Below are 105,676 nucleotides of genomic sequence, written 5' to 3' on the forward strand. Positions count from 1 at the left end.
CATTTCAGCTCTCCCACTGTGGGTGCCTAGGATGGGAGCAAGGGAGGCTTGAGGGAGGTGTCCAGCTGAAGTTCTGGGCAGGGCACCTGCCAAACCCAAACCTTTGACACCTCTACAGGCCAGAGCGCAGCCCCGGGCTGTACCTGCAGAGAGTAACAGGAAAAGCAGCATCTGACAGGCAAAGCTGGGTGATGCCCAAAGTAAACCATCACAAACCATTCCTTTGGGGTGCCTGCTGCAGAGCTGGGGCCCTGCAGTGCTGCTGGAGCAGTGGAGCAGCCCTGTGCACAGCCACACATCTCCATGAACTGCTGAGGAACCCCAGCCTGGCTCTGCCCCGGGGGATGCTGCAGATTTGTGGCAGATTTGTGCTCAGTGCTTGTGCTCCTGCTCTGAGTTTTCAACAATTGCCTTGGGCCGTGATCCAGCGCCGGCGCCTTCCCGGGAAAGCTTGCCAGCTCATAAACCCCTTTTAATCTCTCAAGAAGGTCCTTTGTGCAGCCTTTTGTCAACACGGCCTGTCCGATTGCTATAGCTACGGCCTCTTTGCTGCTGGACACACCTGTTTGTTTTTCCAGCTCCTTTCTGTTGCACTCATATTTCTCTGCCACCCAAATAAAAATCCTGAGAAAAGCCCTGCCCTGCTCCTGTGCTGGACTCACCGTTGCCAATGAAGGAAACTCCTTGCTCCCCTGGGATCAGTTTTATGCAGGCAGTGGGTTCAAAGCAGTCTGCTCAGCCACCCCTTAGTATGGATTTGTTTTCTGGTTATTGCCCTTAAAATTACTGTATGGAGCAGGGCTGGGGATGGTGTTTGCAGCCAGGTGAAGCCGACTTCTTGGAAGGGATCAGGAATGATGATGACCCCATGGCCCCTCAGCAGAGATTTTGCAGATACACCATGGGGGTTTTCTCATTGAATGCTTCTCATGCATAAAACTCCCCCAAATCAGTGCTTTTGGGAGATCAACCTCGTGTGTCCACTTGGGCAGCTGGAAATGCCCCAGCTCCTGGGCTCAGCACAGTGTGGAGAAAGGCTTTTCCTCCGAAGGAATCTGCTTTCCCTGGCACCAGGAGCCTTCCCAAGGGTTTGCACTGCCTTCTAGAGACATTTGAAAAAGGAAAACATCCCACATTCATGATCTGTGGTTGTCGTGCTCCCAGAAAAAAAACACCCAGAGACGGAAACCACCCAGGGGAAGTTGTCCTTCATTTGCAAGGTGTTTTTCCTGCACCAGGTTTGGATGGTGGTGGGTTTCAAGAGCAATTCTGTGAGCAAAGAGTGCTCATGGTGACCTTTGTGGGGTGAGTCAATCACAGGAACCCTGTTTTTATCTTGCCATGTTTCATTTCTACCCCTTCAGATGCAGCTGAGGTTTGATCCCATCTCTAACACAGCAGGATCCTCTCTCTGCCTCCCTCCCTGCTCCTTGGCAAGGCTGAGTCCCACTCACTGCAGCTGAGTCACCGGGAACACTGGGATCACTGGGATCCTGGGACACCTCAGGGATCACCAGGACACCTCTGGTGTTGGGGAAGATGAAACAGGGAAGCCTTTTAAATATGATTGTCTGGCAAAAGATTTTGAGAATATGGAATCTGTAAGCGAGATTGAAATGAAAGCAAGCTTTGAGATACCTCAGTTACTGAACAACTGGAAAACAATGGTGTGGCCAGCTGAAGGTGATCCCCTTTTGATGGAACAACACCCTCTGCTTGCAGACAGCTCCAAGGGTCAGAGCAGACCCTACAGCTTGGCAGAAGGGGCCCAAAGAGGAGTTTTTAGTGTTTAAAATGTAACACAGTATGGTAATGTAATGATTCTTATAGGCTGGATGTAAATGCTATAGGATTTGTATATTGTACTAGATTGGATAGTGAGAATTAGAGTATTCAGCACAGAAGGAGATTTATGGTATTGTAATGGGAACCTCACTCTCTCATCCTCTTTACCACACTCTTGCCTTCTCTGTCTTTACTTCTCTCAGTCCTGCTCTGAGCTGTGTTTGGCAGCTCCCAGCAGGGCCCTGCCCCCAGGCCCTGTGCAATAAACCCCAAATTCCAAGCCCTGGTTTCAGAGATCTCTTTCTCTCTGTCCATCCCCACTGTCCTGCCCCCTGAAGCTCCCACACTCTGGGATCCCAGGACACCTCCAGGACACTCCAGAGCCAGGCAGAGCCAGCCTGCCCAGGCTGCAGCCTTAACCTTGGCCCCAACTCTTCCTCCTGGCACCCCAAGTGCTGCTGACAAGAGCAGGGGGATGCCCAAATCCACCCAAGCACACACACCTGGTGTTGGTGGGAAGGAGGGGCTGGGGCAAGGGGCAGTTCCGGGATCTGGCCTCACTTTTGTGTAGCAGAATAATTAAATGAGACCTTTGTACTTCACCCAAATGTTATTGCTCTTTATTGTCGCCCTCCCTTGGCACAGCTTCTAAATATTTAATGTGTTGGAAATTGAATTTCTGATTAATGGGAGGTATGTGGTGCGTGGGTTATGGTTTTAAAAGGGAAAAATGGCCTTTAATGCTCTTTAATAAAACGAGACTGGGTTTGGCAACATCACTGAGCCTTTGCACCTCGTCTGCCCCTGTGCTGGGCAGTCCCCAAGCAGGCTCTGACCCTGGCACTGTGTTCCAGCTGGAATTCAGGATATCCCATGAGTCACATCCCCCATCCCAGCTCTGCTGCAGTTTGCAGTGATGCTGCACATCTGGAGCACAGACACAGCTGGGCAGCTGCTCCAGGAGGGACAGAGCAGGAAGGGGAACAGCTGGAGGATTTCAGGGATGTCCTGGCTCTCCCCCTGCTCACTGTCCCACCAGCAGACAAAGCCAAGCTGGAGTTGGGTGGAAAATGAGCATTTTCAGGAGAAATGGGTCACACACAGCTGGATGTTCTGTAACCCTGAGGGCTGCAGGGAGCTGTGTGTGGTGTCAGCTGCCCTGAGCACGCTCCCATTTGTCTTGGAGGAAGGAAAACATCCAGTTTTGATATTTAAGATTTCCAGCAGTGGAAAATTCACAGCAGCCCCGGGCTGGGGAGCCAGGCGCTAATTGGCGGAACTTGTAGGAAGAGTGTCCCTCCAGCTCTTTTCCACTGGAAAATCCAAAACCTCTCTCCAACTGTTGATTCCTTGTAAAAACTAAAGCAAAACATGCTGGGTGGGGAAGTAGGGGTTAGGGAAGATGTTGAAAGTGTTGGAGCAGCTCTTTTCACTCCGTCAGTACAAATATTTACATTTTTTTTATTGTAAAGTTACTCTTGTTTGGAAATAATTTGTTTTATTTTGCACTCTGCTACCAGCTTTGACAAATCACAAAGAAAACAAAGTGACTTTGCAGAAATATGATGTTTTGGCTAAAGAAGAACAACTGGTTTTATTCCCTAATTTTTCCTGGGAACATTGACATTTTGGGGCCTTTTCCAGCTTGGAAATTTCAGAGCAGGCTCTTGTCCCTGTTTCTCCAGCTGTATCATGGAATAATAATTCTTGAAGGGTTAATAAATCTTATAATAATTTTTTAATCCATCCTGTACTGCCTGGTTCTGGGGACTGGAGCCATCTGCCACTTCCTGTTGCTGTGCTCAAACCCACCCAGAGCATCTGCTGCTCCCACCAGAGGCACTGCTGGGATTGAGTAAATCAATTAGAGATAATTAACACAGAGTGCTGCAGGTCACACCTCCAGATCATGCAAATAGCATTTGAAAAGAAAATCTTCTCCCTTTGCAAACCCATCTCTGGCTGGGTGAGCACAGGTGTGTTTTCTCCCTCCAGGTGTGGGAATGGCTCCAGGTGATTTCCATGTCCTGGGGGGGATGGAGAGGTTCAGGTAATTAGTGCTGGGAATAAAACCACAGCTAATGAGGCTGGGGAGGGCAGGGGAATTACATCCCTGCCCATGGTGGGAGAAGCAGGTAAGAGGGAAGGGCTGGGAGAGGTCCTGGGAAGGCTCCAGGCTCAGAAGTTTCTCTTCATTGACCTTGTGGCATCAGATCATGGCCACATCCAGCCTTGTCTTGGGGTTTTCCTTTGGGATTTAGGACTCTTGGAAGCACTGCTGTCCCCAGCGCTCTTCTGTGGGGTGGAACAAGGTGAGCACAAACACTTTGCTCCCCACAGTTGGTGCCACCACAAGTGTCCCCACCACAAGGCTCCAGAGTCACAGTGCTTGTCATCCCTTTCCTTCTTAAAATCTTTTTTAATCCTGCACAGTCAAACCCCTCCAACCCCATCCCCAATCCCAACCTCTCTGCTGCTGCTCTTGGAGCCTCCTGTGATGCCTGCTGGCACCTGAGGGTGTGGAGAGGCTCCATCCCTTCCATCCTGCAGGAGCTCCATCCCATTCCCACCAGGAGCTTTGCTGCAGGGCTTGGGGGGGGGGGGTGCCAGCCCCTCCCCAGCAGTGGGAGCCTCCCCTGGGGCTGTGCTGGGAGCAGCTGATGTTGAGGTGCTGGGCCCATGGCACGGTGAGCAATAAACACAGCTGGGAGTGCTGGCCAGGGCTGTCCTCTGTCCCATCCATGCTCCTGATGACATCCCAGGCTCCCAGCTCATTGCTCACCCAGGGCTGGGGGTGTGCTGTGGTGGACTGTGGGACAAACACCTCGAGTTTTCTGCTGGAAACTTCCCCTTTTTGTGCCACCATGCCCTGTGCAGCAGTGGGGGGAATCGGGCCAGGCTTGCAGGAGCAGGGGGCTGGTTCAGGTGTGGCAGCAGGACTGAGCCAGGGTGGAAAGGAGGCAGTCCCTCCTCTAAAGCCTTTGCAGGGTGCTGGCAGCCCTGGTGCTGTGTGACATCCTGCCCAGCTGGGTGTGCAGCATTTCCTGTGTGAGACCTTCCTCTGCTCCCAGCAGGGCCAGAATCACCTCCCACCCTGCAGCTCCTGCTCTCAGCTCTCCGGGTGAGCAGCTCTGCAGGTCCCTGCTCCAGCCTCTCTGCTGTGCCCCCCTTGTCACTATAGGACATAAAAGAACACAAATACACACTGCTGTTCTCAAGGTGAAGGAAAAAGAGAAGTTTATTTTCTGACTCCAATATTTATAGTTTTCCAAGAGTGACAGTGGATTGGAGGGTGACAGTGCCACCTCTCCAATGACACTAGACAGACCAACAGTCCATCAAATTTCTCTTCCTCCATAAAGGAATGCAAAACAATGAGTTATTTACAGAAAGTGTGTGAGAAAGTTCATTACAAGAATGTCAACATCAGAAGGCTTAGAAAATCTTTAAAAACCAGGGTGACACCCCCTGAGTGCTGTGAGACACCCTGGCATGAGCTGGGTACCAGTGCAGGACAATGGGCCCCCTCTCCAGCCCTGTTTTTGGGGTTCTCCAGGGATTTGGCTCAGCAAAGCCTGGGGGAGGCTGGTGGGGGTCCCTGCTGAGCCTTGGCAGTGCTGGGGGGTCGTGGCTCCCCCAGGGCCCCGTGGTGCTGCCTGTTCCCTGCTCTCCTCTGGCACATCCTCTCGCTCGATTGCTTCCTTCCTCCCATCCCCTTTTTCCAGTGCTGCTGCTGCTGTCTCCTGTCCCAGCAGCTGTTTTATAGCACTGGCTATTTTGACTACTCAGTTAACTATTTATCCAGATGGAGCAGCTCTGCTGTCATGGGCCTGGCATGTTTTTTCCATACACAAATTCTGTGTCAGAGCGGAGGCGACAAATCCCAAGGATCCCTGAGAGGTGTCCTGGGTGTTTGCTTTGGCCACCTTCATCACCCCCAGCTCCCAGCCCTTCTTCAGCCCCTCTCACACGAAATTTTGGGGGTTTTGTCCTCCCTATCCCTGCTCTTTCCCTCACACAGGTCCCACCATTGGACCTTGCCCTGGCCCAGCTGCAGTAAGGAACTGGCTGCCTTTATTTTCCTAGCACTTCATTTTAATCAAATGCAAATCCCCAAGGCTTTGCAAAGCTGGTGCCCTGTGCAGATATCAATTGCTGTGCCTGGGGAAGCTCTTTGCTGCCCTGGAAGGACTCCCTGACCCTGCTGGGAGGGGTGGCCCCATGGCCATTGCTGGCTCTGCCCAGCACTGGGGGTCCCCAGCCCCCAGTGAGGGAGCTCAGGGAGGATTTTGTGACCTGTGCATCCCCACAAAGGCTTCCCTGGGGTTTGAATCTGGGTCTCTGCAGCCCCAGTTAGGGCACAAACACTGCAGAGCTCAGCAGATATGCTGCTTTTTCTCCTTTTCCTGTTGTTTTATGGGGACTCCTGGCTTGCAGCTGCTTTTTGTGGTGCTGTGATCACCTCTGCAGCCCTCCCAGCTCCCCATCTCCACCAGGAATGGGACACAGCTTCATCTAAACACCTCCTTGAGCAAATTCCTCAGAGGATTTTCACCTCCATCCCACCCTCCAGCTGGGCTGAGGATTCCCCAGGAGCCCAACCTGTGGCAGATCCCAGCAGAGCTGAGGGTGCTCTCACCCCTGTGATCCCCTGGAACATCACAGAGGCCCTGCTTGGCTGCTCAGAAGCATTTGCATTGAAAATCCCAACTTTGAAATGCAAAAAGTGATGTGATGGAAGCAATTGCAGCAGGCAGTTTGCAGAAAAGCCTAAATATTTATTTAGAAACATTGTGTTTTTCCTCTGCTCTTGAAATTCATATTTATTTCCTTTGCTCCATCCTGGGCTGGGCACAAGCAAAGGCTGTAACAGCTTAGCCATGCTAGAGGGGACCTTTCTCACCATCTTACAGCAAAACTAGCTAAAATTCAGAAAACCATTCCAAAACTCTCTCCTGCAACATTTCTTTTTGTCCCAGCCCTTTTCTGAGCAGAGAGGCTGAAGTTTCCAAGCACGGTTGTCACTCGGTGCGTGAAAGGAAAGTTGGCACCTCCCCAGCCCATTGTCACAGCCCCTTATGAAACTCAAGGATTTCAGCTACATTTCCTCCCTGCTGACCTTATCGAGGTTCTGCATGTTTGTTTCTGGCATTTCTTCATGCACTTGCAGGGTGCAAAACACCCAAGGCACCGGGTACCTCACCCCGAGGTGCCCCCAGCCCATTGGAGGGAGGCATTGCCTGGGTGAGGGGATTTTAATGAAGATAAATTACTCCCAGCACAGTTTATTTAGTAAATTCCCTGTTGTTCTGTCTGTGGGTTGTCAGCCAAGGTTTCTGAGGGGCTGGAGCTGATTTGTAGCTGATGGTTGGTGCCTGAAGGCGCCTTGGGGTGCATCAAAGGGATTTTGAGTCTCCCATCCCCTTCACAGGGCTGGGATTTCTGGCAAGAATGTGTCCATGAGGGGCTGAGTGATGTAAGAGTCAAATCAGGTCAAAAATGTTTATTTTCAGCCTGTGCTGGTTGCAGGACATGCTGCCACCCTCGGCTGCTGCCAGCTGTGCCCAGAGCAGGAGGGAGCAGCCCTGCAGTGTTTGTGTGACACACAAGGGCAGCCCTGGCCTGCAGCCACCCAGCAGCAGCACCAGGGTGTGTGTTGGGCTTCCTCCATCCAGCTGCCTGGCCAGGGAGATAAGAGTGGGGCAGGAAGTGTCTGACTCCATGCTGGGATGGAGGAGCCTTGGCTGGGGCTGGAGGGCAGCTCCTGAGTCCCTCAGCAGTGTGGGGATAACCCTGGGGTTGGTTTAATGCTTCTTCTGTGAGGTCCCACACTGGGAACAGTCCCAGTGTGGCTATGGGGGGTTGGAGGATTCAGGAGGTGGGGCAGCACTGCCAACATCTGTGACAGTGTTCACAGGGGTCTTATGTTAAAGGAAGAAGGCTTGATGTATTATTTTCTCATATATATTACATTAAAACTATACTAAAAGAATAGAAGAAGAGGTTTCATCTCAGAAGGCTAGCTAAGCTAAGAATAGAAAGAGCAAGAATGATAACAAAGGCAGCTGTCCCAGACTCTCTGTCCGAGCCAGCTGACTGTGATTGGCCATTGATTAGAAACAACCACATGAGACCAATCACAGATGCACCTGTTGCATTCCACAGCAGCAGATAATCAATGTTTACATTTTGTTCCTGAGGCCTCCCAGCTTCTCAGGAGGAAAAAATCCTAAGGAAAGGATTTTCATAAAAAGATGTCTGTGACAAACATCCCCATCCTGCAGCCACACAACCATCCTGGCTGGGAGCCTGCAGTGACACAAGGGTGGGCACAAGCACCCCAGGGTCAGCTCCACACTCACCCCAGAGAGGCAAGCTGGAGGAGGTAAGGGTGAATGAGTTCAGACTGGAAAAGGGGAGATTTAGATTGGGTATTTGGAATAAATTGTTCCCTGTGAGGGTGGTGAGGCCCCAGCACAGGGTGTCCAGAGAAGCTGTGGTTGCCCTGGAAGTGTCCAAGGCCAGGCTGGATGGGACTTGGAGCAGCCTGGGATAGTGGAAGGTGCTCCACACTTGGAAGGGAGAGCTGGAATGAGTTGATATTTAAGGTGCATTCCAACCCAGCTCATTCCAGGACTGAGTGAAGCCTCCCCATGTCCCAGGGGAATGCAGCAGGCACAGGAACAGGGACACCTCCATCTGCTCAGCATCCACTCATCACTGTCAGAGCCAATCTGCCTGAGCAAAAGGAGCTCCTTGCATGCTGTGCATGAGTATCCAGAGATCTGCTGGATGTGGGGCACAGAAAACCCCTCTGCCCCAGTGACTGTGCCAGAGCAGGGTCCTGCACCCTCCCCTGAGCTGGGAGCTGCACCCAGCATTGAGGGTTGTGCTGGGCTCTGCTTTGCCAACAGCAATCAGCAAACAGCCCTGCCAAGGGTGCATGAGGAGCGTTCCATCCTGGCTCCAAAAAAGCAAATCCACCCAAAGCTATCTTCACAAACCGAGCCTGAAATGCAGGAAGAATTCCCCTCTGCCATCTGTGCGTGCCCTGTCCCGTGCTGGGGATAATTGCTCCATCCTCCAGCAGGCTGCTCCTGGTGAGACTCGGTGTTCAGGGACTGTGAGTGCTGCCACAGCCACCAGGTGCTCCTGCTGCTGTTCCTGGGCTTTGGGAGGGCAGGCAGGGACTGGGATCACTCACTGGGGCTGCAAAACAGCTCTTGCAAAGAGACCCTGGTGTTCTATAGAATCCCAGGCTGGAAGGAACCTTAGGGATCATCTGGTCCAACCTTTCTTGGCAGAAGCACAGTCTAGACGAGATGGCCCAGCACCACATCCAGCCAATTCTAAAGAGTCCAATGCTGGGGAAACCACCACATCCCTGGGGAAATTATTCCAATGGCTGATTGTTCTCATTGTGAAAAATGTTCCTCTTGTCTCCAACTGGAATCTCCCCAGGAATAACTTGTACCCAGTGCAGGGTGTGATTTTTTCCTAAAGGGTTCTTGCACACAAGCTTTTCCTGGAGGGAGGAAAAAAAAATAATCACAGTAAAAAGAAAATAATTGGAGTAACAAAATGGGGGTGCACATAGGGCTGAGCATCAGCAAGCCCAGCAGCAGCTCTGTATCCTCTGCTGTTTTTAATGCAGTGAAAATGGGAGAGAGCGAAGGTTTGGCTGAGCACAGCCAGAATGATCCCAGCTGTGCCTGGGATTGGGTCTGTGCTGAGCTCCAGGAGAGGGACCCGACTCAACCAGTCCCTAGCAGACCATTTAGGAGTTTTATTTCTTTATGGGTGATTAATGGCAGTGTTTCATTTCTAATGGAAGGAAATGGGGAGGAAATGGTTTCTTGCCTTCATTTGTCAGGGGTTTGTTTAAAAGGGCGCTCGCCTTCCCTGGAAATAGGTCAGGGTTGTGTATTTTCAGGGATGAGGAGCTGCTCAGGCTGAGGCTGGGTGTCAGATGTGTGCATGATGGAGGACTCAAGGCTTTCCTGTGTGAGGCTGTTCCCTCTCCTTCCTCAGCCCTGTGCCAGGGACATCCTGAGTCCTGGTGGTGGAACCAGAGGGGTGCAGGGTCCCAGCTGAAGCAGCCCCTGGTGCACAGAGGATCAGCAGCTCATGGAGTGGAAGATCAGCAGTTCATGGAATGGGAAATGGATTTTCCTGGGCTCTGCTGCAGGCAGCCTGAGCTGAGTAAGGAGGGTGCATCAGCCCTGGGAGCTGCGTGCCTCCCTGAGAGGTTCTGGAGCAGGTGGTCATAGAATCACAGATTTCTGGATTTCTGTAGGCTGGAAAAGCCCTCTGAGATCACAGGGTCCAACTGTTCCCCCACCACTGACCATCTCTCCAAGTGTCACATCTACAAGGCTTCTAAACCCCTCCAGGGCTGGTGACTCCACCACTGCCCTGGGCAGCTGTGCCAGGGCTGGACAACCCTTTGGGTGAGGATATTTTACTAATATCCAACTCAAACCTCCCCAGGCACAACCAGAGGCTGTTTTCTCTTGTCTGTCCCTGTTCTCTGGAAGCAGAGCCTGACCACCTGTCAAGGAACTGTGGGGTCCCCCCTGAGCCTCCTTTTGTCCTTCAGCTGTTCCTCATCAAACCTATGCTCCAGACTCTTCCCCAGCTCCACTGCCCCTCTTGGGCACAGAAATTCATTGGGCACAGAGCTTTCAAAGGAAAAATCTTGGTTTGGAGTGGAGTGAATGGACTGCCCACAACTCCCCATGAAAAACAGGGATGAAGAGGCACCACTGTGCCAGCCCCATGGGCAGAGGATGGCAAAGCCACTGTCCCATGTCCTTGCTGCTGCCAGAAAAGCTGAGATGGAGTCACTGCTCTGGACCCTCTGCCTTGTGCCATGACCTGGCCACAGGGTGGGATGCAGTGGGGAGGTGCAGAAGGGTTTAACATCCCTCATTGCTGCCCTGGCACTGTGCTCAGTGTGGCACTGGGGAGAATTTCAGAGGTAAATAAGAATGTCTGGTGTTTTATAAATGCCAGTTTCTGTCAGTTTGTGCACTGAGGTTGAGATGTTTCCATGGGTTCAGAGCCCAGGGCTGAGCAAACCCAAGGCACTGGGTCCCTTGGGGTGACTCTTGCCACCATCCCAAGCCCCTCAGGGGACACACTTCGATGTGCTGGAGACTTACAGGAGCTAAAAGTGTTAATTGTGACAGTGTTCACAGGGATCTTAGGATGAGGGTAGAGATGAGGATCTGACTCCATGTTTCAGAAGGATGATTTATTTTTTTATGATATATATTACATTAAAACTATACAAAAAGAATAGAAGAAAGGATTTCATCAGAAGGCTAGCTAAGAATAGAAAAAGAAGGAATTATAACAAAGGCTCTGTCTGAGCCAGCTGACTGTGATTGGCCATTAATTAGAAACAACCACATGAGACCAATCACAGATGCACCTGTTGCATTCTACAGCAGCAGATAATCAATGTTTACAGTTTGTTCCTGAGGCCTCTCAGCTTCTCAGGAGGAAAAATCCTAAGGAAAGGATTTTTCATAAAAGATGTCTCTGACATTAATAATAATCTGAGCCATTAAAAAAAATAATTTGTGCACTGAAAGGACTCAGCCTTTGGAAGAGTCACCCATGTTCCTCTCCAGCTCCACCATTGCTGGTGGCCATCCTTCCCCAGCCCTGCTGTGGGCTCTCAGCCTGGCTAGGCAGCCTGAGCCCAGAAATCCCAGCAGCAATGACATGGTTGGGTGCATTTTCATCGCTGCAGGCTGAGCAGAGCCGGTGACACACGGTGGGGCTGGCACTGGAGCTGCTGTGGTGCCATCTGCAGAGAGCCGCTCCCACGCTCCCGCAGATCCCATTCCCTGAGCTCTGTGCTTGCCCAGGGTTCAGGGTGCTCCTGCTGGGCTCCACAGGGCCTGGCCAGGAGCCCAGGGTGGTCCCAGACCACCTCATCCCCATGGGGATGCTCTTTGCACCCCTCTGAGATGGATGCAGAGCTGTCACACCCCATCCCTTTCCTTGGCACACATTCTGAGCACAGGCTCCTTCCAGGCATCCCTCCCTCCCCAGCAGCACTTCCAGCAGCAAATGTTCTTGTGATTTTTCTTATTTGATTTGATTTTTTTTAAGAAATCTTTTTATCCCAGGCTGTTTCTGATGTAGGAGACAAGGGCTGAGCTCTGCTCCATCTTCAGAGGAATGCAGCTGGGTGCCTTGTAAACCCTCCCAGTCTTTATACACCTGGGGATTCTTGTGTTTTAAATGTCAGTTTGGCTCTTTGTATTTCACTTAAAGTGCATTTGGGGACTCAGGAGCTTGTGGGATCAGGTTGACTGAGGGGAGAGAGCTTCAGATTTCACAGGGAAGCTGGAAAACAGGCACGTGTCATTTCACAGGGGGAGAGGAAGGAAGCCAACCACACTGCATCCCACCAGTGCCAGGAGATGCCCTGCGTGCTCCCTCCTCCAGAGCTGGCAATTCAGACCTCAAACAAAAACTCACCCAAACCTTGTTTTGAAAGAAATGCTGGGTTCTAAATATATGCATCCTGGGGTTTACATTTGGAGAGCACTTGCTGCATGTCTACAGCTTGAAGCTTGGAGTGTAAAAATAGCACGAGAGCCAAGATTGGTGTGAGAGACTCCAGGAGGAGAGGCAGGCACAGCACATGCCAGCTCACATGGAACCACTTGTCCCCACACAGGGGGCACAGCCCACCCCTGAAATGCTGTGGGGCTGCTGATCCTGCACTGGGGGCTGAGGAAAAGGGGACACAAGGGGTAGAGAAGAAGATAGAGGGTATTATTATATTTTTTTAATTTTTGTATTTGGTCTTATTGTAGTAGGTTATATTTTTTTTTGTTTAAGTTATTGGGGTTTTTAAAATGTAGTTTTTATGTTATGGGAAAAATTGGTTTAATTTATGGTTATGTAAGAAAAGTCTAGTTAAAGGGTTTTTTTAATGTAGGATTTTTTAATGTATATTTAGCACATGCTATTAAATTTTAAGGTGGTATAAGTATATAGTTTTTTTTTTTTCTTTTTCTCTCTCTCCTGGGAGAGAGAACCAGCTGAGAGGGGTGAATGCAGCAGAGAGAGATGTGGTGGTGTTCGCAGGGGTCCCAGGATGAGGGAAGAGATGAGAATCTTGACTCCATGTTTCAGAAGGCTGATTTATTATTTTATGATACATATTATATTAAAAGAAAATGTAATATTGAAAGAAAATTATATATTAGAACTATACTAAAAGAATAGAAGAAAGGATTTCATCAGAAGCCTGGCAAGGAATAGAAAAACAATGATAATAAAATCTTGTGACTGACCAGAGAGTCCAAGACAGCTGGGCTGTGATTGGCCATTAATTAAAAACAACCACATGAGACCAATCACAGATGCACCTGTTGCATTCCACAGCAGCAGATAATTATTGTTTACATTTCATTTCTGAGGCCTCTCAGCTTCTCAGGAGAAAAATCCTGGCAAAAGGATTTTTCATAAAACATGTCAGTGACAAGAGGAGGTTGGGGTGAGGAGAGCTGTGTTTGATCACTGCGGTCACACTCGGTCACTGCAGCACCACTGGCACAAGGTGAGCCTGGAATTGCTGCCTGCTGCCAGGAAGGGAAGCTGGGCCAGCCAAGGGAGGATTTCCCTGCCTCTGGTAGGGCTGCTTGTGCTTAGTGCACAGTGAGGACTTGCAGACACTATAAATAATCATCTAGACCAAAACCACGCCAGGCTGATGGCCCTCGAGCAGGCAGCCCTATAAAAAGTCAGCCCTGAAGGAGCCTGTTCTCCTTTGAAAGTGACTTTTCTCATTCCCCAGTGCAGGAGCAATGCTGGTCATAGCCACTGCACTGCTTTTCTGCTTTTCCTGCCGTTCCTCTTCACAGCTTTGCCCAGGAATATCTCATCTTTGGGAGATGAGCTATACCAAGGGGCTCACCTTTTTCCCTCGAGGTTTATGTTCCTCCACGTTCCTGGACCCAGCACAGCCATGAATTTATGGGCAGCATTTCCTACAGCCAGCACTGGAATCAGAGGCCATCCCCTGGCACTAATGACACCCCAAACCCCATTGTGTTTGGCTTTTTTCAGAGGCCATCCCCTGGCATTAATGACACCCCAAACCCCATTGTGTTTGGCTTTTTCCAGAGGCCATTCCCTGGCATTAATGCCATCCCCAACACTGTTGTGTTTGCCTTTCCCACCCCAGCATGGCCTGTGCCAGCAGCAGAGCCACTCAGCAGCCTCAGGCCTGTGGGGATTGGGGTTGAGTAGGAGCAGGGCCATGCCAGGGTGATGGAGAAGGTGTTGCTGGCACTGGGTGTTTCTGAGCGTGGGAGAAAGCCCTGGCTGGCTCTGTTTGCCCTGGCAGTGCCCGCTCAGCCCCGGCCTTTCCAAGAGGGGACATTTTCCACAGGAGCCGGGAGAAGCCTCCGTGTCCATGCCAGGGCTGAGTCAGCCTCGTCATGAGGGAAGGAGTGTATGTATGTGTGTGTGGGGGGAATTAAACAGTCAATCATGCTTTCAGCAAGCCTGAAATCATCTGTGATAGTTTTATTTCCAGATTCCCGGCTCCAGTTTTTGTGGGAAGGTTGTTCCCGGTGTGCCGGCCGCGGTGACGCCATGCTGAGGGCAGCCCTGGCACACTGGGCCTGGGGGTGGTGAGCAAAGCCTGGCACCATCCCATCCATCCATCCCAGAGCTCCCCTCATCCCTGCCCCACAAGCTGAGGACTGGGGGCAAATTTCAGCAGTGAATTTGCTTTTCAGCTCCTCGATGGCCCAGGGGAAGGTGGGCACATCCTCTTCTTGGCTGGCAGCTCTTCCCTCTCCCCCATGGACACCTCAAGGGCTGTGGCACCTCAGAGGCCCCCTTGGAGCCACCTGCCAGGGCAGAGAATGGTGTGCAAGTGAGAACACTGCTTTGGGAGAAGCTGGGAACACAAGGAGCCTGCTGGGATGGAGCCTCTGCGCTCAGGTGAGGAGAGCGAGGTGAGCAATAACTTATAAAAGAGCACACAAAATAAATAAAAGCAAGTAAGTGGTCCTTGGTTTCAGAAGGATGAGATGGGGCATTTCCTCCTAGAGAAGCTGCCCTATCCCTGGAAGTGTCCATGACCAGGTTTGATGGGGTTTGGAGCAACCTGGTCTAGTGGAAAGTGTCCATGCCCATGGCAGGGAATTGGAATTAAATGGCCTTTAAGGTCCCTTCTAACCCAAATCATTCCATGATTCTCTGATCTTGGGAATGTATTTTCCCCCAAAGCCTCAGTCCCTTCAGCAATGTAAAGAGGAGAATTTCAAAAGGTTGGGTTTTTTGGGTTGGTTTCTTTATTTTTTTGCCTACTTGGTCCCTGGTTTCTGGCCAGAGGCACAGCCTGAACCCGCCAGGCCCAAGCCCAGCAAGAACAACTAAAGCAATTTGATTTGGAGGGATGTTCATGAACGATGCTTGGAGCTGGGAAATCACCACCAATTCCTCAATCTGGAAGGAAAAAATGGTGGGAAAAAAAGCTTTACATCTCCCATAAAATCCTTGGTGTGAACAGCAGTCCACAGCGATTCCAGGCTCACAATCCAAACTGAAGCTGAGCAATCACACACATATTTTTTTCCTTGTGGAGCCAAAAGCAGTTCCTGTCAGGCTATATATTTGCTCTATGATTAATATAGGAGATTTTTTTTTTCAAGGAAGAGAGATGGAGAAGCTGACAGCAGCATGTGAAGTATTTGGCAAAGAGTGTTTCTTATGTTGGGTGTAGGTAGCACTGGATGTATTTGCAAGCTATAAATAGATCCATACTTACAGACCTCCCTCACATATTGTTTCCACTTCTTTTGCAGGCTACCTGCAAAACACAGCCACCCTCTGAAGCTGTAAATTCAGCCATTACACTGACTGACAGCCCATCCTCCAAAGTTTTCATGCAAAACACCTTTGTGTTTGCTGGGGAATGCTGCAGGGATATGGCCCATGTGTTTTGGGTATCAGTGCACCCAGAGGAATAAGGTGTTCTGGAGCTGCAGCAGTGTGTTGGGTAATTCATGGCAAATTTTCAGATGGTTGAGAAATTTTCTTGGTGTGGGTGTCAAATTGGGGTGGTGGTGACTTGGCTTCTCCTTTCAAGATGAAAATACAGTAAAAATTTTGATGAAGGGAGCTACAATAAAAAAAAAAAACACTTTTGTTTTCTTCCCTCCATTCCAAACAATCCTATACTTTTCATCATTTGGGATTCCTCTCCTCCTTATATACAGCAAAATCTTTAAAGGAAAGAATTCCCCTTTTTTTTTCCCTTAAGAAGTGCTGGAACAAGATCCTGGGACTTTTGAGGGGGAAAAAAATGCTGCTGCCTTTTATTTCTCCCTGCTTTTTCCAGCTTGATTGCTCAGCCAAACCAGTCCCTTTTCCTCCCAGTTGCATTTTTTTTGGCTACAAACGCATCCTCACAATCACTGCTGTGTTTTCCCAACCCTCCTCCTGAGCCATCCATCCTAACACTGCACAGAAATGTGCTGGGTTGCCTTGTTTTTTGTCTCTTGAGGGCTTCCCTGCCTCGGAGCCGAGGGCTGGTGCAGGTTTATCTGGTTTCCCTTTGTTCAGCACTAAGGAAAGAGGAAGGAAAGGCGCTGCTGCCCGCCTGCTGCTCGGGTAAAAATAGCAGGGCTGGGGCTCCAGCCTCGCTGCAGGGCCCTTCCCTGAGGCCCTGCTGCACACAGGGCACAAGTGACACCTTTGGGCACATTGCTGGTGGCTCAGAGGCAGCCAGGAGCCTGGAGGATGACAGGATCCCCATTGCTGTGCATGGAGTTTGTTTTCCATCCTAGTGACACATGCAGGGGTCCCTCCTCAGTGTCAGGGTGTGACAGCCTTGGTGGGATCTCTGCAGCTGGAGCATCCTGACTCCTTCTCTCCTATGCACAGGGCCTGGCTCTCCAGTGGCTCTTTATTTTTAATATTTTTTTTCAATTTGAAATTACTTTTTTAAACTTTTCTTTTAAAAAAATCTTGTTATTTTAATTTTTCTTTTAAAATATTTTGAAGTTTGGTTTTTAAATTAGGTATTTTTAAATTTTACTTCATTATTATTATTATTATTATGCTGTGCAGGGCAGCCCCAGGTGTCAGCAGTGTGACCCTGGTGCTTAAAATTATATAATAATAATAATAATAATAATAATAATAATAATAATAATAATAATAATAATAATAATAATAATAATAATAATAATAATAATATGCTGTGCAGAGCAGCTCAGGTGTCAGCAGTGTGACCCTGGTGACTTGCAGAGGAGCAGGAGATGGGTGCAGGGCATGGGACAAGCTCCTCTCCTGTGCTCAGTGTGGGCAGCCAATCTCCTGGGAAATGCAGGAAGGACTCACAGTCAGAAAACCCCTGTTTCCCCTTTTCCCTTTCTTCAGTCTTAAAAAGAAGCTGTGTGGTAAAATCCCAGCCCATTATCCCTTGCAGTGTGTTGGGTGCTGATGCTGCCTCCTGCCAGCCCCAGGGTGAGGAGGGATGAGGTTGGTTTGCTCCCCTGGTTACATCCCCATATCCTGTGGGCATTTTTGGCCTCAAAGCCACTGTGGTGTTTGTCCCCTGGCAAGGGACAGGAGCAGCTGGAGGGGTCAGTGATATCCTGGCTGTGACATCCTGCAGTTCCTGCAGGGCACAGTGCTGAGGATGTGGAAGAGAGAGGCAAACGCTGGTGGTGCTGGTCCAGGGCCAAGCAAGTCGCCGGCCCTCACCCTCCCCTTGGTGAACATCACATCTCCATGGAGAGCAAGAATCATTCCTTCTGCCGGCTGGAAACCAGACCTTTTTCCATTTTTGGCTTCTGCTTTTGCTGGAAGGAAACATGGAGTGAAATTTTGCCCACAGGGAGAGGGCTGAATCAACCACCTCAAGCATGAACCCAGCCCCAGGTGGGTGAGGGACCCTTGGAGCTTCCTGGGACCCTCCTGTTGTGTTGTTTTCTCTGTTTCCTAAACTCCAGCAAAATCTCAGGAATGACACACCACAAAGGCACTTTTTTTCTTTTTCCAGGAGGCATTTTGCATCAGGGAAAAACCCACTTGAGTGTCAGAGGGAGTGTTGTGGTGTTCTCCCTTTAATGGATATTAATGTATTTTCCTGCCTTTGAAAGGAATTGGAATACAGTTAAAAAAAAATAATATAATAATGGGCCAATACTGGTCTGGATTGATACACAGAGGCTCCTAAGTGTGCCGCTGGAGGAAAATGCCAGGGAATTTGGAAACACCACAGGATCCAAGCTCAAATCTAGTTTGGGCAGCCATTCCTGACATGCCCCAGATGGAGCATTGCACTTGGGCAAGCCCCACTTCCAGCTAAATTGTGAACAGGACATGGAAGAAAAGCTTAACATGTGCTTAAGAGCTGCTGCTGTAAAAGTCTGACACTTTGGTGAATCCTCATTTTCAGAGCCATCTGCAGCAGGATCAGAGTGTGACGGTGTTCACAGGGGTTCTTGGATTGGGGAAGAGATGAGGATCTGACTCCATGTTTCAGAAGGCTTGATTTATTATTTTATGATATATATTAAAACTATACTAAAAGGACAGAAGAAAAAGATCTCAGCAGAAGGCTAGCTAAGCTAACAATAAAAAGGAATGATAAAGGTTTGTGGCTTGGACAGAGAGTCTGAGCCAGCTGACTGTGATTGGCCATTAATTAGAAACAACCATATGAGACCAATCACAGATGCACCTGTTGCATTCCACAGCAGCAGATAATCATTGTTTACATTTTGTTCCTGAGGCCTCCAGCTTCTCAGGAGAAAAGATCCTAAGGAAAGGATTTTTCATGAAAAGATATCTGCGACAATCACAGCTGGAAAAGAGGGAGACTGCCCTGTGCAGCCACGGCCTCCCACAGAAAAACATTATCCAGACAGACTGTTCCTCCTCATTGTCCCTAGATGTACCACCTGTGCTGGCCAGGTGCTCCCAGGATGTCCCTGTGTGTCATCCATGGCCTGAGGTGGGCTCTGCAGAGCTGGCACTGGTGCCCCTGTGCTGCACATCCACACCATCCCTGCATCCTGTGCTGCAGATCTGCACCATCCCCTGCACCCTGGTGGGATGCACGACAGGCCTGCTGCTTCCCTGCCACCTGCAGTGGCTGCATTGGTGCTCCAAAAAGCCAAATCCTGGTAAACCACACTCCCACACTACCCTAAGTTGCACAGGGCAGCACAGTATGCACAGCCAAGGGAATACACTTCCAGGAAGGGTGGGAACACCAAAACTCCAGCCTTGAGCATCCTGGTGGTGAGGATTGATGTTTGAGCCCTCAGGGAGCAGGATTGACCCACAGCTGCTGCCAGTCCTGGTCAGGGGATTAGAAATAAACCCCTAAGCCTGGCTCTGAAAGGTCAGCTGGCGTGTAACATTTAGAAAAGCCTCTAACTGTTATTTCAAGGAGTATTATTTTTTTTTTCTCCATAGGAAAAGCAAATATCTAAGCTGCTGCAGGGGGAAAAAAAGGGAAAAAAAACAGTTGTTCCTGACTCGCCCTTGTGGATGGGGATTTGCTGTCTGTGAACTGGGGTATGCAGTGAGTGAGAGCCTGGAGCAGAATGACAAATGGCAGTGGCACTGTCACCTCTAATTAATTAATTAATTAATACCTCTGTGTGTGACGGCCCTGGGGCCAGGGGAGGGTGTGGGAACACGACAAGGGGCAGCTGCTCATCACCCGGGCTGATTTAGGAAGGTGAGAGGTGTTAATGAAAGAGATTTACACCTCCTGGTGTCACATCCCCTGCTTGGTTTGGGTTGGTGAACCCTGGATTTGCTCTCCTTGGGCTCTCAGCTGCTCTCCTGGGAGCCACCACCATGGGTGTGCATTTGTGGTGACCTCGGGGGTGGCAGTGACATCCCTGGAAAGGTGGGAAGGGCACATCCAAGGCTGGCTCCTGCTGCTTCTGACGCCCTCTGCACTGAGATGAACTTCACAGAATTCAGAGAATCACAGAATGACCAGGTTGGAAGAGACCTTCAAGGTCATCGAGTCCAACCCATGCCCTAAACACCCCAACTAAACCCTGGCACCCAGTGCCTCATCCAGGCTTTGTTACACACACCCAAGTATGGGGACTCCACCACCTCCCTGGGCAGAACATTCCAATATTTTATGACCTCCTTCTGTGAAAAACTTCTTCCTGATATCCAACCTGTATTTCCCCTGGCACAGCTTGAGACTGTGTCCTTGACCTGAGCAAGGTGGGGAGCTGTGGATGCTGAACCAGGTTGGTGTAGGAACAGAGAGGATGGAATAAAAGCTCTGTGCTTTCTGTGACTGCTGCTGGCAGTGCCAACAGCTGCAGAGTGTCAGAACCCAGGACATTGCTCTGACTGCCCTGGAGGACTCGAGACCCTGGCAGGGGGCTCAGACACCTTGGCACGGAGTCAAAAACACCTGTGCCTTTGATTTTAGCCCATGGAAACAATTACCAGCTTTGTGTGAGGAGTTACAAGCCACAAGAGTTTGAGTAGAATGATAGTGAATTAATCACAGGATGGAAATGTAGAATTTTGGGGTTCTTAGAATGGGGATTCAAGAGGCAAGATGGAGGAATCTGGGCATGTCCTGTCCTTCTTCTCCTTCTTGTCTTCCATCTTCTGCTGTGATGGTGGCACTTTTGGATTGGTTTAGAGTAGGGACAGACTGTCTAACATAGGTGATAGGTATTGGAAAATTATTGTAAGTAAAGTACAGGTAGTTTTTAGTATAAAAAGATAACACTGCCCTGAGGGTGTCAGTGTGCCACAGACTGACCTGCTGGACAGGATTTGGTGGGTTGGAGAAAGAATGTTATAGATAAGAAAAAATAAACAACCTTGAGAACCAGAGCTGAGGAATCCTGTCTTCTTCTTTGGTCTCAGGGCTGGGAAAACTTTCTAACTTCCAACAGCTTGGGGTCATCCCAACACAGAGCCCACGTCACGGGAGCGCCGGGATCCATCACAGCTGAGCCCCACCAGAGCCTGGAGCTTCTCACCAGCACACAGCCTGCTCCCTCAGCCTTTCCAGCACACTGAATATTTTCCCCATCTCAGAGGAACAAAGTGGAGACAAAAGATTAATCTTCCACGGATTGTAAAACCCTGGGAGCGAGGGTGGTGGCGTCGGTTCAGCGCCGCTGGCTGCCCCGGCAGGCTCCAGCCATCCCTGCCCTCAGCCCAGCCAGGCAGCAAACCCACGGCTCTGGGGAGAATTACTCCTCATTTTCTTATGGAAAACCAAGATTAAAACCAAAACTGCCTGTAGACTTCCATGTCTTGTACAGAGCTCAGTCAGCCCTGGCTGGGTCCTGCTCTTCCTCCCACACCGCAGCCACAGCAAAAAAAAAAAAAAAAAAAAACAAAAAAAAAAACACAAACACAAAAAAACTCCTCAGTAGCCTGGGAGGTGTTAAATCCATTCTTTTCATCTTTTTATAGCTCTCTTAAGCGTGTTTACCTCCCAAAGCTTTTACCGTGGTGGAAGCCAAGGTAAATAAGGAGGTTTGCCCTTTGTGTCAGGGCTGACCCAGTACAGAGGGAATCCCCCACACCTGGGGGGTGCCAGGGATGGAGCCCAGGTCCCCCCACAGCCCAGTGTGTCTGTGGACCCTTCCCTTGCAGTATTGAGTGTTTTCAGTCCATTTTCCCTCACTGACTAATTTACAGCTCCAATTGCTAATGGTTTTCATTGATTGCTTAATTATAGGTGGGGTGGATGGTGCTGGTGTTAGCAGGGCTGCCAGATGTTCCCTTTGTAACTCTCATCTCAGCCTCTCCCAGCCTTGCCAAACTTTCACCTTGGCAGCTGGGACATCATCCTTGTGCTCTCTTCCAGTTCTAGGACTGGCATCATCCCATGAAACTGGGAGAAGCAGGAGCAACAGCTTGATGGGACACTGCTGGGCTGGGAGAATGTGACAAAAGGGTCAGGAGACACTGGGAAGAGCAGTGAAGGTCTCCATGCACAGTCACACAGCCTGAGCTGTGTCTTTGTTCTTGGTCTGCACAATGAGCACTAAACCAGACCTTCACCCTCTGGTGTGCAGGTGAGGCAGTTTGTGGTGTAGGGCCTCGTCTAAATCATGTCCAGGAGGACACCAAGAACCCTCTTTCCCAAGGCCTTGCCCCAAGGGCAGCATGTTTGCCCTGAAATAGGCTAAGCTGTCTGTTAGGAGCTCCCAGACAGGCTGCAGGCTGGGGATGGGGAGTCCCTGCTCTGGGAGCAGCCCCCAGGTTTTGGGGGTGATCTATTGCATCAGGACCTCTGTGCCCCTGGTCAAGAGCACATCATGTGTTAATGTTTTCACATCACATCAATTCTTCCCAGGCACCTGGTGGAAATCACTCTAATGAGGACAGGCTGAGGGAACTGAGCCTGTTCAGCCTCAAGAAGAGGCGGCAGAGAGGGGACCTCACCCATGTCTGTCAGTGTCTGAAGGGGGGATGTCAACAAGATGGACCAGGCTCTTCCCAGCAGTGCCAAGAAATAGGACAAGAGGTAATGGACAGAAACTGATGCCCAGGAAGTTCTACCTCAACATGAGGAAGAACTTCTTTCATTTACATTGACCCAGCACTGAACTATATGCCCAGAGAGGGTGTGGAGTCTCCCTCAGTGGAGATATTCCAGAGCCCTCTGGACACACTCTGTGCCATTGCTCTGGGATGACCCTGCTGGAGCAGGAAGGTTGGACCAGATGAGTTGCTGTGGTCTTTTCCATCCTGGGATTCTGTGAACCACCCAGCCCCATGAGCCAGGCAGCTCTGGGGCAGACTCTGGCCAAGGGCAGCACTATTGCCTGGGAGGCTCAGCAGCAGGAACAGCACTTTTCCTCCTAAAACACTCCTGAGAGGCAGAGGAAGATGACGGGTGAGCTGTGCTCCTTGCAGGAGGAGCTGTGACATGCTGGGTTGAGCTCTGGAGCACCCTCTGCCTCCCACGCCTCAGCTGTGGTGAACCAAAAAAATAAGTTTATCAAACTTGAAAAGGGAACCTGCGTTGCTTCAGGACTCCACTCCAGTGGAAGCTGCAAGACATTTTTCTAGAAATGAATTTACATAGAAATAAATTAGCCAGAGCTCCTCCCTGAGATATCTGCTGTCCCTTCCTCATGCTGGCTGCTGTCTCTGCCTGGGGCATGTTTGTGTAGAATTGGGTTTGTCACCCTCTCAGCTGGAGAGCAGTGCCAGTCACCATCAACTGCAGGCTACTTCCAGCAACAGTGGGGAAACTGGAAGTACCTGAAAAGTCAGGAGTTGGTGTTCACATGGGGAGAGTCACTGAGAGCAGGTTTGAGCCGGGTCATGGACAAACTGCTGGAGTGGGGGAGCTGGATCAGGTGCACTACATCAAAATGTCCTGCAGGTGTGGTGGTGGTGGTGGTGACCCTTAGCTGGGTTGTAGAGTGGATTTTTGGAGCAACCCTTCTTTTCCATGTCAGGGTAACTTGTCATGGTGGTCTCTGCTGCATGGGGGAGCTGCTAAAAAGAGTCATTTTGTTGCTGGAAGAGGTCATTTAAGTAGACCGTGACAAAGAGGGATGCAAAGCCCTTGTGGGCTGCAACTGGAGCTCTGGCCCACCATGGCAGGAAGGGGACAGGGAACCTGGCTGAACAGGGAGTGAGACAGGTTGAAAAATTCTTGCAAAACCATAAGAGGATAAACCCATTCCTCAAACAGGGATGCTGTGCCTTGTGTGTGGGGACAAGCAGCACTGAGGAGTGTGGAGTGTGGGACGTCCCAGCCTGTCTGGGACATGCACAGTGCTCCGGTGGTACCACACAGGAGGTCCCTGGATCCTTCCTCTGTCTCCCTGCAGTGACAATTTCCATCTCACATTTCCAAGGACAAAGGCAGCCCAGCATAGCTGCCTCTCTCTGGACACAGTGGCAGCAGTGTCAGTGGTTTCCACCGGTGTCAGGCAGGGATTTGTAATTCCAGGGCTCCCGCTGCTATCACACAGTGATAACCCAGATCCCACCAAAGGCAGTGGGCATGGAACTGCTGAGCTTCCAGCAGAGGGGATGGGGCATGCTCAGCTTCCAGCTGGAAGTAGGGTGCTGGAGGGGACCCAGGGACCATCACTCTTAGGCAGCTCCCTTAGACCCCACAGCTGAGCTTCACCCATGCAGCATTCCCACCTCCTTCTATTGCTCCTGATATTTTTAATATTATTTTTGTGATGGAAACTTTACTTCTCCTCTTAACTACTTAAGACACAGCTATTTCCTCTGGACTGCTTCCACTGCCCACAAACCTGCCCACTTCTCAGCCTGGAAATCTGACAGAACACCAACAGGCTGAGAGAGCTGGGCTGCACAGCCTGGAGAAGGGAAGGCTCAGGGGAGACCCTGGAGCCCTGTCCAGTGCCTAAAGGGGCTCCAAGAGAGCTGGAGAGGGACTGGGAACAAGGGCCTGGACTGGCAGGACATGGAGGAATTGCTTTAAGCGGAAGGAGGGGAGATTTAGATTAGATATCAGGAGAAAATTGTTCCTTGTGAGGGTGGGGAGCCCTGGCACAGGTGCTCAGAGCAGGTGTGGCTGCCCCGGGATCCCTGACAGCGTAAGTTAGATGGGGCTTGGAGCAGCCTGGGACAGCGGAAGGTGTCCCTGCCATGGCAGGGGTGGCACTGGATGTCCTTTAACGTCCCTTCCAGCCCCTGCCCCGGGCAGCAGCGGGCACGGAGCCGCAGCGCGGGGGTCCGGCGGTGCCGGGGCTGCCGAGGGGGCGGCGCTGGCCCCGGGGGAGGCGGGGACGGAGCGGGACGGAGCCGTTCGGAGCCGTTGGGAGCGGGGCGGTGCCGGGGCGGGCCCGGCGCCGGGCGGGCGGGCGGAGAGGTGCCGAGGGAGGCATCGCCGTGCGAGCGGCGCCCCGTGTGCCTCCTGCGGCCCCGGCCAGCAGCCCCGGGCCGGGGCATGGAGGCGGCGCACAGCATCCCCGTGCTCGACGTGCTCCGCCGCTTCGGGGTCAGCGAGAGCTGCGGCCTCAGCCCCGAGCAGGTCCGCCGCAACCGGGAGAAGTACGGCCCCAATGGTCAGTGCGGAGCGACGGGATCAGTGCGGGGGATGCGGGGCGGGCGTGGGACGGGGCAGGGATAACGGGACACCGGCAACGGGATACCGACATCCCGGCTGGGACCCGACCGGGATGGGATGGGGACTGGGACTGAGACCGAGACCGGGATCCTCTCCGCCGGGATCAGGATGGGTACCGGGATCCTCCCCGCCGGGATGGGGTTGTGGATCGGGATTCTCTCTACCGGGATGGGGATGGGTACCGGGATCCTCCCCGCCGGGATGGGGTTGCGGATCTGGACCGAGATCCTCCCCGCCGGTCCCGGCAGGGTCCGGGGTGCTGCCCCGGAGCATCCTCCCGGCCCCGGCTGTGCGGGGATCGCTGGGGATGTGCCGCGGGACACCTGTTGATCAGGGCAATGTTTACCGGCTATAATTGAAGGCTAATTGCCGCGGGTTCGAGCGGCCAGGAACGTCGGCAATTAGCGGGGTGTTAATTTCGCTGGCGGAGTGACAGAGAGCGGGGAGGGACAGCGATATCTCGTTACCAGGAAGGAAAGAGGGGAAGGTCTCGTTGCCTGCGGGTGACCGAGGGAAGCCCCAGAAGAGCCGTCAGAGGTGTCCTGGGGGGATCTCTCTCGCCCCCGCCGCAGCCCTGCCTGTGGGTGCTGTGGGACAGGGAGCGGTGGTGGGGACAATGTCCGTGTGTGTCCCGCCCTGCCGGTGTCACACTCACCCGGGGAACCCTCTGCGGGCACCTGGGCGTCTTCACGGCACTGAGAAGGGGAATCTGTAAACGTTTTGAAAGTGCTCAGTGTGCCCAGGAAGGGCTGGCTGGGGTGTCCGCACCTACCCAGGTAATTTGAGGGTGGCTTTGTTCAGGCTGTGCCCGAGCTGGGTCCTTAACTCTGCATAGGAAACAGGAGGGTTGGGGTGGTGTGCTCCGGTGCTTTGGGGCAGTGAGTCCCTTCTCAAACTTCTGCAGGAGATCAGAGTGTAAACTCTCCCCTGCGTTAGAGCTTGTTGCATCTGCTTTTTGCTTGATCCTCACGGATGAGGCTTAGGGAAGCCCGAGTAGATGCTGGCAGCATTGCTGTGTGCATTTCTGTCTGTTAGGTGGGATCAGAGGGCTGTGGCTCCTCCAGCCCTGTGAGCAGCTGAGCTGTGCTGAGCTGTGCTGAGCTGTGCTCAGGGCCCCCCATCCATCCCAGCAGTGCTCCCTGTCCCAGGCAGCTCCAGCTCTGTTCCCTGGGCCAGCATGGTCAGGGCTGCCCTTGGGAGCTCTTGCCATGGAGCGCCTGCACGAGCTGCAAGCAATGGAGCATCACACCTGCTCCTGCTGGGCTTCATTTTGGAGAAGGGCAGCTGGGGCCCTGTCTGGTTAACTGGGAGGAGCCCCTCTGCTTTGGGGGCTGAAGGCAAAATACATCCTTAATGCAAAGTACATCCTAAATGCAAAATACATCCTAATCAAACAGGTGGCTGCTCTGATCTCAGGGTATAATTGCAGCCAGTCTCTGGCCCACAGGAGCAGGCTGAGGGGTGGCCTGTGCTGTGCAGCAGGGTGCCACCATGGGCATCACCATGGTGGGGCTCCTGGTGGCTTTGTCCCTGTGCTGTTTGCCCAAGTGAATCACCATCCCTGAGTCAGGCACGTTGGCTGCTCGGTGGTGGCACCGGGCTCTGCCTTGACAAAGGGAGCTCAGAGCTGTGACGTAGGTGCAGAGCAGAGGGTTAGTGGTGGTAATTAGTTTGCCTTTAATTTTTTTTTTCTTTTTGCTTCCTCCTCTTGCAAGCTGTGGCTCTGTGCTCTCCTCATGTAGCAGTTTTGTTTCCCATGCACCCCAGCTTTGGTTTCTCACGGGCTGTTGGCTCACAGGAGCTGCTGACTTTGGGGTGTCCTGTGCCTCTCACCCCCCAAGCCCAGCTCTGCTGCTCCTGTGCTGCACAGCCTGCAGTGATGTGCCTGAATCTTGAGGGCAGTGCAACCCTCAGTGAAATGTGGTTGAAAGTTTTCAAGAATTCTGAACTTCTGCAATTTCTGAGCAATATTTATGTGTTTCTCATGGTGCAAATGAGACGTAGATGGTTTACAATACCTTAAAACCATGCAGATAGGGACCTATGTGGTTTGCTTGGTTTAAAACCTTAGTGTTAAGCAGAAAGTGGGGTTTTTTCCAGCACGGTGAGAACTTGCAGGTTGTGTTGTGGCAGCAGGCACCTTGAGTGTCCTGTTTGGGAGAGCTGCTTGGGGTGAGGGTGCCGCAAGGGAGCAGCTTGGGACAACGAGCTGGGCTGTATTAAATTGCACTTCAATTTAGCTTTAAATTAAACTCTAGCAGCAGGAGTGTGGGGCAGTTTGGTGACTCGTTTGAGCTTGCACAGAAGGGGAAGAAAAATCTTGTGTGGCTCGAAGTGCAGAGCAGGCCCTGAGCTCCAGCTACTTTCATTTTCGCACCCTCCTGTCTCACATTCATTCATTTCCTTCTAATCTTGAACTTCAAACTGCCAGTGTGGTCGTGAATCACCATCTAAAATACATCATCTTTCTGAAAAACTGCCTCCTGACATGCTTCACAGAGCTGCTGGCTGCTGCTTTTTTATTGCATTTAAAAAAATACGAGCTGCAACGAGCTCTGACGTTAAGTGAGAAGCAGCCATCATTGGTGTGACTGATATAAAATGATTTCATTTTTTGGGGGCGGTATTCTTTTGGAGCTTAAAATTGTTGTTTTTTCAGATCCAGGGCTCACAAACACATTTGCAGGAGGAAGCAGAGAGCAATAGTGATTATTTGGTATCTCCAGCTCGTGGCTGGGGAGCCAAGCAGTGTGGTACAGATTAGTGGAGTGGAAGGAGATATTTCTGCATTAGGAAGAGTTTGTGTTCTCGTTTCAGCTCTGTCATCAGTACTGTCAGCATGGCCTTTCATTTGCCAAGGAAACTGGAGAAGCCACAGAACATTTAGGTCTCACCATGGCAATTCTGAATCTCCCAAGTCAATTTTAATTAATAAATGCTTTGGATGTCTCACATGTGCCTGGCAGGTGCTTCCCTGTACCTCATCCCATCCACCAGCTCAAGATCCACAGGTTGTTTTTTTTTTTTGTTTTTACCACAAAACTTAAAAAAAAAAAACCACCAAACAAACAAAAATAACCAAATGCACATCTGTTATTTTATAACAGACTGAGCAGGAAGGTATGGGCATGTACCCTTCCTAAATGTAAGGGGCACAATTTCCCTTGAAATTATTTGATTTTTGCCAAGGAACAACAGATGTAAGCAGGAGTTGCTTTGTGGACAGACAAGTGATTTTTCTGTTTTAAATATAGCTCTGATTTATCTCTTCTAAATGGATTTCTGAGTGTAAATGAGCATACATTTCAGGCAGGATATTGCAGGCATTAATGTGTATGCATAATTTTATTTGCTCCATCGGTAACCTAAATGGGCTGTGAATGTCAGCAGAGTCAAACTCGAGGCTCCAGCATAGGGGTGTTTATCTCATCTTTCATCTCCTCTGACTCTGAAGCTCTGCTGTGGTTGGAAACTCGGCTGGGCAGGGCCATCCTGCCTGTGGGGCTCCTTGGGGCTCACCCATCCTCTTCTCTCCCTGCTCTGCTCTGGGGGTGTCCCCGCTGTGGTACCCCGTGCGCTGCAGATCCCATGCCTTGCTGCAGGTGCAATGGAGCTGCAAAACGGCTTCAGCTCAAAGCCCACCAGCAAATTTGGTTGTTTTTTCCACCACACCTCCCTGTGTCTCTGCCAGCCTCACTCAGGATCCCCAGATCCCTGTATTTTCCCACTGCGTGCCCATCCTGCCTGGGCAGGAGGAGGAGACATCCCCCAGCCCAAATCCAACCTGGGTTGTGCTGCTCCTCTCCTCAAACCCACCAAGGCTCTTTCTCAAGGCAGGAGCACACATCTGAGCCCCTGTTTTGCTAGAAACACCGCTGATAGCTGATTTATTTGCACCCTTTTTGGGGTGTGTGTGTCGGCACACGCGTGTGTCTGCGCCTGCGGCGGGGGCTTGACGTTGGATTTGCTGCTGGCGGTTGCTAACGAGCCAAGGTTATGCTCCAGCTCTCTCCTGACAATAATAAAAAGCAAAAAAAAAAGAGAAAAAAATTTCTATTTCATGCTGAAGTATTTGAGGTGGCAGCAAGGAGAGGAAAAGCAGCATTTTCTGACTCATCAAACTCTGCGCTCTGTTCCTCTGTGCATCGCCCACCTCTCCCACCCCCGAAACACACGCTGAACACTCTGATTCATAAACATGCTACGGGTTGGGGCTTTTTTTTTTCTTCTCCTCCTCCAAATCCTTTCCCTGAGGAGACATGCTGAGGCATTCAAACCTTGTGAGTGCCTTCAAATTTGGGGAGAGACTACACAAAGTTTTTGTAATTGACAGGGAAACTTGGGGTTTTCATCCCCATGCCGTCCTCTGAGGTTACCTGCATTCACACCTACCTTTAAAAAACACTGTGAATCAAGAGCAAGGTTCAGAAAAACTGACATCTGCTGTCTAAATGCTGCAGGAACCAGGGAAGGAAGGTTTGCAGGGCCATAAGGCATAGAAACTGCTGTGGGAGAAGGGATTGTGCCTGCAGGCCCTGTGTTTACCCCTGGGGTTGGTCTGCCTTGTGGCACAAGTGTTATTTCATGAGTGTTTTTATTTCATTGCTGGGTTTAAAGCTGGGGGTGGTAGAGCTGGTGCTACAAAACACTGATTTAAGAGGAGCTGGATGCACTGTGCATGCCCAGATGCTGGCTTGGGATGTGCTGCTTCCAGTAAGGGGCTGGAATGTGTCCTCCAAAAACACCATTAGGAGCAAAATACCCCTCTTCTCCCAGGGTAATCCTTTCCCCAGTAATTCAGGTGTCTCTTTTGAAGTCCCTACTCCAGCCAAGGGTGTATGGCCATCCCGGAGCCATACTTGCCATCACCACAAAGTCACACCTCTGCTCTTTGCCATTTCAGCACCATTGGTCTTTCTGCATGTTTTAAACCTTTTCTTACCTCCAGATGTGATTTGCAGTGTTCCATTTCTGTGGTCATCTCCCCCCCCAGGGTAAATCCCGGAAAAATCCTATTAATAATTATGTTGCAAGTAAGTTTCCCTTTCTAAAGCTTCCCTCAAACCCATTTTTCTTGAGCAAAAAGCCTCACTCCATGCCTGCTGCTGCTGCTTTTTTCCTCCTGAGGAGAATTTTAATTTTTGAGAAGCATCCAAGCTGCTGCCTTTTCACTTTGCGTTTGATCTGCTCCTGCAGAAGGGATGGTGTGACGACAGGAGGCTCCTGGCTGTGGCTTGGCTCTGTCCTGGCACAGCCACAGCCCTGGTGATGCCCCTGAAGAGGGGCCAGGGGTACAAATGCTGGCTGAAAACAGGGCTGAGCAAGGCACACTTCAAGTGCCTTCAAGCAGGTGGTTGTTGTTTCTGGTGGTCTCTCAGGACCAAGGCTGATGCTCTCTGCACAAAACCTCCCTGGAGAGCAGCATTGCCAGGGCTGCCCTGGGATTTGCATCAGGGATCTGAACTGCCCATCAAAGGGCTGCTGGCAGCCCCAAGGTGCTTCTATTTTCACAGCCCTGAAAAATGAGGTGGTTTGATGCTTTTTTGTATGCTCAAACCTCTGGAGGAGCCAGCTTTGATTTTTCTCCTACACACAGCGCTCGCAGAGTCAGTTGGGATGCTGATACCCCTCCAAAATGTTGTTGGGGGATTTTTTTAGGGTTATTTTTTGTGAGCTATGAGCCAGATCCTGAGTGTTTGCATCCTGTGCCTTTTTCCCAGCTGGTGCTGCCCCACTTCTGGGGAAGGGGCTCCTCCCTGGACCAGCCCCAAAACTCCTCTCTTGGTCCATCCAGATCACCTGGGGGGCAGTGGGTGCTCCATCCTGTTAATGCTGTCAGGGCTGTTGAAAGAAGGACTGAGAAGTTAGGAGCAACACCTGGGTTGCATTCCATGGGGGATTAGGGCATTTAAGGCAGAATAAAAAACCTCTGTGGGCAGGTAATGCTGGACATGTGGGTGCTGACATTACACGAGGGTGCTCTAGAGTTCCTACTCACTATTTTTGATGTGAAAAGCTCATCAGAGCAGTGCTCTCTGCCCAGCCCCTTGCTTCTCTCTGCTGGTCAGGAGCAGTGGAGCTGCAGGCATGAGGCTGTTTTCTCCTGGGCTGGCTGCTGGGGTGTGGGTTAGGGCAGCAATGGGCTGGAAAAGTGTTCCAGAGGGGAGGCACCTGGAGTGGACCAGGAGCTGGAGCAGGATGATGTTTTCTGGCACTGCTGGCACTCATGGTCTCAGTTACAAGGTAAAAATACATGATTATCAGAAGAATGTTGGGTTTTTCTGCTAGCTTTTTAAATATTTCTTTCCTTTTTTCACTTTTCACCCTCCTTTTGTCCCTTCCCCTGGTTCTCAAGGATGAGCTCCCATTGCATCTCAGCTGGGGTGAAGGCAGTGCAGGCAGCCCCTCCTGCTCAGCTGGAACACCTTGGGCAGGAGAAGGAGCTGATGCTGAGGGCACTGGGATGGGTGGAGGAGAAGGGGCCTGGGCTGCTCTGGGTGGCAGCAGGACAGAGCTGTCTGGGCGTTCAGTCCAACCCAGTGCAATGTTAACACGCAGAAAACTCAGAAAGGACCAACCCCACACTGGTGTTGAATGGGGTTGAAGCCCATTCATTATTCTGCATATGATAATTCTTTTTTTGGGTGATATTGTTACTCATGATCTTTTTTTTTTTTTCCCTGTATGTTGGTGTTGGTAGCACTGGCAGTAGAAAGTACATCAATAACCTATATTTTTTTAAAAAATCCCCAGTGCTCAGTGGAGCTGCTGTTAGTACCAGTTACCTCACTGCAAAACAGGTAGCAGAATTTGGTCTGGATCTTTTTTTTGTATTTCAGTGTTTGTAGCACTAGAAGTAGAAAGTGTATCAATAACCTATATTTTTAAAAAAATCCCCAGTGCTCAGTGGAGCTGCTGTTGGTAGCAGCTACCTCGCTGCAAAACAGGTAGCAGAGATCTGGGCTGGAAGTGTAGAAATGTTGAAAGAACTGAGCCAAACAGCAGCAGAGAAAATTGTGGTTACTCCAGTATTTCCATGACGTGAGCGAGCACCGGAGGCTGCTCCGGGGGCGGTTAACCCTTGGCGGGCCGGGCTGCAGCGCTGCCTGCAGCACACACTGGAGGCTCCTAATTCCCTTCAGCATTCATGGGATTCATGCTGATGATCCTCTCCATGACTGGCCGTAGTCAAGCCAGTCATCCCCTGAAAGAAGGGAGGACTCATCTGAGTCCACTGAGATGCCGAATTAATCCTCACCAGCGATTAACCTGGTGTCTGTCACAAGCATTTGCTGCTTTGCCGTGGGAACCTCCCGGTTTCTGAGGTTTGGCTACTCGTTATCACTCTATAAAATCCTTTTCTCTTTCTCACCCGCAGAGGTGGCGAGTGTGAGGTCAGGCTGTGGCTTGATGGTGATCCCATCTGCCCGGTCCAGCACATCCCTGGGGATTCAGGACAGAGGGTAGCATCAGTTTGTGACCTGGGATGGCTGAAAGCTGAAATGTTGTAGCTCTTGTTAAAGTCCAGATCTGTAATAGTCCTAAACCTGTGTCACTGCTCTGATCATCAAAATCCTCCTAAAATTTCAGTGCTCAGAAATCTGCTGGATGTGCTGATGCAGGTCCTGGCTTTGTACCCTCTGGTCATACCTGAACCCACTTGAGATGATATATACACTTACGTATCCCATTTGAGATTTTATATACATGGTCTTCATTTGAGATTGTATATGTGTGTCCCATTTGAGACTACACATATGTGCTCCATTTGAGAGCAACATATGTCCCATCTGAGATTTTTATATCTATGCATATATATATATATATCTCCCATTTGAGATTTTATATATTTATGTAATTTCCCATTTGGGATTATAGATGTATGTCTTATTTGATAACCGAAAATATAACTTATTAACCCACTGACAACATATATATATTATATATATGTATTACATATAGTATCTTTTTAAAATATATATGTATGTATACATATATATAATACATATACAGTATATATACAGTGTATATATATGAGTATAATTTCCCATTTGAGATTATAGATGCATGTCTTATTTGATAACCTACTAGCATAGCTTATTAGCACACTGATAACATATATGTATATATAAAAAATATATGTATGTATACATATATATAATACATATACAGTATATATATGTGTGTATAATTTCCCATTTGAGATTATAGATGTATGTCTTATTTGATAACAACTAATATAACTTATTAACACACTGATAACATATATATAATATATATAATATATATTTTATATAGGTATATATACATATATATATATATACAGTATATATGTGTGTGTGTATAATTTCCCATTTGAGATTATAGATGTGTCTTATTTGATGACCAACTAATATAACTTATTTACCCACTGATAACATATAAAATTTATATATATTTTTATATATATGTGTATATATACACTATATATATATGCAGTACAGATATATATAAATATAAATATAAATAAATATATATATATATATATATATATATATATATATATAATATATAAAAATTTCCCCCCCATACAAACATTTGCAAGTAACTATGGGACACCTTTGAACAAAACCCCTTTTCTGGAGGAAAACCAAGCCGGGGCAGTGAAAAGCTGTGTGTGTGTGTGTGTGTCCCTCTGGGAGCCGGGCGGTCCTTGCGGGCGGGGGGAAGCTCTCGGTGCCGGTCTCGGTCCCGGTGCGGTGTTTGGGAGGAAATCCGCTCCTCGCTCCGCGTGTCCCCCTGGGTTCCTGCCCGCGGTATTTTTGCTTCGGGTGTTTTTCCTGCTGTTGGAGCGCTCCGTGTGTGACAGCGGGGGGAGGGATGGCCGGGAACCCGGGCTGGCTTGTCCCTGTCCCTGAGTGCGCTCCGGTCACCCGGGGTCCCCAAATGAACCGTGCCCGGGCTGCCTGAGAGAGCTGTTCCAGCCCCCGCAGCCGCTCCGTGTCCTCCTGGGGTCATGAATGGCCAAAACGCATTTTTTCCTTTATTTTGTTTTGGCTTTTTCCCTTGCGTTTCTGGAGAAACCCCCTGGAGCGCTTGCAGAGCTGTCCTCAGAGCACATGCAGGGCTCCGGGTGTTTTGCGTTAGATGCGTCCTTTATTATACAGAGTGGGCTTTAAAATAATAACAACAATAATAATAATATAGGGCTAAATAGAAGGGATTATGATGATGATGATGGAGGTTGTTTGTTTTGTTTTGTATCTTTCTTTCTCTGGTTTGGAAACAGTTTTCCTTGCATGGGTTGGTGATAAAAAGCAGTTGTTTTTTGGGAAGGCTGTGTGGGTGGGGGAGCGTCTCTCCTCTTCTGCTTCCTTCCAAAGGGGAGTGAAAGCTCAGAGATGCTCGAGGAGGAGCTGAGCTGGGCAGTGCTTAGCTGAGCTGGCTGGGCTCAGCTGGGCTGAGTTTAGCTGAGCTGGGCAGTGCTTAGCTGGGCTGGCTGGGCTCAGTTGAGCCGAGTTTAGCTGAGCTGGGCAGTGCTTAGCTGGGCTGGCTGGGCTCAGTTGAGCCGAGTTTAGCTGAGCTGGGTTTATCTGAGCGGTGTCCCTGTCTCCGGCCGTGCCCCAATCCCCGGGGCCCGGCCGAGCTGGACCCAGCCCAGCAGGAGCCGCCGGGCAGCCGAGGTCGGGATAACCCTCCCCTTCCCCTTCCCCTCACCTGCCTGTCTGCGCTTTCCTTTTTCCATTCCGCAGCCTCCCGAGTCAACAGCAGGGCTAAATTAAGGAACCTGTGGGGAGCGAGTGGAAAAGTGAAAATGGAAAAGGCTGGCTCAGCAGGGAGAGGGGAAGTGATGGAGCACGGAGGGTTCCCCTCGGGTCATCCTTGGGGTGTTCTTTGGGGGTTTGCAGCTTTTCTGGGCTTTTCCACGCTTTTGAGAGCCAGGGATCTTCTGTGCTCCCCTCCAGAGGGGATTCCTGCAGTGGCCCAGGAGAAGGGGCTACTCTGCAGTGCTGCTTCAAACCCATTCTGGGGTTCCTCCTCTGTTTATAAAGCCTATTCTAATTATTCTTCCCTTTTCCACACAAATATACTTAGATTTCCCTGTATTTACATATATGTATATATATATATATAATTTTATACTTATGCACAAATATATGCTGGTATCATGTTGGTATACATATATGTACAACATTTCATCTTTACAGGCCTTTATAAAGCCTAATTCAAATTATTGTACCCTTTTCCACTCAAATATATTTTGATTTCCCTGTATTTTTATATCTCTCTCTAATATATATAAGATTTTATCCTTATGCACAAATATATACTGGTATCATGTTGGTATACATATATGTGTAACATTTCATCTTTACAGGCCTTTATAAAGCCTAATTCAAATTCTTCTTCCCTTTTCCACTCAAATATATTTATATTTCCCTGTATTTATATGTAAGATTTTTTTCGTATGCACAGATATATGCTGGTATAATGTTTGTATACATATATGTGTAATATTTCATCTTTATAGGCCTGTATAAAGCCTAATTCAAATTATTCTTCCCTTTTCCACTCAAATATATTTATATTTCCCTGTATTTATTTTTTATATATATATAAGATTTTATCCTTATATATTCCCTATATATATATATATATATATGATTTTATCCTTAAGTACAAATATATGTTGGTATTATGCTTGTATACATATATGTATAATATTTTAATATTTCATACATATATGTATAATATTTCATCTTCATAATCACGCACACAGATATTATGTATATTTGGGAGGTGATTATGAAAAAACCCTAGAAGGGACTCATATTTCCAGGGATCTCCAAGTATCTCATTCCAGGAAAGGAACTCCTTCAACTACACAGAAATGTGTGATCCCCAGAGAGTTCATCCATGAAAAGCATTAATTGTCCAACTCACCCCTTTTTTCGCATCCGGAAAAACAGATCCTTTCTATCCTACAGAAATTTTTTTCTTGTGATATAATCCAAACTAAGGGCCGGGTAGACTTCATTTTCCATGAAAACCCATCCAAGAGCATTGCTGAAAATAGACTGTTCTCTGAGAACAGATACCAGAAAAAGCAAAAGGAGGGGTGGAGGCAGGTCATCTGGGGCAAGGAGTTCTGCAAAATAAATTCATGATTGATAATCTCAGTTTGAGTTAAAAGCAACCCATGTGGATTAAGGGATACATTACCCTGGATGTATTTTATCATCCTGATTTTATTGATCATGGCCGATGGCTTGGGATGGGATGCCATATTCAAACTTTGATATTCCCCACAGGTTTGCCATGACGGAAACATTTCCTCCAGAAAACAAACAAATGGAAAAAAGACTCCAACCCAACTCCCTCCAGACCTGAGCACATCGAGGATGGAGTTGGATCCATTCAGCCTCGAGCTTGGGGCAGGGAATTTTTCCACCCCAATGTTCACAGTCTGGGTGTTCATGATCCATAAATGCAGAGTTTGGGCCCTGGGGCTTGGCTGCAGGCAGGATTGATTAAAAGATAGCAATTAAAACAAACATCAGCTTTTGGAGGGGTCAGGGTGAGCAGGTTCCTCACCTTGGCAGGGAAGGGGAAAAGATGCAGTTTGGATTTAAAAGCAATATCCTGTAGTTGTTGGGTTTTGGTATTTTTTTCCTTTTTTTTGTGTGTGTGTGTTTGGGTTTTTTGTTTGTGTTTTGTTATTGTTGGTTTGGGTTTTTTTTTTCTTTTTTAAAATGGACACTGCAGGTTTGGGGCTCTGTTTCAGTAACTTTAGCTACATTTGTAATGTAATTTATTATTTCTGTTTCTTACTTATTTTTATTATTTATTGGTATATTTTCCAAGACATACAAATGTGATATCTTTAATGGTTTATTACAACCTCGTGGAAGTTGCTTGTCTCAGTGTAAAGGAATATTGGAGCTGGTCCTTGGGGAGGGAGTTCTGCTGTTCCCCCACTGGGCACAGCAGAATTTCTGTGTTCTGAGCAGCATCTCTCCTCCAGAATCAAACACATCCCTTTGGAAAAATGCATCCCAGTCTCATTTTCTTACTTGGAGTATTTTCAAATATTTTTTGGAAAAATAGGATTTTTCTTAAATCCTTTGGGATTTTTAGAAAAAAAAAAAAAAATCCCAAACGTGGTCCCACCTTGTTGTTTCCCAATTCTTGCAGAATTCAGCTGAAAGGCTCAGCCCAATTTTGGTTCCTCCCCTGGGGTGTTTGAAGGTGCTGGGCACCCTGTGAGCTGACCTGGCACTGGGGGCATCACTGGGGCTCCTGGCACTGCCACCTCTGCAGCTCCTGTGCTCGGTTTCCTAAAGTGCTGCCCAGGAAAATCACATTATTGAGAATTTCTCACTGGTGTTGGAGCTGCTTCAAGTGGCCAAATTTGCCCAGTGTGCCTGGAGGGGGCACAGATCCCCCCCTGCACTGCCCCTGGCCTGGCTGGGGCTTTCTGGTCACTCTGCTGGCTCTGGGGGCAGCTGAGCACCTCAGGGATGTGGGGAGCAGCCAAGGGTGCAGCAGAGCCCAAAACAATGAGACAAAAACTCCCTATTTACTTAACACTTAGCTGAAGAATTAGGTTTAGGGTGATAAATGAGGAAATAAAATGATATTTCTCGGGTGGAAGAAGAGATTATATTGAGGTTGCAGCATGTGCCTTGGTTGGGGTTGTGGTAATTGTGACAGAAGGTTCCCAGATGAGGCAGAGTCCCTCCCTTGCCTTTCCCTGCACTTATGGAAAGGGTCTGCTTGAAGTAGAGGTGGGGAGAAGCAAAAAATACCCAACATGACCCCAAAACTAAAAAAAAAAAAAAAAGTCATGGAACCTTTAGCTTTATTTTCTTCAAGCTCCTGTAGTGGTTGTGGGGTTTTGGGTTTGTTTTCTCCTTTTTTCCAAAACTGTTACTATTTCAATGCAGATTTTTAGCTTTTCCACCCGGGAGCCGGAGCTGGAAATTCTTTCCGCTGCGTTGGTGCAGGAGGGAACAAACTGCTGCTTTTAGTTTGCTCAAATAATCCATCCCTGGCTGGAGCCATGGGTTTCCTCCTTCCCACTCCCTCCCACTCCCAGAGCAATCCCAGGATCTGCTGGGGGTGCTCATGGGGACAGGGGTGAGGGGATGTGGCTTCAAGCCCCATTTCCCTCAGGTTTTTCCTTTAAACGTCTCCAGGTGCTGATGGGGGACAGGGGTGAGGGGATGTGGCTTCAAGCCCCATTTCCTTAAGATTTTTCCTTTAAACGTCTCCAGGTGCTGATGGGGGACAGGGGTGAGGGGATGTGGCTTCAAGCCCCATTTCCTTAAGATTTTTCCTTTAAATGTCTCCAAGATTTTATTCTTGCAAACACCAAGCGGGCACTGGAGGGGCAAGCCCAAGTGGCAGCTTCGTTTTATCAGAGCAAAATGGGCAAAACCTTCTGTGCTTGTTTTCCTGGCATTAAGGGAGGTGGGATAATGGCAAGGAAGCAATTTGTTTTTCACTGTGGCATGGGAGGAGGATGCTCAGGGCTGGGCAGGGTTTATGGACCCCCCTGAAGTGCAGTGAGGGGAAGCTTGTGCTGCCCAACATTTTGGGGATGAGCCATTTCCAAGAATAAAGGAAGGGAAGTTTAAAGTGGGATGGGTGAGGCTTTCCTTATTTATTTCACACTGCTTCTTGGACCATTGGTCAGATGCCACAGTCCCTCCTCCATCCCTGTTTCCCTGGACAGTGGGACATGGGGGCGGTGGCTTCTCCTTCGGCACAGGGATGTCACTTCTGAATTTCTGGGGAGAAGGAGGCAGCACAGGGCTGGGTTTGCTGATTCTTTGGTGATTTTGGGGGGCACATCCAGCATAACTGCATTTCCTGGTCCCTGACCTGCTGAGATCAGCTCAGCTGGCCGAAAAAGGAGCAAATGAGCTTTCAGCTTTCCCTTCTGACTGAGCAGTGCCCCCAGTTCTCCACTGGGACCCCATCATTGTCCTGGGGGAATCGATGGTGCTGGGCTGTGTTCAGAATCTGTGAGTTTGAGGGTAGGATGAGCAGCTGGTCTGGAGCTCTGTCTGCCCCAGCAAGCCTTGTGACCCAAACCAGGAATTTTTGGGGCTGAATTTTTTGCCAGCCATTGACAGAGTCCAGGTGCCAGTGAGGAAAGCGGTTGGATCATTTTACCCTAAAGCATTGCCTGGAAAACAGCAAGGATGTTTCTGGCCCTTAAACCTCTGCTATCCCTCCTCATGTGCTCCTTCAGCTGCTGCCATCCCCAGCTGGCCTGAATTTGCTCATTTTTGGGGCAGTGGATGCCCCAGCCAGAAGGTTCTGGGCTTTTGTAAAGTGCAGGAGCAGGGGGTGAACGCTGGGGAATGACAGAAACAGCAAACCAGTGGTGTTTGCCATGGGAGGGGGGTTGTATCTTGTTTATTTGATCTTTCTGATGCCTTTTGAAGCAGCCCTGAATGAGTGGCTGTCACTGGTGTGAGCAAACCTCACCTGGCACGCAGGAAAAAGCAGCTGTGAGGCGATAGGCAAATAAGGGCTGGGGCTGGAGGGCTCCCCACCTAGGGCACACCCAGAGCCACCACAGCAGGAAACCACCCCTGGCTTTGGGAGCAGCTCCTTGGGCTGGTGGAGGGCAGGGGAGGGGCTGGATCCTCTGGGATTGTCCCTGCTTGTGGTACCAAGCAGGGCTTGGCTTGGCTGTGGCATCTCCCAAGGATGGGGATGGATGGCCCATGCCTGGAAGTGTTCAAGCCAGCTTGGGCAGGGCTTGGAGCAACCTGGGATGGTGGAAGGTGTCCCTGCCCAAAGTAGGGCATTGGAACAGGATGATCTTTAAGTTCCCTTCCAACCCAAACCAGTCTGTGATTCTGTGCCCCCAGTGCTGTGCCTGCACCTCTGAGAGTTTTAGTTTGTTTTTTATTTCCTGTGCTCCTTGGGTGGCAGAGGCTCAGCACAGCTGGAAACGCTGCTGGCTGCAGGTCTGGGGGCTCTCCCTGCAGCTGTGCCCACCCAGGGCTGGGGTTTCCATGCTGGGTGCTCAGGGTCAGTGCCCCCTGTGCCAAGGGGGTGCCCTGGGACAGCCCCTCACCCTGCTGGGTCTCAGCGGGCTGCTGCCTGATGGGTTTAACCTTTGGGGCTTTTCTGGGGAAAGGCTAGGTGATCTTTGGAGTGTATGTGCCCCCACATTGGTGCAGTAGCTTGTGGGGATCACAGATTCCCAGAATAATGAGGTTGGAAGAGACCTCTAAGATCATCGAGTCCAACCTGTGCCCTAACTCCTCAACCAGACTATAGCATCCAGTGACATGTCCAGTCTTTATTTAAACACTTCCAGAGATGGTGATTCCACCACCTCGCTGGAAGGAGCATTCCAGTACTTTATTATTCTTTTGGTGAAAAATTTCTTCCTAATATCCAACCTATCCCTTTTCCTAATATCCAACCTGTACCTTCCCTAATGCAGCTGGAGGCTGTGTCCTCTGCTTCTGTCAGAGACCAACCCCACCTGTCTGCAGCTTCCCTTCAGGTACCTGTAGAGAGCAATGAGGTCACCTCTGAGCCTCCTCTTCTCCAGGCTAAACAGCCCCAGCTCCTTCAGACGTGGATGTGGGGGCAGAGGCTGAAGCAGGCAGGGTCCCTTTAGCTGCACCCTGAGGGTGCCACTGTGCCCGAGCAGAGCCACCCCTGCCCTGGCACAGGGTGCAGGGCCAGCTCCAGGGATGCTGTGGTGCTCAGGAGCTGTGCAGAAAGGGAAGCTGTAAGAGCCTGAATGAGGGATGTGGGACTCCAGGCAGTCTCCAAAATGCAGTTTATTGTATCCAAGGTATTACAGCAGTCCAGGGTCATGGGTGACAGAGCTGTGCCCACAGCTGTCAGCTCCAGCTGCAGGCAGGCCTGGAGACCCTGAGTTTAGGTTACAGTGCATTATAGACTTTTCTTTTGGTTACAATGCATTATAGACTTTTCTTTTGGTTACAATACATTATACACTTTTCTTTGCTGAGCATTTTAATACAGTAGAACCAATCTATACCTTAACTTTTATCTATAGCCTATCATAGCTACTATAATTACCATATTCATGTTACTGTTCTCCAATCACTAAAAGTCAGTACATTACAGTTTAAGCTCAAAGTTGTTTTTCAGTTTTCTTGCAGTGGAAAATTCTGAGACCTTTTTTCTGCTTGCCACATTTGCTGCCTTGTTTGCCTGTGCTCTCTTTCTGCTCGGTAAAAACATCTTGTTTGAGGTGGGTTTATCCTTTGCTCTAAGTCATGAAAACCCCTTCTAACTAACATATCCTCTTGCCTTCTTGGTTATCCAGTAAAATTGGCTCAGCAATTCTTTTCTTCTATATCAAAACTTGCTTCCATCTCTATTCCTTCATCAGACTCTACATTTAAAAATCTTTCTGCTAAGCACACATATCTGTGAGACTTTCTTGTCAAACTTTCGTCCTTCCCAACAGGACGTGGTGTGGGTGAGTTAAGTCATGCACAGCCAGGCACTTGGATCACTGAGTTTTGTCCTCTGGGAGCATCAGCACCATCAGGCTTTGAGTGTTTGCATGCAGATAACGCTGAAATCCCCAGGCACACAGCTGCCAAACGCTGCTTTTCACACTTCTCCCAGTGAGGATGAGAAGCAGCCTCACTCTCCATCCTCAGCTGGGATTTATGGGCTCAGTGTGAGTTAACACTCCAGCCAAGCCTGTCCCCAGCAGTTCTGGGGAGTGGAGGTGTGCAGTGCTGGCTGTCAGCAGGGTGAGGCAGAGCAGACACCCCTGCAGGATGGGATCCTTCCCCTGCAGCCGGCCCTGGGAAAGGCAGCCAGTTAAAATAACAGTTTATCCTGCCTGCTGTCGTGTGGGATGGTAGAAGGATCCCAGAGCAGCCCTGCCTGGGCTCCTGCTTTGTGTCACAGGACAGGAGCTGCTCTCTCAGCTGGGGCTGTTTCAGGGTTTTCTTACCCTTTTCACTGCTGCTTTACTGCCTGTCAGCAAAGTCCAAAGGAATTGGATGCATCCCTTATTTTGCACATTCATTTCCCCTTCCTTGCATAAGGGAAAAGATACTAAAGGCAGTGAGAGAAAAAAAAAAAAAGTGATAACAACATAGAAATATAGCTTGAATAAGTTATTTAGAGCAGAAAGCTGGGCCTGGACGTGATGCTCATCATTATTCTCCCAGAGGGCATCATGCTCTTCCCACATCATTTGGGGGCAGAAGGGTTTCCCATGAGGGAAATCTGATTTTATCCAAGGGAAGCTCCTGAAATGGTGAGGGAAATGGAATTTCAGGATGTTTGCTGTTGTGGATTGCACCCTGGGATGTGCACCAGGGGTTGCTTTGTCACATGCTGGCCTCTGAGATGTCACCTTGTTCCTCCCTTTCCCCAAAGCAGAATGGGATCAGGGCAGGATGGAGAAACACCAGCTGTGCAGGGATGTGCTCCAGGGATTTTTGCTCCTGTTACAGCAGGAAAAACTCAAACATTTCCCTGAAGCTCCCCCAGTGCCAGCCTGTCCGGGTGTGTGTTTGCTCTGGCCGGGAGAGCAGGGCTGTCACAGACGTCTTTTATGGAAAATAATTCTTTAGGATTTTTCCTACTGAGAGGCCTCAGGAACAAAATGTAAACATTGATTATCTGCTGCTGTGGAATGCAACAGGTGCATCTGTGATTAGTTCATGTTGGTTGTTTGTAATTAATGGCCAATCACAGTCAGCTGGCTCAGACTCTGTCAGAAAAACGAATGATAACAAAAGACAGAAGCTTTTGTTATCATTCCTTTTTATTCTTTTCTTAGCCAACCTTCTGATGAAATCCTTTCTTCTATTCTTTTAGTATAGTTTTAATGTAATATATATCATAAAACAATAATTCAAGCCTTCTGAAACATGGAGTCAGATCCTTATCTCGTCCCTCATCCTGGGATCCCTGTGAGCACTGTCGTCACACGGGGCTGTCCCAGAGCCTGGGCAGAGCTGTGCTGTGCTCCTGGGTGGCACCACTGTTTATTTACCTTTTCATCACCTGACTGCCGTGCCCTGGCATGCTGCAGGCGCCAGCTGTGGGCTGCCAGCCCTGTTTGAGTTGGCAGAGCTGGAGATTCACCTCCTGCTGGAACAGCCCCACGGCTGCCCAGCGTGCCCCGGCTCCTTGGAGCATCTTGTGTGGATATTCTGCACCCTGGTATGGACCAAACATCACCACAGATGTGGTGGCACAGCAAAGAGAGATGTCATGATCTGGCAAGCTCAGAGCAAGTTGCAAATTCTCAGCATTCCTGGAGCTGTGGATGTGTCCCTGCAAGGCAAAGCCCTCTGAGGTGGTGGTGATGCCTTAACCCAGAGGGGACAGTGCTCTTTTGCTGTGACATCTTAATTTGCCTAATTTGCTTAATTTGACTGAATTTGCTTATTTTTTGGACAGTGGATTCCCCAGCCAGAAGGTTCTGGGCTTTTGCAAAGTGCAGGGCCGGGCTGGAGCAGGGGTGAACGCTGGGGAATGACAGGAACAGCAAACCAGTGGTGTTTGCCATGGGAGGGGGGTTGTATCTTGTTTATTTGATCTTTCTGATGCCTTTTGAAGCAGCCCTGAATGAGTGGCTGTCACTGGTGTGAGCAAACCTCATCTGGCACGCAGGAAAAAGCAGCTCTTGGGATGTCTCCTCTTTCTTGGCTCTGCTCTCCAAAGCTGCCATGCAGGAGAGCAGGAGCAGAGGAACCACAGAGGTGTCCACAAGCTGCAGGTCCTGTGATGGGGAGGCTGAGTATTTATGGTGCATGTGGGTGACCCATTTTGGGATTCTCTGAGGCACCATTGCCCCTTTCCACCCCTGGTGGTGTCACTGCATTTGTGTTCTGGCTGGGAGCTCCTGCCCAGGGCTGGATTTCAAAGAAAGGGGCTATTCAGGTGCCAGCCAGGAGTTTCCATTCCAGCCTGGTTCCACTCACCATGTTGTCCCAAGGGAATGACAGATTTGGGATTTTCCTGGTTCCCTGCCTGGGGTGGGTTTCCCTGCAGGATGGGACATGGCAGCACTGCTGGTGACTCACACAGAACTTGGGGTTTGGGGAGCAGCAAACCCTCTTATTTCTAGTGAGGCTTTGGATGTGTCAGGGAGAAACTCCAGCCCCAAACTTTCCTGTTTTCCAGTGTGTTTTTATCAGTTCTCACCCAAAAATATGAACTTATTGTGAATTTCTGCCCTTTTTCTCTGGGTGTTGGGTGCTGAGCTGCCCCTTGAAGAGTGGAGGAAGGAGTTACTGAGAGCAGGAGCTGCCTGCAGCAGTACTCAAACCTGGGGGTTTGGGAGGTGCCTGCAGCAGCATTGCTGCCTTTGGGGTTTGGTGACAGGAGGCAGTGTCACTGTGCAGGCTTTCAGCTGCCTCCCCTGTGCACGTTTCCTGAGTTCACACAAACCCATTTTGGTGAACTTTCATCAAGATCTCATGCAAAGCCCCAGCCCTGTGAAGGTGCTGCTGCCACTCTTGATGCAAACTCAGTGTGGGACAGCACTGAGAGTTCCAGGTGGCTGCTCAGGGTGGAAACTCACCCCAGGCTGGGCCAGGAGCTGTGGGAGCCCCAGCTGCCTCCCCGAGGGCACCTGCCTGCCCCCAGCCCTCTTGCACCCCTAAAGTGCAGTCTGGATGGAAATAGCAGTAGCACATCTCTTCTGCTTTTAATTTTGGAGGCTCTCTGGGCTGGGGAGAGGAAGCTGGGGGTGGAGAGGAACTGGCTATGAAAGGACACTTTGCTCTGACATGCCCTGTAGAGTGATTGAAACACTAAAGGTGCTCCAAGATTAATTTTTTTCCTATAAAAATTATAGTTTATACTAAAAATAAAAATATTAAAGGTATAAAAAGATAATAAATATATTGAAATATATAAAAATATAAACAGTATAAAATATATATTTAATTATATATATAAATATTATATGTAATATATATTATGTATACAGATATATTTAATACATATATATAATTACATATAATAAAATTTATATATATATAAAATAAAAATATAAAAGGTATAAAAATAATTACAGGCATTGTGTGCTGCTCTGTGTCTCACGGTGCAGGGATTAGAGCAGCCTGATCCAGGGCATGTGGGTTTAAAACAGCTCATGGTGGGTGTGTCTGTGAGGACTGCTCCAATATTAATTTTTTTTCTATAGAAATTATAGTTTATAATAAAACTAAAAATATAAAATGTATAAAACTATAATAAATATATATTTATTTTCATATATAAATATACTATATATATATATATATATATATATAATACATAAAAATATAAAAGGTATAAAAATAATTATAGGCATTGTGTGCTGCTCTGTGTCTCACAGTGGCAGGGATCAGAGCAGCCTGACCCAGGGGGATGTGGGTTTAAATCAGCTCATGGTGGGTGTGTCTGTGAGGGCTGAGGAGGCCCTGGTACAGTTTGAAGCATGAGCACATTCAGGCTTCTTGTTTTCAGTGGTTGGTTTAGTGAAGGTAGGTTTGGTTTGGGTTTGTTTGTTTTTTTTTTTTCATTCCTCTGAGTGAAAATAGGTGATGGAAAACAGATGAGCAGGTTTCACTTCCTGCTTTCACTCAGGGCTCCATGCTGGGGGTGTTTGCAGACAGCCACGGTGGTGGGGCATCAGTGTCTGTCTCAGGCTGGCTCCTCTTGGGCTCATCTGGTCCCTTATTCCCTCCAGAAACACAAGGAGTTGGAGAAACATCTTGTTTTATCGTAGAATTAAGTTAACCTCTAAGTTCATTGAGTCTAACCATTAACCCAGAGCTGTCATGGGTTTCTTGTCAGCTCCATGGGGTGCAGAAGTATCCTGAGAGATGTGGGGAGAGGAGAAGGCTCTGGGGACACCTCAGAGCCCCTTCCAGTGCCTAAAAAGGCTACAAGAGAGCTGGAGAGGGGCTTTGGAAAAGGGATGGAGTGACAGGACAAGGGGAATGGCTTCCCAGTGCCAGAGGGCAGGGGTAGATGGGACATTGGGAAGGAATTCTTGCCTGGGAGGATGAGAAGGCCCTGGCACAGAGCAGCTGTGGCAGCCCCATCTCTGGAAGTGTCCAAGACCAGGCTGGATGGGGCTTGGAGCAACCTGGTCTAGTGGAAGGTGTCCCTGCCATGGCAGGAGGTGGAACAAGATGAACTTTCAGGCCCCTTCCAACCCAACCCACTCTGGGAATTCTGATGGGGGCAAGTGGACACAAGCACCCATGAGCCCCCAAAATCAGGGGGATCACTCCTGAGCCCTCCCTGGGTTCCTCCCTGGTCACTCCTGAGCATTCCCTGGGTGAGGGCCTCACAGTCCTGGGCCCAGCCTTGCCTCAGCAGGCCCAGCTCCCCCATGGCTGCCCAGGAGCAGGAGGATTCCCTTGGAAGGGGCCAGGGTTTGAGCATTGATGCCTTTTGGGACCTAAAACCAGAGGCCAGACAAAATTAAGAGAATAAAAAGCAGTTTATTTATATTTATTGAAGGGCCTTCAGGTACATTTAGGGCAGATGAAGCCCTCCAGGGGCTACACCCAAAATGGACAGCAGGTCATGGGTTTTCACACTTTTATAAATTTGGTCCATTTGCATATTGGGGGTTAATCTTGCAATTACAGCTTCAGGTAATTAGGTAATTTACCCCAAGTTTGCTCCCCCCAACTCACTTTTGTTCCCATCTCTTGGGGCCTGAGGCAGTGAGGTGTCCCTGATTCCCAGGTCTGGAGAGGAATTGCTTTGTCTGACCAAAATGGGAAAGCTGTAGGCTAACACTATATGGAGTTTGGAGTGAAACACGAAAGAATTGCAGGATTAGAAATATTTGGAAAATATAAAAGCTCAAATCTCTTAGGGCATCACATTGTCCAGTGGTCGTGGCTGCACGTGAAGGTCACAGTCTCTCCTGGAATGTGGAAATTTTGGACAATCTGTGCTGGGTGCTTGGAAGCCCCTGGGTTTCTCTAAGGTTCTACAGGTGCCTGGCCTTGGGTTTGGCTGGCAGCAGTGTGGATGGAGGCTCTGCACCCCCTGGGTGGCTTCAGGAGGGCAGCTTGGAGCAGCTGAGCATCGCCCTTGGATTTGTTTCCTAGAGCGTTGCAGGCTGTAAAGTACTACAGATTAGTAGGAAATATGGTCTGAAAGTTACAGTCCCCAGTGGGGCTGTACTGGGTTTCTGGCAGGGCATTTTATGGGATGGTTGCACTTCTGTGTCTTGGATTTGGAGAGGGCAGCTCCTGAGGAATATTTTTTTAGGCAGGCTGAGTGTAGGAACAAATGCTGCTGGAGCCACTTGAGCAGGGAAATGAAATTTCCAGGGCTGCTCACTTGGTGTTGGACTGAGAAGTTTGAGGACAAGCTGCCTTGATGTGGGAATTTGTGCAGAAAAAATTGCATTTTGGGATGCTGAGTGAGGCATAAGGGAAGGGATTGCTAGCCTGGGTCCAAATCACTAATGATCTTTTTATTTTTATCATTTGTTGCTATCCTATGCTCCTTGGGCTGTTGATGAAAACCCACAGAGCTCCCTGCAGAAGAAGGTAAGTCCTGGGCTGGAGGTGGCAGTGCATGCCTTGAGTCTGGGTGGAGTTTGCTGGGGACAAGGCGGAGGGAACCTTGGGGTCTTTTAATCTTGGTTTTAATCTTGGTCTTTTAATCTGAGCCCAGAGAAAGCTGGGCTGGCTGTAGAGCTTCTCTGTGGTGGTGAGGCTACTTCTGTGGATAGAAACACAGAGGGTTTTTAAAACTAGACCCAGTGAAAGCAGGGCAGTGCCAGAAATGGAAGCATTTCATTTTAGAGAGAAGCCTCCACAGTGCTGCATGTCCTCACCAATGCCAAGGGGCAGCCCTGAAGCAAGCAGGGATATGGTTCTGTGGCTCTCAGGGCTTCAGTGGTCTACCTGTCTTCTGGGGATTTTTTTGAGCACTGATTGTGCTTGGCTTCATGTTTTCCCACCAGGAAAGTCCCTCTGGGAGCTGGTCCTGGAGCAGTTTGAAGACCTTCTCGTCCGCATCCTTTTGATGGCAGCTTTTCTGTCCTTTGTGAGTACCCAGGGCTTGGGGTGGCACCTTCTGGGGCACACAGAGGTGACATTTGAAGAGGAAAGGAGGGCAGGTACCTGTGGGATGAAGGAGGTGCAGCTGCAGAGCAGTGGTTTGTAGGGCATGGTGGCAACATCACTGCATTGCTTAAAGATGGGACTGGAAGATTTTTCAGTGATGCTGATCAAAAGGCACCAAAAGTGATATCAAAGAGCTCCCTGGGCTGTTCCAGGCTGATGATTTGAGCCTGGTTTGCTGTGCCCCAGGACTGAACTGTCAGTGCAGTTTTGCCCACAATCTACTCTGGGAGCATCTCTGCATGAGGAAATGTTTCCCACTAAGGTGCTGGAGAACAATTGGGGTTTTTTTGAGTGTAAGTCAGTGTGTTTGGCAGCAGGATGGCAAAGCTGAGACTCCTGTCTCTTCCTTTAGGATGTGACCCATGGGTAGATAAGGGGGAAGGCTGGTCCCTTGTGGGGTTTAAGACATTCCCAAAACAGCATGCAATGAAGTGAGTGCAGGTAGAGCAGGTGTGAAGCCCTGTGCCAGAGGTCAGGTCCTTGTGACAGAGCAGAGAGGTGCTGCTGTGTTGACACAGTGCAGATTGATGAGCAGTTAAATGGAGTGGAAACATTTATGTTTTATCTGTACTGTGGTATGAGGCCTTTTGGGGTGGAGAGGGGGGCTCAGGGTGGTGGAAGCCACGAGGTCAGTCCCTGCTCTGCAGGGCTGCTCTTACTGCACTGATTATTTGTGTTGCTTCACTGAGCTTCTGCCCAGGAGAGGCTGCAGTGCTGCCTGGTGTCTCCATTCATCAGCTCATGGCCATGGTGTCCCCACAGGAGCCCTGAACACAGAGAGAGGCTTTCCTGCAGCAGGCACTCATTCAGGCATTGCATGGCTGCTTGCTCCAGCCCCACTTGTTCAGTGCCTCAGCTTATCCCAGCAGAGCACTGGAGGCTCCAGCAGTGGGACATGGCAATTCCACTCTTTGACCAAACCATGTGGGTCTGGCCACCTCCAGGCCGTTCCCTCTCCAGCAAATAACCACCTGTGGTTTGGCTCTTTTTCCGTCATCCTCCTTAAGATGTTGCTGCTCTGGTTGGAACCACATTGTGCTCCTTCTTTTGTCTTGCCACCAGATCCTGGCCTGGTTTGAGGAAGGGGAGGAGACCACGACGGCGTTTGTGGAGCCCATTGTCATCATCATGATCCTGATTGCCAATGCTGTGGTGGGGGTGTGGCAGGTGAGCACAGCTGCCCTCCACGTCTGCTCCACGAGGCTCAGAGCCTTCATCTAAAGGTCTGGTTGCTTCATGCCCCTGGAAACTTATTTTCCAAAGGTTCAATTTTCATGTTGGCCATGCTTCCCCATCCCCTGCACATATGGCTGCCTCTTGGCTTGTTCTTTCAGTCTTTCTTTGGCAATTCTTGCAGGTTGGAGCTTATCTTGCACTTATCCAGGCAAAAACTGCTTGTCTCCTGGGCCAAATGCATTTTCCAAGGGAAGGTCTTTGCTCTGTCCACAGACAGCCACAGTGGCTGCTGCCCCTCACCTCAATGTGTCCCTCCTGGGGGATGAGCAAACACTTCAGCCAGTGATGCTCCTCTTTTCCACCTATTCATTATAAAGCCATTTATTCATCTGCAGCTTGATCTGAGGTGAGGTTGCTAGATGGGGAAAAATGCATTTTGTTGGGATACACTGCTTCTCACACCGAGAATGAGATGATCAACCCCAAAGGTCCAGGACCCGAGGTGGTTTAAGCCAGCAGGAATCATTTTGCAGAGGCTGAAGGTGCTTGTCCCGTGCATGGTGTGAATGGATTCCAAAGCAGGGCTGGGTTTAGGTTTTCCTGCCTTTGCAGTGGGTGGGAAGGAGCCTGCTGGCACCATCAGCTCTGCTCCTGTCTGCTTGCAGGAGAGGAATGCAGAGAGTGCCATCGAGGCGCTGAAGGAGTACGAGCCCGAGATGGGGAAGGTGATCCGCGCCGACCGCAGCGGCGTGCAGCGCATCCGCGCCCGCGACATCGTCCCCGGGGACATCGTGGAGGTGGCAGGTGGGAGCCACCACCCCGGGCATGGGGCTGCGTGGGGAGGTGGCACTGGCCAGAGCATCCCCAAAGCTGAGGCTCTTCATGCTTTCCTGAGCATCAGGCAGTAGAGAACAGCAGAGAAGAGAAAAAAATCTCAATTTCTGACGCAGGTTTTGTGTCTCGGGAGGGTTTCCCCTTTTTTTGGAAGAACAAGGAGAACTTTTAATTTTCCACTGAGATTCCCTCTTTCTGGAAGCTGCTCTCCCACACACATCCCTGGACAGGGTGTGGGTGCTGCTGCAGGCCCCTGGGTGGGGAGGCCTCCTTGGGAGCTGGGGCTGCTCATCCGGGCAGGGTGACAGGCAGAGGGGATGAGCTTTTTGATGAACTCATCACTAAATGGGGGGGTGAGCAGGGTGCTTTTTCCTCTGGGTGGGTTGTACCCCCCAGCCCTTCTGTTGGAGCTGTGCATTCAGCAGAGCTTGCCTGGGGGTCTGCTGCCTGCCCCAGCAGAGCTGAGGAGGATTCATTCCAATGATTCTGTTCTGTTTGTTCCTGAAATGATGCCGTAAACCCCCCAGAGCCACAAAACTAATCCTCTCCTTTCCTCCTCGTGGCCCTGCTGGTGGAAACATGCTGCAATCCCTCCCTTGCCCAGCCAGCTTGCTGTTATTTATGTCTTCAAGTTGGGCTTCAGCTGGAAGATGAATAAAAAAATAGTGGAGGGAGGATCAAGCCAGCCAGATCCTCAGCTGGGTGAGCTGGCAGCACTCCCAAAGCAGCTCTGACAATGCAGTCCAGCTGCTGACCTGGCCTTTAATTAAATTAATGAATTATTAATACAATTCTGCCATCCTTCCCCAAATCAAGTGCACACTGCCTGCCCATCAGCAGCCCAATGTTACTTTTTAATGGCACAATCAGCATTGCAACTGTAATGGAAAGAGCTGGGCTATCTGGAGGGGTTTTGCAAATTATTAGCAAATTGTGGGTTTAGGAGGTTATGGAAAGTGGTGAGGGTGCTGTCAGGTGCCTGATAGGAAAGCACACAAGGAGGAAAAGCTTTGAACCTGCCGTGGACATGCAGGTGATGCCCTGGATGTGTGACAGCACAGGCAGGAGGGGCTGGCTGCTGTTTGCATGTGCAAATGCAATGAACTTGGCAGCAGGGAGCAGGAAACCTGTCAGGCTGAGAGAAGGAGGGGGTGGCTGGAACTTGGCAGGCTGCTCAAACCCAGCTGAGTTTTGCCCTTTTGTGACAAGGCCATGGAGGTGAGTCCTGGTGCAGGCAGCTTTTGCCTTTCCCAAAAAGCACAGGCAGAGCATCCCTTTGGGAGCACCAGAGGTTGCTGTGACCCCTGTGGTGCTCAGGCAGAGCCAGTAGCCACAGCCAGGCAGTGTCCCCCTGTTTTTCTCTCTTTCTCTGGGGAGATTTGTGGTGCTGGGGGATCGCAAATGCTCAGTACCTGGATAATGGCCAGGCCAGGTCCGTTCTGTGGGATAGGAATCACAGGATCCCAGAATGATAAGGTTGGGAGACACCTCTAAGATCAGAGTCCAACCCATGCCCTAACACTTCACCCAGGCTATAGCACCCAGTGCCATGTCCAGTCTTTCTTTAAACACATCCAGAGATGGTGATTCCACCACCTCACTGGGAAGAGCATTCCAGTACTTTATTATTCTTTTGGTGAAAAATTTCTTCCTAACATCCAACCTATCCCTTTTCCTAATATCCACTCTATCCCTTCCCTGAGGTAGCTTGAGGCTGTGTCCTCTAAAGAAGGCAAAGAGCCACCAGGGCTCTCTCTGTCGCCAGATGTTGCAGGAGTTTTCCTCTGCAGGTTTAGCTCCTCCTGCCTTTCTCAGGGGGAGAGGAGCTCTTTCCTCCCTCTGGGATGCTCCAGCCCCCTTGGACAGATGCAGAGTCCAAGTTCTGTGCATGGTGTTTAGGGGAGATCTGTGCTGGCACCCCCAGACAGGTGTACAGGGAGCAGGGGGTGTCTGGCAGATGCTGCTGCTGCATCCTGGAGCGTTGGGATCTGCAGCTGGAATAAGTGGCTGGGTGGTGGAGCAGTGCCAGCCCCTCCTGCTGCTCTGGGGGGGTTTACAAGCCCCGGGAGGAAGCTTGGGATTAAAGTTTGGGATTTAGAGCATCGTTAGCAGCCAGGCCAGCAGTGTTGTGTAAGGGATGGGAGGGGCTGGGAGCCAGGGCTCCCCTCAGTATTTCCAAAACTCAGAGCGTGGCTGTGTCCAGCGATAAGGGAGCAGGAGGAAGAGCCAGGGGGAAGAAACCCAGCAGGAAAAGCAGCTTAAAATGTGTTTTTTAAGGAAGCACTAGTGCCTTGGAGGGTGGTGTTGGATGGCAGTGGATGGTGCAGCTTTCACTGTGCCCAGTGTGCATGCCAGGAGAGCCAGGGATGGTTGTTTGTCTTGGACACAGAAGATTTTCCACTGTTAACAGCTTCCAGTCAGCCCAGAGAAACCTGAAGCAGGGTTAGACTGATATTAGGAAGCTCAGATTGCTTCAACGTGGGGATGTTCTGTTTTTTTTTGCAGGAAAGAGGCAAATGGGGGTGCAGGGGGAATTTGCAGGGAAGAGGAGAGACAGGGACAGGGTGGGGAATGGATGAGGCACAGCAGGCAGGGCACCACCAGGGTATGGCTGGGGGCAGACTTGTAGATTACAGACAGACCAAATGAAGCTTTAACAAAGCTGTAAATGCAGAAATTAGGGATCCCAGTGCAGGACCCTTTGCCAGGGGCTGCAGCCCTCATTGCTCCAGGCTGGTGCTGCTGTGCACCTGCACACGGCTGGACTCAGTTGGGGTTTTCTGTGCCCATTTCTTGGGTGTTGGGTGCTGCCAGTGCCACCTGGCAGAGCTGCCGTGCTTGTCCTTGCAGTTGGGGACAAGGTGCCAGCAGACATCAGGATCATCGAGATCCGCTCCACCACCCTGCGGGTTGACCAGTCCATCCTCACCGGTGAGTGTGGGCCTGTGGGGCAGGGGCAGCTGCCTCCTGCTGCCTTCCTGGAGGCAGGCCTTGGAGCTGATGCTGGGATAAAGGCTTTGCTGGGGTGGGAAAGGCGGGAGAGCAAGATTTAGATGATGGTTGGACCTTCCCAGGTCATCAAAGCCACAGCACAGGTGAGATGTGTCTGGTGATTGGGAGTCCTTCCTGCAGAGCACAAAGCCTGGGCCTTTCCTGTGTCACTTGTGGGGTTGGACATCCCTGAGAGTGGCCACCTTGACCATGACCACCTGACCTTGGGACCACCAAAACCCCAAAGCCCCGAATCCCAAAAACCCCAAAACCCCAAACCCAAAATCCCCAAACCCCAAAATACCTCAAATCCCAAAACCAGAGTCCCCCAAACCCCAACCCACCAAACCTCAAAATCCCCAAACCCAAAAACCCCAAAATCCCCAAACCCCAAAGATCCTCAAAACCCCAAAGCCCAAAACCCAAAATACCAAAGCCACCTGTGGTGGGTGTTTGGATGGTTTGGTGGCAAAGTGCTGCTCTAGAGCACTGTGTGATGCAGGCTTGGAACAGGGATGAGCTGAGGCTGGAGAGGGAACATGGGTGGTCCATCTCTCCCCTCTTGTCTTGGCAGGGGAGTCGGTGTCGGTGATCAAACATGCGGACCCCATCCCTGATCCCCGGGCTGTCAACCAGGACAAGAAGAACATGCTGTTCTCTGTAAGTCCCTTACACCTGACTCCACCTCTCCTGTGGTTTTCCAAAGTGCAGAGGCTGCTGGTGGATGTGGGAGATCTCTGAGCAGAGAAAGGGAGTGCATGCATAAGATCTGAATCCATAAAAAGAGCCCCAGATCCATAAAAATAAGAACCTGCTTCGTTTGGATTCCATCTGGGCTGTGGCACATGAGGCCTTTAAATACCTTGGGAAATCTCAGAGCACTTTTTCCATCCATGCATTATGGATGGGGAAGAGGTCTGTGGTAAGCCTGGAGCTATTGCAAATTTGGGTTTCCTCCCTTTTCATGTTCTTCTCAGGCAGAAGCCAAGTCCTCAAGGGGTTACAGCTCTCAAGAAGGGCTCTCCTGCTTCTTGGGGTGGGTTTATACAAAAACCCCAAGATGTCCCATTTTCCCCTTAACCAAGGGGGTAAAAGAGCAACCCATTTCCCTTCCACAATGAGGAACCCATTTCCTATTCACAATGAGGAACCCATTTCCCTGCTCCAACCAAGGGTTTTCATACCCACATACCCACTCTCCTCCCTTCCTCCCCCCAGGGCACCAACATTGCAGCTGGCAAGGCCGTGGGGATCGTCATTGCCACGGGGGTGTACACGGAGATCGGGAAGATCCGCAACCAGATGGTGGAGACGGAGCCCGAGAAGACTCCCCTGCAGCAGAAGCTGGATGAGTTCAGCCAGCAGCTCTCCAAAGTGATTTTCCTGGTGTGCATCGCCGTGTGGGTCATCAACATCAGCCACTTCAGCGACCCCGTGCACGGCGGCTCCTGGTTCCGCGGCGCCATCTACTACTTCAAGATTTCGGTGGCGCTGGCGGTGGCCGCCATCCCCGAGGGCCTCCCGGCCGTCATCACCACCTGCCTGGCGCTGGGGACGCGCAGGATGGCCAGGAAGAACGCCATCGTCAGGAGCCTGCCCTCCGTGGAGACCCTGGGCTGCACCTCGGTCATCTGCTCTGACAAGACGGGGACACTCACCACCAACCAGATGTCCGTGTGCAGGGTGAGAGGCTGAGTGTGGGGTTAAACCCTTTTCTGGCCCAGAGATGGGGAAACTGAGAAGTGTTGACTGGCACCCTCACCACCAACCAGATGTCCGCGTGCAGGGTGAGAGCTCAGGGCAGGGGAGAGGCTGGAGAGTGGGGTTAAACCCTTTTCTGGATCAGAGATGGGATAACTGAGAAGGGTTGACTGGCACCCTCACCACCAACCAGATGTCTGTGTGCAGGGGGAGAGCCCAGGGCAGGGGAGAGGCTGGAGAGTGGGGTTAAGCCAATTTTTTGGATCAGAGATGGGATTACTGAGAGGTGTTGACCAGCACCCTCACCACCAACCAGATGTCTGGAGTGTGGGGTTAAACCCTTTTCTGGATCAGAAATGGGGAAACAGAGATGTTGACCGGCACCCTCACCACCAACCAGATGTCCATGTGCAGGGTGACAGCCCAGGGCAGGGGAGAGGCTGGAGAGTGGGGTTAAACCCTTTTCTGGATCAGAGGTGGGGAAACTGAGAGGTGTTGACCAGCACCCTCACCACCAACCAGAGGTCTGTGTGCAAGGTCAGAGCCAGGCCCAAGGAGGAGGGGCATAGGAGAGGCTGGAGTGTGGGGTTAAACCCTTTTCTGGATCAGAAATGGGGAAACAGAGATGTTGACCGGCACCCTCACCACCAACCAAATGTCCATGTGCAGGGTGACAGCCCAGGGCAGGGGAGAGGCTGGAGTGTGGGGTTAAACCCTTTTCTGGATCAGAGATGGGGAAACTGAGAGGTGTTGAATTTGCAGACAAATTCAGCGTGGGGAGAGATGAGAATCTTGTGTGCTGCTAAAAGCGAGTTTCCTAATTACACCCAAGCCAGGAGAAGCCCTGATCCCTACTGAGCCCTGGGGAACCTCAGGCCTTCCTATAAACCCCCAGGGCTTCCTATAAACCCTCAGGGCTTCCTATAAACCCTCCTCCCTGCTCACCCCCACACTGCTACCACACACAGCTCTGGTGAGGACACAGAGCCCATTCTCTTGGCTTGGGTGTAATTAGGAAACTCACTTTTAGCAGCACACCATTGTGGAGGTGCTGTGTTGCAGTCTCATTTCAGGGGTCACTTTCCAGGGAATGTTTCTTCATGCTGGGATGTGACACTGAGACAGAGCTGATGGCCGTCAGCCTCCTCTGCTCTCTTGCTCTTTCCTCCCTGTTTTTAACCCAACCAGTGAGAAATCCTGGACCATGCAAAATTACAAAGCCTGGACCCATGGAAAGCATTTCTGATGGAAGGAGGAAGCCCTGGGGTGCTTTGGTGAAGGGTTTGAAGGCTCCTCACCTACCAGAGAATTTTGCTCCCACATGACTGGCCCTGTGGAGAGGTGACTTGGTAGGAAAGCCTGGACCATCTGAGCACTTCTCAGTTTTCCCATTAGTCCATGAGTGTCAGGAGAGCTTTTTACATGCCTTTGGCGTGTTGTTTTTGTAGGAGAACCTTGGAAAATGTGTTGCTGTGGGAAAAAAGAAGGAGCTGGCCAGCATCCCTCCTCTGTGACACACAGGCAGTGTGGTGGGAAGCTGTGACAGTGCTGCAAACCAGGCACAGGCCTTGGCCACTGGTTAGCTGAGCACAAACTGCAGATGGATGGAAATGGCTGATATTCCTGCATCAATTGTCTTCTGCAGAATGAACTCAGCAACTTTAAAAAAATCAGAAAAAAAGAGCAATTAAAAAGTCAAAGTATCCTCCAGCCCATGTCCCCATAATCCTGTTGCAATATCTGTTTATTCCCTTGGCTGGATCCTGGCTCCCAGGGCACAGTGCTGGAGAAGGGCTGGCCCAGGACACAGAGCAGGCTGTTAATGTTTAATTAACAGGGATTCCCGTGCTGACGTGGGCAGGACAGGGCTGCCTGCCTGGCCCTGTGAGTGGCAGGTGGGTAAATATTAAATATTTGTGCTGGGCAGCCCTTGGTGTGGCCAGGACACGCTCCTGTGCCAAACAGCCAGCCCAGCCATGGGCTGAACAGCCAGAAAACCCTATCAATAACCTGGGGAAATGTATTAATTGAGAGTGATTTCATTAAGTTGCCCATTAACAGGGTGAGTGCAGCTGCTGAGCAGGGCCTGCTCACTGTCTCAGTGCTGGCATCAGCTCTGGGAGCTCTGAAGGGACTCTGGAAAGGCTTCAGGGCTGGTTTCAGGAGCTGTGCCATGTCTCTGGGTCCCTCCCAGTGCTGGGGTCTCATGGCCAGGGTGCTGTCTGAGCCAGGACACACCCAGGGCTCAGCAGGGGTCAATCTGTGTCCCCCAGAGCCACCCAAAATGAGGGGCTTTGTGCTGGGGACTTTGTGATCCTGTCCACCCAGGATGGTTGAGACTTTGCTCTGACCTCAAGTCCACCCAAGGTTACAGTGACAAAGCCACAAACCCATTTAGTAAAGCAGAGCAAACCCGTGGTTTGTGTCACTCCGTGGTCACCTGGGGGTCTCTGAGACCACCACATCCCCCAGGGCAGGGAGGGACCAGGAGCAGCCTCCTCCCACCCTGTAAATAACCATGGAGCTGGGAGCAGTGGGAGCCTGGCAGGAGGAGAAGGGACATTATTCTAATTAATAATAATAGAAGCATCACAGCTCTCTCTGCTCTCACATGTTTAAATCACTCTCCTAAAACTTGCAGCAGCCTTTTATGCAGCCTACCTTAATTTTCCAGGAAGGTGGCACTTGAAAATCAGGACTCAAAGAGGAGATGTGGCCTTGGGGGTGGGGGGGAAAGATACTGGTGCCCCATGTCTGGGAGGAGGTGATTGGTGATATTTGGGGTGATTAGTGATATTTTGGGTGATCAGTGATATTTGGGGTGATTAGTGATATTTGGGGTAATTAGTGATATTTGGCTGTCTGAGATGGCTGCTGGTGTTTTGGGGAGCAAGAACAGAAGGGGGTTTATTTTGCACAAAGGCTGTAGCAGAGCCTGGATGTGCAATCCCTGCCTTCCCTGGTGCAGTCCCCAGGGCTCTGTGCCTTAGTTCAGCACTGTGGCCTGTCCAAACCTGTCACTAATTACTGGGGGACCTGCCTGGGGGTCCCCAGGGGCTGTGGGTTGGCTGGGGCTGCTGCCAGTGCAGGAGGAGAATGATGCTGATCCATGGGTTGGTTGATGGAATAGTGACTGATGGTTAGAGCTCTTACAGTCAGCAATCCTGCCTTTCTCCATGAGTAGTTCTTTTAAAGACACTGCAGAAAATACAGAGTAGTGCAGATAAATCCTTCACACCTGTCTGCCCCACAAACCCACAGCTGCTGCTCCAGGGATGCATTTGAACACAAATGCCCTTTTCTTCCTAGAAATACCCAGCAGCAGCATCCAGCTGTGTGCTGCAGCACCAGGCTGGGCAGGATCCAGGGGACAGGAGAGGGACAGTGATGCTGGAGCCCTTTGAGAGAAGGGGACATTCTCTGTGAGCATTTAGTTACATTTTCCTTCCATTCTCCTCTCTGTTGCATTATAACCCCAGATCGCTGGCATGGCTTTGAAAGGTTCAGGGCAGGGGAAGCCCAAGGGTGCTGCTGTCTGTGTTCCTCTGGCTGGAGCTGCTGTTCACTGTGATTCTTTGCTGTTCACAAAGAATGATAAACAGGAGCTGCACAAGAGGCTGGGCAGCCCCTCTGTGAGCCTGGCTTGTCAGCAGCCCCCAGCTGAGCTGCAGCATTCCCACCTCCTTCTATTGCTCCTAATATTATTTCTATTAGTTTTGTGATGGAAACTTTACTTCTCCTCTTAACTACTTAAGACACAGCTATTTCCTCTGGACTGCTTCCACTGCCCACAAACCTGCCCACTTCTCAGCCTGGAAATCTGACAGAACACCAACAGGCTGAGAGAGCTGGGCTGCACAGCCTGGAGAAGGGAAGGCTCAGGGGAGACTCTGGAGCCCTGTCCAGTGCCTAAAGGGGCTCCAAGAGAGCTGGAGAGGGGCTTGGGACAGGGGCCTGGAGTGACAGGACAAGGGGAATGGCTTTGAGCTGAAGGAGGGGAGATTTAGATTAGATTTGAGGCAGGAATTGTTTCCTGTGAGGGTGAGGAGCCCTGGCACAGGTTGTGGCTGCCCCTGGATCCCTGGAAGTGGCCAAGGCCAGGTTTGAGCAACCTGGGATAGTAGAAAATGTCCCTGCCCATATCAGGAGGTGGGATGAGATGAGCTTTAATGTCCCTTTCACCCCAAACCATTCTGTGGTCCTGCAAACACCTCTGCAGTGCCCTGGCTGCCCCCATGCTTGGCCCAGTCACGCAAGCTGGGAGCAGCAGGAAATTTGATATAACCTCTGCTTGCTGTGGGTTATGTAGCACCTTTTTTTTAAAAAAAAAGGCATGGAAAAATAAAGAGCTTGGAATGATGTGGGTTTTTTATTTCCCTTTTCCCTTTTTTAATAAGAAAGACACTATTGTGAAAGCAATAATTGTTTTGTAGCCATGGGCATTTGAAAACAAACAGGCTCATATCAGGCAAACCCATCAGGCTGGGGTGGGTTCTTTCAGCTTTTTAATAAATGAGTCTGGTTGGTGTTTCAGGAGTCCATTTTCTGAGGAGGACAGGAGATTTTGGCTCTCTGGAATGCTGATGGTGTTGGATGTCTCAAAAAAAGATGATGGGTGCTTAGGCTTGGAAGGTTCCTTGTGGTGGTGTCTCAGACTGGGTGCCTTAGCTCAGGTTCTGGGTCTGTCATTTTGGGGGGTTGTTACCAAAGGAAATAGGATTTGATTTCTTTATTGAGCTGCCAGAGGAGCCCAGTGCCTCCAGGGGACCTGGGACACCTCTTGTGCAGCACTTTGGCTCAGTATTTCCTTCAGAACCTTTCAGGGATGGTGCTGGGCCTCCCTGATGGGCCCTGGGAAAGGAGCTGAGGGCATTGGTGCCTTGTGAAGGTTGGCCTAGAACAGGGACTGGACAGAGCTAAAGAATAAAGCAGGGATTTATTAAAAAGATCTCCATGGATCCACCTTGGGCAGCACAAGAGCCCAGCCAGGGCTGCGCCCAAGATGAACCAAAATGGCCCCAAAATGGACAACCAGGCACAGGGTCTCTCACTTTGATCAGTTCTGCTCCATTTGCATCTTGCAGTTCATTGTCCAATTACAGCTTTAGGTTATGAAGTCCCATCCTGCTTGTCTTTCTCTCTTTAGTTCATATTGTTTATGCTCTTGGGCCTGAGATTTGGATCATTTGTCCTTGGTGCCCAGCGGGAGCAGGAATTGTTTTATCTCCCTGCTCTGTGCCCAGAGCTCACCATTCTCTGATATGAAGCTCAGAATTACACACTAAAGCAGCACAGAATGTGAAAAATATAAAATCTAAACCTGAGGCATCAGCATTAGCTCAGGATAGGGGTAGTGGATATCTGGAAATAACTGGGTGAGGCTGTTTTGGGCTCAGAATTACTCACACAGGAGATGAATGCTTTGAACCTGCTCCTTTGATTTACTTAAACCTGTAAAACAGGGAGGTGAGAAAAAGTGAGAAAAGCCCCTGGGGTGTCCTGGTGCTGACCATGCTGGGATTGGGCTCCCTGAACATCCCTTATGGCTTGGCTTGTCCCCTAGCTCATACCTGGGACCCCTCCTGTATGGGGGAGGCTCCCGCTGATGAAGTGTCCTTGTATTATTAACAATAATTAATAATAATAGCAAGTAATAATTAATAATAATAGCAGGTGAACCTCTGTTTGTTGCCAGAGGAAATGTGGAAGGCAGAGGAGTGGGTGGTAGCTGGAGCTGTTGCATCTCTGGTGCTTGAGTGATGCCTGCTGATTTCTCCAGTATCTGTTGCTTCCCTCTCCTGGGGAACAACACAAACAACCAGAGGAAAATAAATAGAGTAAAAAACCAATTATTTTGAGACAGGTTGGAGTGGAACAGTTTTCCCTGCACCTGCTTTCTGGAGGCACTCAGCAAATTCGTGGAGCTGAGGAGAGCAGCACTTCTCTGCATCCACATTAAATCCTGGCTTCCCTCTGCAGCCAGGGAAATGCATTTGCCAAACCAGTTTTATTTATTTCTTTGTTTATTTTTTTAATTTATTATGTTGCTTTTTGGCTTCAGTGTGGGTCATAAATAACAAGAAGCAGAAATGAGCATCTCTGAACTCTCTGCTCCTGTTCCCAGGGATGCTGCCCTCACAGGTGGGCTGTGCTGGGAGGGACAAGGGGGACTGGGGGAGCCTGGGGAGAGGGGAATTGTAATTTTATTTCAGAGTTTGAGGGATTTGTCTCATTATAGCAGCAAAAGAAAAACTGGAAGGATTTTGAAAGGCAAAAATCACTAAAAATGGAGTGTGGGGGACTTTTATGGCTCACTGGGGTTTTATTACAGAGCTGAGCTGTGATCCCAGTAAGGCACAAGGCTGGTGGCTGAGAGCTGGCTGGGAAGGGTGGCAGGGGCAGCCACCCCTGCTTGGATCCTGCCCTGCAGAGGCTTTCCAGGGCAGGAGTGGATACCTTGACCCTCCTGTGCTCCAAGACAAACACAGGAACCTTCTTAGGAACAGGCTCAGCATCTCTCATCTCCTAGGGAAAGAAGGAGCTGCAGGAGGTGAACATGACAAAGGCAGAGGAGAGCTGGAAGGATTTGGGGACACCCAGGGGTAGTGGCTGACCAGGGATGGGCCTGAGTGTGGTGGTATTCACAGGGGTCCCAGGACAAGGGAAGAGATGAGGATCTGACTCCATGTTTCAGAAGGCTGATTTATTATTTTATGATATATATTATATTAAGAGAAAATTATATACTATAAAAGAATACAAGAATTCTATTGAAATTATATATTATAAAAGAATATAATATATAATATATAATATATAATATATAATATATAATATATTATTCTATTTAAATGATATATTAGAATAGAAGAAAGGATTTCATCAGAAGGCTAGCTAAGAATAGAAAAAGAATGATAACAAAGGTTTGTGGCTGACCGAGACAGTCTAGACAGCTGGACTGTGATTGGCCATTAATTACAAACAACCACATGAGACCAATCACAGATCCACCTGTTGCATTCCACAGCAGCAGATAACCATAGTTTACATTTTGTTACTGAGGATTCTCAGCTTATCAGGAGAAAAGAGCCTAAGGAAAGGAATTTTCATAAACCATGTCTGTGCCACCTGAGCCTGGTGCCAGCAGGGCTATGATAACTGGGACAGTGCATTGTGGTGGGTTTCCAGGCTGGGCATGAGGGCTGAATGTGCTGCCTGATGCTCTGTTTGTCCCTCTCCCCTGGCAGATGTTCATCATGGAGAAGGTGGAGGGCAGCCAGTGCAGCCTGCACGAGTTCAGCATCACCGGCTCCACCTACGCCCCCGAGGGACAGATGTGAGTGAGGGTCCCATCCCCAGGGACACAGGGGGCTCTGGGCTGGCAGCAGAGCTGGGGGAGGTGGGAGGGTTGGGTTCATGGCCATGGCTGGGGGAAAGGAGGGGTTTCCATGGTGGTTTGCAGTCCTGTCCATGGGGATCCCCAGTGGGCTTGCAGGTGTTGGGTGATGGGCTGTGATCTGCTGTCCACGGGCACCAGGACAGTGTTTCCCTTCCCTCACACCCAGATCCTGCCCCACTTGGTTTGGGTGCTGCTCACCCTGGCTCTGCCTTCCCACTGCTCAGCAGAGGGTTCCACACCCTTGGCTCTCCCTTGGTTAGCAATCCCAATAAAACAAGGCCACCCGTGAACCAGAGATGACAAATGTGGGATTGGGGATGAACATAAAAATTTCATAGAAATTTCATCACATAGAAATTTCCCCTAAATTTCTCACCAAGTGATACACCTATGCTACTCTCTATAATCTATTTCACTTTGCAGCAGAAGATGCCTCACCATGTTTCTGGAACCTGCACAGTTTGGGTATTGGCTGGTGGCTGTTGCAGGATGCAGGGTGGGCAGCTTGTCCAGGAGCCACCAGCAATGCTCAGGGGGATTTGCAAATGGCTCAAACCCCACCAGGACAGTGCTCCCTGAGCCCTGTGCCCACAGGAGGGGTGGCTGCCATGGCTGGTGTGCCCAGGGCAGGATCCTGCTGATGTCAGGCTGTCTCTCAGGGCAGGCATGGTCAGGGAGTGGGAGCTGGGGGCTTTTCTCTGAAGTATTATCACACACATGGAGTTCTCTGCTGTTGTATTTGTTTATTCCTGTTCCTTTGGAAGGAGGTGGTGGCCCCCAGTGTAGCAAGAAGGCAGATGAGGAGCTCAGCTGGTGGTGGGAGTACTCTCTGCTCCCCTCTGCTTTGCTCAGTGATCCCAGACACATCTGTCAGCATGGTCCCTTCTGCTCCTCCATGGAGCAGCTGTAACTCATCTCAGCCACAGACATAATTTCATGAATATTTATGGAGCCAATTTGATCCCTGGCTAGGAATCTCCATTAAAAGCTGAGCCAAGTCATAAGCTGGTGTCAGTCAGTGCATTTCAATTAAAACTGAGGAGGACCTGGGGGCTGAGCTTGTGCCTGCCAGCCTCTGAAGCTCAGTGTTCTCTGGCTCTGGGGGCTGCATTCAGGGCCACTCTGTTGGTCTGCAACATTTTTTGTTGCTCCTGAGTTTTGATTTAGCCCTGTGCCTGTGTTGTGTATGGAGAGGGATGTGTGGGCTTGCTGAGGAGAGAATCCCCCTTCCCCCAGGGCTGGTAGCACTAAAGGCTTGTTTGCTTTAACCTGGCCTTGGCAGGGGGATATTTCATGCAGGACACTGCCTTTGCTCACACAGCACCCAGCCAGCAGCCCTGTGACCGTGTTCACAAGGGTTCTTGGATGAGGGAAGAGACAAGGATCTGACTCCATGTTTCAGAAGGCTTGATTTATTATTTTATGATATATATTACATTAAAACTATACTAAAAGAATAGAAAAAAAGGTTTCATCAGAAGGCTAGCTAAGCTAACAGTAGAATCAGAAAAGAATGATAACAAAGCTTCTGTCTCAGACAGAGAGTCTGACCCAGCTGACTGTGATTGGCCATAAATTGCAAACAAACCAACATGAGCTAATCACAGATGCACCTGTTGCGTTCCACAGCAACAGATAATCAATATTTAAATTTTGTTCCTGAGGCCTCTCAGCTTTTCAGGAGGAAAAATCCTAAGGAAAGGATTTTTCATGAAAAGATGTCCGTGACAGAGCCCCTTTGCTGATGTTTTTCCCAGCACATGGGTCTGACCATGGGGCTCCCATCCCTTCCCACAATGTCCAGGGGATCCCGTGCTGCACAAGCCATGCTTGCTGTGTCTGCTGTCCCTCCCTGTGAGCCCAGGGCTGGGCAGCCCCTCTGGGCAGGAGCAGTGGCTCTCCCTTCCCACTCACAGCCCAGTGTGGCTTTGTCTCCCTCAGCAAACAGATTTTTCAGATTTTCTTGGCTGCTCCGTTTTCCGCTCCTGAGCTGTAACAAGGGCTCCAAAATGTTCTTTCCATTGGGAACCAACAGTGGAATAAACTGATCCTAGTAAATGCCTGACAAATTATTTTTCCAGCCAGCAGATGACCGGCTGGGTTTACACAGCTCTAACCTGCAGTTACCTCTGCTGGAACCAGGGGAATTTTTGATTTCCTTCAAAACCACTGCTACCATTCCTGCCACCAGGAGAGGAGAAGCAGCTGGAGTGTTCAGGGCTGCTCCTTTCCGTAGCAAAGAGCTGCTATCGAGGAAGCAGAGATCACAGTTCAACACTTGCTTGGAAGCAGCCACAGCAGTGCAGCTGTTCAAGCTCTCTGCTGCTCCTAAATGCTCCCCTGGGTTCCCTCTGGAGTGTGAGACAGCATCACAGGGAGGGGAAGGGACTTGCTGTTGGTTCCACAGCTCCTCTGGATTCAAAGCAAATGGAAACCCCTGAGGGGATGGGTTTTAACATGAATTTCTTTGCCCCTTTTCTGGTCCATCATTTTCATCATCAGCCTGTGAGCAGCCCCTGCTTGCTCCTTTGAACTCCTCTGCTGCTCCCCTTGTTCTGGGCCACTTGCAGAATTTATTTGCCTCCTGTGATATTTTATTTGCGATTTAGTCCTGCCCCATTTAATAAAGTACAAAATGTGAACTCAAGGATTTATTGCCAGCACTGGTGCTTTAATTGGGCTTTTGCTTCCACTTTTACAAAAATGATGTGTAGGCTATGTATCCCCCTAGGAGGGATGTTTAGGGTGAGCTAACTGTATTGAAGGTGTGAGCTGGTGTGAGGCTGTTGGGGTTGCGTGGTGCTTCTAGTTGTGGTTTCTCTGGGTCTGGATTGAAGGCACTTGAGACAGAAGTTCATGTTGGGACTCAAGTGTTTATTATTTCTTATCAGTAAAACAGTCTCACTGCTGTGAGCTTGGCAGCTTTTCATTAGAAGGCACAAAATGGCCAACAATCTCTTGTTATATGGTCTTTTAAGACTAAACTATCCAATTAAGAACCAATTGCTGTAGATTATTTTCCCTTTTAACCCAGTAACTGATCCCAAAGAGCTGCAATGTGGACTTTTCTGCCCAATTACAAAATGCCACCCAAACCCAAGAAGAAGAAGGAAGAAGAAGAAATCCAGGAGGACACCCTGTGCCCTCCATCTTGTTTCCATCCACAACATACTAAAAATCCCAAAACCTAAATTTCCCACCTAAGTGATACACCTACACTACTCTCTATAATCTATTTCACACTTTTGTGGACTCCAGTCTATTCTGGAGTTTAGGAAACTTTCTCCATGAATGAGGGTCAAAGTCAGTGCTCCCCTGGGGGTCAGGGCACCCCGGAGCAGACAGGAAAATATTCCCTATGTGCTCTGGGTTTCTCCATTGTTGTTTTCTGCCCGCAGCCTGAAGGACGAGCAGCCGGTGCAGTGCGGGCAGTACGACGGGCTGGTGGAGCTGGCCACCATCTGTGCCCTCTGCAATGACTCCTCGCTGGACTACAATGAGGTGTGGGGGCACCAGGGCCTGGGTGGGGTAGGGAGGATGCTCTTGCTGTGCTTCAGGTGCTTCAGGTCCAGCAAGAGTAGAGTTTGTCCCTTGGGATCCCCTTCCCTGGCTTCCCTCATCCCCTGGGGTGCCTTGGTGTGGTGGGTGGCAGCATCCTCAGGAGCAGCAGCAGCGTGTGGAGGATGTGCTCTAAAGCTTAAGCTCTTTCTTTCTGCCCTCTAGTCCAAAAAAGTCTATGAGAAGGTGGGGGAAGCCACTGAAACAGCCCTGACGTGCCTGGTTGAGAAGATGAATGTCTTCAACACCGACCTCAGCAAGCTGTCCAAGGTGGAGAGAGCCAACGCCTGCAACTCAGTGAGTGGGGAGAAACCCTTGTGAGCTGCAGCACTGGGGGATGGGAGGGAGAGGAGGGATTGAGGATGGCTGAATTTTGGGCAAATAAACACTTGCAATGATCTAAGGGACCGATTTGCACAAGGATGTGATTTATGGGCTCTCATGGCGAGCTGGTTTTGGAACAGTGGCCCTGGGGAGCTGATGCCAGGGCCTTGAGGACCAGCTTTGGAGCAGGTGATTCCTGAGGCTTCAACTCAGTGCAGTCCCTGCTCAGGCAGGAGAGACCCTCTAAATGAGAGCCTGAGCTCTGGCTGCAGATGAGCAAGTTTGGAGTTATCTTTGGGTGCCCACTTTGCACTGAGCAGCCACCCTCCAGCATGAACCAAACCCTGTTCCCCTGAGCCTGGCCTGCCCCAGTGACATTTGCTCCTTGGAAACATCTATTTTTGACAAGAAAATATCTTGTTCTGGCTACTCCCCTGCTCCAGTGTCTCCCTGTCCTCCTGGGTGAAAACACACTTTATTTTGGGTCTGTATTTCCTCTGTTGGATCTTACAATGTCTTCCCTTGCTCAAAGGGCTCTCGGTTCCAGCATTTTTCCTCAGGATAGATCTGTGCAGGTTGTAATAAATATTCTGACTCCTTTCTGATAAGGCAAGCTTATCAGAAACCTTCCTGGCTCCTGTGGCTGCCTTTCTCCTCCCACCCCAGGGGCTCAGCAGGGTTGTCAGAGAGCAGCAGTGTCCCTGGCCTGTCCTGCTCAGCCCCGTGCTGTTCCTGCAGGTGATCAAGCAGCTGATGAGGAAGGAGTGCACGCTGGAGTTCTCCCGGGACCGCAAGTCCATGTCCGTGTACTGCACCCCCAGCGGGGCTGGCAACAACTCTGCTGGCAGCAAGATGTTTGTCAAGGTAGGGCTGAAGCCACTGTTGGTTTGTTTGTCAAGGCAGGGCTGCAGCACCTGCAGGGTCCAGCTTCCCCTCACACACCCAGCAGTGTCGGGATCATTAGCTTGTCAGAGTGAACCCAAGAAAAGTTCAGAAGTTTCTTTTCCCAGCCCAGCGCTTGAAGAAGGACTCTGAGCTCTTCAGTTCTCAGTCTCAAGGTTGTTTATTGCGTCTTACCTATAAAAGATTTTCTCCTGCCCTGCCAAGGTCAGCTCAGCAAGACAGTTCCAGGCACTCTGCCTGCCCCAGGACAGTGTTATGTCTTTATACTAAAAACTACATGTACATTATTTGCAATTGCTTTCCAATACCTATCACCTATGTTAGACAGTGAGCTTCTACTCTAAACCAATCCAAAAGTGCCACCATCACAGCAGAAGATGGAGGCCAAGAAGAAGAAGGAGAAAGGCTGGACATGCCCAGTTCCCTCCATCTTGCCTCCTGAACCCCCATACCAGAAACTCTAAAATCTACTTTTCCACCCTGTGATAACTTCACTATTATTCTACCTAAACTGTTGTGGCTTGCAGACCTTCATATAACATTGGTAATTTGCTCCACGGGTCATAATCAAACCCACAGGTGTTTTGGGCTCTGTGCCAGGGTCCCTGAGCCCCCTGGCAGGGGTCTTGGCTGCTCAGGACAGCCAGAGGGATGCCCTAGGTCCTGACACAGCAGCATCTGGCCCTGGCTGCACAGGGCAGTGGTGATGCTCTGCAGCTACTCTCACACTCTGGGGAAGGTGAGGGGAACTGCAGAGCATTTCCTGCAGTGCTGGTGGAAGCTCTGAGCTGCTGGGGAGCCAGGATCCAGCAGGTAGGCTGGTGGGGTCAGGGAGGAGGTGAGTCTTTGCCATATTGATGAGGGAAGAAAGGGGATGAGATGGTTTAGAGGGAGGGAAAGGTGCTGCTGAGTGTGTCGGTGCTGGGGCCAGGGACAGCTGCCCTTGTGCAGAATTTGGGCACTTGCCTTTATTAAAGGCTTGGACCCTCTGGATGCCAGTAATGCCCAAAGGATGATGTCCAGTTTTCCACTGAAGCCAGAAATAAAATAGTGTTTCATAGGAAATTTTCTTCCCAAGGGAAGAGATGTGGTGGAATTTCTCCCCGCTGACTCTGAGAAGATTTGAATATTGTTGTTCCCACTGGGAAATTATCTGGGTAGGTGAACTCTGCCCTCCAGGCCAGGCTGGGACCCTCTGAAGCCTCTGGATCTGTGGCCCTGGGAGAGCTTTTTAAGAGATGCAATAGAAAGATTGCAAGTTTTATATTAAAGAGTAATGTCAGGGTGCTTTGTAAGGTCAGGAGGGCTGGGGTGAGAGGCTGGGATGCTCAAGGACATGTTTTCCTGAATTGCAAAGGCATCACAAACATCCTCTGAGTATCACACATTTGTTCCCTCACAGATTTCCAGCTCTCATCCTCTGCAGGTCAGAGCAGGGGTCTTTGGGGTGGCGTTGAGGAAGATGAAACAGGAAAGCCTTATAAATATGATTGTCTGGCAAAAGATTTTGAGAATACGGACACTAAAAGCGAGATTGAAATGAAAACAAGCTTTGAGATACCTCAGTTACTGAACAACTGGAAAACAATGGTGTGGCCAGCTGAAGGTGATCCCCTTTTGATGGAACAACACCCTCTGCTTGCAGACAGGCCCAAGGGTCAGAGCAGACCCTACAGCTCAGCAGAAGGGGCCCAAAGAGGAGTTTTTAGGGTTTAAAATGTAACACAGCATGGTAATGTAATGATTCTTATAGGCTGTATGTAAATGCTATAGGATTTGTATATTGTACTAGATTGATTAGTGAGAATGAGAATATTCAACACAGAAGATGATTTATTGTGTTGTAATGGGAACTTCGCTCTCTTACCTCTTGCCTCTTAGCTCTCACCCCTTCTACTCTCTTATGCTTTTACTCTCTCATCCTCTCTTGCCCTCTCTTCTCTGGGACCTGCTCTGAGCTGTGTTTGGCAGCTCCCAGCAGGGCCCTGCACCCAGGCCCTTTGCAAAAAACCCCAAGTTCCACGACCTGGCTGCAGAGATCTCTCGTCTCCATTCGTCCTGACCATGTTACCCCCTGTCACTCTTACAGGGTGGGGTGGAAGTATTTCGGGAGGATCTGTAGGTTTTGCAGGAGTCAGCTGGCTCTCCAGCAGATCCTGCTCTTGGTGACCTGGGTGTGATCCCGGTGTGTTCAGTCAGAGGCTGCCATCTAGTGCCCTGAGCCACAGGGCCGGGATGAGTGCTGGAATTTGGGGAGATTTCCTCTGTTTTTACCCAAACTTGGTGCCTTCCCTCCCTCTGACACTTCCTTTGACCCTCCATCCTCACCCCATCCCCTGAGTCCTCCTCTCCTCCCCACAGGGCGCCCCGGAGAGTGTCATCGAGCGCTGCACCCACGTGCGCGTGGGCACCGCCAAGGTCCCGCTGACGGCCCCGGTGAGGGACAAGATCCTGGGCAGGATCCGGGACTGGGGCATGGGCATGGACACCCTGCGCTGCCTGGCCCTGGCCACACAGGACGCGCCCGTGCGCAGGGAGAGCATGCAGCTGCACGACTCGGCCACCTTCGTCCACTACGAGGTACAGCGCCCCACATCTGGCCTTGCTCTCCATCTTCCTTGTGCCCAGAGTTTCCCCAGCTGTCCCAGCAGGATTTTTCTCCCCCAAAAATGCAGGGCGCAGAGGTTCAGGGACATCACACCATGACCAACATGATCCAGTGAAGCCAAATTTATTATTCCTAAAAAGACTATATTTATAATAAATCTCTACTGTTCACGTGTCTCTAGCTAATACATGATTGGTTAATCCTGGCTGTTCGTGTGACCCTCTGGGTCAGGGTGTTGGTAGCAGTCCAATTGGAAATGTGGCTGCAGCCCTCCTGCAGTGTCAGGGGTGGTTCTGCTGGAGCAGGGATCCTGTAGAGAAGGATGGATTCTTCCTGTGAAGATCCAGTGGAAGGAGAGGCAGCTGCTGTTCCTCTGGGGAATCCAGTGGAGAAGCCGTGCTGGTGTTCCAGAACGTCCAGGTTATATCCATGTAGGAATACTTGGCTCCTCTCTCTGGGCTCACATCTCCCAATGGGATGCTGTAGTTCTTATCAGCCATGCAGTGACATTCAATAGCTGTTATCAGCAGGTGTCCCCTCCTAAGGGAGGTGTGAATGTGGTCACTCACAGAGAGAGATAAGGCAAACTGCCCACTTGACAAAAGATAATCTGCCATACAGACGGTAATGCAATACAAGAAAACATCTTGTATTGCAATCCTCAACACTGCCACAGAATTCCATAGGTAGGAATTTATGGTATAAATAGGTAGGAATTTATGATAGAATTTGTTTTATTTTTAGGGTTGTGCTTTATTTTATGGGGGTTGGCAGTTGCATCTAACCCCTCCCCTTATTACTAGGTGCTGGAGCTGGTTGTAGCAGCTGTTGTAGGGTGTGGTAGGCTGGTAAGCTTGGGGGTTTGCTTTGTGTCTTGGGTGATTGTTATGGTTTATTTAGGGGGGATGTTGGAAGTGTTTGTTTATTCACTGGATCCTTACCCAGAAGAGTGGGCCAACTGGGGTGTTGGCTATGGCCTTGGGATAGGGTTGGTTGTGGTGATGGGGCTTGCTATAGGGGGTGTGTTGGAATTCCATAAATTCCTACCTATTTATACCATAAATTCCAGAAACCTCTTGGAAGTTTCTTCCCAGGGGAAATCCCAGTGAAGCCCAAGGTGGGAAGTGGATGCATCCCAAGGGGTTAACGTGGGTCTGGGGTGTGTTCCTCCCTCCCAGAACAACCTGACCTTTGTGGGCTGCGTGGGGATGCTGGACCCTCCGCGCAAAGAGGTCACCTCGTCCATCGAGATGTGCCGCAAGGCCGGCATCCGCGTCATCATGATCACCGGCGACAACAAGGGCACGGCGGTGGCCATCTGCCGCCGGATCGGGATCTTCTCCGAGAGCGAGGACGTGTCTGGCAGGGCCTACACGGGCCGGGAGTTCGATGAGCTGCCCCCCGAGGCGCAGCGCCAGGCGTGCCGCGAGGCTCGATGCTTCGCCCGCGTGGAGCCCGCGCACAAATCCCGCATCGTGGAGTACCTGCAGTCCTTCAACGAGATCACGGCCATGGTGAGCCCCTGAGGACACCCTGTCCCCTCCTCTCCACCCTGCTCAATCTTTTTGGAGTAAATACCAATATGGCTGGACAGGACGTGCCTGGGCTTGTCTGGCCCTTGGTGCTGATCCAAATAGCGGCACTGTGGTGTTTCACCCCACAGACCCTTTTGGCCAGCTGGGTGTGCGGTGTTTCACCCCACAGACACTTTTGGCCAGCTGGGTGTGTGGTGTTTCACCCCACAGACACTTTTGGCTGGCTGGGTGTGTGCTGTTTCACCCCACAGACACTTTTGGCTGGCTGGGTGTGTGCTGTTTCACCCCACAGACACTTTGGCTGGCTGGGTGTGTGGTGTTTCACCCCACAGACGCTTTAGGCTGGCTGAGTGCTGCAGCTGGGCAAGTCCAGGCCTGCAGGAGCTCAGGTGGTGCTGGGATGGAGCTTCCCCCCATAACAGAGGCTGCTCCTCAGGTTTCCCTCTGGCAGAGAAGCTTTTAAGGCGATGGTGAAGGAAAGGAGTTGGTTCTGATGGAGGGTTTGGATCCAGAGCTTTATTCTGGCCCTCAGGCCTCTGAATGCAGCACCAGCTCCAACAGAACTCCCTGAGCCCGTGGTTGCTGCTCCTTTAACCCTGGGGAGAGGGGCAGGGAGCCACCAAGCAGGGACAGGAGGGGAGGGACAAAGGACACCTGGATGGCCCAATGCCCCCCAGGGGTAGAGGGCATCCTTTGGATCTGCCAATCACTCAGTGCCCTTCTGGAATGCCAGGACTGACAGACAGTGCTGGGAGGGGAAAGGAGAAGTGATTGACACACCTGGGGAAGGAATCTTCAGGGAGGGGCCCAGGGTATCTGAGGCAAACCATGACATCACAGCGCAGCACAATCCCTCCACGCTGACCCCGGCTGTGTGCAGACAGGTGACGGTGTCAATGATGCCCCGGCGCTGAAGAAGGCAGAGATTGGCATCGCCATGGGGTCGGGCACGGCCGTGGCCAAGTCAGCTGCTGAGATGGTGCTGTCTGATGACAACTTCTCCACCATCGTGTCGGCCGTGGAGGAGGGCAGAGCCATCTACAGCAACATGAAGCAGTTCATCCGCTATCTCATCTCCTCCAACGTTGGGGAGGTCGTTTGGTGAGAGCCTCCCACAGTGGGCATCATGCTGCAGGGGGGGACACATCCCCTGGGGCAGGGCACCTGCAGGCAGCAGTGTGTAGGGCCCAAACTGGTAATCCCAGGCACCATGTCTTGTTCCCCAAGGGCAGGGAGATTGATTTTTTTTTTTTTTTGTAGTTTTACAATCCTGCCATACTGCAGCACCTGTTCTGTCAAATTATTGCCTATTTAAGCTCATGCAAGTGCCTGATCCGGGTGCAGATATTTGTACACAGGCTGCTATCACCCAGTCACAGCTATCCCTGCCCCTGCCCATCCCTCCCAGTCCTCAGCAACATCAGCACAACCTTGGGATCATCCTTTGCCCTAGCATTTCAGCATGGGTGTTTGTGCTGGGAATGGGAACCTGTCACAGACATCTTTTATGAGAAATCCTTTCTTTAGGATTTTTCCTCCTGAGAAGCTGAGAAGCTTCAGGAACAAAATGTAAACAATGATTATCTGCTGCTGTAGAATGCAACAGGCGCATCTGTGATTGGCCCATGTTGGATGTTTGTGATTAATGGCCAGTCACAGTCAGCTGGCTTGGACAGAGAGTCTGAGCCACAAACCTTTGTTATCATTCTTTGCTATTCTATTCTTAGCTAGCCTTCTGATGAAATCCTTTATTCTATTATTTTAGTATAATATAATATATATCATAAAATAAGAAATCAAGCCTTCTGAAACATGGAGTCAAATCCTTGTCTCTTCCCTCAACCTGAGACCCCTGTAAACACTGTCACAGGTACCTTTGTGGCCTGGGGACATCAATAGTTGGATAACTGCAAAGCAGATTTTAATAGCAACAGAAACAAATTTTAGCTGCAAAATTCAGTGCTGGGCTTCAGGTTCCTTATCAGGGGCTGTGGGTTCGTCTGCAGGACTTGGGGTGAATAGACAGTTTAAAGCTTTGGATCCAGATGTTCTCTCCCCCTTGCATGACACAGAACCTTAGCTGCCCAGAGCGTGTATAATTTCACATCCCTTTTTTTTTCTGCAGTATTTTCCTGACAGCCATCCTGGGCTTGCCCGAGGCTCTCATTCCCGTGCAGCTGCTGTGGGTGAACCTGGTGACGGACGGGCTGCCGGCCACGGCGCTGGGTTTCAACCCCCCCGACCTGGACATCATGGACAAGCAGCCCCGCAACCCCAAGGAGCCCCTCATCAGTGGCTGGCTCTTCTTCCGCTACCTGGCTGTGGGAGGTGGGTGCTGCTGGGTGGGAGGGTGTGTCAGGGTGGGCCTGGGCTGTCCTGGGCTGGGGTCTATTGGAATAATTACCAGTATAGCTGGATGAGACGTGCCTGAGCTTGTCTGGCCTTCACTGCTGAACCAAATAGTGGCACTGTGCTGTTTCACCCCACAGACACTTTTGCCTGGCTGGGTGTGTGGTGTTCACCCCACAGACACTTTTGGCTGGCTGGGTGTGTGCTGTTTCACCCCACAGACACTTTTGGCTGGCTGGGTGTGTGCTGTTTCACCCCACAGACACTTTTGCCTGGCTGGGTGTGTGGTGTTCACCCCACAGACACTTTTGGCTGGCTGGGTGTGTGCTGTTTCACCCCACAGACACTTTTGGCTGGCTGGGTGTGTGGTGTTCACCCCACAGACACTTTGGCTGGCTGGGTGTGTGGTGTTTTACCCCACAGACGCTTTAGGCTGGCTGAGTGCTGCAGCTGGGCACGTGGGGACAAGTCCAGGCCTGCAGGAGCTCAGGTGGTGCTGGGATGGAGCTTCCCCCCATAACAGGGGCTGCTCCTCAGGTTTCCCTCTGGCAGAGAAGCTTTTAAGGCGATGGTGAAGGAAAGGAGTCAGTTCTGATGGAGGGTTTGGATCCAGAGCTTTATTCTGGCCCTCAGGCCTCTGAATGCAGCACCAGCTCCAACAGAACTCCCTGAGCCCGTGGTTGCTGCTCCTTTAACCCCGGGGAGAGGGGCAGGGAAGGGGCAGGGAGCCACCAAGCAGGGACAGGAGGGGAGGGCCAAAGGACACCTGGATGGCCCAATGCCCCCCAGGGGTAGAGGGCATCCTTTGGATCTGCCAATCACTCAGTGCCCTTCTGGAACGCCAGGACTGACAGACAGTGCTGAGCAGGGGTCAGGGTGTGGAAAAGAGGTGACTGACACACCTGGGAGGGAATCTTCAAGGGAGGGGCCCGAGGTTCTGGGGTAAACCCTGAAATCACCACACAACAGGGGTCCCTGTCTGGTGCTGGGGTAAGGGTGTCTCTCTTGGCCACAGTGTACGTGGGCCTGGCCACAGTGGGAGCAGCCACCTGGTGGTTCCTGTACGACGCCGAGGGACCGCAGGTCTCCTTCCATCAGCTGGTGAGTCAGGAGGGAACAGGCTGACAGCTGCAGACATGGGTGAGGGTGTGCTTTCATGTCTTGGGGTCTTTTATCTATCTTTCCTCTGTGTTGGTTGTGGCATTCCCAAATTCCTGGTGGAGAAGACAGTAATTTAAAACAGAAGCAAATTCTCTCACTCAGGTTGTTTCCAGCCTTGCTTCTGCCAGCCACCAGCATAGTAGGGAAAGTTTCACATTCAGAGAGATTCAGAGAAGCTGAAAGTAGCTTCTGTGCCTCATCCCATATTGGAAGGGATCTGTTCTCATGTTACATTATTGTAGCTAATGTGAAAACTGCAGGGCAGAGGGAAAGCAGGTGCCATCACATCCCAATGGCATGTGCAATGGAAGATGGATTTCTGATGGAGACACGTGTGTGCTCAAACTCCTTCCTAACTGCACCTGAGAGCCTCAAGGCACTGCCCAGCCATACCCCTAAGGCCCAACCCCAACAGAAGCTGGGTCACTGCAGGCACTTTATTGGTTGCTCTGACCCCTGGGACATTTAACAGCAGCCCAGTTCATCACCTGCCCCCCAACCAGTCCACTCTTCCTCCTCTCTCCTGCCTTTCCTGCTGCTCTGCCATGTATTTACCAGCAGTTTCCTGTGCTGACAGAGGAACTTCATGAGGTGCACTGAGGACAACCCTATCTTTGAAGGAATTGACTGTGAGATCTTCGAGTCGCGATACCCAACGACGATGGCTCTGTCTGTGCTGGTGACCATCGAAATGTGCAATGCTCTGAACAGGTGTGCTGCCCACAGGGCTGCTCTCCTTGCTCTGTGTGTGACTGATTTTGTCTCTTTGAGTGGCTCTGGGTAGGGTGAGGGCTTTGCTTTGGCTCAGCAGAGCCGTTCAGAGCGTCCTCACAGGGGAGCTCTGGGTTTTCCATAGAGGAACTGCTCCAAGGCAGTGTGCTGTGCCTGGGAGCAGTGAAGGAAGGACTGGATTTGCATTCATTAGTGATTTGGTCATTAATGATCAGCCCTAATCCATGCATTGCTGGTTGTATCCACATCCAGTTTGCAGCAAAGCCTGGGGATGAACAGCCTGGAAAAGAAATGATGTAGCATATGGCCTTGCATGTTGGAGGGAAATGAAATTCCCAGCATGGGCAGATGTGGGGGGGGTTTCTGGGGGTAACCCTGTCCCCTCACTTTCACAGTGTCTCTGAGAACCAGTCGCTGCTGAGGATGCCACCCTGGCTCAACATCTGGCTGCTGGGGGCCATCATCATGTCCATGGCTCTGCACTTCCTCATCCTCTATGTCAAGCCCATGCCTGTGAGTGCCCTCTGTCACCTCCCTGTGCTTCCTGTGGACAAGGACATCCCTGGGGCAATCTTTGGGTCGGGAAACTTCTGGGATGACTGTTCCCAGAAGGTGCCCTCAGGGCCAGGTCCCATGGCTCAACCCAGCATGGAAATCAGGAGTCATTCTGCCCCATGAACCATGAAAATCAGGAGTCATTCTGCCCCATGAACCATGGAAATCAGGAGTCATTCTGCCCCATGAACCATGGAAATCAGGAGTCATTCTGCCCCACGAGCCAGGAGTACAGAGCTCTCCCAATGGGCAATGCAAAGGCTCTAGATATCTCCAGAGGGTGCTTCAGCCCTTTAGGAGTTGTCTCCTTTGCAAGGTTGGGGATGTCTTGGTTGGTGCCCAAAGGTGCTTAAAATGAAGTTTCTGTACCCAGGAGGTTGCATTGTCCCTTGTCACCTGCTGAGCACCTGTGACCACATAAACACGCAGTCCTGCCTTGTGCCTCACTTTCCCCATCTGCAGGAGAGGTGAAGACTATAATTTTTCACTAATCTTGGCCAAAATCCACCTTGGATCATGACAGACCTTGAAGAAATCCTCCTGTTTGGGCTGTCTGGATCCTCCCTCTTTATTCCTGTGATGACCCTCTCTCAACCTTTGTATACGACAACGTGATCCCTAAAACAACAAAATATCCCACCTGCTCCCCTAGTGACATGTCCAACCCTTTCCACCCTGCAGCTCATCTTCCAGGTGACCCCCCTGAGCTGGCCACAGTGGGTGGTTGTGATGAAGATCTCCCTGCCTGTGATCCTGCTGGATGAAGGCCTCAAGTACCTTTCCCGCAACCACCTGGATGGTGAGCATGGTCTGCACCCCCTGGGTTAGGGTGGCACTTTGCTTGGGGTTCCTGGGGGTTTTGTGGACCTCTAACTCACCTCCTCTGCCTGTGTGATGTCTGCACCTGCATGTTCACCCAGCTTTGCTGTGCCAAGGGTCTTCTCCTGCTCCCTTCCTTCCTGGTGCCACGCCTGGCAGAGCAGTTGGTGATTGCATCTGCTTGAAATGCTCCCTTTGGAGCTGGAGCATTAGATAAACCTGCCACAAGTTATTAATTCAGTTCCTCTTAAACCTCCAGGAACTGGATCCCTTTGCTTATGAAGCGAAACAAATCAAACACTGATTTGTAACAGGAAACCCGTCTTTTTTCCTCTCAGATTTCCACCTCTCTCTGTCCATCCTTATTTGGTGTTGGCAACCTCTGTGCTAAGATCCACTGAGAGCTGAACACCTTATAAACTGGTTTTAAACTGGCTTTGAAGTGGCTGCCCACTTTAAAGGGATCTCTCAGGATGCAGCCCTTGGCACAACCAGAGGAGAAGCAGCTCCTGTGACACTGGAGCAGCAGTTCCTGTGTGCTCCTGGGCTCCATGCTGTAAATCACAGCCTGTCTTTGGGCAGCCCTCCAAAGAGATGATATCATCTTTTCTTTCATTTCTTGCAGAAGTTGTTGCTGTGGGGGATATCTCAGCACTGAGTTAAGCCCACAGATTTTCCCAGGGCTGCTGAGCAGTGCTGTGCCTGCCACAGGGGTGGCCCCTCTCCAGAAATAGGATTTATTTATTCATTTTTTGGGGTGAGCCTGCCCTGACAGTGATAGCAGGGAGAAGCAGGGCAGGAAGGGCACCGTCCTTGCTTAGGGAAGATCTGAACAATCTGAGTGTGAGGACTGGATTTCTTCCACACCATCACCTTGCTCAAACCATCTTTTCACCCCTCAGGCAACCTGTGTCATAGCAAACCCCTCTTTTTCCCTTTACCCTGTAATAACAACCCAGAAAATGTGTGCAAAGCCACTCTTGCCTTTCCAGGCTGAAGGCAGGTCTGGCCAGCCCTGTCAAGGAGGGCTCTGGGGCATTGTCACAGCTGTGTTTGGTTTCTCATGGAGCAGGGCTTTGCAAGTACCTGGAAATATGGGATGGGGAAGCATTGCAGGCAGGAAATGGTCACAAACAGATCTCCCTCCCCATCAGTGTGTCCTGGTGTGCAGGTAGCGCTCATGTCAGCCTTTCTTCCTGTATGGGGCTGATGCAGAAACTCAGCAATTGCTCAGAGAAACAGAAGTGCAAGGCTCCTGTGTTTACAAACCAGATAGAAATTGTTTCTAGCCTGTTTTTATTGAATTGTTTCATCTCTCATCAGACACCCAGGTCTGTTTTCTCCCACAATTACAAGCCTGTAGCAACAATTCCACAGCATGGCACCAGGCTGGGTGTAGGAAAGCTGGTTAATGTTGCATCCTATGCATGCCCTTGGTCTTCACTTCACAATCTGTACTCTGAGGCTGAGTCTGTCCTTCTCCCACACTTTGTATTTCTCTGTAAAATCTCTGCACTGCTGGAGGAAGTGCTTTTCTTTGCTCTGCCTGCACAGCTCCAAGCACAGCGAGGTTTCTGGTAGGCACACATCCTCTCAAGTGCCAGCACAGCAGCTCAGTTTTCTCCTCCCATGGCACACTCCCAATGTTTCAGGTGCTCTGAGCTCTGAGCTTCCCTCATCCCCACAGTCACAGTGCTGCTGATGCTCATGGGTTGCTCTGTCTCACGGATCCAGGGTTTCCCATGCAACTCTCCTATCACAGCTGTGTGGCAAAATCACCACGCTTCAGTCATCACACTTGAAAGAAGCAATTGAAACTCTTCCACTTCCTGATTGCTCTGGCCTTTGAAAAGCAAAGGAAAATACCTCCAAAAGCCACTTTTATATGTGGTCTTGTGATATTTTTTTTTTTGCCAGGCATTCTCAGGACAGTAACACCTAAATGGAGCGGGGAGCACCAGTTGAATACCTGCAAGACTCCAGAGCAAGGGTTGGCTTCCTTACCTGTCTCATCCCTGAATGCTGCATCCCTGAATGCTGCATCCCTGAATGCTGCATCCCTGAATGCTGCATCCCTGTGCTTCCTGCAGTCTTGTGGGGACCTGCTTGGAATGTGTCTGGGTGAACATGGCTTAGATATAGAACAGAGATACAATAATAGAGCCAAGAGACTCTACCCAGACAGGATCTCCTTTCCCACAGTGGTCTCTGTGTTTGCTCCATAATAAGGCCTAGCAAGCCTGTGAAGTAGCTGTTTGATGGCAGTTTTGGCCAGGAGCCAGGCTAGCACTTGGTCTCTGCAAGACAGGGCTTGGGAATGGTCTCCAGCATGGGATCATCCAAGGGATGGCCAAGGGTGTTCAGCTGAGGAATGTAAATGTATAGCTGTGAGTTCTGCTGATTCAGGAATTGCATGGAAAAGTTTCTCCTTTGATGAGATTTAGATGTGTTTCCATTATGCTGGATTTTCCTTGTCCTTGAAGTGGCAGAAAGCTGAGACTCTTGAGTTCTCACTGTGGTCTCAGTGCTTTACATTCCTCTCCCCATCACTCTGCTCACATCCAGCCTTTCATCTCACATCCTTTGCATATCTGGCTGCCTCCATTCCCCTCTGGCCCCTCTGAGGTTGGCTTTGTGTGAGCTGCAGATGTTCTGGAGCGTGGAGATGTTCTCAGGGTCTGTCACACACTGACAGGCTCACAAGGGCTCACCACCCTCAGGGATCTCTTGCTGTAGTATCTTTGATATTTTCCATGCTCTATGCATTCAAGTGGTTGTTCTCTCAGAATCCTGTGGCATGCAGGAGGAAGATTTCCAGGCATCTGTGCCAAGGCCTTGCAGAAGCCTCTTTGTCTCTTTTCTAAGTGGTTCTCAAGAAGTACCAATTATAGGGAGGACACTGAGATAACCCCAGTGCTCAGGTCCCTCTGTGCACCATCAGCCCACTGCTGAGCCCACCCTGCTCCCCTCCTGCACTGTCCCTGCACCTCCTCATGTTCCCCATCTCAAAGCAAACCCCTCACAGGTGTTGGAGCTCTGCTGTGGTTGTTCTCACCATGTTCCAGCAGCAGGCCCTGTCTGGGTGCTGAGCATCACCATTGCTGTGGTAAAAGCAGGGACAAAACCACAAAGCAGGTGTTTTCTGCCCTACATGCCTGCCCTGACAGCAGCAGGGCCACTGAAAATCAGGAGATTGGTTGCACAGGAATTGACTTGGTGTCTTTTGTGGCAGATCAGCATTTAGGCAGCTGTTTGTCCTTGTGCCCAGTGAGGACAGCAGCCCTCAGGGTCATTTTGCAGGAGGTGAAAGATGGTGGCAACCCCACCCTGTTCCTGGTCCCTCTCCCATGGCAGCACAGTGCCCTGCAGTCTCCTGCCACTGCAGCTGATCTGCAGGTGAGGTTGGTCCCTGGTGTGAACATCTCCACCACTGAGGGAGCTTTGGGCATTTCTCTGCAAAGCTGGCACAAGATTTAGGCTTCAGCATCCTCCCAGAGGAGAGTGGCTGGCAGAGGTGGCAGTGCAGTGACAAATGCATCACACTCCCTGCCAGGGGCAGACACAGCTCTGCATCTGAGACCGTCCAAAACGTGCAGGGACCAAAATCTCCAACACAAAAAATCCTCCAGCATATAGCAAAAAGGAGCTGTTCACCCTCATTTTCCCCCATGCACCTGGGTCTGAGGGAAGCTCCTGGAAGTGCCCCAGGAGCACAGGGGCTGCTGCAGCTGCCCGTGTTCCTGCAGAGGAGGCAGCCATCCATCCTCTCCCTGGCACGGCAGAGCGGGGAGCGAGCGCCTGCCCTTGTAGGGAAATGTGTGCCTGGAGCTACCTTGGCTGGGTGCTGGCAGAGGATGTGTCCCCGTGGGCCAAGCATTCCCTGGAGCTGTGGGATGCTCTGCAGGAGAGCTCTGCTGCACCTTCCAGGGCTGGAATACCGACACAGGATTTTACAGCTCTGCTGCCTCACTTTTTGTTTTTATTTCCCACTCTGTTCTATTCTTTTATGTGTGTCCATGTGTCATGCTTTAGAAATGGAAGAGCAGAGGGAAGCTGCCAGTGTTGCTGCCCTGGTATTGCAAAGGGGTGAGGGGACATTTTCCATCCTTTGAGCTGTGTGATGGGCCAAATATTCTCTTGAGCTGTGGGATGCTCTGCAGGAGAGCACTGCTGCACCTTCCAGGGCTGGAATCTCCACACAGGATTTTTTATTTCCCTCTCTTTTCTGGTTTTTTATATATGTCCATGAGTCGTGCTTTAGAAATGGAAGAGCAGAGGGAAGCTGCCAGTGTTGCTGCCCTGGTATTGCAAAGGGGTGGGGGGACAATTTCCATCCCTGGAGCTGTGGGATGCTCTGCAGGAGAGCAGTGTTGCACCTTCTAGTGCTGGAATATCCACATGAGACTTTACAGCTCTTGCTGCCTCGCTTTTTGTTTTTATTTCCCCCTCTCTCCTGTTTTTCATGTCTGTGTGTCATGCTTTAGAAATGGAAGAGCAGAGGGAAGCTGCCAGTGTTGCTGCCCTGGTATTGCAAAGGGATGGGGGGACAATTTCCCTTTTGGTTTTCTCCTGGGGTCTGGGGTCTCAGCTGAAGCTCAGGGTGCCCTGCTGTGATGGGGGAGATGTGCAGTTTTCAGAGCTACAAGGGCTGCAGCTTTTCCCTTGGTGAAGGAGGTGATCTGGGCTGGCAGTGGGAGCCTGCATCCCTCCAGCAGCACCTTTTACAGGAACCTGTTGAGGAAAGTCAAAAGCAGTAAGGAAAAGCCCCCCCAAAAGCCTCATCTGTCTGTGGGGAGCAGAGCTTGGAGCAGCTGAGCTCACATTGTGCAGTTGTGGTTTGCAAGTGCTGGAAGGCTGTGACACCCCTGGTGTGAGGCAGCATCCAGAGGCACTGTCACCATCCCATCATCCCTGCAAACAGGTCCTGCATCTGCCCTGCTCCTGTCACCTGTGTGAGGGAAGGACAGACAGACACTGGCATGCAGGGACCTGCATATGTTGGAGCTGGACCCTTGGCTGGTAGAAACACCTGACTCACTCCATGCCAGGATTTTGTCACTTTAGACACCTAAGAGCAACTTTTTGAAGAGCATCCACTGTGGTTTAACACTGCAGCCATGTCCCCTTCCTGTGCCTGCCACATGCCATGGCATCCTCCTCCCCGTTTGCACAGCCATGGGGTGATGTTTTAGGGGAACTGCCATGGTTTGCAAATTACCACTGGTGTGTCACCCAGTGGGGACTGCTCAGCTGCTGGAGGAGAGGGAAGAGAGGCTGCTGCAGTGGGGAGGACATTAATTTTGATTATTGCATTGATATTTAGTGCAGTGCAGTTGCCAGCATCCCTGCCTTGCACCAAAGCCTGCAGTGTCATCCAGAGGGATGCTGCCATCACAGCAAACCATTTTATCTCAGCACACAAGGACGGGGCTCTGCAGCCAGCCCTGGAAAAAAATTTTGGCAGAAGTTGCAAAAAAGCCTTTTCCCTCTGCCTTGCCTGTTATTTATTAATTCCCCTGGAAGCTGTCGGCACCAGGGCTGGCAGCAGGCACAGAGCCCCAGGGTAACCCTGGGCAGGACCCTTATTTATCAAGAGCACAGGAACAGCAGTCCCCAGTGAGATGTATTTTGTGATGTGTGCAGTGATGAAAGAGAGAGAAATACAGTCAAAAGATTCATGATAAGGGATTTTTCTAACTCTCCTTAGCAAGTGCTGCTTCTGGGTAGGTTTTTTTTAAGGAAAAAGGTGTGTTCTGGGTAAACCAAGCTACCCCAGGCTGGAGGGTGGCTGCTGCCGCAGCAATCAGGGACACTCCTGTCAACTGCTTGAAAATTTGGGATCTAGTTGTTGTAAGTCAAATTCTGGCAAGGATTTTGAGCCTGGTTACATGGAGTTTGAGCTGGATACCATCACTTTTCTACAGACCATATGTTGCCTGTTACCTCCCCATCCATCTGGAGGGAGGGAGAAGTGGGAGGGCAGCCCTGGGACGGTGGCTGTGATGAGAAGTTTGGTCCTTGCTCATTGTTTTGAAGGGATTTATGGGTGTGGTACATGGGCAGTGTGTGTAAGTGTGTGAGCCCATGGAGCAGTGTCCATGTCTGCAGCGGGGCTGGGGCTCTGGGGTGGTGGGAGGATGCAGTGACCTTCCTCCTCTCTGAGCCACTGCCTTTCCCTGCATGATGCCTCGTTGGGAGCAGTGAGGAGGGTCCTGCCTACTCACCTTCCACATGGCTCCACCTCAGGTTGGATATTGGGAAAAAGTTTTTCATGGAAAGAGTGATAAAGTTCTGGAATGGCTGCCCAGGGAGGTGGTGGAGTCCCCATCCCTGGGTGTGTTTAACAAAGCCTGGATGTGGCACTGGGTGAGGTGTTGGGGCTGGGTTGGACTCGATGATCCTGAATGTCTCTTCCAACCCAGTCATTCTGTGAATTCTATGAATTCATCCCTTTTCCCAACTCTTGCAGAGACCTTCCTCACCCAGGGACCAGCATCCTCCTCCTCCTCCCACAGCCTGAGCTGCCACAGCTGCAGTCAGGCCAGCTCTGTGCACACAGGATCCCAGGTTCCTTCTGGGATCAACCCAGGAGCAACCACTCTCGGTAACAAAACCATGGAGCTGCTTTGCTTTTGAACCCTCACCAATACTTTCATTTCTCTCTTTTGCCCTCCCTTTCAGGAGAAGAGGACAAGAAATGAACGACCTGAGGGCGACTCTGAACTAGAGGATCCCTAACTTGTCCCTGGGACTGAAGTCTTGCATGCGTGACCATCGCTAAAGCCAGCAGGACATGCATGTGTCCGACTCTCAGACAAATGCGGGTGAATCGTCAAAAAGAAAAAAATCCTGATTTTCGTTTTGTTCTGTAGCTTTCTTTTTCCTGTACATATGAGTGCAATTACTGGACAGCTGGCCTAGAGTTTGGGGATGGAGCTGTGTGGATCTGAGTCGTTGTAATGTGGTTCCTTGGGATTTTGTTTTTGCCAAATTTGAGACCCTCTTTGCAATTTTCACCCTGACTGAGTGAGCATGGGCAAGGTGGCCTTCATGAGAGGTTAAGGCAGGAATTTGGGATTTGAGGCCACATCCCCCAGTGGGATGGGATGCACAAGGCAGCTTCAGGGGCTGGGAAGGGCTTGGCAGTGAGTGAGGGCAGGGAGAGAGGAGAGGGGGCTGTGTTGTTGAGCCTTGCTGATGTCCCTAGTGTTGCTGCTGCTGTGCTCTGCTCCAGTGGCTGCAGCAGCTGGGCATGGCTTCAGAGTGTGTCCCAACACTGGTGTGAACCTCATGGAGGTGTGTTTATACCTTGAGGTCAGGTGCCTATGGTGGAAGTTGAAGTTCTCCCTGTTTATCACGCTGTCCTGTTTGATCCCTGCATTATGGAAAGCCCAGCACCTTCTCAGGCTCATCCAGCACCAAAGCACGATGAAGTCTTGTCTGTTCTCCATCTGGCATCTTGCTGGATCCCATCTGCACTATATAAGGCAGTCCTTCTCCTTGGAGGGGCAGCCATGTAAAGAAAGCAAGGGGATGCCCACCTTGCATTCCTCATGTCCACCACTCCCTCCTGGTCACACTTTCTTTCCTCAGTGAATTTTTAACTATTTCCCCAGCAGTAGTACAGCTTAAGTTTTTAGGAGCACATCCATGGCTTGATGTGCTCTGCTCTGGAGACCATCACTGACTTGCACAGGGCATCCCTGCCAAGGGATCACGATGGCAATGAATGTATGCTTGTACATAATGTGGTCTTTTTCCATGAGTGGTGTTTGTTGTGGCATCCCTTTTTGTAAGGCACCAACTTTATCTTGCCCTCTGGGGATTTTTTCCACAGCAGGAGTCAGACAGTCTTCAGTGAGGATTTGTAGATCAGGAGTGGATTTTGGGATCCATTAAGTTTTTCTTTCTCCATTGAGCTGCATCAGCTGAGAAGCTGATAGTGGGTGGTCTCTTCTCCAGCTCTCCAAATTCTCCCTCCTGTTTTCCTCACCATCCCCTAGGATCCATCCTGATGATGTTTAGTTAGCCAGAGCCTGTATCTTTCCTTTCTCTTACATTCCAGCAACAGCACTAGAGCCAGGGTCTGGGATAGCATTTGCTCCTTTGCTGTTGGGTTTTCTTTTCTACTTTTTGCCTCTTCAAAGCTACCAGTGTTTTTCTGTATCATCTGGGCAAGACCATCTCTCCTTCCATACAGTAGGTGCCAAATATCATCCCTCCTTTCTTTTCTCCATCACCAGCATTGAAGATGAGCAGAGCCCCCAGACCAATGGGAATGTACAGAATTGTTATACTACTGAGCTGATTTATTGTACAGAAAACCTTGCATGAAATGTTGTTACTGTATTTAATATATAATGTATTCAAGAAATTTTAATATGGAGCTCTTTAAAAAAGATCTTTATAGATACTCTGTCGTTAGAAAATTGTTGCTGATTTTTTAAAATCTTATTATACTTTGTCTTGAAGAAGTTTTATTTTTCAAATGTGTTCTGTCAAAATGATTTAATCAGTTGATCCCATGGGATAACCAATTCCTCTTCAAAGATTTTCACCATGGATGAGACCCACCCTGGTGCAGAGGACCAGGACATGACCCAGGTACTGTATAAGCCAAAATAAGGCTTCAGTAAGACTAATGCTGTAGACATGTGATTTGCCTTTCCTCAAAAGGGTGGATTCCACCTTACTTTAGTACAGGTCACAGAACTAAAGAGTTGTTTAAGTTGGGAAAGACATCCAAGATGATTGAGTCCATCTCCATTGTTCTGTGCAGAAAAACAGCCAGTGGGAATTTAGTCCAGCTCCAGCTCAGTGTCATCAGAGGAGGCAGCTTCTCTGTTTCTGAGGTTAACATCCAGTTTGGGAGAGGCTGGGCTGGATTCAGAGGCTGGGCTGGATTCAGAGCATCCCAGCCCTGTTTGGAGAGTCCCTTGTGCCTGCAGCCTCCCTGGTCCCTTGTGCCTGCAGGAACCTGCTTGGTCCATCCACCACCTGATTTACACTGCTTTCCCTGAACCTAATGTCAGGTGGAGGGTTATGAATTTAACCCAAATGTGTGTGGTGTGGAGAAGTTTCTTGTGTAAAAGCCCAGGCAGGTCAGTCTGTTCATGCAACCATTGGGTCACAGTTGTGAGTTACCAAAGCCTGAACCATCATGGGCAAGAAACCAGAGCTGTGCCCAGGTTGTTCTTCCCAGCAGCAGCAAATTGTGTTTTATTTATATTATAAGCCTTAAATCTATCTAGAAAATGCCCAGGTAATCTGCATTAGATCTGCCTGGAGCAGGTGGGACCATTTTGACACATCCCCATTTCCCCTTCTGAATGGTGACCATATCTCTTGTCTCTCCCCACATCCTTTAATTACTTGGAGTACAGGTTTCACCCCATACTTTTGATTACAGAGGCTCATACTTCAAACACCTCAATGAAGTAGAAAAATATCCATAGATGTAAGTATTTTTTCCTTTATTCTTTGGTGAAAGGTCAGGATAGATCACAGAGTAGTTATTTATTGCATGTGTGCCAGCAGCAGCCTGCTGGGAGGTTTTACAGGCTGGAACATGTTCTTTTGTAAACTTGGAGGTCCCAGAGCCAAGACCATCACTTTGGGATAAGCTCTTGTGTCTTACCAAGGCATCTGACTGTGCAATACAAGGGAGATGGACACTGGGCGGCTGTTTTGCCCTAAAGCTTTTTTCAAAAAGCAGCTTGAGGGAAAACCTCTGGGATCCTTGCTTTTCTTGGCAGCAGAGGTTAGAAATTATTTCCTTTTTAGTTTTATTTTGATGGTGCTGCCTGGCATAGTCTAAGTCTATAAATAAAACTCAGGTCTTTCCAGCAAGACCTTTAGGAGTGGTGGGCTGCTGTGACAGATCCTCCACAAGATGCAGGGCAGAGGAGGTGCTGGATGGCAGCATGGGGTTGTGATTATCCATGAGCACTTTATACTCCTTCCTCAGGGGCCAAGGTGGGAGGGAAAGGTCCTGTGTTCCTGGGCTGAGCACCAGGGGGATCAGCTGTGGTGGGAAGTCTTTTGTACTGTTTTGGGGCATTGTGTCATTGCTGGATGAGCTCTTCCCCCTGTGGTGTGTGATCCCATGGGGATCCCACGTTGGAAAAAGGAAAAAGAGCAAAGTGCTGCGTCCTGCATTTTATTTGTGTCGTGTGGCCCAGGTCTGGATGAGGTTTGTGTTGGTGTGTTTGGGGTTTTGGCACTGTGAGCATCCTGTGTGTGTGTTTCTGGTGATGCTCTGCTCAGCCAAGGCTGGATGGCACCACCAGGCTCTGGGGGGGCAGCAGGAGGGACAGGCTCTATGGAGGGGCTGCGGGACTTTGTTCCTGTAAGAGCATCAGAGATTGAGTTGGACTTTGTGCTCATGGAGATGGCAGAAGGAGGAGCAAGAGGAAAACTCAGCATTAATTTTTGGTCTTTCTTTTGTACATCAGGTTGATAATACTGCTTCCCAGTCAGGCTCCTGCTCCACTAAAACTCACCAAATAATGATTTGAGCTGTGCAGGGGCCCTGGCTGGGAGATGTCCATGAGCTTCAGTGACCTTGGCATTACATCACTCCTGAAACTCAAACACACTCAAGGCCCCACTACCAACTCCTGAGACTTACTGTGATTGTTGGACCATACCTGGCATGGCCATCACTTTGTATAAATGATGCCAGAGATTCAGCCCCATCTGGGCTCTTTTTCCTCCCACTTCTGCAGTGACATGTTGGGGAAACAGCCTGGGAGTACTGACCAAGGAAAAGGCTTTACCCCATGCAGATCTTGTGAGGCACAATTGGGGTTAGGATTTGCAGGGCTGCAGTACACAGGGTCAATTGTGCTCCCTGGACCTGTTGTTGTGGTGCCACTCAGCTTTTGGTGTGAATGGGGCATTAAATGAGCCAAAATCTGTGTGTGCCTGGAGTGATGGGCACTTGGGACCAAGAGGAGGGCAACCAGCAGGTGCCCTCAGTGGCTTCAGTCTGGGAATATGCTGATTTTTTTTTTTTTTTAATATGAGATGCCTGAACAGCCAAATGTAGAAATCTCTGAGATTGTGCTTCTTAGTAAAAGGTAAATTGTTATATCTTGGGGGGTGGGAGGGTGTTATCTGAGGGACAGAACTGAAAGAAATGAGGTTTCCTATTTTATTATATGAGAGATATTTTTCCACTAAATTCCTGCTTCCTAAACCATGTCCTTTGTCTGACTGTAAATAGCCAGGTGTGCTGGGAAGACGTGGGAAGGCTCCATGTGGTCACATCCATACAATCCACTCTGTTCACACAATATTGGGCTGATTTGTTTTATACTTAGAAAATTACAGAAATAAAAGCAATTTTACTGGATGACTGGGGGGCTTTGTGTTTATTTGGTTGTTGTTGTTTTACCTTTTTGGGGTTTTTTTTGCTTTTCTTGTCCCGTTTGTGGCTGATTTGGGGGATATTTGGGAGCCCATGGAGCCATACAGGAGCCTGAGGGCATTCTTCAGCCGTAAAAGGAGTTGTGCTCACCAGATCAGGATTTCTTGTGGGTTTTCAGAGGAGCCAAACTAGAAATGGAGCTGAGCTTGTGCCTGGCATGGGATGACAAAGGCAAAATGAACGGAGCGGCATAATACGACTGTTGGGAATTTTTAAATTCACTCTTGGGGCACGAGAATACAAATAACAGTGCTAATTTTGACTGTATCCAGAATAGTCATCACCTTATCTCCCCCAGCTGGGAGGGGGGGTTTAAATAAGCCCTGCTATAACCTCTACAAGAAATAATTGTGAAATAAATAATAATTAAATAGCTTGGCCTCCTCTGGGGGGATGGCACAGGGCTCAGGGCTATGCAATTCCATCTTGGCATCACCCAGAGCTCTGCCCATGGTGATGTTTGAAACAGAAAATCCTGATCCAGCTGCAGGTCCTGTTTTGGAGCAAATCTGTGTTCATGGCAACATCTACCCTTGGTGCTTTTTCACTGGGATGAGGCCCCATGTGTTCCTCCCCAATGCTGCGAGCAGGACAAAGGAGGTGCACAAGGTAAGCCAAAAGCTTTGTGACCCACAGGGGGTTGCAAAGAGGGACATGGGATACCCTGGCACATGCTGGTTTTGGGAAGGAGCCATTGCTTGGCCTCCTCTTTGCTGGTGCAGACTGATGTCAGAGCAAGAGGAGCACCACTGCCATGGCTGCAGGTGACCCTCAAGCCACTCCCCCATACCAGAAATGCTGTGTCAGGACACAGCAGTGAAGGCAAACACACCCCAAATTCCCACCTGATGTTGTGTCACTCCCTGCACCCCTGGGTACCATCACTTGGGGCTATGCTTGTCTTTTGAAGGCATGATTCAGAAAACAGATTCACCCTGCCAAAAAATCCCAAGGGTCCCTGTATCCCGTGGCACAGGTCCAGCCCCACACTGGATGTGCATCCCCATTTCTGGAGCCCACAATGGCCACTGACACCTTTTGGTACCCCCAGCACCTCAGGTTCACGTTGGCTTTGGCATCAGCTCAACTGAATATTTCCAGGGAGATGTGTTGTCACAGCAACTGGGGATGGAAATGCCACTTCTGAGGGGTGAGCACCACCAAAAACATCTCGTGCCAGGGCGTTGCAGCACGGGACAAGTACAGAGCCCAGCCAGCCCTGCTGGGAGGGAGCGAAGAGAGGTCAAGGACAAGTTAAAATTGGAAAGAAAACTGAACATGCTGTTTTGGAGGACCTTGCTTGCTCTCATCTGCCAATTTTTTTCCACCCTCCCCTTCCCATTGCCAGCGGTGTGGTGTAAGCACCTCCTGCAACTGGTGAGGGCAAGGGGGCTGTGGCAGCCAAAATTATTGGGAAAAGCCAGCAGCTCTCAGGGGCAACCCTGACCACAGCAGGTCCCCTCCTCACCCACCCTCATATTTTAAACTTTGCCTCCATGTTACTCCTCCCCATCCATGGATCTTCAGCATGCCACACATTTTTGTGCTGAAATTCAGAGCTCTGTGCTAGACGCTGCCAAGCATGAGTCTGGGTTGTGCAATGAGCTTCATCTATTATTTTTTCTATTTTCTTTTCCCCCTATCAATGTCTGAGAGCCTGGAAATACCTGGTGGCTTTCGTGCCATCCACAGTGGTGCTTCCCTGGGTGTGGGAGGGTTTGAGCCCCATGCAGAAGTTTTCAGAACCCTCTTTGTGCTCCAGCAGTTCCTGTCCCAGCTCAAAGCAAGGATGCACTTGCATTTCCAAATGTCTCCATTAAAAACACCAGATGTTTCATTTTTCTCTCAGCCCCAAGCACAGGCTGAGTGTGTATCATGGACAGGGGAATTAGTTCCTTTCACAGCATGGATGGACTCCTGTGCTACCCCTGCCCAACACTGCCAGGGATGCCCTTGCAGGGTCACCAGCCCTCAGTGCCCTTGGCACCTGGCCCAGCTGGAGATGCTGGATGAGGCCAAAGCCTGGCACTGGAGATCAGTCAATGCCAGCTGACCCAGGGGAGTGTTTGGGAAATGTGGCCTCAGGTCTTCGCAATCTCAGACACAAACACAGGGGGTTTAGAGCTGTATTTGCTGTTTCTGCTTTCATTTTCCCCTCCTGTGGGCAGTGGAGCTAGATGGGCTCATTTTCCTTATCCCAACCTGGTTTTAGAGCCATAGAATCACAGAATGGTTTGGGTTGGAAGGGGCCTTAAAGATCATCTTGTTCAAACCCCCTCCCATGGTCAGGGACACCTTCCACTGGACCTGTTTGCTCAAGGTCTCGTCCAACCTGGCCTTGAACACTTGCAGCTCCACTCTCTGTGTCCCTGTGTTGTCCCACTTGGTCCTTTGTTTCCATGCTGCTCAGGTCAAGTCCAGTTCAGCACTTTCTGTGCCCTGAGCAAACCCATGCTCAGTGCCCAGGACCTGCTGCAGATAAACTCAAGCTGCCACTGCTCCTCCAGCAGCATCTGCACCTCATCACTCCAGGCAGAGCATCCCCAGCGCCTCCTGCCTGCTCTGCTCGGAAGCAGCCAAGAGATACACAAGTTATTCAGAGGAGGTGGCTGTCAGTGTATTGGCAGCACCACACCAGCTGGTGTCTGTGGGAACCTAAGACAAGACCATCCCCAAGATCCCAGCTATGTGTGGGAATTGGTGCAGAGGGTTCTGGGACACCCCCAGGCTGCACCTTACACAGTAGGCTGATACAAAACCTCTTCCTCTTAATTCCATCTTTATTTTTTCATTTGGGTTTTAGAGCAATGCATTTATTATCACAGCAAACAGACATCCCAACCTGGCCTCAGGACAGCCCAGTGCCTGCACCACAGCTGGAAGTATCACAGCCCCATGATCTCAGCATCTCTGCCAGTGAGTGCCCTGTAAACACCTGAACAGCCCAAGCAGGGCACTGTCCCTCGATAACCACCTGGCAGTGGCAGGGAGGTATGTTGGCACCATCTTGGCATCATTGCAGGGCCACACAGGTGAACAATCCCTGTGCAAACTTACTAAATTCCCTGTGATAAAGTAATTTAAGGGGTGGCAATCCCAGGGATGGTGTGGGTGTGGGAGACGTGTGAACCCACAAGTGTTGAGGCTGTGGTTTTTTCAAGCATTTGGATGCTGTGGCAAAGTGGGTGCCCATGCTGGGTGCTGGTGTCAGCCCAGGAAAAGATTCAGGCTCTGTTGGTGCTCCAGGCTGGGGTTTTCTGCTCTCCACATCACTCCAGACGGGGTCTGGCCCCTCTGTCCAGCTGCAACATGGCTCCAAGAGATTATAAAATGGCAGATGCCTATTATCTCCCAATGGAAAGTATTTTAGCTAAATCCATGCTATAACCATTTTATTGACTCCAAGTACCAGAGAGGAGGTTAGAAGTGGCTCTTTTACAAGTCATTTTGCTGTTAAATTTAGCTGTCCTATTTTCATTATCCCCATGGCCTTGGCAAGGGTGAGCAGCCTTCCCTAAAAGGCCTCGTTTCATACAGTAAGTTATTTGCTTCTCTCCTGACAGATATCTAAGCTTATAAGGTTTGTCTGCTCCACTCAATAGCAGTATCAGCCTTCAATCTACATGATTAACATCAGCATTTTGTATTTGCTTTTGGCTCCTTGTCTGACAGCTTTCCATGTTGCTGAGGACCGGGGCATTGGGATCGCATCATGTCACTTGCAACGTGGGATCATCTGATTTTGATTCCCAGGCTTCATGGTACGCCCAAAAGATTCAGATAAATGATTCAGTTGCTTTTTCCCCAGTTTTCCTTATTGCTCAGCAAAGATAATTGATTTTTCCCAATTATTTCACAGTTGTCAGGTCTGTAATGTATTGAGTCGAAAGGTAAATGTGGCATTGAGCAAGCTGCAAGTGAACTTAAGAGGTGGTGATACTAATAGAAATATTCCTGAAAGGAAAGATTTATCCCAGCAGGTGAAGACTTTCCCTACTTCCAAACCTATTCCTCCTGCAGAGAGGGCCTTTATGCCAGGCTTGGTGGCTGCAGAGAGCCAGTGTCTCCTTTGAGGCCAAGGGAGGCAGCAGATGAACTGAGGCTCATGGAGTCTGTCCCTGCCTGGAGTGCTGAAGCTGAGTGCTGGGACTTCTGGGGAAAACATCCTCTCTTTCCCCCAAAAACACAAACCCAGTTTTCCCTTCTCAGCCCCAGTGCTCCCCAGCACAGAGCGTGCCCTGGAGCTGCCCAGTGGGATGCACTGAGGGCACAGGGTCCCCCATCCACAGCCTCTGTGCTTTCCCCAGCAATGAGCCACCCCCCCTTCAAAGCTCCCCATTGCAGCTGTTGGCCCCCCAGATTTCAGTCTGGCACTGTCAAATCCAGTCCCTTTCTCAGTGACATTTGTTTTAAGTGGTGTCTGCACCACCCTGCAGAGCATCGCTCGCAGTGACCCCGGCTCGCCTGGCCCTGCTCACATCCAGGCCATTCAGGAAATGCTGGAAATGCTTCCAAGTGCACCCAGCCCAGCCCAGTGCAAGTGCTGGGAAGGAGCCAAGCCCCAGCTGTCTGGCCTCACCATGGGAGGGGGCCAAGCTGGGTGCCCTTCTGCTCCGTGGGTCAGCTCTGAATTGCTGAGCTGGGCTTTCTGGTGCTCCCCCTTCTCTTTCCCAACCCTTTTTTGGGAGACAGAAGAGGACATGGGCTCAGGACACACAGCCTGATGTGGCTGTTGTGGTAGGAAAGATACCCCAATCCTAATTCCTAAAATTTCTCCCGGGACCCCCACAATCTCTCCCATCCCACTGTTGCCCCCAGGAATGCCTCGTGGTCTCTGCTCATCCCAAGCCCTGCCTGCAGCCTCTCTGTCCCCAGGGAAGGCTCCTGCCAGGCGAGGGAGCATCGCTCACAGACAGATGGCTTCGTCCTGGTGGCATGTGGGCTTGGCAACAGGGTGGCCCTGCACCCTCCCACACCCTGTCCCACCCCCAGACCATGTAGGGCACCCGCTGTTCCCAGCCCAGGGCTTATAGGAAGAGGAAGCCTCATCCCTGCGCAGAGGAGGAAACCCGGCAGCCCAGATGTGCTCAGAGCCTCGCCGATAGCAATTCTTATTCTGTTATTTTAATCTGCAAACAGAGGAGCTGCCGGAGCGGCGGCGGGCACGGCCCAACCCAGGGCGCAGTGAAGAGCTGGGAGGCTGTGGCACAGCCCTGGCACAGCCATGGGGCAGAAGTGCATGGACAAGCTGTCCTCCTTCCTCTTCGAGTATGACACCCCTCGGATGGTGCTGGTGAGGAACAAGAAGGTGGGACTGACCTTCAGGCTGATCCAGCTCATCGTCCTGGCGTACATCATCGGGTAAGGCTGCCCAGCACCTGCTTTCCCTGACATTAATGCTCTGCCACTGGGTTAAAAAGCAATTGAGAGAGAAAGGCTTCTATATCCCCTATATCCCAGTGCAGGGGGGTTATTGCTAATGGCTTCACATCCCCCTGGTTGTGGCTACTCCCGTGCAGACCAGTATCTCACCATGGCTCTTTTGGATGGCTGCTTAGTCCCCATCTCCTCCCCAGAAGCTCCTGTATGTCCAGGCTGGCGACTCATCCATCCCTGCCCAGCCCTGCTCCACACACCGCGGCCCCGTCCTCTCACTACAGAGAATCCAGATCCTGCTCCAGCTGCTGGACGGTGGCCTGAGAATCTGTTGTTATTTTTATTTTCATTTATATTAAATAAGAGGCATTTGGGGCCAGTGCAGTGATTTGTGAGACCCGAGCGGCTCAAGACAGGGCCATAAATCTCCCTGTTCACCGCTCTGACGCTGCGGCCGAGACGCAGCTTGGCTCCAAAATTCCTGGTCTTATTTGCTTCTGGGAGGCAGCTCCAAAAGCAAGGGCAACTGCTTAAAAAAGGCAGTGAGTGGAGCAGGCGGGATCAGAATGGGTGAGGATGTGTGTCCTCAGGTGCCCTGGGGCTGCTGCTCCTGCTGAAGTTACTCTGTGCCTGTCCCTCAGTGTGGGACGATGTGATGGGATGTGATGGTTGGTAAGCCTTGGCTGCTGTGGGATCAGCACCCTTTCACAGGGAAGGGCTCCAGGGCAGGATGTTTGAAAGGAAAGGGGGTGTCTGGCCATGAATTGGAAAATCTGAGAATTTTTGGGGTGCAGAATGTCTCATGCAGAGGAAAGGCAGTGGCTCCCTGGCCTCAGTGCAAGGGAGTCGCTGTGAGGAGCAGAAGTGCTCATCCCTCCTTTTAGCACAGACTCCCTGGGAAGGGTAAAAATCTACTCAGGGGATAAGTGTGGAACCCCCATGCTGGTCCCCCCATTAATCCCACCCTGCTCACCAGCACTTTGGCTCCCAAGGGTTATCCTCAGTCAAGGTCTCAAGGATGCTCTGTTGCTAAGAGTTTTTCACTGGTGTTACTGGGAGCAGATTTGTTTTTCCTAAGGACTGAGCCTGTGAAGTCCCAGGGCTCCAGTCCCAAATGTGGCTGGGGGCAGCTGCTCCTGTGATGGGGAACTGGCGCAGATGGTTGTGCAGGGCAACTAAGGAAATGTGGCTTAAGCAACTTGAAGTGAGACAGGCAACCAGGAGGGAGCAGGAAGAGAATCAGCCAGGGGGTGACAGCCAGTGGCAGAGCAGAGGAATCTGGCATGAAGTTGCTGTAATTCCCAAGTTTTTCCTGGTTTGTTGGGATGGCTCTCCTCTAGCAAGGGGCTGCCTATGATTGCAGCTGCCCACAGCCCCACCAGCCCCTGGCTTCCCCTCACTGCTGACACCACTGCCCCCAGTTCCCTTCTCACAGCACTACTCCCAGTTCTCTGCCCACAACACTGCCCCCAGTTCACTGCCCTCACCAAGCCACAATGCCTGAGATTTTCTGTCAGATTTTCAAAACAAATTTGGCAGCCAAATGTGTATTTATTTACCGTTCTCCCAGCTTTTGTCCTCCCTTCACAGCAGGCATGGGATGCTCATGGAAACGTGTGTCTGCTAGAAGGACATGGCTGGTGCCATCAGTGCACAGAAATGGGGCCAGCCCCCCTGTGAGACCCTGTGTCACCCCTGGGGAGCAGTTCTTTTTCCTGTGATGGCTGTGATAAGGTGGTATCACTGCTGCCCAGGAGATGCTGGGCACTTTCTGGGTTTCGCTTCCTGAATTCTTGCATGCAAGGAGCTGTGGGCTGAGCCACAGGATGAGGCCAGCAAGGGGAGAGGGCTTGGTGGCTCTGCCACATCAGGGTGTGACACCAGGGGACTTTTACAACCTGGGCAGGACTTGCTGCAGCATTTACAGACTCCTGGGAAATGGTTTTGTTTGTCATGACCCTGGCTTTGCCACAGGGGAGGTGGGGTTGCCCAGCCCTGTGTGGTCAGCTCTGCCAGGGGGGGATAAGGTCAGCAGCAGAGTCTGTGCTGGAGGCTGATCTAGAGAAATGTTCTGCCCAGTTCACATCCTTCTGCAGCCCTGAGGGCACTGGGGAAGATGCCCACTGTAACCAGTGTAACTCAGTACGTTCTTCTGCCTTGGAGGAGGATGTTGGAGCTGGGTGTCCCAGCTGCAGTGGCAGCAGCGCTGAATTTCTGCTCCCATCCCCATGCTCTGGAGCAAATGCCATCCCTGAGGTCCTCTTGCCCTCAGTCCTGGGATGCTGATGTGGCTGCAAGCTAAAAGCTCCCTCTCTAAGAAAGTCCAAACAGAAAACCTCCAGGCAGCACCTGGGCCTCCCCATTTCCCCCTCTGCCCATCAGCCAGGTGTCAGAGGCGAGGTTGACACACCAGGCTGGTGTCATGGGCTGTCCCATGGGTATCCTGCTGCCTCTGTCACAGCCAGCGGGACCAATGCCTGCGGCAGAGGGGACAAAATCCAGATCGCTCCTTTTTTAGTGCCGAGAATGCTCCGCGGCGCCGCAGGCACCACCCGAAATGGGCGCTTGCCCATGTTTATAGTGTCCCTGAGTCAGAGTTAATCCAGCGGCAGCTTGTTTATGCTCTAGGTTAAATAGTGTCAGGAGCCTGTCCTAATGGCTGTGTGATGGGCTGGGAAAGGCAGGCAGAGCCCTGTTCTGGCCACACAGTGTCCCTAACCCTGCTCCTGCAGCCCTCTTGCACACAGGGCCATTGCTCCACATTCCCTCTGCTGGATGGGAAAACAGCGGCTCTGGATGTGAACCGTGTCCAGACTCAGCTCTGTGTTGGTGCTGGAGGCGTTGGGTTTTGGAGAGTTTCTCTGCAGTGAATCAGGAGGTCAGGAGTGTTGGGTTAGGTCATTGAGACCAGCAAGCTGCAAACCTGCCATAGGCTTTAACCCTAAATGACTGATGGCTACTGTGCTCCACCTGCCTTCACACACCCCCAGCCACAAAATGGGTCCCAGTCCCCAAAACACATCATCCTGGCATGAAAGTTGGGTCCTGCAGCTACCACATGCCTCAGGCAAAGGGTAGGAAATTTCAACAACATGTCCCTCATCCAGCGGGAAGAAACTTGGCAAATGATTCCCCATGTGAGACTTGGTAGAAAAAGCCCCAGTGCACAGGTGTGTGCTGAGGATCTGGCCAGTGGAGGAGTGCTGGTGGCCATGCTCACCCTGCCACCCTTCCCTGTTCCAGGTGGGTGTTCCTCTACGAGAAGGGCTACCAGTCCCAGGACAGCATTGTCAGCTCGGTCTCCGTGAAGCTGAAAGGGCTGACACTGACCAACGAGAGTGTCCTGGGTCCTCACATCTGGGATGTGGTGGATTATGTTTTCCCACCCCAGGTAAGGAGTCAGGGTGGGTGGGTTAGGGATTTGCTTTTGTCCCAGTGGCTGCTTTTCCTCCTGTGCTGGGGTGGAGGTGGGTCCTTGGCATAGGCTTTCCATGGGGCTAAGCATGACAGGGTGTCCCTGTGGTGGGAAGGAGTTTGCTTCTGTCACAAACCTCTGCCCAGCTTCTCCCTGGGGAGCATCTGGTACTTGGGACCCACTGTGGCTGAGGGGGCACATTGGAGGCTGCCTCCAAAAGGATCAAGGTTCTCCAGTGCCTCTGGAGCAGTGTCTCAGGCAGCAAGTGGGGTCCTCCAGTGTCCCTGGGGCTGGTGGCACTGCAGGTCCCCACCCAGGGAGAGGCTCCTGTGCTTGCTGTGAGCCCGTTGGCTGTGTCTCCACAGGGGGACAACTCGTTTGTGGTGATGACCAACTTCATTGTCACTCCTGGACAGAAACAAGGAACCTGCCCAGAGGTAAACACACCAGCTTCCTTCAGTGGGCTAAGCTTCTGTAATTCAGGGGATTGTGGTGGAAAGACTTTTTCTGACATTGAGAGGTTTAGTAAAAGCCCGGGCCTGGCCCCATATTTAATGTTCCTGACTCCTGTGTGGTATGTGAAGACTTTTATTCTGCAGAAAAACAGGTGACATCCATTTTTTTCTTCCCTTTGAAATGATCAAGCAGAGCAGACTTGAGGCTTAAATGAAAGTATCTACCTGGAGTGAATAAATTGCCTTTTTTCCTGCTTTATCTGGACAGCCTTGGTTGGGAAGCAGTATATTGTAGGGGGACACAGTATGGATAAATGAAGGTTATGTAGAATGTAATCTTATCCCCCAATGAGTTCCAGCTGGACCCTATTACTAAAGACTAGGAGCAGGCTGGATGAGAACAGGCAACACCTGTAGCAAATAAGAACAAGTGGTATAAAAGACTGAATTGGTGAGGACTGGAGGTAGAGGAGTCAGATGGCTGCTGCAAGGACCAGGTGTAGGCAGTGCTCAGAGGAGCAAGAAACATTGAGGAGGTGTGAAACTCTGAGGCTATGGAACCCTTGCACCATAATGATAAAAGAACTCTTGATATATAAGACAACATATAATGATAATAAAACTGTTGTAATATATAAGACAACAGTATATGAACAAGGCTCTGGTTGTAGTTGAGCAGTGTTTCCCTCAAGAAAAATGCTGTCTGGTGAGGCAGGAGGGACAGGGGATTGAAGCTGCAGGCTGGGATGCTAAGAGGTGGCTGCTTTCTCCAAACAGCTGCCAGATGCCGGGCTGTGCACACAGGACAGCGACTGCAGCAAAGGGAAATACAGCCGGCAGGGACAAGGTATGGCACACGGTCCTGGTGCTCCTGGTAAGACAACACTGAGAAAAGCTGCCTGGCTGGGGTGTCCCCTGGCTGGGGGACCTGCTTTGAACAGGAAAACCTCTGACATGCTGGTTGAAGGTTCCACATGGGCTGGTCCAGCTCTGCTCTTTTGAAAGATACCTGAGCTGCAAACAAAAGGTTAATCAGGACTAAGCCATTTCCCCCAAACTGTTGTCCTCTTATTAGCTCAGCATTTTCTTAGGTGTGTTTTAACAAGGAAAATCCCCAGCTGCTCTCCTGTACAGCACTGTAAGAGAAACCACTGCCCTGAGCTGAGAGGCCACAATGAATTTCCTAATTGCTTTAGAAAGGTGCCAAAGCCCTGAGCACTTTGTGTCTTGAATGCCCTTGGCAGAGCTGAAGCCCCAACCAGATCCCATCCATCCCAGTGTGAGGCTGAGATTTCACAGGATCCAGGGTGTGAGCAGCTGTTTCCCCCACAGGGCTCATGACCGGCAAGTGTGTGCACTTCAACAGCACTGTGAAGACCTGTGAGATCTTTGGCTGGTGCCCTGTTGAAGTTGATTACCATGTTCCCAGGTAAGGAATGATGCTGGTGCCCTCTTTCCCATCCCAGCTGCACTTGGTGTGGAGCAGACCAAGTTGGGGCTCTATGGGATGTGGCCAGGACAGCCTGTGTTGTGAAAGACCAGGAAGGGGAGGGATGAGACCACCAGTTTTCTGGGTCTGCTTTTCTCAGTTTGGGTGAATTTCCACCAAATGGAGCTTTCTCTAGAACCTGGAGAGCCAAGTGATGGACACATATCTATACTTGTGTTTTTCAGCCCTGCCCTGCTGTCAGAAGCAGAGAAGTTCACCTTGTTCATCAAGAACAGCATCACCTTCCCCAAGTTCAAGGTATCCAGGTAAGGAGAGGGTGAGGGGATGGCTCCTGGTCAGTTCCTCCAGCTGTGTCCCTCAGAGGAAACCATGGGTTCAGCTGGATGGGTGTAACTGGATGCTTGGTATGGAGGATTGCCCACCTCACCTTCTCAGTGATCCAGGACTACTCTAACTGCTGCACTGAACCCCACATTAGCTCATAGGAACTGGGACATTTCCCTCCCGTTGTGTCCCACCTCAGCTGGTAGCTGTAGTTACTGGAAAGATTTCTGGAATTAACCCCTCTTGAGTTACCCTCCCAAGTTGCAAATCAGTTACTCTGATTTTTCATTTTTCTTCTCTGAAGACAAAATTAAAATACCACATGGCCAGGATAAGCTTGGTGCCCCAGAGTTCCCCTTAACATCACAGATCCCACCTGATTCAGCAAAGGGTGGGGTTGGCAGCACTGGGGGAAATCCTGCTGGCTGAAGGCATTCTCCTAAGAGGATTTATGATGGCACTGACCATATATCTGATTTGGAACAAATTAACAGAAGCTGTTTGTGCTGTAGACAGCGGATTCTTTTCTCTAAGCTGATCTTGTCCCTGTGCTGCAGCCAAGGTTAAGTGTCCTGGCAGCCAGCATGCTTGGCAAAGTCCTGGGCTGACCTCACACCTCCCAGGAGGTGGCTGGGAGAGGGGATCCCCTCCAGCTGCAAGGAGAGGTGGCCCAGGTGAGGACAGGCTGAAGAGGACAGAGAGGGAGCAGGTCCTGGCAGTGAGGGTGGCTGGGCTGGCTGCTGTGGGGAAACTTCCTGCCTTTGATCATTGCTGACAATTTACTGCTGAGCATCAGAGATGGGATCAGTTGGAGCAAGGCACAAGGCTTACAAAGCCACAGGATGTTTTTGGGCAAAAGAGCAGAGTGGGATGGAAGGCAAGAAGTTGCCCTTTCCTTTTAACCCTTGTGGTAGGAGATAGCAAACTCCAGCTAAATGTGAAAGGTGTGGGATACACTCACTATCCATGAGGTGTCCCAGATAAGAATTGCTGGAGCTCAGAACACTGCCTAGCAGAGCCCGTGGGCAAGTGGCATGTGAATGGGAGAGTGACATGGACTGGGCAAGGGACTTACAGAGGTTTTCCCCCCGCCAAATTATTGTGTTACTGAGATTTTTTCCCACTCTCTTTTCGTTCACAGGCGCAACTTGGTTGAGAGTGTTACTAAGCAGTACCTGAAGAAATGCACCTATCACAAAGTCACTGATTCCTTGTGTCCTGTGTTTGAACTGGGATACATAGTGAAGGAATCGGGTCAGAATTTTACCTTCCTGGCTGTTAAGGTACTTCAATTTCAAATTATGTTCCTTGCTGTTGATGGGAAAGGGACACTCAACAGTGCAATCACCTCCAGCTGTTGAGATGATTTTCAGTTTTCTCAAGAATTCTTGAGAAAACAAGTGTCAGAATTATCTCATAAAGATTATGAATCTCCTTGGACATGGCCTAATATTTACATTTTTCTTGGAAACTCTTGAGAAGATTTGACCCCCTGGCAGTAAATCCCAGGGTTCAGCTTGTTTCAATTTGAGCAGTGAATAACTAGATCTGTGTGGCCAAATCCCATCTGATTGAGCTTGGAAATCCCAGCTGGATGGTCAAATATTGGTCATTGCACAGTGCTAACTGCAGCCTTTCCCCTGGCTCCAAAATGCAGCTTTGCCTAACACTCCTCAGGCTGGTGTGTGGGAGTATCTGCTGTCTCTGCTGCAAAACCTTGTGATAACTTTGTCAGGCATTGGACAAAATCATCAGAGGCTTGCATATATGAACATTTATTGCATGGATTGGATCAGATGGCCCAGAGAAGCTATGGCTGCCCCATTCCTGGCCAGGACCTGAAGAAAACTGGTCTAAACAAAGGTGTCCCTGCCCATGGCAGGGTTTGGAACAAAATGGTCTTTATGGTCTCTTCCAACCCAAACCATTCTAATATTCTATATATTAAAGGTATAAAAATACAAACCTCTGGGGCACAGCTATTTACAGCCTGGAGTGAGCTCAGGAGGGAGGAGGGACTCCTGCATTTCCTGAGCAATGTCTTGGCCATAATCAGGCAAGGGAAGGCTGTCCCACGAGGACCAGGAGGGATCTGTGGTGAGCACTGTTTCTCAGGACTGTGCCTTGGGCACGGGATTCTGATCAGAAACAAGAAGACATGAATTTATTTGTGTATCCAGCACTCAGGACAGAAACAAGAGTCTCTGCAAGGGGTTATGTACAGGCCACAAAGCCAGGGCTGCTCAGGAAGGCTGAGGCAGCAGTGGGATGCGTGAATTAGGAGAGCTAGGACACCTCATGGCATTGAGACAGGGCACCTGTGAGAAGGGAAAGCATTTCTCTGTGTGGGCCAGGTCCAAGGAGGGGCAATCTTGTGACTCCCTCTTGGCTGCAGGGTGGAGTGGTGGGCATCACCATAGACTGGAACTGTGACCTCGACTGGCCCCTGCGCTACTGCAAACCCATTTACCAGTTCCATGGCCTGTACAACGATGACAGCAATGTTTCACCAGGGTTCAACTTCAGGTAAGGAAATACCTGCTGGTTCTCCAAGTGTAATTCAGAGGTGACAGCTTCCAGGTTCCCATTCAAGGGATGGTGGAAGGCCAGAGACTGTCCTTCAAAATACTCACTACCTTTGCAGGGCCAGGCAGCAGTGCCAGTGCTCTTTTAAACAGCATCAGAAAAGTGATAATACAGCCCTTGCCTTGAAAATTGCCCCATTTCCTTTCCATCTCCTCCCCCTTGCAGGCTCTCCTGCTTGGCTGAGCTTTCGGGAAGCCCCTTGAAAGACTGGAGATGGTGTAGGATCATGTCACATGTTCTCATAGTCTGTATCCTCTGCTCTGTGTGACTCTGTCACCAGTGTTTCATCAATATCTGTAACACACAGAACTTGGGGACATCAGATCGAACAGCAGGAGCTGGAACTCCATCCTGCAGGCAGGGAAACTGAGGCACAGAGAAGAGAGGTGCCAACAGCCCAGCTCCTGCAGGGGGTTTGAGGAGAAGGTCAGGAGCAGGTCTGTGATAGCACATTCCCAGCAAGATCCCAATGCTGTAGGGCTGTTGGACCCCCTGGCAGATCATTAACACTCACCATCCAATTGCACAGATATGCCAAATACTACAGAGAAGATGGGATGGAAAAGAGGACACTCTACAAGGTGTTTGGGATCCGGCTCGACATTCTGGTGAATGGCAAGGTAAGGGTGGATCCTCTGGGTCCCTGGGACAGCAGAGCCATGTCCTTGGAAGGGACCAGCTCTGGAACACAGCACCAGGGTCCTGTGGGATCAGGAACATTAGTGTGAATGCTTTCCTTGGGTGCTGGCCTGCTCACAGGAACCCTTGGGAAATTCTGGGGAAGGGAAGAGAGGTGGAAAATATGTTTTATAGGTCACATCTTTCAGCTGTGGCTTGATCAGTGGTTTTGTCTAAAAACAATTGTGATGGGAGTGGGGAGGACTTGGTAAACTCAAAACCTTTTACTGTTATTTGCAAAAGCTGAACATTTGCATTTTTCTATTTTGTCTTTTTCTTCCCACTGGGAGAGAAGTCTTCTCTTATTGTGTTCCCATGGAGAATATTCAAATTATACACTTTTTTGTTTGGTTGCTTGGTTTGGGTTGGGTTTTTTATATTAAAAATACAGGAAGAAAAGTAAGTTCAATTTATTTCAGCCTAAAACCAACCTACAATATTTTTCTGTTCGACCAGCTCTTTCCTAGCTCCTGTTTCTCTGTGTGCTGTGGTTGTGGTTTGGGTTGCTGCAAGGCACTTTTGCTGAGCCCCACCTACAGCTAGAGCACCCTTTTTTCCCCCCTGGGCTGACTGTAACTTATCACCTATTTTCTCTGACTTTATCCAGGCAGGCAAATTTGACATCATCCCGACCATGACCACAATTGGCTCTGGAATTGGTATTTTTGGAGTGGTAAGTTCAGATATTTCCAGCCTCTATATGGAGACTCTCAAATTATTCTTCTTGCCTGTGACATCCGTGGGAAGTGTCCTTGAGCTGCAGTGAAATACTGGCTACTGCTCAGGGAATCAGGGGATGGGCAAAAGGGGGAAAGGAGGTGCTCTCCTGCCTTGTCAGCTCAGGAAAATAGATTCCTGCTGGTCCCTGGCTGATGTGAATTCTGCCCTGCTGATGAAGGGAAGGCTGGCTCTCTTGGCAGGTCTTGGTATCCTGATGGTTTCAAGTTAGAGCTGGCATTGAGGAAGAGTCTGCATGTGATTGGCAGTATTTAATTCAGGACAGAAGCCCAGTGTGTGATTTGGTTATGGCTTTAAAAACTTGAGCACAACTCAAAGGCTGCTGTGCTCTGCACTTACCTAAAGGGGAAGCATTTCATTTTTTCTTGGCTCAAATCACTTAAATTGAACACAGCACACTTCACTTCTGTCCTAAATGGACATTTGGAGACTTCAGCAACTGCCATGTTGTGGGATGAAGCAGAAGTGACCCTAAATTGTGGGGCAAACTGGGAAAAACTGGAAGTACACAGTGGTGCAGGTAATCTTGGAGGGCAACTCCAAACCTAACTGCACTTTGATTCAAGGCCTCTGTCCTCTGTGACCTGCTCCTGCTGCATTTTCTCCATGGACGAGACTATTACAAGCAGAAGAAATTCAAATATGCAGAACCGGAGCCTGTAAGTAAGAGTGAGTGCTGCCCTGCAGAGGCTCTTGCAGGGGTGTGTGTGGATGTGTGCATGAGTAATGATGCTGTAACACAAACATCCACGCTGAGGGGCAACCAGGCGCCTTCCTGAGCCCTTGGGACTGTTGGAGACTGGGATCCATGAATCTTCTCTCCAAAATTACTGAGATGTTGTGTGTGACTCATTGTTAATAACTTTATTCTCTGCCTTTAACCCCAGATATTCCAATATCTGGTAATACTTGCATTGCTTCAAGGGAAGCAGGGGCAGATTTGTGCTTTAGCAGACTAGGAAATTTTTTTTCTGCTCTTTGAGAACATCTCCATGACCATGGAATGTTTCATGGCCTTTGAAAGGATACAAAAAACATTTCCCCTCATATTCATCTGAAAATATGTGTGTACACTGGGGGTTAGGAGTTGCTGCCCAGTCACATTTCCCTGACATTAGAGAGGAGCAGGTCTGTAAAAGAATCTTTGTTTTCTCTCCTTTAACCCCTAGTCAAAGTCGCATAAGAAGGTAAAGGAGCCAGACAACACACAGTGAGAGGTGAGTGGTGTTTCCCCAGCCCTGTTAGCACACATCTGTCAGGGATGAGGGCTGTAGGGCTTGGGGCTATTCCAAGGTGTGTGAGAAGGCAGCAGGGATCCAGGGAGGCTTGGAGGAGACCTGAGCTGTGGGCTGCAGTGCCTAACATGGGGTCAGCACTTCCCAACATAAGCAATTGCATGGGGCAGCATCAGATGCAGGATGTGGGTCTGGCATTGCATCTTTGATGGCAGCATCTCTTGAAAAAGGGCACTGGGGGGCGAGAGACCAGAAATCACTGTGCACCTCTCTCTCAGCAGAATCCACACTGATTGACAAACCTGCACCTTCCTCCTCCTCCTCTTCTCCTACAACACGGTGGCCATCCCATCGCCTCCCTGGGCCAGCCCCAAGACCAGCAGAAGCAGCGTCCAGCACCAGCTCATGGGAGGTGGTGCCCTGCAGCCAGGCAGGGGCTGGCTGGCCCAGCACACAGCCTGTGGTGGGACCTACCATGATGCTGTGGATGGGTCAGACTAAGGGGTCTTGGGGCCATCTGCCAGCCCTCTGCAGGGCACTGGGTCTGCTGCCTCTGCAGGTCCTTCAGAGGAGCTCACACCCACACTGCACCTGCCTGGTGTGCCAGGCCCGTGCCAGGTCACTGGACCTGAGGGGTCTGGGGACAGCACAGCTGACTCTTCTGCCCCAGAAGCACCGCTGGACAGTTCCAAATTGAGAAGGGGAAGGAAGGAGAGCTGGCAGGAACCATCCCCAGCCCTCTGCCTGGGAGAAAAATGGTTATTTTGTAAGGATGTATTTTATTAAAAAAATAAAACTTTAGTTTTTCTATTACATCCCTTCATGGTGCCTATGCTAGCGCCATAGCATGATGTTTGGAGTGGTTTCTGGAGGGTTTATGCATACAAAGTAATCCCTTTAGTGATGATTCCTTCAGAAACTGCCCTCCCATGCAGGGCCCCTGGGCCTCTGGCCACGAGCAGGGGCTGTTATCAGAGTTGTCACTTGGGTTTCCTCCTCAGGCTGGCTGGCAGGGAGCGCTGGCACACTGCCAGCCATGGCCATCCATGCCAGCTCTGCCTCCACTGCCCACACTGGTCAGTGTGAGCTGATCAGGAAGACTTTTCCAGCAGCAGCCTCACAAATTCCTGGGTGCTCTCTGCATCCAGGAATTGAACTTCACCCCTGTGCTGGAAGATTTGCACCACTCAGCACGTGCAGCTGCACATCATGGGCTGTGCTTAAACCCCACATCCCTAAGAGCCAACCCTGCCCTGTGCTGCTGGCCCTGTTCCATTCTCCAGGACACATCAATGCTGACTTTCTGCATAGCC

At 50.4% G+C, this 105,676-nt stretch overlaps 2 protein-coding genes across 4 annotated transcripts; both read left to right on the forward strand.

Moving 5' to 3' along the window:
* Positions 1-24,655: 24,655 nt before the first annotated feature.
* ATP2A3 (ATPase sarcoplasmic/endoplasmic reticulum Ca2+ transporting 3) lies at positions 24,656-88,021 on the forward strand. 3 transcript variants are annotated; one of them, XM_058818052.1, is made up of 22 exons: positions 24,656-24,854; positions 47,431-47,448; positions 47,868-47,950; positions 49,093-49,197; positions 49,872-50,010; positions 52,891-52,971; positions 53,606-53,691; positions 54,250-54,714; positions 61,980-62,068; positions 65,530-65,632; positions 65,855-65,986; positions 66,752-66,877; positions 69,278-69,496; positions 70,703-71,038; positions 71,940-72,160; positions 73,185-73,387; positions 74,424-74,509; positions 75,147-75,280; positions 75,697-75,814; positions 76,538-76,655; positions 78,593-78,665; positions 83,357-88,021. In XM_058818052.1, the coding sequence occupies exons 1-22, from the start codon at positions 24,737-24,739 to the stop codon at positions 83,400-83,402; spliced, it is 3,099 nt and encodes a 1,032-aa protein (XP_058674035.1). In that variant the 5' UTR covers positions 24,656-24,736; the 3' UTR covers positions 83,403-88,021. The 3 variants fall into 3 exon arrangements, with proteins under 3 accessions (XP_058674035.1, XP_058674036.1, XP_058674038.1); XM_058818055.1 differs by lacking the exon at positions 24,656-24,854 and adding an exon at positions 25,490-25,692; XM_058818053.1 differs by lacking the exon at positions 78,593-78,665.
* Positions 88,022-93,192: 5,171 nt separating this feature from the next.
* P2RX1 (purinergic receptor P2X 1) lies at positions 93,193-105,159 on the forward strand. Its single transcript, XM_058817843.1, has 13 exons — positions 93,193-93,467; positions 96,726-96,873; positions 97,263-97,334; positions 98,130-98,199; positions 98,685-98,781; positions 99,027-99,107; positions 100,268-100,409; positions 101,522-101,652; positions 102,242-102,332; positions 102,998-103,063; positions 103,695-103,787; positions 104,298-104,345; positions 104,645-105,159. Exons 1-12 carry the CDS (start codon positions 93,331-93,333, stop codon positions 104,340-104,342), a joined length of 1,173 nt encoding a protein of 390 aa, XP_058673826.1. The 5' UTR covers positions 93,193-93,330; the 3' UTR covers positions 104,343-104,345; positions 104,645-105,159.
* Positions 105,160-105,676: the final 517 nt, after the last annotated feature.

Source organism: Ammospiza caudacuta, chromosome 20 (genome assembly GCF_027887145.1).
Source record: "Ammospiza caudacuta isolate bAmmCau1 chromosome 20, bAmmCau1.pri, whole genome shotgun sequence".
NCBI lineage: Eukaryota > Metazoa > Chordata > Aves > Passeriformes > Passerellidae > Ammospiza > Ammospiza caudacuta.

Excerpts from the sequence above, each read along its gene's own strand:
- ATP2A3 (XM_058818052.1), top strand. The coding sequence starts at position 24,737 with ATGGAGGCGGCGCACAGCATCCCCGTGCTCGACGTGCTCCGCCGCTTC. Across the intron at positions 72,161-73,184 it reads AACGTTGGGGAGGTCGTTTG|TATTTTCCTGACAGCCATCC; the intron begins GTGAGAGCCTCC and ends TTTTTTCTGCAG. Across the intron at positions 73,388-74,423 it reads CCGCTACCTGGCTGTGGGAG|TGTACGTGGGCCTGGCCACA; the intron begins GTGGGTGCTGCT and ends TCTTGGCCACAG.
- P2RX1 (XM_058817843.1), top strand. The coding sequence starts at position 93,331 with ATGGGGCAGAAGTGCATGGACAAGCTGTCCTCCTTCCTCTTCGAGTAT. Across the intron at positions 96,874-97,262 it reads ATTATGTTTTCCCACCCCAG|GGGGACAACTCGTTTGTGGT; the intron begins GTAAGGAGTCAG and ends GTGTCTCCACAG. Across the intron at positions 101,653-102,241 it reads TCACCAGGGTTCAACTTCAG|ATATGCCAAATACTACAGAG; the intron begins GTAAGGAAATAC and ends CCAATTGCACAG.